At 42.8% G+C, this 144179-nt stretch overlaps 1 long non-coding RNA gene across 1 annotated transcript; it reads right to left on the bottom strand.

The window, feature by feature from the left end:
- Positions 1–33659: 33659 nt before the first annotated feature.
- On the bottom strand, positions 33660–142168 carry LOC148523830 (uncharacterized). Its single transcript, XR_015878417.1, has 4 exons — positions 141775–142168; positions 106358–106506; positions 34500–34568; positions 33660–33739 (listed from the first exon to the last, which is right to left on the bottom strand). It is a non-coding gene; the product is annotated as an uncharacterized LOC148523830 (long non-coding RNA).
- Between the last annotated feature and the right edge of the window lie 2011 nt (positions 142169–144179).

Genomic DNA, 144179 nt, shown 5'->3' with positions numbered 1-144179 from the left:
CCAATAGCCCCCACATGTGCCAGGTCAAAAGGAGGGAGTTCTCCACCAGCAAACACAGACAAGTTGATTTAATAGTATAAAATGGAAAAAACTGCTCCAAAAACAAAAATAAAAATATTTAAAACAGGATTTCCTCTTCCAAAACAATAGGTTGAGGTAACATGAAAATAGAGTATAATAATACTTTACATAAGCACCAACGCGTTTCTGACCATAGGTCCTTCCTCGGGGTGTAGTAGATGTCAAAAACCTGAAGGGTATATATACCCTAACATAGATCACATGATATAAACATATTCAAGTATTATACAAACTCCGGAAATCCATTCCATTCCACCATCTCTCTGAATGGAGAAAAAACTGTACATTCTGATAATCAATATCCTATTGACCTTAATACAAATATCTAATATTAAAATTACATATTAAAAGATAAAATATAAGCATCCAAATGGATATATATTAATATTATAATGTATCCAGTCCATATGTATTAGTGTATCCAGTTTATGTTTTTTTAAAACCCCTTGGTCATCTAAATGTTCTTTCAAGTGCCAAAACACCCGGAAAGATGGAACAATCGGACTGATGACGACTTCCTGCTGACGGGATTTGCGCTCCGGAAGTAGTCAGCATCACCTGACCGGAAAGCGTCACGCGGCTCCGAGGCTTCATTTTTCTCCAAATTCCCCGGGAAACACAGGATAACATTTTTAGTTCCGTCCATATATTAAACGGGGGACGATCTTTCATGGTACACAGGCTACCTCCGGTAATATATTTCAATGATCACCATGGTAACCGGAGCGTCTTTCAAAGTAATAGGTTCCAAAGGATGGTATAACTCACATGGAATACATACAACATAAAAAAATAAAAACATAATTAGTCCACATGCTAAAAAACAACAAACAATAAAATAGAAGGTACTAATGATCACCATCGTAATCGCAATTCCCATTGATTGATACATAATAATCGATCACCATGGAGATCAGAATACTAATTAAAATAATAATTAACAGAATAAATACTGCTTCCATAAGTACCCATAATAATAAAACCATCACAAATCAATAAAAATAATTATAAAATTATAAGAACCACTTCAGCTCAAAATCCACATTTAACCCTCTAGGGGTTAACGACTTCAATAAATAGATCATTTTCATTTCCATTTTGGCAAGGTTACTATCTTTATTGTTAGTCCTCCAATCAGATTTTATTGCCTTAATGCCACAGAAAGACACTAAATGTTTAATATCACACTGGTGTTCCCTTTTAAAGTGTAATGAAACATTGTGTCTCCAAACCCTTTTTTATATTTTTCACGTGTTCGGCTAGACGATCTTTTAACATTCTTGTCGTTTTGCCGATATATTGACTCCCACAGGAACATTAGAGTAAATAAATACAATATTTGGTGTGGCATGTAATGAAATCATCAATTTGAAAAATCCTATTTGTCTGAGTGGATTTATATTCTGTTATTTTTGGAGTGGTACTTTTACAAGCTTTACACATACTGCATGTCCCACATCTATAAAAACCTTTCAATTTGTTTATAGAGGATGAACTAGGAACAGCAATGGCACTAGAGAGAGCAGTTGATTCAGCAACACCAGAGGAGGCTTCTGGACCATTACCTTTGGAGGGAAAACCTGTCTTGTCATCTCCAAGATACATATTTGAGCCCTCAATGCCAGTTGGCATACCCTGTGCCACCATTCTAACTACTGACAAAATTTAAGTTCGGGTAGGTTTATCTGTACTTTCAAGTTTTCTTTCTTCTAATTCAAGTTTTGTACCCCAGGAGGATATTTCAAGTTTTACACCCAAGGAGGGGGTTTCAAGTTTTGTACCCCAGGAGAGGTCTTCAAGTGCTATACCCCAGGAGGGGTCTTCAGGTGTTATACTGTACCCCAGGAGGGGTCTTCAGGTGTTATGCCCCAGGAGGGGTCTTCAGATGTTATGCCTCAGGAGGGTTTTTCAAGTGTCATACCCCAGGCAGGGTCATCTGGGGTTATACCCCAGGAGAGGTCTTCAGGTGTTATACCCCAGGAGGGGTCTTCAAGTGTTATACCCCAAGAGGGATTTTTGAGTTTTGAGCCCAGGAAGGTTTTTTGAGTTTTGTACCCCAGGAGGGGTCTTCTGGTGTTATACCCCAGGAGGGGTCTTCAGGTGTTATGCCCCAGGAGGGCTTTTCAAGTTTCATACTCCAGGAGAGGTCTTCAGGTGTTATACCCCAGGAGGGGTCTACAGGTGTTATACCTCAAGAGGGATTTTCAAGGTTTATACATACCCCAGGAGAGGTCTTCAGGTATTATATCCCAGGAGGGATCTACAGGTTTTATTACCCCAGGAGGGAGTTCCAAATGCCATTCCCCAGAAGGTGATTTCAAGTTTCATGCCCCAGGAGGGGTCTTGAAGTGTCTTTCCCCAGTGTTATACTTCAGGAGAAGTCTTCAGGTGTTATACCCCAGGAGGGGCTTTCAAGTTTTATACCCCAGAAGTGGGTTTCAAATGTCGTACTCCAGGAGGGGTCTTTGAGTTCCATAACCCAGGAGATAGTTTCCAGTGTTAAGCCTTAGGAAGAGGCTTCAAGTGGCCTGTCGAAAATTCATATTTTTCTACTCGTGAATGTGCTTCACAAGCTCTAATTTTTCTGAAGTCTAGTCCTAAAGCTCTTGATGTCAAGCAGACTCTGCAGGGAATTGATAATTACATGGAAGGTCTGACTTTTGTGATCATTGGGGTCTCAGGACTCATTGGGAAAAAAGAACTCAAGTCATTGACAGAGTGCATTGGGGGCAAAGTTACTGAAAATGTCAGCAAGGAAACCAGCTACCTCATCCTGAGTCGTGACGGTGATGAATCCAAATGGAAGAAAGCAGAGAGTCTTGGGATCCAGATTATTGATGTGGATAGTTTATTTGAAGTAATGTACTTCTTGCCAAGCAAGGAATGATTTTCTGAGCATATCTTCTTTGAGAATGACTGGTTGCATAACACTAATTCGACACTGCCATTGGTTTCTACCCATTCTGATGCCCACCAGGGTCCGCCTACAGACACCTTTACTGTTAAAGTCTCTAGCTCGAGTTTACCATCCTCAGACATTAAACTCAGGTACACTGCTTTACTTCCTTCTGATAACTATATGAGGCAGGATCAATCAGTCAAGAAGGGAAAAAAGACCAAAACCTGATAACATCAGAATTGGTTATGCTTCCCTCTGCTCATCTCCGAAAACCTGTGGGTCTTCAATTCATATTAACTTTTCCGTTCTTCCTTTGGATACAGACTCTGGGCCTGATTTAGACCCACTCACAGCGCTCGCAAGCAGGTCGATGTTCCCCCACTGCTAATGCGCCACTTCCGGTGTGCGCATGCACGAGCCCCAGTGAGTGACAGCAGCTCCGTGGGCTCACTACAAGATGGGGCAGCTGTTGATGTTGATTGACAGATCACCCCATTTTGTAGGCAGGGAGTGGGGGTGGCTGCACAAATGCAGGCGTTCCCTTTGGAATGCCTGCCATTTGTGGGCAGCCCTACTGACATCACTCGTGATGTCAGTAGTGGACTTCCTGCTCTATTAGAGCAGGAAGTCCACTCAGGCTTGCGGGAGCCAAGACCCTCCCGCAGGGTCTCGTCTCAAACCCGATGGTCGCGATAATCGCGATCATCACCAGGCTGCTCTCACTGCATGTGGGTGGTCACCTACAGCTTTGCAAGTGGCATGGAGGCTGAAACAAACAAACAAAAAAACACCTTGATTCAGACGAGTGCTCACAAACAGCGAGCACCTCTGAATCAGGCCCTCTGAGTCTGAATTTGATTTTGTACATGACAATACTCCTTTTCCTGAAGACCATTTGTTATTTGACCCTATTCTTCCTAGTCATGTGTTCCCCCAAGAATTACCCTTGAGAGCTACGAGTATCCAGAAGAAATATTCATCTTGTCATACTAGATATCAATTAAAGATTGGAAAATCTACAGTTCCACGTACCAAGTCTTTGGCCCTCATACAGAGGTGCTCGCAAAATGCAAGCGCTCGTTCTGAATGTGGGCGGCCGCTTGTATTTTGAAGTGTGGCCTCCTGGTCACTAGCTAAGCTGTGGGTTACCACCCACAGCTTTAGTGTCCTACCAGGTTGATGGTCGCGATGGTCAAGACCATCATGACCATCGGGGCTTGCAATGAGACCCTAAGGTTGGGTCTTGGTAACCGCAAGCCCCAGGGAGCTTCCTGCTCTGATCTAGCAAAATGGCAGGCGCTCCTTAAGGAATGCCTCCATTTGTGAAACCACCCCCCCCCCGCCACACCTACAAAATGGGGTAAGCTGTCGATCAACATCGACAGCTGCCACTTTTGTAGTGAGCTCTGGGGCGAGAGAATTTCTCTCTCGTTCCGGGGCTTGTGCACGTGCAGTGCAGCCGCTGCGCGTGTGCAGGGCCTAAACATCAACCCGCTTGCGAGTGCTCGGCTCTTGCGAGCGGGTCAGAATGAAGTCCATTGTGTATTTTGTTTCTAGGGGAAGATCCTCATACTGGTTTTACTATAGATTTCCTCGGTGAGGAAAGCTCTGTTTGCAGTGAGGGTGAGTGGTCCACCTGTCCCGAGGGCAAAGGTCATTTTCTTGGATATGAAAGTTGAGAAGATATGTAAAAGAGTCGATCAAGTATTAAGATGTTTTCTCAGTTTTGTGGTCTTTAAGTTTTGAGTTCCTGAAGTTTTGTCTGGAAAGAAATTTATTATGCACTTCCTAGGAGTCCGGAGTCCACCTTGAAGGGGGGTATGTCAGGATACGGCCTGGGATTGGCTGCTACTCACCAATGTACCAGCGTCCATGAGCTTAGGTGTTCAGTCCCCAGGGGTGGTGGTGAGTGGTGGACTTAGTATTCTCACGGGGTCTGCTAGGGCTTCCATGCATGCCTCCTGGTTCCTGCAGTAGTGGGCATGGGCGCAGCTATGTTGGTCCATATCACCTGACTAGTCTCTCCCAATGGTAGTCCTGTGGTCACTCAGCTGATCTTCTGATCCAATGACCAACTACCTAAGGGTATTTAGGCTGAATCCAGGAACAGGAAGCTGCTGTTCAACTTTGCTACTTCCAGTGATTACTATCTGATGCAGCTTTCCAGGTTCCAGGCTTTCCTACCAGTGTTATATCCTAGTGTCTTGATTCACTCCTATCTTATACTATTTTTTTTCAGTGACTCCTTCCAGTGCTAGTCAGCATCTGATTCTCCTGTGTATATGTCAGCACCTGACTCTGTGTAGAAACTCCAGTTTAAACAACTACAGCAGTAATCTGCGACTGATTCTCCTGTGTATATTTTAGCACTTGTCACTGTGCAGAAACGCTAGTTTAAACAACTACAGCAGTAATCAGCGTTTGGTTCTCCTGTGTATACTTCAACACCTGTGTGTGCTGAAACTCTAGTTATAATCTCATATATCTGTGCCTGCATCTGGATCACCAGCGTGTGTACTCAGTACAGCATCTGTGTACAGTGTATGTACTCGGTACAGCATCTGTGTACTGTTTAAAATTTAATTCTCCTATGCCTGCATCTGAATCACCAGCGTGTGTACACAGTACAGCATGTGTGTACTGACTTCAAGTGTCATTCTCCTGTGTCTGTGCCTATGTCTGAATCACCAGCATGTGTACTTAGTACAACATCTATGTACTGATTCCAAGTGTCATTCTCCTGTGCCTTTGCCTGAATCTGGATCACCAGTATGTGTACTCAATACAGCATTCGTGTACTGACTCCTATTGCCGCTCTTCTATACAGTCCTGTGTCCGGATCATCAGAGATACACTCTAGTGCAAGCCCTTGCTGGGATTTTCAGTGTTCTCACTTTTTAAGCTCCCTTCATTGTAGTCCAGTGTATGAATTCACAGTATTCTTTAAATTCATTATCCTGCATATTTATTCCTGCTATTATCCCGGTATCCTCGTCACTCCCACGTACCTGACCAGAGGGCCATGACCTGCTCACTTGGTGTGGCAAAACCCAAATCCCAATAGGAGGGGTCACAGGTGAAGACCACCAAGTGGGTTAGACTCCGCGCCTCTGGTCAGGTCGAGCCAACAATTGGGTTTGACCAATAATGAGGACATCATTACTGACACCCCAACCCCGGCTCCCAGTCCTCCTACTGAGGAAACTTTGGTAGCGGACCATGACAGTATAAATATAAGTAAAACACACACTCATTTGTTATTCACAAAACACATGGGAAAAATCACAGACCCCTCACCGTATGTCTACTTATTAATATGTCATTAATGCCATTGTATGATTAAGCAAGCCAAACTCTATTTTTAGCATTATCATTTCAATACAACTAAAGCATTAAAAAAAGTTCTATAAAATAATACAGATGTGCGGTAAAGTTCTCCAGAAATCCGAATCCACACGTATTTCGTGAATCCAGGTAAATCCGAGTCGCAACTCTAGTCTCCTAAGGAGATCCGGGTTAATACAGGTCGCGGTTCTGATCTTTTTGCGGCTCAGAATTCGGATTTTAAATCTGAAATTCTGGTTTTGGATTGCATAAATTACATGATTTAGCTGTTTCTAAATCTTTTTATATATTTTCTATTTAAAATATCTAGATCCAAAACCAAAACCAAAACACGTGAGGATGGTTTGCAAAACCAAATCCAGATCCAAAACCTTGAAGGAGATACAGATCCAAAATCAAAACCAAAACATGGGGGTCGGCGTATATATCCCTATAAAATAATATAGAATTTAAATTTAAAGCATGAATTATGGGGTGCAGAATATGTTTAAAGGCTAAAGAATGTCAAAAGTAAATCTGTAAATAGAGTGAATAGCACTTGTAAATGCTCACAACAAACACAATTCCTGCTAAGTAGCACAGTATATGGCATATCTCCAGGGTGACTGAGCGAAATGTATATCTCTAGTCCCATTTCTTCTGTATACTTAACATTTAAATTTATTGGCTGACAAAGATTTTCTTATACCATCTGCTGCACAGCATTAAACTTTCTGTAACTAAAGATGTCAAAGCCCAGGAGGATAGGCATTAACTCAAATAAATTAATTTTAAATAATTGAACATAATAGAACATGTGATGTTTAACATAATAATATTTAGCAGATGTGGAAATAATAGAATGCTCATTCACGATAAACCTCATGTGGCAAACATCTCTTCAGTCACAGAATATGGATTTAAAGCACTGGATCTTTTACAACTGTGTTTGGAGGTGAAATTAGCAACTTTACTTTATATTGGTTAAATAACAAGGTTGCGTATATATTTTAGTAAAGAAGTGCTTGGGTAAATGGAAGCTGTGTATGTTATAATATCAGAGAAATTAAGGATTTCAACTAGAGATTAGAGGGTCCGGTTCTCAAAGGACTGGACCCACCCGAACATGGATCTGAGTCAGGCTCGGGTTTTCCTGACTGACGGATCCAAAACTAGGCAAAACATCATCCTCCCACTGTCGGATTCTTGCAGGTTTTGGATTGTATATAAGTCCCTCCCCACGGTGAGCAGCACCATTTCCTTGCTGAGTCCCGGGCTGTGCGGTTGTGCTGTGCTCTGTGTCCGTGTCCACTCATGGGGGGGCTGTGTAACAAGGGGGCTGTTGTCCAATCCAGACTGTGCTCTATGTGCTGTGCTTCATCCACTCCAGGGGGGGCTGTGTATCCAGACCAGGGGCTGTTGTCCAATCCAGGGGTGTGGCGTCACTGTGCTCCGGCTGTTGTAAAAAAACAGGGGTGTGCTGTGCTCTGTCTGGGGGGGCAGTGTGTCCAGTCCAGGGTTGTGCTGTCATTGTGCTCTGTCCAGGGGACTATCGTCCAAAACAGAGGTGTGCTGTGCTCTGTCCGGGGGGGGGGAGGGGGGCTGTGTGTACAATCCAGGAGTGTGCTGTCTATCTACTGGCTGAAAAAAAAATGAAAATGCAACTAAAAGTTAAGAAAAAAAAATAGCATTAAAAATATTTTTTTGTGTGGAGTACCCCAGTGTATACATATAAGCACTGTGACGCTGTATGCCGTCCCCCCCGGTGTATCCAAATATAAACACTGTGACACTGCTGGCCATACCGCAGTGTAATATCCATAAAAGTGTTGTAACACTGTAGGTCGTTCATACAGCAGTGTAATATTCATAAACATATTGTGACGCTGCCATCTGTACCATAGTGTAATCATTATAAAAGTATTGTGACTCTGTAGGTCATTCATAGTACCACAGTGCAATATTCATACAAGTATTGTGACGTTGTAGCTCATTCATACTGCAGTGTAATATTCATGCAAGTATTGTGATGCTGTAGGTCAATCATACAGCAGTGTAATATTCATACAAGTATTGTGACACTGTAGGTCATGCATACCACAGTGTAATATCCATACAAGTATTGAGACTAGGGGTGTGCACCGGCCACTTTTCGTGTTTTGTGTTTTGGTTTTGGATCTGGATCTTTCTTCATGTTTTGGATCTGGATTGGTTTTGCCAAAACCACCCTTCCGTGTTTTGGGTTCTGGGTTTTGTGTTTTGGATCTGTATTTTTTTTTTAAAAAAGCATAATAACAGCTAAAATCACAGAATTTGTGGGTTTTTCTGCTCCTATGCTATTATTAACCTCAATAACCTTAATTTCCACTCATTTCCAGTCTATTCTGAACACCTCACACCTCACAATAGTGTTTTTATGTCCAAAAGGTTGCACCGAGGTAGCTGGATGACTATGCTAAGAGATACGAGTGGGCGGCACAAACACGTGGTCCATCTAGGAGTGGCACTGCAGTGGCAGACAGGATGGCAGTTTGAAAAACTAGGCCCCAAACTATACATAATGCAAAGAAAAAAAAGAGGTGCAAGATGGAATTGTCCTTGGGCCCTCCCACCCACCCTTATGTTGTATAAACAGGACATGCACACTTTAACAAACCAAACATTTCAGCGCCAGGGTCTGCCACACGACTGTGGCTGAAATGATTGGTTCGTTTGGGCCCCCACAAAACAAGCTGGCAATTAATCTGTCCCTGCACAAACTGGCTCTACGGAGGCAAGATGTCGTCCTCATCCTCCTCATCCACCGATTCCTCACCCTCTTTAGTGTGTGTACATCCTCATCCTCACAGAGTATTAATTCGTCCCCGCTGGAATCCACAACCACAGGTCCCTCTGTACGTTCTGGAGGCTGGTCTCCCTGGAAGAGTTGATAATTAATTTTATGAACATCATCTTCTCCACATTTTGTGGAAGCAACCTCCTACGCCTTTCGCTGACAAGGTTCCCGGCTGCCCTAAACACTCTTTCGGAGTACACACTGGAGGGGGGACAACTCAGTTAAAATAGAGCCAGTTTGTACAGGGACCTCCAAATTGCTTCTTTTTCCTGCCAGTACAGGTACGGACTGTCTGACATGCCTACTTGGATGCTGTCACCGATGTAAGCCTTTAACAGACAGACGCACGCTTGTCGCTGCTGCTTTGAGGATGCAAGTGCGGCTACAGCCCACACAATTCACAAAGACAGAAAAAAAAGAAGAATATTTTTATTGTTTGTGGAGCGCACTTTGAGGGTTACACCACCCTTTAACAGACAGACGCACGCTTGTCGCTGCTGCTTTGAGGATGCAAGTGCGGCTACAGCCCACACAATTCACAAAGACAGAAAAAAGAAGAATATTTTTATTGTTTGTGTAGCACACTTTGAGGGTGTCACCACCCTTTAACAGACAGATGCACGCTTGTCGCTGCTGCTTTGAGGATGCAAGTGCAGCTACAGCCCACACAATTCACAAAGACAGAAAAAAAAGAAGAATATTTTTATTGTTTGTGTAGCACACTTTGAGGGTGTCACCACCCTTTAACAGACAGACGCACGCTTGTCGCTGCTGCTTTGAGGATGCAAGTGCGGCTCCATCGCACACAAGTCACAAACACATTAAAAAAATAGTTTTTTATTTTTTGGAGCACTTTGAGAGTTACACCACCCTTTAACAGACAGACGCACACTTGTCGCTGCTGCTTTGAGGATGCAAGTGCGGCTACAGCCCACACAATTCACAAAGACAGAAAAAAAAAGAACAATATTTTTATTGTTTGTGGAGCACACTTTGAGGGTGTCACCACCCTTTAACAGACAGACGCACGCTTGTCGCTGCTGCTTTGAGGACAGTATCATATGCAGTGACAGTAGACTTGTCAGAAATTGTTGGCACGTCCTTCAGTCCAGACCAGATGTCCAAACCAGCCCTTGACTTATGACACAGGCGCACGCTTGGCGCTGCTACTATGTTGATGCATGTGCGGCTACATCGCTCACAAGTCACAAACACATTAAAAAAATTGTTGTTTTTTTTTGGAGCACTTTGAGGGTTACACCACCCTTTAACAGACAGACGCACGCTTGTCGCTGCTGCTTTGAGGATGCAAGTGCAGCTACAGCCCACACAATTCACAAAGACAGAAAAAAAAGAAGAATATTTTTATTGTTTGTGTAGCACACTTTGAGGGTGTCACCACCCTTTAACAGACAGACGCACGCTTGTCGCTGCTGCTTTGAGGATGCAAGTGTGGCTACATCGCACACAAGTCACAAACACATTAAAAAAATAGTTTTTTATTTTTTGGAGCACTTTGAGAGTTACACCACCCTTTAACAGACAGACAAACGCTTGTCGCTGCTGCTTTGAGGATGCAAGTGCGGCTACAGCCCACACAATTCACAAAGACAGAAAAAAGAAGAATATTTTTATTGTTTGTGTAGCACACTTTGAGGGTGTCACCACCCTTTAACAGACAGACGCACGCTTGTCGCTGCTGCTTTGAGGATGCAAGTGCGGCTCCATCGCACACAAGTCACAAACATTAAAAAAATAGTTTTTTATTTTTTGGAGCACTTTGAGAGTTACACCACCCTTTAACAGACAGACGCACACTTGTCGCTGCTGCTTTGAGGATGCAAGTGCGGCTACAGCCCACACAATTCACAAAGACAGAAAAAAAAAGAACAATATTTTAATTGTTTGTGTAGAACACTTTGAGGGTGTCACCACCCTTTAACAGACAGACGCACGCTTGTCGCTGCTGCTTTAAGGATGCAGGTGCGGCTACAGCCCACACATTTCACAAAGACCAAAAAAAAAAGAACAATATTTTAATTGTTTGTGTAGCACACTTTGAGGGTGTCACCACCCTTTAACAGACAGACGCACGCTTGTCGCTGCTGCTTTAAGGATGCAGGTGCGGCTACAGCCCACACAATTCACAAAGACAGAAAAAAAAAGAACAATATTTTAATTGTTTGTGTAGCACACTTTGAGGGTGTCACCACCCTTTAACAGACAGATGCACGCTTGTCGCTGCTGCTTTAAGGATGCAGGTGCGGCTACAGCCCACACAATTCACAAAGACAGAAAAAAAAAGAACAATATTTTAATTGTTTGTGTAGCACACTTTGAGGGTGTCACCACCCTTTAACAGACAGACGCACGCTTGTCGCTGCTGCTTTGAGGATGCAGGTGGAATCTAGACGGGATTTGGAACCGAGGACACACTACCTCCATCAATTGTCTAAATCCCACTGCACTAATGTCGGATACCGGACGCACGTCTAACACCAACATAGCAGTCAAGGCCTCAGTTATACGTTTTGCTTCAGGATGACTGCTGTCGTACTTCATCCTCATCACTAGGGACTGTTGGAGGGTCTATTGTTTAGTAAAAGTAGTGATGTTCCTACTTCCTCTCTGGGATGATGAACAACTCCCAGCAGCAGCAATAGCACTAGGAGGAAGTGGTTCTTGATCTTTCCCTATTTTATTTTTATCGGAGAAAGTTTGGTCCTCCATTAATGTTATATTGATATATATACGTGCGGCTAAAGCGCACACAAACACAGAAAATATTATTTTATTTTTGCTGGAGAGTAGTGCACTTTGTGGGTTACACCACCCTTTAAGAAATGAGCCAGCCGGCTCTTTACTTATGGGAAACAGGCGCACGCTTGGCGCTGCTCCTTTGTTGATGCACGTGCAGCCACAGTGCACACAATTCACAAACACAGAAAATAATTTTTTTTTTGGTTTGGACTGGAGTGTACTTTCGGGGGTTACAGCACCCTTAACGGTCAAGCCAGCCGGCCCTTTACTTATGACACAGGCGCACGCTTGGCACTACTTTGTTGATGCACGTGCGGCTACTGCGCACACAATTCACAAACACAGAAAATAATTTTTTTTTTGGTTTGGACTGGAGTGTACTTTCGGGGGTTACAGCACCCTTAACGGTCAAGCCAGCCGGCCCTTTACTTATGACACAGGCGCACGCTTGGCACTACTTTGTTGATGCACGTGCGGCTACTGCGCACACAATTCACAAACACAGAAAATAATTTTTTTTTTGGTTTGGACTGGAGTGTACTTTCGGGGGTTACAGCACCCTTAACGGTCAAGCCAGCCGGCCCTTTACTTATGACACAGGCGCACGCTTGGCACTACTTTGTTGATGCACGTGCGGCTACTGCGCACACAATTCACAAACACAGAAAATAATTTTTTTTTTGGTTTGGACTGGAGTGTACTTTCGGGGGTTACAGCACCCTTAACGGTCAAGCCAGCCGGCCCTTTACTTATGACACAGGCACACGCTTGGCACTACTTTGTTGATGCACGTGCGGCTACTGCGCACACAATTCACAAACACAGAAAATAATTTTTTTTTTGGTTTGGACTGGAGTGTACTTTCGGGGGTTACAGCACCCTTAACGGTCAAGCCAGCCGGCCCTTTACTTATGACACAGGCGCACGCTTGGCACTACTTTGTTGATGCACGTGCGGCTACTGCGCACACAATTCACAAACACAGAAAATAATTTTTTTTTTGGTTTGGACTGGAGTGTACTTTCGGGGGTTACAGCACCCTTAACGGTCAAGCCAGCCGGCCCTTTACTTATGACACAGGCGCACGCTTGGCACTACTTTGTTGATGCACGTGCGGCTACTGCGCACACAATACACAAACACAGAAAATAATTTTTTTTTTGGTTTGGACTGGAGTGTACTTTCGGGGGTTACAGCACCCTTAACGGTCAAGCCAGCCGGCCCTTTACTTATGACACAGGCGCACGCTTGGCACTACTTTGTTGATGCACGTGCGGCTACTGCGCACACAATTCACAAACACAGAAAATTATTTTTGTTTTGGTTTGGACTGGAGTGTACTTTCGGGGGTTACAGCACCCTTAACGGTCAAGCCAGCCGGCCCTTTACTTATGACACAGGCGCATGCTTGGCACTACATTGTTGATGCACGTGCGGCTACTGCGCACACAATTCACAAACACAGAAAATATTTTTTTTTTTGGTTTGGACTGGAGTGTACTTTCGGGGGTTACAGCACCCTTAACGGTCAAGCCAGCCAGCCCTTTACTTATGACACAGGCGCACGCTTGGCACTACATTGTTGATGCACGTGCGGCTACTGCGCACACAATTCACAAACACAGAAAATATTTTTTTTTTTGGTTTGGACTGGAGTGTACTTTCGGGGGTTACAGCACCCTTAACGGTCAAGCCAGCCGGCCCTTTACTTATGACACAGGCGCACGCTTGGCACTACTTTGTTGATGCACGTGCGGCTACTGCGCACACAATTCACAAACACAGAAAATAATTTTTTTTTTGGTTTGGACTGGAGTGTACTTTCGGGGGTTACAGCACCCTTAACGGTCAAGCCAGCCGGCCCTTTACTTATGACACAGGCGCACGCTTGGCACTACTTTGTTGATGCACGTGCGGCTACTGCGCACACAATTCACAAACACAGAAAATATATTATTTTTTTAGCACTTGGGGGGAGCACCCCTGATGGACAGAGCACCCCCTGGACAACACTGCAGCACTCCTTTAGGACTGGGACACTGCACAGGACTTTGGAGTGGACACAGCCCCTATGGAGAACTGACTGCACAACACAGTCCAGCCAGCCCCTATGGACTTTGAAGTAGTGGACACAGCCCCTATTAACAACAGCAGCACAGCACAACACAGCCAGCCCCTATGGACTTTGAAGTAGTGGACAACAGCAGCACTACACTACACTACACTACACAGCCCTAACTCCCACCCTCCCTCTTCACTGTCCACAGCCGAGTGAGAAAATGGCACCGACGCGGGTACCTTATATAGGATCCAAAACCCGCGAGACTCGGAAGGCGGGATGATGACGTTTTGCCTCGATTTCAGATCCGAGTCAGGCGGGAAAAGTCGAGCCTGATTCGGATCGGACTCGGATCGGGGGGGCTCGGGGGGGTTCGGATTTCAGAAATCCGAACCCGCTCACCCCTAATTGAGACACTGTAGGTAATTCATACTGCAGTATAATATTCATAAAAGTATTGTGACACTGCCATCGGTACCGCAGTGTAATATTCCTAAAAATATTGTGACGCTGCCATCCTTACCGCAGTGTAATATTCATAAAAGTACTGTGAAGCTGTAGGTCATTCAGTGTAATATTCAAACAAGTATTGTGGTGCTGTAGGTCTGTCACAAGCGGATCGGGTACTTGCGGGAATGAACCCGGGGTGGATCCAGTAGAGGTTATGAGAGCAGATGTTTGGTACTGAAAGGACGCTGGTCTGAGCAGAGTTTTGCTCATGGATGGCCCACTAGTGGAGGAGTGATACAGGCGGAGGTGTATAATGGAGCGTGGATACACACAACAGGTAACTGGGTAGTCAGAGAGGATCACCGTCTGTCCGAATGTAGAAGCAAGGCTCCCTCTACAGGTGGTAGCAGGGAGTAGCACTGCTGGTCCACAGGGTGTCTAGGAGGCTGGAACCTGGAACAGTGGATATGTGAAACACAGCAGAGACAGGATACTTGCAAGGAGTTCAGAGAACTAGCACCCTGCTAGGCTGGGAATAACATTGCACTGGCAATGAAAGGACTGCAATTCAGCCCTTAAATACCCAGAGGAAGTGCAGGATTGGTCACCTGACCAAATCCAAGATGGTGGCACCCATGTGATGCTGCAGCACTGCCAGAGTGTGCTATGCTCACACCAGGAACCAGGACACTATGCCTCCAGACCCCAGTAGCATGCAGCACAGACCTCCATAAGCCCGTGCCCCCACCAGAGGGACCCCGCCAGAGCGGGTCGTGACAGTACCCCCTCCTTTATGAGTGACCTCTGGGCACCTTTTGGGTTTCTCTGGGTTTTCAGAATGAAATTTGTTCACTAGATGAGATGCATTGACATCGTCACTCTTCACCTAACATCTTTCTTCCGGTCCGTAACCCTTCCAGTCTAAGAGATATTGGAGTTGACCATAATGGACTCGTGAATCCAGAATTTGTTTTATCTCAAACTCCTCCCCTCTTTCGATGTGGACTTTGGGAGGTGACAACAGAACTTGAAGGAATCGATTGAGGACCAAAGGCTTGAGCAAGGAAATATGGAAGGAGTTTGGGATTTTGAGATAAGTGGGTAGTTTTAATTTGTATGCTACAAGATTGATTATCTCTGTAATGGCAAAAGGACCAATGAAGCGAGGGGCAAATTTCATTGAGGGTACCTGAAGTCATAGGTAATGAGTGGAAAGCCAAATGTGATCCCTTACTTCCATGCTGGGAATGAACCTTCTTCTCCTGTCAGCCCCTAATTTATAACGATTGGATGTCTTCTTTAGAGAGGAGTGGATTTTGAGACCAGATTTGGGAGAATTGTTGTAACAAGGAACTGACTGCTGGAACATCAAAAACTGGAAGACTCTGGAATCCAGGAGCCCTGGGATGATGGCCATAGACCACGACAAATGGGGTTTGTCCAGTAGAGGAATGATAGGAGCTGTTATGTGCAAATTCCACCCAGGGTAAGGAATGTCTATAGGTCTTGGTTTTCTCTCTCCATGCACACATTGGTCTGGGGGTGATAGGCCGTGGAGAACTTTAGCTTGACCTGTAGCACTGAACACAAGGATCTCCAGAATCTGGCCAAGAACTGGACCTCTCAGTCAGAAACAATTTCAGTTGGTAGCCCATGCAGACGAAATATGTGGGAAATAAAAAGTTGAGCCAATTCAGGAGCGGAAGGCAGCTTCTTGAATGGTATATAGTGTACCATTTTAGAAAAGCGGTTGATCACTACCCAGATGTAGTATATCCAGGCAGATTGGTTACGAAATCCATGGATAAATGAGTTCAGTGATGAGTCAGTATGGGCAGAGGTTGAAGCTTTCCTGCAGGAACTTGCCGGGAGGTCTTGTGCTGTGCGCATTGTGTAAAAGAGGAAATTAATTCAGAGATTTCACTTTTCATGGCGGGCCACCAATAGGTCCGTGGAGAAATTCTAAGGTTTGCTAACCCCTGTGTGGCCGGAAAAGTGAGATTTATCGGCCCGTGTCAACAGCTTTTTTCCTGAGTTCGAGAGCCACGAAGACTTTCCCCGGAGTGGGTTGGATATTGATGGCAGCAAATACTTTGGGTTCCAAGACTGGAGACACTGCAGAGTCTTCTATAGGTTTCTCGGATGAGAGAGATCATGATAGGGCATCAGCCTTCAGATTTTGTGAACCTGGAAAAGTTAAGGAGAAATTAAAACTTGAGAAGAAAATTGCCTAGCGAGCCAAACGGGGACTGACACAGTGGATGTGAAAAAGTAAGTTCCGATGATCTATATAAACTGTAATGGGATGCTTGGCACCTTCGACCAAATATCACCACTCCTCAAAGGCGAGTTTGGCTGCCAGCAGTTCCTGTTCTCCTACAGGATAATTCCTTTCTGCTGGGAGGAATTTTTTTGAGAAATATCCACAAGGATGAATTCGATTATCCTCAAATTTCTGAGACAGTACAACTCCGATTGCCTTGGAAGAAGCGTCCACCTCCAAAAAGAAAGGATTTTCAGTGTCAGGTTGCCTTAGGATGGGAGCACAGATAAAGGCTTGTTCAAGCAACTGGAACCCTGATTCAGCCTCTGGGGCCATTGAGAGGGTAGCGCTCCTTTCTGAGAGAGCGGATATAGGTGCCACTAGAGTAGAGAAACCTTTAATGAATCATCTGTAGTAATTGGCAAACCCTAGGAATCTCTGGACAGCTTTTAGGGAAGCGGGACAGGACCAATCCAGAATATCTTGCACTTTCTTAGAATCCATTTCCAACGCAGATACAGAAATTAGGTATCCCAAAAAATAAATGGAAGGACCTCAAAAACATATTTTTCAATCTTGCAAAAAAGTTGGTTCTTCCTAAGATTAGACAAGACTTATTTTACGTGCATCCGATGTGCCTCTAGAGAGGGAGAAAAAACTAAGATGTCATCGAGGTACACAACAACTGAAGAATAGAGCAAGTCCCTGAAAATCTCATTGATGAACTCTTGGAAGACCGCTGGAGCATTGCATAAGCCAAAGGACATCACTAGATATTCAAAGTGTCCATCTCGAGTGTTAAAAGCGGTCTTCCATTCATCTTCAGGTGCGTATTCGGATGAGGTTGTAAGCTCCTGTTAAATCCAGTTTTGTAAAAATGGTAGATCCCTTGATCCTATCAAATAATTCAGTGATGAGAGGCAAAGGGTAATGATTCTTCACTGTAATATTGTTCAGTCCATGATAGTCAATACAAGGATGGAGGCCTCCATCCCTCTTGGATACAAAGAAGAAGCCTGGAGGTGGAAGGTCTGATGAAGCCTTTTTGCAGATTTTCTTGAATGTATTCGGAAATGGCCTTGGTCTCTGGCAGGGATAACAGGTAGGTGCAGCCATGTGGTGAGATCTTGCCCAGTAACAACTCAATGGGGCAATCCCAGTCTCAGTGTGGCGGTAAGGAGTCTGCCCAGCTTTACAAAACACATCACAAATAGAATGATACTGACACGGGAGCTGTGAATACTCAGATATCTGTATCTTTTTTACAGGTTTGATACAAGGCAAGCAAGACTCATGAAATGCTTCCCCCAGGCCAGAATCTGCATCGGGTTCCAATCGATCTTGGGATTGTGTTTATTCAACCAGGGATTGCCTAGAACAAACCCATGAAAGGCCTTGGGGATGACTAAAAATTGGATAGACTCTGTATGAAGAGGCCCCACCCGTACTCGTAGTTAATGAGGTTACAGTCCCATTAGGGATACGGCTGCCATCTACAGTGGATAAGGTTATGTGGTGATCAAGTGCTGTGATGGGAATTGAGAACTTCTGGACAAGTTCAGTTAGGAGCAGATGACCGGTCCCTCTGCAATACAGGCACAAATTATCACGTGACGTCTTTGCTGCTCCTCGGCGGATAGTGGAGCTCTATTGATTTGCATGGGCTCTTCAATGGAAAATTCAGGTACAGGAGCATTAGGAAGAGTGACCGGGTGGAAACTATAACGATCTCCCTTGGATTTCTCAACTTGGCATTCTTGGTATCTGAGGTCTACCTTATTACAGAGAGAGATGGCCCTGTTTAGCAAAGTAGGAAGATCCCTTGTAGCAAGATCGTCCTTTAATCTGTCTGAGAGCCCACTCCAGAATGCTGCGATCAAGGCTTCCTCATTCCACTTCAGATCTGAAGCCAGCGTCTGGAACTGGACTACATACTGACTCACAGGATGGCTTCCTTCGTGTAGTCGCAGAATCTCAGCGGCAGCTGAAGTCGTTCTTCCTGGCTCATCGAAGATTCTCCTAAAGGAGGCCAGAAATTCTGGATAATTGTCCAGCAATGGATTGGATCATTCCCACAGTGGTGATACCCAATCAGGGCGGGTCCAGAAAGAAGGGACACTATGAAAGCCACTTTAGATTTGGGGGAAGGAAAATTTGCTGGCTGGTGTGTGAAATGTACATTGCACTGGATGAGAAAACCCCAGCATGACTTAGGGTTTCCGTCAAATTTATTGGGTGTCGGCAGATGCAGGTGTGATGGAATGGCTGGAGCAGGGATGACTGGTGCGGCCTGCGAATTTGAGGCATTTGGCAAGTTCACAGTAACTAGAGAAGCCTGAAGTTTATCCTGGTGGAGAGACATCTCCTGAATAAACTGGGCCAACTGTTGTTGCGTTGCTTCCAATCCCTCCGGACAGTTCGCAATGCCTTGGAGAAGGTCTGTCCTGACCACCAGGTTCTTACAGGAATGAACCCGGAGGGGATCCAGGAGAGGTTAAGAGGGCAGACATTTGGTACTGAAAGGACACTGGTCTGAGAGGAGTGTTGCTAATGGATGACCCACTAGCGGAGGAGTGATACAGGTGGAGGTGTATACTCAGAATGGAGCGTGGATACACACAACAGGTAACTGGGTAGTCAGAGAGGATCACTGTCTGTCCGAATGTAGAAGTAAGGCTCCCTCTAGGGCTGGTAGCAGGTGGTAGCACTGCTGGTCCACAGGGTGACTAGGAGGCTGGAACCTGGAACAGTGGATATACTGTATGAAACACAGCAGAGACAGGGTACTTGCAAGGAGTTCAGAGAATTAGCACCCAGCTAGGCTGGGAATAATGTTACACTGGCAATGAAAGGACTGCAATTCAGCCCTTAAATACCCAGAGGAAGTGCAGAATTGGTTGCTAGGACTCCTGGTATGCTCTGCCTGGATTGGTCGAGAAGAGTCATCTGACCAAATCCAAGATTGCAGCGCCCATCTCATGCTGCAGCACTGCCAGAGTGTGCTATGCTCACACCAGGAACCAGGACACTATGCCTCCAGACCCTTGTAGCATGCAGTGCAGACCTCCATATGCCTGCACCACCACCAGATGGACCCCACCAGAGCATCCGGACAGGTATGTGCTGCTGACCCTGACCCCTCACAGCCCTGGTCATGACAAGGTCCTTCATACTGCATTGTAATACTCATACATGTATTTTGATGCTTAGGTCATACATACCACAGTTTAATATTCATAAAAGTATTGTGACGCTGAAGGTCATTCTGTGTAATATTCATACAAGTATTGTGATTCTGTCGGTCATTCATGCCGCAGTGTAATATTCATTAAAGTATTGTGATACTGTCGGTCAGTAATACCGCAGTATAATATTCATAAAAGCATTTTTAATTATTCTAGTAATCTCAGCGCCTAGTGACCAACTGCTGATAAATAGTCTATACACACCTGCAGCAGAATGGTATGAGCTGTTGCCAACCTCACAAATTTAGACAAAAAAGAAGAAAGAAATTCTGCGCTGGAGTGCAAGTTCAATCAATTATATTTATTCATACCATATATTGTCTCAATAAAAACAGCATAAATAGTACAACATGTACCACTTTGGACTCTTATATGCACTGTCCAAAATAAAAACAAATGTAACCACTACTTCTATATATCAAGTAGGAATGTATCCATTACATAACATAAAACATAACAGCTTAAAAAATAAAAATTAGCAGCATTCTGTACATAATAATATAATATAAACCTGTATATAGGGTATTGGCAGCTTGAACGAGTAAATTGTTCCTTATATCTAGGTGGCTATTCCCAAAAAGACCACTTTAGTTTTTAATTATATTGTGGATGTACAGGTAATCCTCCTAGTGCATATGGAGAATAGAAAAGTCTATATATTACCTCCAGGTAATAGCTAAAGTATACAAGCATATCCAGATAAATGAAATGTCTCAAACACTGACGGCAAGCAGGGGCATCCCCCTAGAGCAGGTCAGGGTAACATAAGATCAGGTCCAGCCTGACTCACCAATGATGTTAGCTGGCAAGTGGGAAAAGCTGTAGTTGCAGAGTCTTAGAGCCTGAGCGCTGGCCGCCATTGCTTCGGAGAACCACAAGTACCAGCATGCGGGGCATTAAGGGCCCACTAGGCCTTGTAGTTCATCTGTAAAGAAATGTCCCAAGAAACACACACACACCTTACACAGTATAACTTTAATACATACATACATACATACACACACTCACACAATACTCACCTATCTTACCTCCAGTGGTCCCCTTCTCCAGTAGGCATCCATGGGTTAAAATAATAAAGCGATAACCCAACCCTCGCATTAAGGAGTAATCAGTCTAACCAGAAGGATTACTCCTTCCCGAATGAAGTGCACAGATGCAGCTTCATCCTTTGAAGCTCTGTGTCTGTGCGTTCATTGGTTGAGAGAGGTCAGGCCCTGCCTCTCAGCCAATGAATGGCTCCTCCATTGTACTCAATGGTGGGAGCCGCAGGATAAACTTTAGTAACCCTGCGGCTCCCACCATTGGCTGAGAGAGGTCAGGCCCGCCTCTCAGCCAATGAACGGCTCCTCCATTGTACTCAATGGTGGGAGCCACAGGGTTACTAAAGTTTATCCTGCGGCTTCCAACATTGAGTACAATGGAGGAGCCATTCATTGGCTGAGAGGCGAGGCCTGACCTCTCTCAGCCAATGAACGCACAGACACGGAGCTTCAAAGAATGAAGCCACGTCTGTGGGCTTCATTCGGGAAGGAGTAATCTGTCTGGTTAGACAGATTACTCCTTAATGCGGGGGTTGGGTTATCGTATTATTATTTAAACCCATGGATGCCTACTGGAGAAGGGGACCACTGGAGGTAAGATAGGTGAGTATTGTGTGAGTGTGTGTATATATGTACCTATTAAAGTTATACTTTGTAAGGTGTGTGTGTGTTTCTTGGGACATTTCTTTACAGGTGAACTACAAGTCCCAGTGGGCCCTTAATGCCCCGCATGCTGGTACTTGTGGTTCTCCAAGTACCAGCATGCAGGGGAGGCTTGCTGGGACCTGCAGTTCTACTGGAAAAACAATGTTTATTGATATCTATTTTTACACCACACTGTCACAATCAACCCACCACCCACCGCCCAGGGCTGGCGGGGATAGCCCCGGGCTATCAGCCCAGGCTAGGGGTGCCCTGGAGAGGGAGACCCCTTTTTTTAAGGGGTCTCCAATGCCACAGGGATCCCTAGCCTGGGCTGACTAATGGTCAGGGCTGATGCTGTGGCTGGGGAGCCTGGTGATAGGGCTCCCCTGGCTGTGGCATCAGCCTCCCATTAGAAAGGGTCCAGGGCTGGTTCTGGATCTTACAGGGAGACCATATGCAAATATTCCCCTGTAAATCCAGAACCAGCTCTGCTTCCCATAGCCCTGTGCTGGTTGTACTAAGTATAGGGAGAGCCTATGTCATTTTTCCCCGTACTAAGTCAACCAGAACAGGGTTGGCAAAGTCCAGGGCTGGTTGTGTTTTGGGGGGTAACCTCATGTTTTTTTCTTTTGTTAATTTAGCTCTTTAGATGCTTTTTAAAGTGAGATACATGCAGGCATCTCTCCTCACTGATGTCTGCATGTATCTGTGTGAATCCGACCTGCTCATGTTCAAATCGAAAGCATGAAGCAGGTCTATTGTATTGGGGATTTGAAGAGTGATTTGAAGTCCGATTTTGAGGCCGATTTCAAATCGAATGATAGTAAATTAGGGTTTTGTGTGTTAGGCTATGTAAAAGTACCAATGTTTTTCCAATGGTTGATTTGAGTGCGATTTGAGTCCAAAGTCGATTTGAAGTCCGATTTTACATGTGATTTGGCTTTTAGTAAATACTCAAATCCAAAATCAAATCCAAATCGAATGAAAATCGCACCTCAAATCACTCAAAATGCCAAATCGACCTTTAGTAAATTTACTCCTAAGTGTGTTCGCCGGTGCCATGTGTGAGCCTGACCTTTCCAATACTGTACTCAAAGAGGAGCATCCGTCCACCATTTGTGCACTCACTGCAAATGTGGAGATGAGCAGCATAAGTCAACATGCAGACATATAAATCGAGGATGCTGCTGTGGAAGTGCACCAAGATGATGAGGATATTTGTGTAGCTGATGCTAGTAAGGATGTTGATGATGAGGATCTTGTTTGTTGTAAATCAGGCACCAGTGGAAGAAACAGTTGTTGCCCATTTATAAAAAGAAAGCTCATTGTCATGCCTGGGCATAAGTCAAAAAAATCCACTTCTTATGTGTGGAATTATTTCTACCCAAATCCGGATAACAATTGTCAAGCCATTTGTAGCCTTTGAAAAGCCAGAGTAAGTAGAGGGAGGGACCTTAAAAATTTAGGAACTTCCTACCTGTTACGTCATTTGTAGAGAGTTCATAGAACATTTTGGAGAAAATCATAAACTGGTGCTAAAACAACAACAAAAGACAGTGCAGCATCAGTTAGCTCCCTTCCCTCAGGTAGACTCCAGAACCTTCATCATCAATATCCTCACTAATAATAGGAGGTAGTTCTGCATCCAGGATAAGGCTAGGTGACTCTTCCCTTATCCAGGATTCCTCAGAAAAATCCTTGAGCACTATACCTGATACTGCTGCAGGGGGTGGATCTTCATCCCAGAAAGGAACCAAGAAGACTACTACTAGTAGTAGTTTAAAAAACAATTGACTGTTAAACAATCCTTTGATAGAGGAAGCAAGTATGACATCTGTCACCCAGTTGCCATGATGAAATAATAGAAATTGAGGATGATAGTGTGGATGAAGTGCCAAAGGAGGATGAGGGGGTATTTGTTTCCTATCTGATGCTAATGAGGATGTTTTTTTACAGATCAGCCACCAGTGGCAGTAATTTGTGCTCATGCCAGGGCATAAGACCAAAAAAAACCATGTCTTGGGTGTGGAAATATTTTAACCCAAATCCTGCCAACAGGCATCTGTATGATTTGTGAAGTCAAAGTTAGTAGAGGTAGGGACATTAACCATATAGGCACCTCCTCCCTGTTACATAATTTGCAGCGAGTTCATGCATTTTATTTAACAAAATGATAATAATTTGTAAATTAATAACAAGCAGTCCAGTATCAGCTACCAGCAGTTTGGACCAGCACATGCAATCTCCACCACCAATACCCTTATCATCAACTTCCTCCTTAATGATTGGAGGTGGTCATTCCAAAAAATTGTTTTGTGGGGGCCCAAACAATCCAAGGACTTCAGCCACATAACTGTCAGTCCTTGTTGCTAAAGTGCTTGATTTGTAAAACTGTGCATGTCCTTTTTAATATCCCACATAAGAGTGTGTGGGAGGGCCCAAGGACAATTCCATCTTCCACCACTTTTCTTTAAATTTTGCACAATGGGCATTGCTGACTGACATTATTATAGTTTATTAAACTGCCATCCTGTCTGTCACTGCTGCGTTGCAATGTTTCATAGATGTCCCATATTTTTTTAAACTGACGTACATTTGTGCCACTTCTCTGTGGCTTACTTTAGCCAGCCAGCTCGCTGCAGCCTTTGCCCTATATTGGTTAAAAATAGTGGAAACAATATTGTGAGCTGTGAGGTTGTTAATATTGACTGGAAATGCCTTAAAATAATTGTTATTAAAGTTCATAATACTGTAGGAACAAAAATAGGCCCAAATTATGTAGTTTTAGCTGTTTTTATCATTGAAAAAAATGCAAACCCAAAACAAGCAAGGGTGGTTTTGTAAAACCAAATCTGGGTCCAAAACACGAAGGAGATACAGATCCAAAACAAAAACAAAAACCAGCACACATCTCTAGTTTAAACTGTACTGCAGTGGTTCCCAAACAGTGTGCCTAGGCACCCTGGGGTGCCTCAGGACACTTGCAGGGGTGCCTCAGGTTGGTGATCTAGCACAAAATAAAATTATTTATGGTCAATGTAATGTAACAGAAACAGAAGCGCAAACCTGTCCACACCACATAACTGAACATAAAAATGACAGGTAAGCACAATTTACTTTACTACATTTTTTTCTGAATTTCTCAATAACAAACATTTGGCTTATGGGTGCCGTGAAAAAAATGCTGATACTCTAGGGCACCGTGATTCAAAAAAGTTTGGGAACCACTGCTATACTGTATGAAAAATGTGTACAGACTAAAGTGCAGTGGGATCCTACTGTGAAGTTTGGAACATGGCATCATCGGACCTCATAATAAAATTTTCAGGATGGCCGAGTGAGCAGAGCTGGGATATCATGAGGGTGGACCAGCATTGCAGGGTTTCTCGTACCACTGGAACATGTAGTTGCCACAACCCCTGCACTGTGTTCTGTATTAGAATATTATGGAGTAGATTTACTAAAAATGAAAAATGGAGCTGTTGCCCATAGCATGAACCAGATTGTAGCTCTCAATTCTCTATTTAATTCTAGAAAATGCAAGAATTAGATTTTTTGCTATGGGTAACTCTTCCACTTGTCTGTTTTTGAAGCTTTTGTAAATCTACCACTTTGATTGAAACTTGTTCAAAACTTTGTTAATTGGATCATTTTAAAAATGTGTCTATTTTAAAAATTAAAAGTGCTGATCTAAACATGTTGGTGTTTGATACACTTTACATTCCTAATGCTTTAAGCAGGAAATTCCAAGGTATTTCTTGACCTATAATTCTACTCATAAAATGAGTCACAGGTTTTTTAGACGGAATCAGATTCAGAGCTTGTCATGAAGTGTGTTGATCACTTTAAGCCATATGTCTCATATATACATATGCATGTTTGTAGACAATGCTGATTTATGCCAATGAAGCCCATTTATTTCCTGCTAACAGGGTTTAAAACTTGTCTTTTGTCTAAGACAATCTTGCCCCATCAAATTGTACATGGGCCTCTTACAGTTTAGATATATATGTATTTAAAGTTCACCTTCCTTTACTTTGTCAGCATTAAATATGTAAAATAGATTTAAAAAAAAGTCTACTTTGATTCGTATCATGGTGGACAGTCATAGGGGGAGATTTATCAAAGCTTGGAGAGATAAAGTGAAGAGAAAGTACCAACCAATCAGCTCCTAACTGTCATTTTTCAAACACAGACTTTAAAATGACAGTTTGGAACTGATTGGTTGGTATGGTATGTAGTCAGGCTTCCCGACAGTGAAATCCCATCATTGGACTTATGATAGGCATCTAAATTACAATGCCTATCATTAGCCCCATGCCGAAATCTTGACACCCGGCATACTGATCGTAGGTAAGCCGGGTGTCGGGAGCGGATAGCCGTGGGGGATAGTGGATTAGGTTTAGGGTCTCCCGGGGGGACTTAGGGTTGGGCACCTCCCCCCGGGAGGGTTAGGGTTAGGCTAGGGGAAGGGGGGGTTAGGGTCAGGCACTGCCGGGGGGAGGTTAGGGTTAGGCACCCCTCAAGGAGGGTTAGGTTTAGGGTGCGGGGATGGGGGGTTAGGTTTAGGCACCCCTGGGGGGAGGATGGAATGGGTATGAAATACCCCGATTCCCGTCAGCGGCAGCCCGACATGAGCAGAGTTCGAAGCAGCAGAAGCCCAACAGCGCTGGAAATCCCAATCGTGGATAGGTGAGTATCTACTAACCTAACCTAACCCCCCTAACCCTAACCCTCCTTAGGGGTGCCTAACCCTAACTTCCCCCCCAAGTGCCTAACCCTAATCCCCCCTCTAAGTGCCTAACCACCCCCTTCCCCGCTGCCTAAACCTAAGTCCCCCGGGGGGGTGCCTAACTCTAAGTCCCCCCGGGGGTGCCTAACCCTAACCCTCCCTCCCCCTAGCCTAGCCCTAACCCTCCCGGGGGGGGTGCCTAACCCTAAGTCTCCCCCGGGAGCCCTAAACCTAACCCTCCCCCCCGCAGCTGTCTGCTCGCGGCGCCCGGCATCACTACGATCGGGATGCCGGGCGCCGGTCTCCCGGCGTTGGGGAAATGCGGGCGTCTACATCTAGACATCCGGCATTTCACCCTTGCCGGGATATGACAGTTGGGAAGCCGGTTGCCGGTATTTAGGCAGTCGGCTTCCCGATTGCATACCGGGAGGATAGGGTTAGGCACTAGGGGGGCAGGTTAGACACCACTAAGGGAGGGCTAGGGTTGGGGGGGAGAGGGTTAGGAATAGCCTTTAAACTTACCCTGTCATGATCTCCATATGCCGGCCTTCCGGCGTCTGTATTTCATCCGCTGGGCTAATGTCTTGCGGTATAACATACTGATTCCGGTTGGTATGTTATCTCTCTCCACATTATCTCTCACCAAGCTTTGGTAAATCTCCCCCATAGAAAGAAGACTGCAAGAGGATTCGTCTGATGGAATCACCAACAGAGGAGTTGGAGAAAAGCATCAGTTGGTGAATGGTGATTGCTGACTATTTCAGAACGTGATCTTAGTGGATTTAGGAGGTGAGACACCAATTGGATTTCCACTAATTCTATCAAGTGTCACAGATATGGACTCTCATATAGCTACAATATAGGATTGCACCAGCAGATGTTCTAACATCCTGAGAGATATTAACACTTGAAATTACTGTAGCTTGTTGTTATTAACATTGTATAGTGGAATACAAATATGAATGAATGTATGAATTGTAGCAAAGCATAAGCCTACTGGTAACTATACTGTATATGTATTTTATAACTCCGCAAATTTGCACAATGGGCTTGATTCAGCACGGATCGCAACTGCGTACGCAGATTAGGAGATTGTAGCGTATTGCACATGCACCACAATGCATGTGGGTGGTGATCGCACTGAGATTGCGCGTGCAGGCAGGAATCTTTTGCAGAGTGAGGGACAGGCCGTGAGCGTTTGGGGGTGATGATGAGGGAGTGGTTGCAGAAATGCAGGCGTGCTCGCACATTTGAACGCTGTTGCATGGGCGTGCATAAATTAGCCGCTGCAATTGCCTATGCAGCCTGAGTACTCGCTGTGTGCGACAAGACTTGCAATTTCTGAGACCTGCTGTAATTGTGCGTGAGGGGCTTATGTGCTTTGCCTTCGATGTTACCAATGTACACACAGGACTGCAAGGTATTATGGATGTGAGAATGCAATAGTGGGCATCTCTATTTAGCAGCTGCATTGTGTGCAATTACGCAGCTGCGATCGCAATTGTGATCCATGCTGAATCAGGCCCAATGTTTCTATATTTTAGTGATCTTTAAATCTGTGGTCACAGTGATAAATACTGCCCTCTTAATATGCTAGGCTGTACTTATAGTTAATCCATTGTGATTCTCAATGTGTTTCTGGTCATGCAAAAAAAAAAGGGCAATAATAATAAATGCAAAACAAACCTGGCATTTAATATTGTTGCCTTTTCAAATCCTGCAGCTAGAACTGCTGACAAGCAGTGACTTTAAAAAGCCAATGTTTAGTAAATATATCCCTTGTTGTCACAATTGGACTTTCTTTCATTGGAATTTTGAACTACTTTTTTTAAAGGGGGTAACAAGAGGATGAACTGGGAATATTTGAACCTAGCTGTCAACTATCTTAAATTCCAGAAACTGTCAAAGTGCTATATTAAAACTATCCCAATATTTTGACTATTTTAAGTGGAAATTTTTGTACCTGATTGTGTTACTGTTTATTTTTTTTAATGCTGGCTACCTGTACATTACATCTACGTTTTATAAACAATTCTTAAGATATGCTTTTATGCTGTACACTCTCCACACTTGTATGTATCTGCCTATTGGATGTAATGTTCATTATCTGCATTCTCATCCGTACCACTTATCTTGTGGTTGCAATGACCAATATCTGTTATTTGTTCTATTGTGTAATATTTCGTTTCTGTACATTTCATGCTTGGCACAATCAATAGTTCCACTGAACCTCTGCTGATCAACATGCTTTTGATCCTCTAAAAGCAGCAATTACCTTACCCAGACTTCAGTCTGCCATTTGTTCTTGAAGCAGATGCTTCTGACAAAGTAGTGGTTGCCACACATGCAAAGACAAAGGGAGAAAATTGTTCAAACAGCTCAAGAAAACTATGCAGAAATGTCCTGCTACATCTTTGCTCCATACGCTATGTAGCGGGCCATGCTAGTGGCGCCCTGCCGTGCCGCTGCTTGGCATTCAGAGATGCATCATGCTGTAGTAAGGTGCAATGTAACGTACTGAAGCCCTGGAAAAGCCAGAGCGTGTAATACAACTTTCTGTCCACCAGATGTCGCTTTTCCTAAACTGCACAGTGTAGGCGTCAAATAGCCAATGAAGCATTTGTAGCGCTGTCTGCTGATTGGCTGACGGAATCTATCATTCATTACACTGTATAGTAGTACTGAACTGCATTTTGTCATGAATGTAGGATTAAATAGTTATCAGAGTTGGCCAGAAGACGCATGCTCACTATTAATTAAAGACAGAGCAATTCAAGTTCAATATTCTTAAGGAACTCGGCCGAACTCAACACATTTGCTCTGAACTGCCCACCACCAGTCATATCTATGCTACAGTATGCAACCCAGCTACATTTTATACGCTAAACCGCTATAACTATTGTATTGTACACCTTACAGGGCCATTCATACTGCACAGTAAACTGTCCTTACATGATGTAAAAAAGCCTGTGGTGAAGACATATGGGAAGTTTTTCATAGAAACAGATAATTTCAGGTTCAATACTCTTAAAATACTCTGCTCAATTTTAAGTATTGCTCCGCACTTTTCCACCTCTCTTCATCTCTAAGTTACTCTATGCCACCCAGTTGCATTACACTCTAAACCACTATTGACATTGTATTGTATACTTTACCTGGTGTAAAGTTGCAGACTTAACATCACATACACTACAGGTGTGATTGCTGATATGGCTGGCATGTGTGGGCAAGTGGGTAAGCTAAAATACTTACAGAGCGGGTACCTCAGGTCCGAGGCCCAGAAAGGGACAATGTTATTTTGTACAACAGTATATTTTTCTTTTCTTTATTTTTAATCTTCAGTACAGGATTAAATAAAGAATTAAATAATATGGTGTGTGAGTTCTGTCATTTATAATAATACATATCTGCGTTGGCCAAAAGATGCACGCCCAATATTAAATAAAGACAGAGCAAATCAAGTTCAATATTCTTAAGGAACTCTGCCAAACTCAATATATTTCTCCCAACTTCCCACCACCAGTCATTTCAATGCTACTGTATGCCACCCAGCTGCATTTTACGCTAAACCGCAGGACACATTTGCAAATACATAAACTGCAGATTTGTATTGAACATTTGTATTGTACACATTACAGGGCCATCCATATTGTGTATGTGTCCTGCGTCCTGCCATCCTGCATCCTGCTGTCCTGAGTACTACTGTGCGTACTCATTCCTGACAATATGGGGGTTCACTATAGACCATATTGCAGGGGTGAGCTGCTCATCCTCATGCACTGGTGAAACAAGCTACTCACCAACAACATTGAAAAATTGTACAGATATGGCTGGTCCTGGACAGTGCGCTCCCTACAAAGGATGTGGAGTGATTTAGTCGGAGGGACCCATGGCGGCTGCAGTGTCTGGGGGTCCACATTAGGTGTAGTAAGTACAGTACTGTACATTAGTATTGTACGGTACATTATATAGCCAATTAGAATCCGCCATAGTGGCATACTGTTTGGCTTAATGTACTGTAAATGACAGTGAGGTGCAGAGAGGTCAATGGCTGGGGAGGCCCTGGCTGGTGTCAGAGTCAAATTTACATACATGCAATACAGGGCAGTACTGTGACGTAAGGTGAATAAGATGCACTATTGTGACATAGCGTGATGTAACGTTAATAAGCTGCAGTACTGTGACATAATGTGAATATTTTTGTCAATGTACAGTAAATACTACTGTAAGCAATTTTGGGTTTAACAATATACAGCACTGTACACTAATCCTGACATCCACAATACCAATGTGGACAGAATACTAGCAACCAAAATAAGAAGGTTACCGTATACAGTATCAAAGTGTTTATACAGTACAGTATACAATTTACTGTAAGGTAAATACTGTAAGTATAGAATACTATAGTAAGACATACATCAGATCTCATCCCCTGTTGGCATCATGGCCACTTGACATACACAGGTTCATTGGAGATGTAGGGGCTTATGTATTAGCATGTGAGATGCAGGCTGTACAGGAATACAAGGGGGCAGGTTGGTATTTTTAAAGAAGTAATCATTTACAGTATAAGAACAAACCACCCTAGTTTTGCCTTGTAAATCATTTACAGTTTAAAATATGGGCATACTGTACAATACTCGCCGGAATTCACGCACAGCCTGAGTCTCACAGGATTTTACAGAAGCCACGTATTCTGTCTGTTTTAGAACAAAAATTATTTCCATTGATGTACTGTTACAACAGTGATGTACAGTAAAATATATAATTTTCTATTTATATATTACTATATTTACCAAAAGTCCATTCCTCATAGTCCTCCTCTCCGTCCATTTGCTCATCTTCTGTGTGTAAAAGAAAGTTTTTTTTGTGAAATGTAATAAATGACAGTAACAGTATACTAGTTTGTTAATAACAGTACTATTTATTACCACTTAACGACATCATCTTCTCGTCCTCCTCCTGGCGCAGTTCTGGGCCTGTGAAAACAAAAGAAAACTAAAGGGTCATTCCATGACATATAGTACACAATACATGAAACTTAAATTCAGATACTGTACCCGCTAACATTTTAGCATATTTATGCTGTTAATAGATTGTAGTATCCAGAACATAAGTAGAAAAATATTTGTAACAGTGGTTGCTACAAGAAGTACAGTAGCCTATGGTAAAAAACAATTATTTAACGGAAAGGGTTTTAATAAGCTACAATATAGTACAGGAGGGAGACAATGTACAGTAGTAAAATACTTATGCATAGGGGAGCTTGGGCTGGACCCTTCCTCCCCCTCTGATGCCTCCTCCTGCCTGCTATGGTGCTGGCGCGGTTGGGGTTGTTGTCCTGTGTAGAAAAAGCATGCAAAAAAATATTGATTTAAAAAAACCTCCTGTAGTACAGTCCTGTACATTACAAGTCTTTCCCCAAACCCTCAATCTATATACTGTCTTAGGCAAATTAAAGCAGGGTTTCCTGTTGCCTTGAAACCCTCCTTCCCAGCCAACACCGTGACCACAATAAAATATAATAGAATGTTACTAGTGCTGCATGTTCTTCTCAGTATCACAAAGAAAATAATCAGCACCACCAGTGGATCTTTGAACTCGTGTTAGCTAGTAATAAACATACCAACTAGGAGATCTGGAAAACATGCACTGTTAGGAGTGCACTGCTATAGACCATCAATAGGGTTAATTATTAATACTGTATAATAATACAATATCCAGTGCATAAGGAGAACAATATGGACATATATGTCCAGGACAGTGCTAAGTTCCGCTGCTGCTCCCCCAGACTCCCAAACTTTCTCCAATGCTTTGTAATGGTGCTCACATCTGAAATAAAGAAATTAATCTCAGGAAGGATGTCCCTATGGCCGCATCTAATGGCTTACTGTGATCTCTGGTCCTGTATATGCTGGAATTATGACACACAGTACACTTTGTATGACGCATATTAATGCTGGTTAAGTGTTAATTATGCCCCCTTCATGGATTGACCACACTCTAAAATCAAGCATTTAGAAACCCCCCTCTCAAAACCTGTGTTTGCCACTCACTGTATACTGTATATAAAAACAAATGTCCTGACTGACTGTCTCATCAACCTCGTGAAATTACATTTCTGGAAGTACAGTATATTCCTTCCATGATTTAAGCAGCCACTAAGCCAGGATATTTCGAAATGCGACTCCTAAGAGCTGAAATGTTTCCTCCTCTTGTGCAAAATCTCAAATTTCTAACAGTCCAAATGACATAGAAACATGAAATTCAGAGAATACTGTACTGTACTGTATGTATAATTCAAGTATAAAAACTTTCTACTGTACAATACAATGAAGGTTTTATTAAACTCCATACCAGAGGTACTGTAGACATTCAAAAAAGGGAGAGAAGTACAGTAATAGAATGCAATGTACTGTACTGTACAGTACACACTGTCTTGAAGAGGGGGGCTGGCTGTAGCATCTTCCTCCTCATTCTCCTCTAGATGCCACTGCTGGCGCCACTGCAGTGGTGTTGGAGATCCTGTAGGAAAAAATTACACAAGGCAACAGTGAAAATCTTTCCCACGTTAAAATAATTTTAATTGATTCCCCAATTTCAGATAATACAGTATACCGTGCTGTACTAGGGCTATTTTGTTAGTGTCAATAATAGACATTCTTAACAGGAAGAGAAGTACAGTAGAGTAGTAGAAAGCGCTATACAGTACTGTTCAGTACAATACTTATGAGGCTGTCCAACACACCTTGCCTTCTAATGCTGTAATTACAGATAATTGGAACCTGACTGCCACAGTTATGGGATGACTAGCAGTAGTAGAGCCAGTGAGAGAGTCCAGAGAGGGCAGTAGGTTGGCGAGATACAGTACCGGAAGGAACAGTAGAGTCTTTAGAGTACAGGAGGTACAGCAGAGTACAGGAGGGAGATAGGCATTCTTAAAAAGAACTGAAAAGTAAAACAGTATACTGTACAGTATGATGCACAGTACTTACTGGCTGCTGGAGGGCTGCGGAGGGACAGTTGTGGCTCCTCAGTCACCTGGTCACGTTGCTGCACTTTGAAAAAAAAAACACTGTAACGTAAGTTTAACTCCAAAAAGTTTTGAAACAAAAAAAACCCTACAGTACAACACAGCGACAGGGTAAAAAAAAATAGCAACCCACCACCTATTAATACATTTACACATTTACACCAATAGGGTAAAAAAACACACAGTAGCCACCTCCATGAATAAATCCTACACATTTACACCACCCTTGTAAAAAAACAAAAACAACAACTGTACTATCCTTACAAAACACGATGTTCTAATAGTATATACTGCCACTAGGGTCTTCCTACAGATCCTCGGAGATGGTTCCCTCATGAGATGGATGCTGGGTAGGCTGCTGATGCCGACGTTCTGTAAAAAAAATTTATTGTTATTTTATTAATATTATATTACATCATGTAACCACAGTATACTGTGCAGTACGGATGGCCCTGTCACATGTACAATACAATATCAGTAGCAGCTTAAAGTCTAAAGCAGCTGGGTTGGCACACAGTGACATACAGTACTGTATTGTAGAGAGGAAAGGAGGGTGGAAATGCAGAGCAATACATAGTCAGTGTGGGGATGGTGCTGAAGTATGCAAAGCGTTCCACACAGGTCACGAACAATAGTGAACTTAATGTAAAATGCTTTGATTGGCAACTTTAAGTGTGTATTCACACCACCCGCAGTTTTATGTTCTGAGACGCAAAATTACATGCGCCTTCACACCACCCACAGTTTTATGTTCTAAGATGCAAAATTACATGCGCCTTCACACCACCCACAGTTTTATGTTCTAAGATACAAAATTACATGCGTCTTCACACCACCCACAGTTTTATGTTCTAAGATGCAAAATTACATGCGTCTTCACACCACCCACAGTTTTATGTTCTAAGATGCAAAATTACATGCGTCTTCACTCCACCTGCAGTTTTATGTTCTAAGATGCAAAATTACATGCGTCTTCACTCCACCTGCAGTTTTATGTTCTAAGATGCAAAATTACATGCGTCTTCACTCCACCTGCAGTTTTATGTTCTGAGACTCAAAATTATTCACTGTACTATCTTTATAAAATGAAGAAAAGCACAGTCGCAAAACACAATGTTCTGTAAGTACTTACTGCTGCTAGGGTCTTCCTGTGGATCCTCGGAGATGGTTCCCTCCTGAGATGGATGCTGATGCCTACATTCTGTAAAAACAAATCCAGTTATTGTATTGTACAGTATATTCATAATTGATACTTGTAATAACCATAGATCAGTCAAATACTGTCTTTGCTACAATAGTTTTTAAGTAAACAAAACCCCCACACAATAGTCCCCCCATGAAAAAGAAACACGGTCAGGTTAAAAAAACAAACACACACACACACACACAAAATAGTCAACCCATTAAAAAACAAAAAATTGACAAAAACAGGGAAAAAATAGAGTACTGTTGCCGTCAAAGTAATCTAAGCAACTATGGGAAGCCCGGCCTAACTTGGTCACATCTGTTACAACCATGCACACTGGAAAAATACAGTACAACACATATTCATGTGTTGGGCTATTCTCTCTTTGTCCCTGAAATAACCCTTGCTCTGACTCAGATAAGCTTATTTATTTTTATTGATATTTTTTTTTTATGTTTTTTTATTTTCCCTATATTTATCTCCTATTTATTTATTGTTGCACTGGCTATTCATTAGTGAACTTCTCCTGCTTAGCAGTTTCTTATTATGCTTATGTTTTAAAATTCCTGAATTAAATTATGTTTTAAACTTTAACTGTATTTATACATTTTACTTTTACAGATGTATGTCTTTTTAGTGTTATTACCATGCACTTTATTTGATTTGCACTCTGCACTTTAAATTTATCCCATAAAACTGGGTATGGGATTCATATTGTTTACATAAAACCACTGTATATAAGCGGAACTGTCGCCTATAGTCAATCCCCCTGTATTACATATTCAAATACAGTTTATAAATATAAAAATAATTATATAAATAGTAGTATACTGTACCTCTATGCAGCTTAGCCCGGCACTTCTGCAGCCTCTCCTCACCCCATATGACAAGGCCACTCCATATCCTTTGTAAGCACCTTATGCTTCTAGCCCTATCCAACTGGGAAAGAATGTCATGGCGGGCCCTAGCATAGACCTTTCATATCTCGCAATTGTAGGCGAGAGGCCTGCCTCTGTGCCTCACTAGAATAAGGAGCTCAGCCCTACTGTATCACCTCATCCAGACAGCCATGTTGAGACTAAATTAACACATGAGAGGAAGTCAGGACATCACTAACATCGGGATGTCAATGCTGAAATGACACATGTAGTTTGACTTCATCTTTGTCTAAATGTGTATTAACATGACCCACAGTTCTGTATTCTGAAATGCAAAAAATTTTTATATTATTTTCATTAATATTATATTACATCATGTAACCACAGTGTACTGTGCAGTACGGACGGCCCTGTCACATGTACAATACAATATCAATAGCAGCTTAAAGTCTAAAGCAGCTGGGTTGGCACACAGTAACATACAGTACTGTATTGTAGAGAGGAAATGAGGGGGGAATTGCAGAGCAATACATAGCAAGTGAGGGGGTGGTGCTGAAACATGCAGAGCGTTCCACATTGGACACGAACAGTAGTGAACATAATGTAAAATGCTTTTATTGACAACTTTACATGTGTATTCACACCACCCGCAATTTTATGTTCTGAGATGCAAAATTACATGCGTCTTTACACGACCCGCAGTTTTATGTTCTGAGATGCAAAATTACATGTGTCTTTACACCACCCGCAGTTTTCTGTGCTGAGATGTGAAATTATTCACATAATACAACCTCATGGGAGGTACAATAATATTGACTGCAAAAGTCACATAAGATGCAAGTAATGATGGTTTACTGTACACTGCATGAACGGAACTGCCGGCCTATCTGTCTTAATTAATTTATTTAGTCTTCAACAGAATTAAATTAATTAATAATTTACACAAATACATTGTCCTTGGGCCTCGAACCTGAGCTGCCAGCTATGTGGGGTGCTCACCTTACCCACTCGGCCACAAAAGCCAGCTTAGCAGTCGTCACACCTGTTGTGTATGTGATGTTAAGCATGCGACTTTACACCAGCCTCCATGTACAATACAATGTCAATAGCATGCTTAGCATGTATTGGCATTGAATAGAAGTGAATGACGGTGGGGGGAGGTGGTGAGCCATACAGTAAGCTCAGTGGGATTGAATAGTAATGACTGGTGGTGGGGTGAGCATGCAGTGAGTTTCACACAGTACATGAACAATAGTGAACATAAATTGCATCTTCGGTATACTGAGACGCACACTTCAGTTACTGCATGTAGAAGAGGCTGCCATGGACAGTGGATCAGCATGCAAAGTCATTTACAGTAGTAGGACCATAAGTATGACACAAATCACAGCATGTAGCACTTTCACACTGTAGGCAGCCTCCCTTTAAGATTTGTGATGAATGCTGAAAAGGACTTGGGTGGATTAACACAGATAGGAAGGGAAGAGGAAAGTGTGGAGCAATACAAAAAGTTGAGCGAATAATTTTTTTAAAGTATTGAACCTGAAATTATCTCTCTTTATGAAAAACTTCCTGTGCATCTTTACAATAGGCTTCTTGACATCATGTAATGACAGTTTACTGTGCAGTATGGATGGCCCTGTAATGTGTACAATACAATGTCTATAGCAGAAATGCCAGGTGGTGGCAAGTTGGGAGCAATGTAATGAGTTTGGCAGAGTTCCTCAAAAATATTAAACTTAATTTTCTCTGTCTTTATTTAATGTTGGGTATGTGTCTTCTGGCCAATGCAGATATGTATTTTTAGAAATCACAGGACTCACACACCAAATGATTTAATTCTGTATTTAATCCAGTATTGCAGATTAATAAAAAAAACTGATGTACAAAATTATATTGTCCCTTTCATTGCCTCAAACCCAAAGCACCAGATCTGTAAGATGCTCACCTTACCTACTCACCCACACACGTCAGCTGTATGAGCAGCTACACTATTTGTGTATGAGATGTTAAGTGTTTGACTTTACACAAGGCTCAATTTATAATACAATGTCAATAGCGGTTTAGAGTGTAATGCAACTGGATGGCATACAGTAACTTAGAGATAAAGGGAGGTGGGAAAGTGTGGAGCAATACATAAAGTTGAGCAGAGTGTTTTAAGAGAATTGAACCTGAAATGATCTCTCTTTATGAAAAACTATCCCTGCATCTTTAGGCCAGGCAGCTTTACACCATGTTGCCACCATGTAGATACCAGTTACCAGTAATGTAGAGCTGAACCGATGTGGAAAGTGCCTAATAGTAGAGAGTATGGATGGCCCGTGATGGGCACAATATACTGTAATGTATATAGCGGTTCAGTCTTGACACAAAGTGATCATTACAAACAGCACTCCAGGAGGTCACCAAAATTGCAAGGACCATGGCACAAATCACAGTGTGTAACACTTTCATACTGTAGGTAGCTTCCTCACCCCACTCCCCTGTGATATTTGTGATGAATGACATGCTGGCTTGGGTTTGGGGGGAAGGGCTCCATCCAGCAATACATTGTCTATAGCAGTTTAGAGTGTAATGCACATTAGTGTATATATCAGATTTTGACGGCTGCGGCTGATTAGACCAGCAGCTGCAACCAGTTCATTGTGCAACAAGGATGAAAGTTAGGATGTTTGGTGGACTCAGCGGTGGCCTCCAGGGGCCAGCACCCTTGGGCAGCTGCCTAAAGCTGCCTACCACCATGATTGCTATAGCCCTGGTTAGCTGCTGTCCAGCACTACAGCAATCAAATCATGCAGCTGTGTCCACCTACAGTGTGTTCAGCCCAATAATAATGTGTTCCTGTGAGATTACCCTTACTGGTCTAGATCTTTTTTATTGTGTTTCCTGTATTACCAATTATTACTGTTAAACATGTGTCAGTCACAGAAGAATGGATTGAAAATGAAAAGAAATCCCAGAATACAATATCTCTCAGTGTAAATGATGATCAGATTGTGCATATATGTAACTGAGACACTATAAGGTAAATGTGGGATGCACTGTAGAAGGTGTAAGAGAGAGTTAATCTAACCAATAAGCTGTATTTAAGTAAAACATTTTATTTACAGACTAAACTGTTTAAAGACCAGCACATGCAGGACTATACAAGAAGTATTCTAGAAATGGCAGAACAGCCGTGCTGCATAGGAGAATTAAGGACTTTCATATAGCAGCCTTGCTACTCAGTGGTCTCCCAGACATTTGTAACAGCACTTGATGTCAGACCAGATGGTGAACTGACATTAGAGTATGTTAAAGGGAAACTTGTGAATTAATTCTATTGCAAAATATAAAATGCAAAAAAGCATGATAAAGTATTGAAAGTTCAGGACTGTTTTTAAAAACACTAGTCAGAGACCAGAAGCATGTGCATGTTTTTTGTGCAAGAAACCTTGTCAATTAAAGGCAGATTGCAGAGTCTGGAAAGTCAGAATGAATCATCTAAAGAAACAAGATGCAAAGCAAAAAGCAAGGATATACAAACACAATAAGAACCTTGTGCATTAAATCAATTCAAGCTGCTGGATTCACTTTGGAGGATCAAGTCATCTTACATTTAATATGAAAACGAAAAGATAAAGTGCACCTAAGGGTTCTAAATGTAATAAAGATTAATCAATTCAGTGTGTTTATAAAAATCCCACGATGTGGGCATGAAACAAAAAAACCTTTAGTCTCCTAGGCAACATTTAAAAAACTAGAAATAAAAACATAAATAGTGTAACCCTTTTAACCTGAATGTATCAGTCTTGATTTAGATTGCTGTCAATTATACTCACATGCATAAAAATAAACATGGGCTCATAAAGGTTTCTCTAAGCTCATTCAGGGTGTAATCTTAACTACAATGTTCTGCAGTCACAGAGTCCCTACTCAATTTGAATTTTGGTACAAAGTATCCCTGTCTGTGATTTTAATTGTATATTTTATAGATTTTATATGTTACATTATCCAGTTGCCAGGGCATGTTTAATACATTTAAGGTAATGCACTATTAGAATCCTCTTTCCTTTACATGCAATACTGCTAGATAAATGTTGACACATTTGAAGAGGTAACAGCAAGTCTGAGGGAACTGAAAAGGTGATTTGAATGGGGACTCTGTGACTGCAGAACATTGTGGTTAAGATTATACCCTGAATGAGCTTAAAGAAACCTTTGTGAGCCCATGTTAATTTTCATGCATGTGAGTGCAATTGATAGCAATCTAAATCAACATTGATATGTTCGAGAAAAAAGGTTTAAACTATGTATGTTTTTATTTCTATTTTTTATCTATAGCCTGAGAGACTGAATGTTTTTCGGTTTCAAGCCCACATCGAGGGACTTAGAGACAAACTGAATTGATTAGTCTGTATTGAATTTAGAGTGCTTAGGTTCACTTTATCTTTTTGTTTTTATAGAGCTATAAAGGAGCTGGAAAATTCTTCTAATGCTGAATGTGCTTTCAATACAAACATAGGCAGTTATAAATGCTTGGTGTATTGACTCAGGAGCTACAAGTCATATGACAAATGATAATACTTTATTTCTCAGTTAGACCAAAGTAATTCACAAAGAATAGCCACAGCTAATGATCATTATATGATCTTAGAAGGAATAGGAAATTATATTTTCTGTCCAGTCTCCAACATTTCCCAGAAAGATACTTATGGAGAATTTATTATGGGCCTGATTCAGCGAAAATTGCAACTGCGATCACACACACAATCAGACGATTGTTGCATACTGTGCATGCGTATGCATCGCTGTGCGTGTGGGCATACACTCCACCTAGATCGGGACTGCGAAAGCAGTGGCTACGCAGACCCATCGCAGAGTGATTGACAGCTAGTACCATTTGGGGGTGGTGATGGGGGGTGGTCAGCAAAATGCAGGCGTGCCAGTGCATTTGAACACCGTTGCCGGGGCATACATAAATAATGTCATACGCAGCCTGAGCTCTCACTGTGTACCAGATGGCTAGAAATTTGTGAGTAAGGTCTGACCTTGTGCATGAGGCTGCGATGGTACTCGATGTTACCAATGGTTTTGCAATGTTGCTAAGTATTAAGGATGTGTGTAAGGTAAAGTGGGCATCTTATGTTGTGCTGCGATGGCATAGTTACCTCAGTGGATTAGAATATGATCGCAGTGAGACTGCGTGCGTAATTGAGATTGCAATCGCATTTGCGATCCATGCTGCATCAGGCCCTATATGTGCCTAATCTTGACACCAATCCATTGTCTGTGAAAAAGCTTACTAAGCAAGGTCATGTTGTGACATTTAAACATGATAAATGCATTATTACAAACACTAGACACACTCTTGCAGAAGGAAAATTCACAAATCAATTGTATCAGTTAAATTGTAATGAAGCTTGTTTATACATTTCAAAAATTGCTCTGTGGTCTTAATCAAATGGTAAGAGCTTGGAATTGTAAAATTAACAAAGTTTTTTTGGAACAGGAGATCACAAGAAGTAAAGCTGACCCATGCCTATACTCAAAGATCAAAGGGGAATGGAGGTATTTGCTCTTATACAGTATGTTGATGATTTGATTATTGTCCATAAAGAAGAAATCACAAAATTAAGTAAAGTCTTAGGGGCATATCCAATTGAGTGTGGGGTTTTGCCCACAAATCACAAAACACTTTGCACACCTTGCACCAAAGTTTGGATTACAGTGAGTATGCGCTCTCCAGACACCCACGATATCCAATAAAAAAAATGGTTGTGGGGTTGTTTGAAGGCAAAATGCAGCTGGAGGGGAATTTTTTCCCATCCAGTCTGTAGCCTTCAGTCTGCTGCCAGGGCTGTGTGCGAGCAGTGGGAGCAAGGTTAGGGGTAGTTTAGTGTAGTGTGCGCAGGTAGCATGAGCAGTACCAGGTGTAACATAGTGTAGTGTGTGCAGGAAGCAGAAGCCAGGTTAGGGGTCATGTAGTGTGTGCAGGCAGTGGGAGCAAGGTAGGGGAAGTGTAGTATAATGTGTGCGGGGAGTGGGTGCAGGATTAGGGATAGTGTAGTGTGTGCGGGGAAGGGATGCAGGGTTGGCAGAGTAGTACCTGACCTGTGTCATGTCCATGGAAAGCTGTCAGTGATGCTGGAGAAGAGATGGAGGAGGAGGACAGTGCTACAGAAGGTTTGTAATTAAAGACTAATTATGCTAATTGGAAACTTCCAATTGTTTAATTAGTCATTAGGACCTGGGAACAGTCCAATCGCATGGTCCAGTAAAAAACAAATGTTAGCTGCTTTATCATCAACAGATGCTGAATACAATTTAGTGGCCTAAGCAAGTTGTTTGGTTACGTCAGCTACTACAGGATTTTGGAGAGTCAGTAGCTCAACTGACAGTATTGTTTGATAACAATCAAGGATGTTTAAAGCTTGCAAACAGTGAAAAACATAATCACTAGAACCAAACATATTGTTATTAAGCATCGTTACCTTTGTGATCTAGTGGAGCAAGATGTGATTCTGCTTTCATACTGTGAGACCAAAAATATGTTGGCAGTTGTTTTGACAAAGCCAATCCAAAGGCTAACATTTGAGGACATTAGCTCCAAGATGGGACTGGTTTGAAAAGCAGTTGTTGAGTGGGGGTGTTAGACATGTGTCATTTTGATATTGCAACTATTATTAGCAACTGTGTTTGTTATACATGCAGATGTCTATCAGTGTTCAGCTGTTGATTCAATTAGATAACAATGAAAGTAGCTAGGCGGTTTGTTTTTATACAGACTCTGTTAAAAAAGAATGTGTGCCTTCTTTCCTTTCCTCCATGTTGAAAGCATGTTAAGACTGCAGCATGTGTTTGATCCTTTTTATACATAAATAAAGGATTCCCGTTTGATTATACTTTCTGCTGCTCCTATATAATTTATTGCATCGCATTGTGACTTTGACACATTTTTGGCAAAAAATACACCCAATGCTAGCAGAGTAGATTCTTGCAGGACCTGGCACTCCGAGAGGGGCTTCTTGGTATGACATCTGTATTAAAATAATTTTAATTCAGGGCCAAAACCCCCAGTGAAGTATAGTATTAATAATACCCCTTTTACACCAAAATCCCGGGTCTGACCCTGGAATTTGAACACTGGTCAATCCCGGGTCGAACTCAGCTTCAGACCCCGTTTACACTGCAATTCAACCTGGGTTATTCCCGGGTTTCGCCCCGTTCACACTGAACCCGTGTAATCCCTGCTTTTCCCTATAGATGTCATTAAAAATTGACTTTTTTAAGGGCTGACAAAGATGAGGTCACAAAAGGCAACAAAAGAGAGGGGTGGGGACTGCTTACAGCATTGCTACAGGTTGCTGTTCTGGCTGTGGCAGGCTGTGTATCAGCTTGTCTTTGTGGCTGCTGGTCAGGCTGTGGTGCAGCCTGCAGTTCTGGCTGTGGCAGGCTGTGTGCCTGCCTGCTTTTGTGGCTGCTGGTCAGGTTGCTGTGATGTAGGAGGTTAGGCAGGCAAGCGATGGCTTCATGTGCATCTCTCTCTGCAGGGCACTGACAAATTACATCACCTGCCTGTGCCCCAGAAGCTCCAAACAGCATCTTTCAGAGCTAGCCGGGTCAAATAAGTAGGGTAGCACCCGTTCACACTGCCTCATGACCCAGGAACAACCCGTGTTCAACCCTGCTCTCAACCCGAGTAAGATTCCCGGGTAAATCAACCCGGGAAATTTTTCTGGGAGCCGTTCACACAGAGCATCGACCCGGGTCGACCCGGCAATAACCTGGGTTATTCGGTTGGTGTAAAAGGGGTATAATATACACTGCCTGTTAAACACACACAAACTTGGCAATGCACATAATGAAAAGGGGTGCAGAATGAAGTTATATTAAGGAATGTTGTATATTGAAAAGAACATGCATAGTTTAACAAACCTATCACTTTTGTGGCTGAAGTGCTTGGTTTATTTGGGCCCCCACAAAAGAAAACATCTTGGTGGTTTGGTTAAACCAAACTACCAGTGGGCTTAAGGCTAACATTGATGAACATCAGTTTTTCCACATTTGTAGGTGGAAGCCTCCTGCAATGAGTGCTCACATGGTTTCCAGCTGTGCTAAACACTCCTTCAGAGTACACACTAGAAGTAGGCAGCCTAAGTACACCATAGCTAGTTTGTACAAGGTGCTCCAAATTGCCTTTTTTCCTCCCAGTATTCAAAGGGACAGTGTGAGATGCTAAGTTGCACATTATCATTAAAGTAATCCTCCACCATTCTATTGATTCTTACTGCATCAGAAATAGTTAAGGTATAGGTGTCAATATATGTGCGCAACTCTTTTAAACCTGACCAGATGTCAAAATGTTTCACTCTGGTGCGTGGAGTTGACTCATCATCAGTGGGTCTCTTGGAAAAGGTCAGTTTTTTTCCTGGCAGCAGCAATTGTAGAAGATCTGTGTCAGTTGGAAAGAAAGATATTACATATGACTTGAACTTGGGTTTAAGTAAAGTTGCCAAAATGCAGTGATCCAATTCAAATATGCTGCAAACCATTTGGTAATGGCAAAGTGAATGAAGAACTCAATCTACTGTATAAGTCCAACATATTTAATGGAAGATCTTAGTTTTATCTCCTCCTTCAGTTTCTCTAGCTGCATTTCTTGTAGTTTAATTAAGGGTATGACCAGACTCAGACAGCTGCAGTAAGGCAACTTACTGCCCCCCCCCCCCACCCCTCCTTATCTCATGGCTTGCTGTGTATGATATGATGGCTTATGGCTTATTGCTGTTCCTCCAGTCACTGAAGCAGATAAAGGGTAATATTCTACCTGGTTACTACCTCTTGCTTCAGTTGGTGACATGGCAAATTGAACTATTATTACAGCTGCTGCAATCTTCTACATGCAGTTGCTGAATTTCAAAATTGCCCAGAAATGTTATGGGCCACAGTCATAATATCCTGAAAAGACCTGTCATTATTTTTAAGAACTTCTGAACCACTAAGTTTGTGCAAAACATTGTATGTGTTGAACTTCTAGTACTTCAAGTAGTACTTCTAGTACAATGTTACTTGCATTATCGGTAATGACAAATCCTGAGGATAGTCTTAGCAAGGTAAGCCATTTAGCCTCTTGGTAAAACCAGTGATATAAAGAGTATATTTGTGTTTAATGTCCCAGTATAAGTGAGGACTTTCTGCTCTGGTAAAATAGAATTAAGATGGAATTTGGTAGTGGGGAGACATAACCTCAACTATCTGTCTAAAACCAGATGCATTGATGGTGGATAATGGAGGCAGATCTAATGCTAACATAGGCATCATGGCTTCAGTGATCCACTATGCAACAGGATGGTGGCTGTCATACTTGGTTCCTCTTGCAAATGATTGTTTCACAGTCAATTGTAGTTTGAAACTACTAGTCTTTTTGGTCCCCTTTTGTGCTAAGGATTCACCCTCAGCAGCAGCAGTAGCAGCTGTACTGTGCAAGAATTCTTCTTGGGAATCATGGATAAGGAAGTCAGTCTGCCCTTTTAAATTGCAGGACTACATCTGATCATTAATGAGGAGGTCGATGATGAAGGTGTTGGCAGTAGAGCTTGCATGTCCTGATATCTATCCATGCTGCTGGTAGCTGATGCTAGATTGCTTGTTATGATAAATAATTTAATGAACTTGATGCAAATGATAGGAAGGAGGTGGAAGGATGGTTAAGGTCCATATTTCTACTTACTTTGGCACTACAAATGGCACAGATGCCTTGACAAATGTTATCAGGAGTTGGGTAAAATTAATTTGACATGGAAGAGGTGGCTTCTTCTTATTACTGGCAACAACTGTCCAGTGTCCAGACCTGCAAAGAGGCAGGAAGGACCACAAATCTCTGACTGTGTTTGTGTGAAGCTGCTGGACAGGAGGCCAGTGTCCATACCTGCCTGGGGCAGGAAGGACCACAAGATAGACTTTGTGTAACTTTTTGGCAGCTGAGCTTGGCCAGGAGGCAATTACTATACTTGTGAGAGACAGGACTATAAGATACTGTGTTACATTTGCAGACTAGCTGTCCTGTTAGGGTTTAAGACGTAAGTTAGTGCCCTGCATGGTCACTGAAAATGGGGCATGCCAACATGACACACCACCCATTTCTCATCACTTTGGGAACATTCCTTTCCATTCCATATGCACCTTACCTAGATGGTGGAAACTGAACCTGCTCAAAATTACCTTAACCGAGCAGATCCAAGCCACTGCTCAGATCTCCACACCATTTTTAGGTTACAAAATGAGACATGACATCATCTTTCCCGGCATCAGCTCATGCATGTTTTGAAACCAACATAAGTCACTCCTGCTGTGATTTGGTGTAATTTGTCTCAGGACCGCCGGAGGGGAAGGAGGGTAGGCTAGCTAGCTAGTAACAGTGAGTTAGTGATACAGTGAGACAGACAGACAGTTCAAGTGTCAGGTCAGGCACAGTGACACTGTCTTTGATGGGTAGTGCCACCCACATTGGTGCCACCCACATTAGTCCCCTGGGCAAGCTAGTTGTTTTGGATAGGCAGTCAGCAAATCATTGTTTATTTTTTTCTATAGTGCAGGAATATAATTTATTAATATTACTAATATTACTTGTGTGTGTTTTTTTTTTAAAAAGTGTTTTTTTGTTAAAATAAACTTCTGGCTCTGATACTGTGTTTGTGATATATAACATTCAGTATGTCAGTAGGTCAAGGCCACCGCCTTATACTATCTGCACAGTGTGTCACAGCCGGTGAAATAAATGTTTTGTTAAAAAACTTCAGGCCGAGATACTGTGTCTGTGATATACTGGTATAACAGTCAGTAACATTCAGCAGGTCAAGGGACTCCACCTTATACTATCTGCACAGTGTGTCACAGTCAGTGGGCACATTTTAGATATTCTTTTGTTAAAAAAACTTCAGGCATCGATATGGAACACGATGATCAATTAAAAGAACAGCAGGAACAGCAACCACGTACTAGCACTGCAGCTGCTGCCACCACCAGTCATCATGATGATACCGGTTCAATGTCATCTACTACAGTTTATGCTCAAGGGAAAGTTTGTGGCAGAAAAACAAAATTTGACAACATGCCTTACACCACACACAGTGGCAAGGAAAAGATCAGGCTGAGTGGTAGTTTTGCAACTGCTGTCAGTCAGGTATCTTCTTCTGCCTAACATGATGATGCAAGAGCATATCTACTGAGTCTAGAAGAAGTGTCAAAAAATGAAAACCAGAATATCAGTGGTGAAAACAAACACTAGGGCTGTACAACAAATTGTGTGTTGTTTAGAAACGTCACAAATCCCTGAGGAGAGTCTAAGTGCATCCGTGAGTACTATGTGTGAGCCTGACCTTTCTGATACTGTACTCGTAGAGAAGCTTCCTTCCACCATTTCTGCACCCTCTGCCAATGTGGGGATGAACAGCACAAGTCAAGAAGATGAAGACCTAACAATTGAGGATGGTGCAGTGGTAGTGCAACCGGATGAGGGGGATATTTGTGTAACTTACACTGGTGCTAATGAGGATGTTGAAGATGAGGATGTTGATGATGAGAATTTTGTTTGTGTAAGTGAGGCACCAGTGGAAGCAGCTCTTGCCCATTATAAAAAGAAGCCCATTGTCATGCCTGGGCATAAGACAAAAAAATTCACCGCTTATGTGTAGACTTATTTTTACCCAAATCCTGAAACAATTGTCTTGCTATCTGTAGCATTTGTAAAGTCACAGCAAGTAGATGTAGGGACTTTAACCATCAGAAACTTATGCTAAAAAAGTAACAACAAGCAGTCCAGCTTCAGATAGCTCCCTTCTATTTGTTAGATCCAAGCACCTGCAATCTCCACCACCAACACATTCTTCATCATTATCCACAATAATGACATCTGTTGGGTCTAAAAGAATTGCCTAAAATTAGTGACAACTCTGCCAATACTAAATCTGATATGGTCACCATCCAAAGAACGGTGGAGGATTTTATATTGACAGTGTACAAACTGACAAATACACAATAAATTGTATACTATGCTGGTGTGTCTCAGAATATTAGATTAAATCACATTAATTAATTTATTAAACAAAATAAAATAAACACTTCAATAAAATAAACATGTAAAAATAGCAAATTATTTCATAGACGCTGTATAGCAGCTTTGATAATACGAAGCCATCCAAATCTGTGACTTAATCTAATGCTCTGACTAAGACACACCAGCGCAGTATAACATTTCTTGTGTATTTGTTGTGAGGTTGGCATACCTCTTTCTTTACTGCAGCAGGTTGCCTTGAACTTATCAGCTCCCCATTGATCTAGACAATATATATACTGTATATATATATATATATATAAGTCAGACAGTCCCTTTGACTACTGGGAGGAAAAATGGCAATTTGGAGGCCCTTGTACAAACTGGTTATGCTTACTTAAGCTGCCCACCCTCCAGTGTGTACTCGCAAAGCATTTTCAGCACAGCCGGGAAGCAATGACAATTCCATCTTGCACCTCTTTTCTTTGCATTTTGTGCTGTTTGGGGCATTGATGACTGTGTTTTTGCATAGATGGCAAACATTTTTAAGTTTATCCTGTCTGCCACTGCTGTGTGGCAATGTTTCATTGATGTCTTACTGTATATTCTTTTAAACTGCTGTGCGTTATGCTGTTACTCTGTCTCTTAGTTTAGCCAGCCAGCTCGCTGCAGCCTTTGGCCTATATTGGTGAAAGTAAAAACAATATTGTGAACTGTGAGGTGGTCAAAATTGACTGGAAATGACTGGAAATTAATGTTTTGAAGTTAACAATACTGTAGGAACCAAAACAGGCCCAAATTATTTGATTTTAGCTTTTTTTTATTAATTTTTTTTTAAAAATACAGATCCAAATCCAAAACACCCATGGGTGGTTTTTGGAAAATTAATTAGAACCAAAACACAGGGGTCAGTGCACTCCTCTGCTCCTCTGCTAAAGCGCTGCTTACCTAAGACACACCATCTAATTAGTCATCCATTTGCCGCATCATGACACTGTATGCGTCATGATGGCGGCGAGGGAAAGCATACCTCCGGAGTTGGAATGCATATCTAAATATAAAAATCACCTTTGATTTCAATATTGACTGGCATTTGGCCCTTTGTTGTGTGACCATCTTCTGGTGAGCGGGTACATTTGCAGATTACCACAGACTCCCAGTCCTCTAACAACCAATTCTGATATAGAGAAAAATGGATAAACCAAATCGTGGACCTTTATACACATTATGAATTGATATATGGACTGATCCACAATTTGATGTTGCTTACGTTAAATATATTGTTTGTCTGATATTTAATCAAATTACTAGCAGTAAGTATTACCTCACTTTTTAATAACTGTTTCATGGTATTTTAGCACCCTCTAGGGTATCTAATTTTACGTCATCTATTATTGGGTCCCACTAACAGGGGGTCCTCCTGTGAGGTGCAGCTCTTTAGTGTTTGGTGCAGAAAAAGGTTTGTTTTGTATATATATATATATATATATATATACTGTATATATATATATATATGTACACAGTATATATATATATATATAGATAGAGAGAGAGAGAGAGAGAGAGAGAGAGAGAGAGAGAGAGAGAGAGAGAGAGAGTTTACTGATAAATACAGTCTCCTTGTTCTCCTCTAATTAGGAACACTTTTGGAACATAATACTTAATCAGGTAATACACACTTATCAACAAGAGAGGAGATGTGCGGGTTAAATTAAGGACACAATGTGCTATGTAATCTTCCCAGGCAATTCATGATCAGGGCAAGAAAAAAGACTCCTTGTTTGTCTGTATAAAGTAGAACAAGCTTATCAGCAAAGAGGCTCCTGTAGTGATTAAGATTAGGCTAAAATAATATTTGATGATCGCCCTGCTGTATCAGTAATCGATTCTACAGTTGTAATTGCTCATTCCTCTATTAGAAAGTAGTAGAGAAATACAGCAAGGTTTTTTTATTTGTTCATCTCTGTGTGATTTCATCCAGAGTATAGTTGTATTCTATGATTTAAGTATAATTTTATCTGCCTATCCCCTGTGTTATACTAAGACTATAACCATAAATGTTGAAGTGGCCCAACATGTATTAATACTTAATTTTAATAATCTTATGGAAACTGACAGAAGTGTATGTGAATACAATACAGATCATAGCTTGTTTTCCCCTCTAACACACCTTCTCCAGTTGCCATATCATATGATATTCATTTCCCCAGTCTTCCCAACAGAATAGGTTTCCATTAAGATTCTGTGTTATCTGAATTATGTAGTGGAAAACATTTTAACTAAATCCCCGTATATGTCTATAGGGGTATTTTTCAGTGTATATCAAAATGGAAAGGCTATGATATATATGTATGCTACTGGGAACCTAATTCAGAGGTCCATGCCTATAGGCTTATTCCATTTACACTCAGCTAAGGCACTTCTTAGTTGATCCATATGAAGGAGGGCAATGTGATGTTCCAAAGATTTATTATGCATGTCCATATAGAGCAAGAAACTCAGATATGCAAGCTAATAGTCATACAGATCATCAGCCTTATATACCAGATTTGTTTAAAACATATGCTAATTAAAATTTATAATATACACCCCTAATGACAATTTCCTAATCTCATGATTATGACTAAAATATCAAAAATATAAAAAAATATATAAAAAATATTCCATAAGTGCTAACTTCTATATTTCTTCTAAAAGTTCCCAATCACAAACTATCATAAACTGTACCTATGGTTCTCCAAAAACTACAATGCAATTATATTCTGGATCATTCAGCTTCCATTTTGTATTCAGTTGTCCATATTCTTTACCTCTCTGTTTATTCTTATTAGCATCCTTTTATACAACCCAAAAGGTTCTAATCTGAATTACTACTAAAGTTAAGGATAACATAACACACAACAAATGAAAGGATAGATGCACGGATGATGGGAGTAAAAAGCTGATATGAAGCGCATCAGATGGGGATGTCTGAAATTTTTATATGAATGTTTATAGTGTGACCAAGAGAGTAGCATTACAGCTAACTGATTATGCTTCAACATTTTCAACATTCCTTCCTCCCTCATTTATTGCTTCATTAAGGGGCCTATTCATCATCGAGGGCCATGAAGAATTCTCCTCACCACAGGGGATACTTAATATCAGAGCAATTCATCATTGCTCCGGTGCGGGGAAGAAGCTGTCCCTGCAAATATCAGTGCAGCTACAGAAGTAGCTGCATTACTTACCTGTCCCCATGGCCAACTTCTGCGCATGCATTACCTGAGGTCACACATGTGCAAAGCCACCTGGGAGTCTGTGAGGAGGTGGTGGAGGGGTCCGCTAGGATCCCTCTTAGCATCCCCGGAACTCCTTCCCATAGGAAGGAGCAGGGCTATGAGAACAAGCGCCATCTCAATTTTCTGCATTTCGGTGTACACAACTTGTTACTACTGCTCTATAATTAAGACAGTCATTTCTTTCTTCACTTTAACCTCCAGAATCCCTTATACATTGTACACAAATTATTGGTTCACACTTGAAGCTATGGTATACTATGCCTAAAATAATAATGCCAGACAAAATAATATTCCAGATAAAATATTGACAATACTTGACCCTAATCATCCAAAAGGGTCACACTCTTCCACATCACCTATTTTTCTATAGTCTTTCTGTAATTTATGCACCTTAATCAGATATAAAATCATTTTGGCTCATTATTATCTACAGTATATACTGTACAGTATGTACAACATTCTTGACCTACTATAGCATATTTACCACCTTCAGCTACTAAAATTTGGTCCAGTGCTGTTCTATTCTGTAAAGCCACTTTCTACTTTTGCGCAACTATTCTGTCTGATTGATAGGGACAAACAATTCTCCTAACATCTGATTCATTATAGTCAATATTCCTGAAATCATTTTTTCTACCATTAAAATAGTGGATAAAGTTAAAAGTACTCCAGCAGTACGCTCAAATCAGAGAATCTACACGATATATCACTTTTTTCCCTTCCCTTTTGCTATGATGTTTCAGGTATGTCAGATCAGCAGGGACCAGGTCATGTTCAGCAGAGATGTTTCTCAGCTATTGATCTAAGTGGTCAGTAACTCTCACAAAGGGCTCTATTTATTAACATTATTTTTACTAAAATAAAGTGAAAAAGGGTGTTTTCACACCCTCTTCACATTATTTTAGTATCACCTATAGTTATTACAGGGCAATTGGAGTAGAATTCGTAAAATTCTACTCCAACCCCTAAGTATCACTTATTTTTAGTAAGCAGATCGCATTTCCCATAATTTTAATGGGAAATGTGATCCGACCAAAGTTACTAAAAAGAAATTGTAAAAAAATACCGGGGAAAGCACTGTGATAATAATGCCATCTGGAGGTGGCGTTATCCAGGGTCTCCCCTGGTTACCGGACTCCTGCTCCACTATAACGTGCAGAGCAGAGCCCGGAGCCGGCCCCAGTAATCAGCTGTGTGGCCTAAACAGACCGCAAGCTGATACACTGCAAAAAAAAAAAAATAGGAAAAAAAAAATTCATTTACCTGACTCCATGGACTTGTGGTCGGGGCTCCGCTGATGACTCCCCTCCAGTCAGCTGGTCTCCCATGCTGCACTGCGGCCCGGTCATTAGCTGATCAGGTCCCAGTGCAGTATGGGATATCAGCTGACCAGAGGCATGGAAGACATCACCGGAGCACCAATGACTGCAGGTAAGTGCTATTAAGGGAGGGGGGTCGTGGGGTCCATGATTGTGGGGGTGGGGCTTAGTGTCAAGGGCGGGGCTTAGCGCTGGGGGGGTAGCACCGGTGGCCAGTCAGTGCATGCACGGGGCACTAGTCGGTATTTTTTTGCGAAAATGTCGTGACTAGAGTGTGGAGGGGATTCGCAGGGACAGAGCTTTCTCGCAAGCTCTGTCCCTGCAAGGGATTGTAGTAAATCCCTGTGATATTGTCTGAATTTGCAATGCGAATTCAATCGATAATATCACACTACAATCTGCATTACAAATGTGGATTGTAGTAAATAGAGCCCAAAGGGAGCTACATTGGAGGATACACATGTATAGGCCCATTTTACACATACCATTAGGCAATGGCATATCCACTACTTAGTATACTGTAAATTAGGTCCATATATGCCTTAAAGAAAGCCATATTGTTTCCTGCTGCATCTGTACACGTTGCATTGTCAAAGTACAACTGTCCATTTCTACTAACATGGTATTATTCATAACCAAAGATCCCACATTATCTATTGAATATCAACAGATTAGTACAGTAAATGAATGGGTACTAGGCATCTTAGTTACGAAAGTTGCTCCTGTACAATTAGTATAACCAACATTTGTCCCTTAACATTTAATGTGCTGTGTCTTCTTTATCCTTATAATTATTTTTTTGTCCTGTATATTGTTTATCATCTATATGCATGCAAAATTTGGGCCTACCTGTAGCAACTGTCACTTGTAAGGCCTTGGCATAGATTAAACTAGCTACTGATACATTAAGATAGTGGAAATCCACTACAGACTGCATTTAGATGACTTGTTAAAACAGATTTGATTTCCATCTGTTTGCTTATGGCAAGACCATTCTCTATGTATCATATCTGTGGTGTTGATAAAAAGAGCTATTATGTATGTCTTCCTTTACACTCACAAGTAGATGAGTGCAAATCCAACATTTACTTTTCTTAAGTGTTTTCAATTTCCTGTCAAATCAATTTTATTGTCCCTTTGTAAATCTTTATGTACACGTATTATTCCTAGTATACCAGTTAAATCATATTTATTATTTGTATCACTGGTCGTCCAGTATCATGATTATTCATTGAAATATTTAAACTTTCAATCAGAATAAAGGTCATGACAATAAGAATACCCCATTCAATAATGCAACCCCAAAGCCCGACATTTGGCTTAGGGCCCAACAACATATTTCTGTTCATGATGCTTTTAAGCATACTCTTTAAAGTTATGTTTCTCTTCAGCGTTACTGTGCTTGCAAGTGGCCTAGTTTAATTATGACTGGTTCAACCACTCACTTTGTTGGCAAGTGGCCCAGGATGTGCCTGTAAGAACTATTCACTTTATGCTTTAACTGGTGAAGTGAAGTATCTGTATTTTTAAGAATGTCTTCTTATTGAACTGTCTCAAGAGATTTTAATTTTGTACAGTGTGTAGCATGAATCCACGCCATCTTCTAATTTATTTTAGCAGCTGTTGGAATTGTCAGGAATACTTGATGGGGTCACTCCCACCGGTCTGTCAGCAAGACTGATCTTAACAAATTTTAGACCATCATCAGGTTTTAGATCAAGGCAAGCACCTTCCACAGGTATTGGTTGTGTACCAATCACAGCAGTGTGTATCTTCTTCAGTTGGTTGCTTATTGAGATGTGATCATTTAGTTAACTCATATATTTTACTGAGTTCATATGCTGGTACAATAACAACATTGGGTAGTTTTCCAAACAGAGAGGTAGATGTATGAAGCACTGAAAAGAGTGGAGAAGTTTTCCAGTCGAGAAGTAGTCCATGGCAACCAATCAGCTTCATTCTTTAATATAATAGGTAGAACCTGTTTGGTTGCCAAGGGTAGCTGCTATACTGGCACACTTCTCCACTCTTCTCCTCTAGGGGTTATTCTGATAGAATGCAGTACTAATGGCAAAGCTTCTGGCCATAGCAAACTAGTTACTCTGCATATTATAGTTTGTTCTTACTTGTCCAATTACACCATTTGACTTTCCTACTGGATTTAGGTATGTAGCTGTTGTTTTATTCCGAGAACTTGACATGTTATTAAAAATAACTAGTCCAGTAAAATGAGTGCCTTGGTCAGACGATATTATATAACATATACTATACCTATAAATTCCTGTGTGAATTTCTTAGCAATAATTGATGCTGTTGTACTAGCCACAGCATGCCCTTTGACCCAACCTGAAAACAAGTCTACACATACCAAAACATACTGATGCATTCTAACCTTTGGTAGCTGGTTGAAATCACTTTTTTATGATTAGGAAAGAACCTTGGGGAAGGTATTGCTTTAACTGGATGTCATGCACTTTTCTGTAAGCAGACAATACAGGAAGCATAGTATCTGGCTGCAACTGATGCAAAGCTACTAGCGTGCCAGTATGTCTGAATCAGACTAATCTTTGTCAACTTACCTGTATGGGTCAGTCCATAGGACATCTGTGCCAGTTCCAGCAAGAATGATTTTTGGGTGATAGGTTTACCTTCAAGGATAAGCCTTCATTGTCTTGTGTACACTGTGAATTTTCCCACCTGGTCCTTTACTATAAATGACAAGCTTTTTGCATTTCAGTTAATGTTTGTTCACTTAGTGTTTCTATATTAGTAAATGTGCAATCATTTTCCTTTACTATTTCTATTCTGCCTTTGCAGTAATAACAGTTCTATGATTTCCATTAGTAATCTCATCATATCCGGGCATATGGGCTTGGCTTTCAATGACAGCAATCTGGGATGGTAATTGTATAGCTTCTAGCAACTCCTTTAAGGCGGGCATCCACGACAAGATCTGAAAACGATTGCACGATTACGAGATTGTAATCGTTCAGTCATTTGTCAGTCGTGTGATGAGCTTGCACTGAACGAGCAGTCGTTCAGTGCAGGGTCATCAATCATCTGGAAACATGCTGAACCTGACGATATCGTCAGGTTGACCAGCGTGTTGGAATGATGATAGATGTCTAAACGACCAACGGGCACACGCATCGCAGGTCATTTTAGACACTTTTGCAAACGATTTGCAAACGATTGAACGATCAAACGATCATTATCATCCAATCATTCAACTTAATCGTCTAGTGGATACCCCCTTTTGCTTCTGCATGTGCAATTTAGTTATCTTTTCCTGTCATAAAAATTTTTTGTTTACGTAATTCCCCAAAATTGTGCACTAAACCAAAAGCATATATACTATCTATGTAAATTTTTACACTTTTTCCTTCTGCCAATAGGCATGCTTTAGTTAGTACCTTTAGTTCTGATAACTGAGCTTTTTATGAGGGTAAAACAGGCATGAAAAACAGTTTTCGTGTCATCTACCACAGCATACCCTGATTGTGTTGTCCCAGTTGATGTCTGTCTATGGCAGCTACCATAACAGGTTTCTGTTCTGGAAAGGTTCCTCTCCAAATCTACCTCTGGTTTGTTCAACTACATATGTGAAGCAATCATGAGGGGTTACACTCTCTTTCCCTATTCCTTTGTCTGAAGCTCATCAGTTTTATTAACTGGTAATAAAGTAGCTGGGTTTAAAATATTACATTTGACCAGTGTAATGTTAGTAGGCATTATGAGGGCTAGCTCCCATTTTGTTAAGCATGCAGCAGTCACATGTCGAGTTTTATGACAAGTTTGTAAAGCGCCTACTGCATGTGAGGCATGTAGTGTAGCTACTGCTATTTTCTCAGACAGGATTAAAGTGGTTTATGGCAGCTAAAATGGACATTAACCCTTCTTCGGGTATGCTAGGTAAGAAAGGATACACACAAGGTTCATTCACTTTATCCTTTGCAGGAATTTGTTTCACTTGCATAGTTTGTTGCATAATATGAGGTGAAATTACATTACATACCTCCATTTTCAATTAATTTATATTTATTATTCTCTGAAACTGTCCTTGCCTTATCAGTATTTATCACTCTCAGGGATGCTTGTAAAAATGTTTGTTGCTGCGCCTCCCAACTTTGTGTACTACCGGGTGTGGTAATGGTGTCTCTGTGTTTCTTGACATAATTATTTTTCCATTTTAGTACTATTCTTCTCTAGTAATACTCTAGTACTAATTAATTGTTCTCATTTCTTTTTTAGCAATGTTGAACTAAATTTCCATCATCATCGGTATATGTTGTGTTATAAGTGTGGGTAAGAGTATTATAATGTCCCTTCATCGTCACCTCTCTCCTTACCATGCACAAAGAGTTATGAGATCTGTGATGTAAATCTAAAATCCCATTTTCATCTGTCTGATATGTATCATACAATTGTAATGTAGAAATAAAAAATATTTGTCTACTCTGTCTTCCCTATGTGCACTTGGTATTATACTATTCACTATTTAAACCATTGCTGTCGCTCAAGGGGCAAGAACTCCAAATTACAGAAAAATAGAGTAGTGCTGAGAGTTTGGATCCTGAACTGATGCATAACAATAAATTTAGAACCTTTCCAAATAAGCATAAATTCACAGTACTGTACACTTTTTATTAAAAACACAAAAATAAGAGTAAAAATAAAATGTATATACACATAGATCAAAATGGCATCAACAAAAGCAGTTGGGAGATATCTTGGGATTTTTCTGGTTCTTAACTGTGGTGACTTTTTTTTACATTTGGAGATCCAGGGGAATCACAGTACTGTATGTGACAGATGTTCTGAAAAATGTGCTGGTTGAGGCCTGGCCACCAAACAAAGCTTCTACAGTATGTAGAAAAGGGCCCTAGACTGCATACCCTGAATATATATTTAGTAGGAGATGCTACCTGTGGAGACTATTGTTGCAAACACAAAAAGAAGAATTACAAGTGCACAATTCCAACATTACTAATTACATATAATACATTTTGCAATGGAATTTTGCAATAAATAAATGGAGGTTTTGCCATAATCATGGCCATGGTTATGGGCCTACCCACCGCACCCAGGTAACCTATGAGGGTAGGTTCCTAACATACTGGGGTTGAAATCCAGAGCGCACGACAGCCCCAAAACAGGCCCAGCTTAGCCACCCCAGGGCATCACTCTAATGAGGAAAGGTGAAGTATAAAAAGGTGTTAGATAGATAAGAGCAGCTATTGCTGCATATAGTAAGGTGAAAACTAAAGATGTGAAAATAATAGATATATATTAAACAAACAATATAGGTGCTAAAAGTGCAAGAAAGGAAAAAATGTGTTTATAATGTGATGCCCTGAAGCAGCCCAACCAAAGCAATCCGGGGACCCATGCCCAAAATATCAACCCATAGCTGCACTAAAGTATAAAAATTTGTAGGACTTACCTAGATTGTGCCTCTTACTAAAGTGCAGTCAAAATCCCAGATCCTTGTTTAAAACCAATAGTTGCCCCAAAAATTAATCTTCAGGGCATCGCATTATAAACACATCTACTAAAGCATTTTATCACCAAAACGAGTGATAAATTTCACTGTGTATGATAAATGGTGCTCCAGCCAATCAGCTCCCAACTGTCAAATATTAGAAAAAATACAGTTGGGAGTTGATTGGCTGGAGCACCATTTATCATACACAGTGAAATGTATCACTCGTTTTGATGATAAAACTCGTTAGTAAATGGGGACCATAGTTCTTTGAAGACTCTTACCTACAATAATTTACATTCCAACCATGAGACAGTCTGCATCAATAGTCTGTTTAAATAAGTTTGTTTTGGTTGGCTTGTAGAACATATTGTTCTAGCCACTGTATGACCATAGTAAGTTTTTTTGGAGAGGTTCCATATCGGACACACCCATTGCTGTCATCCAGTTAACATTGAGTTTCTGGAACCCCTTGTAAGGGGATGCGGTTAGGGTCCTGACAAGCGGGATGGTGTCTGCCAGAACACCGGCATCGGAATCCCGATCGCTGAGACAACACCGGTGCTGAAATCCCTGCAAGACTCGGGATGTCAACCTCTGGATCCCGGTAGACTTCATCCAAAACATAAAGACACAAGGGAAGGTGTGTATCAGCCACAGGGGGATCACTTAGGTTTAAGTGCTCCGGGGGGAGCTAGCGTTAGGCTGCGGGAGGGGGGAGGCTAGGGTTTGGTTCCAGGCAGGGGGGGTTAAGTTCAAGCACCACCAGGGGGATTAGGGTTAGGCACTAATGGGGGAGGGTTAGGGTTACGCCCTAAGGTGGGAGGGTTAGGTTTAGGCACTTACCGGTAGGGTTAGGGTGCAGGGTATGGAGGGTTATTATAAGGATGCAGGAAAGGAGGGTTAGGGCTAGGGGGTAAATAGGACAGGGGAACATTACTTACCATTCCCTGTCGGGATTTTAACTATCGGGATGCCGCTGTCAGTGTACTAACAGCTGGCATCCTGTCCATCGGTATTTCATACCGATTTCCATGTAAGATATAGTAAATTTCTCACTTCCAGATGGTTGGTGTGGAAGCTATGCCTTTACTGGCCAATTGCAGAGGTATCTGTGTATTGATAGGTACCAAATTGAGTGGTATTTTATATGTCTTCCATCTCCATCTAGAGGTAAGCTTCTGCAAGATTTATATTACTGAATTTCTGTCCACTTTCCAAATTATTGTAACCCCTACTGAGAGTGGGGAAGTTGCCATTGAGATGAGGTGTGAGCTGTGAGAGTGACAGTTTGAATTGCTTCCAATTAGTTCTGCCTCCTGAGATAGATGGCTGAACAGCAGTGAGTGTGCCAGTGGCTGATGTTCCCAGGGAAGATTGCTTCCCATCACAGGAAGTGAGGGGAATGGCTGTGAGGGGCAGAAATGTAACTGAGAGACAGAGGGGTAGATATAAGAAGCAGTGAAAAAGTGGAGAAGTGTGCCAGTGGAGAAGTTGCCAAAAGATACCAATCAGCTTTGAGGTTGCATTTATCAAGTGCATTCTATAAAATGATAGGTAGATGCTGACTGGTTGCCAAGTGTAACTTCTCCACTGGCTCACTTCTCCACTCTTCTATCTATGAGCTGGAACTCATAGGAGGAGGAGCCACAGAAAAAAGCATAAAGTAGAGTCAGAGGTATGTGTTGGGGAATCAACTCATTGACCAAAGTTGAAGTGTAGGATTGATCTACACAGAGGGAAAGGTTAACTATGACCTGAGGTCATGTAAGGCAGAGTTCATCTGTAAATCCTAGAGACTGTGAGTTTGAGAGTTGGAGCTGTGATGGAAAGCATTATCTGGCTGCTGATTACATGATTGAAACAGGACAGAGTCCAAGTATTAACTTGTCCCCGCTGGAATCCACCATAGGCGCCTCTTTAATTTTTTGATGTAATTGTTGGTAGAGGTCTTCCTCATGGAATTTGTAATTAATTTTAATGAACATAATCTTTTCCACATTTTGAGGATGTAACCTCCTATGCTGATCACTGACAAGGTTGCTAGCTGCACTGAAAAAGTACACACTGGAGGGTGGGCAACTTAAGTAATGCAAAGCCAGTTTGTGTATGAGACTCCAAATTGCCTCTTTTTCCTGCCAGTACTGAAAGGGACTGTCTGACATGCCTATTAGGATGTTATCTCTGAAATAGTCCTCCGCCATTCTGTGAATGGAGACCGCATCACACATAGTCACAGTAGAAGACATGCCACTAGTAGGCAGCTCTCTCAGGCCCGACCAGATGTCATTTTTTGGTGAACGATCTGCATGACCAGCAGGCATTCTGTAAGGAAAATTTAGTTATTTCCTGGCAGCTGCAGAAACTGAAGGAGGAGATGATGATATTTCATGTGTGGCTGCAGCTGACAATTTTTTTACCAACAGCTCTTTGCATAGTTTTCAATTTTGGTCTGTTGGAAAAAAACTCACAAGGTAGGACTTAAACCTAGGATCCAGAATAGTCGCCAAAATATATTTTTCAGATTTCAATAGATTGACGACTCTTGGATCCTGGTGAAGTGAATCAAGGGCTTGATCCACCAGTCCGACATACTTTGCGCAATTGCTCCATTTCAGCTCCTCCAGTTTCTCCAGATGTTTTTGCAAAAGTCTATTGAGGGGAATGACCTGACTCAGGCTGGCAGTGTCTGAACTAACTTCACGTGTGGCAAGTTCAAAGGGTTTGAGAACCTTGCACAACACAGAAATTATTCTCCACTGCATGTGAGTAAGGTACATTCCCCCTCCACGGCCTATGTCATAGGCTGTTGTATAGCCCTGGATGGCCTTTTGCTGTTCCTCCATCTGCTGAAGCATAGAATTCCACTGAGTTACTACCTCTTGCTTCAGCTGATGGCAGGGCAAATTTAACAGTACCTGCTGGTCATGCAATCTTCGACAAGCGTTTGCCAAATGTCTAAAATGTCCGGATATTTTGCGAGCCACCGAGAGCATCTCCTGCATGCTCCTGTCATTTTGAAAAAAATGTTGCACCACCAAATTAATTGTGTGAGCAAAACATGGGATGTGTTGGAATTCGCCGACATGTAATGCTCTCACAATATTGGTGGCATTGTCCGAAATCACAAATCCTGAAGAGAGTCCAAGCGGGGTAAGCCATTTAGCAATGATTTCCCTGAGTTTTTCTAAGAGGTTCTCAGTGGTGTGCCTCTTAGTGAAACCAGTTATACAAAGAGTAGCCTGCCTCTGTATCAGCTGTCTTTTGGTAGATGTTGCTGCTGCTGTTGCTGTTGTAGGCAATACACCTACCCAGTGGGCTGTCACAGTCATGTAATCCTTAGTTTGCCCTGTCCCACTTGTCCACATATCAGTGGTCAAGTGAACAGTGGGTACAACGGCATTTCTGAGGACATTAATAAGGTTTTTTTTAATGTCCTTGTACAGACTTGGAATTGCTGTTCTAGCAAAGAGGAATCTAGAAGGGATCTGGTAGCGAGGACACAGGACCTCAATTAACTCTTGAAAACCCACTGCAGTAATGGCCGATACTGGATGCACATCTAATACTACCATAGCTGTTATGGCATCAGTAATCTACTGTGCAAGTGGGTGATTGCTGTCATACTTGTTTGCTCTTGCAAACGATTGTTTGACAGTTAATTGTTTTTTGGAAGATACACTACAAGTAGTCTTCCTCCTGGTCCCCTTCTGGGATGAAGATCCACTCACAGCAACAGCAGCAGCAACAGGCGTAGTCATCAAGGATCCTTCTGAGGAATCATGGATAGGAGAGGAGTCAATCATGCTTCAAATAACAACATTGGGTGCAGCAGGACTACTCCCAATGATGAATGAGGATGCTGATGATGCAGGTGTTGGTGATAGAAGGCGCTTGGATCCCACAGAGAGGGAGCAAGTAGGTGACACTTGACTTGTTACATTTTTAGTTTTGGAACTTAACGACATACACTTTGATATTTAATGAATGCGCTCCAAGTGACGTAACAAGGAGGCAGTTCCTTGGTGGTTTAGGTCCCTCTCTCTACTCACTTTTGCTTTGCAATGGTCACATATGGCTTGACAACTGTTGTCCGGATTGGGGTGGAAATAATTCCACATGTGAGAAGTGGATTTTTTTGTCTTTTGCCCCGGCATGACAACAATGGGCTTTGGCTTTTTCAATCCATGGGCAACAGCTGTTGCCTTACTAATACAAAGGACATCCTTGGCATCAACATCCTCATCACCAACATCTTCATCATCAACATCCTCATCACCAACATCTTCATCATCAACATCCTCATCATCCTTAGCACCTTCAACTACCAAAATATCCTCCTCCTCCTCCATGTGCAATTCCACAGAAGCATCCTCGATGACTACATCTGCAAGATGTTGACTACCCTTCCCCACATTTACAGAGGGCACACAAATGTTGGGACTTGGAGGATCCTCCAGTACACTAGTATTTAGGTCTGGCTCACACAAGGACACACATGCACTCTCCTCGGGGATTTGTGATTTCGATTTCTCAGGACACACAGTTGGCTTTTCCAGAGCTATCTTACTCATCTTAACAACTTTAAATTTTTAATGGTACCACCACCCCTACTACTACAAGCAGAAGGGCTATCAGAATCAGAACCAGCAGTCTTCCTAAAGAAATGCCAAGGCCTTATCCTTTCCTTGCCACTTCGTGTAGTGAATGGCATATTGCCAATGTTTTTTTAATTAAAGGCAAATTTCCTTTAAAAAAAATTTTTTAACTGCAGTAAAAGAAGCTTTACCATATCAATGGCGTGACTGAAGCACTGGGGCATGGGCCTTCATAGAGGACGAGGAAGTTGATGGCCTTGCACTGCTGGTGGCAGCTACAACATGTGGTTCTTGATCTTGCTCCCCTGTCATGTGACAGCCCTCCATATTTTCTACGGTCTTGAAGCAGGGTCACAAGCACCAATAGTGTAGCCAAGGTGCGGTTACAAAATTCACACACATGCAGTCGTGCGCACACCGACAAATATTAGACAAAAAAAGAAAAAAAAAATTTTTCAAGTCCAGAACTTGGGTCCGGAGCACAGATTGATGACGAGTGGAGTCGGGCAGCACTAGGTTGCGTTGCTGTATCTTGTGCGGCTAAGCCTAACACACACACACACAGAAAATAAATTGACAATATATATATATATTTTTTTTGATGGTCCAGAACTTGGGCCCAGAGCACAGATTGATGATGACTGGAGTCGTGCAGCACTAGGTTGCGTTGCTATATCTTGTGCGGCTAAGCCTAACATGCACACACACACACACACAGAAGATAAATTGACAATCTATGTTATTATTTTTTTTTGACGATCCAGAACTTGGGCCCAGAACACCGATTAATGATGACTGGAGTCGGGCAGCACTAGGTTGCATTGCTGTATCTTGACAATATATATTTTTATTTATTTGGGGGGTCCAGAACTTGGGCCCAGATGGATGCAGCAGACAGCACAGCACCAGCCCATATGGATCAGCATCAGCCCAGATGGACACAGCAGACAGCACAGCACCAGCTCAGATGGATCAGCAACAGCCCAGATAGACACAGCAGACAGCACAGCACCACCCCAGATGGATCAGCAACAGCCCAGATAGACACAGCAGACAGCACAGCACCACCCCAGAATGGATCAGCACTAGCCCAGGACACAGCAGACAGCACATCACCAGCCCAGATGGATCAGCACCAGGCCAGATGTACGCAGCAGACAGCACAGCACCAGCCCAGATGGACGCAGCACACAGGACAGCACCAGCCCAGATGGTTCAGCAACAGCCCAGATGGACACAGCAGACAGCACAGCACCAGCCCAGAATGGATCAGCACCAGCCCAGGACACAGCAGACAGCACATCACCAGCCCAGGTGGATCAGCACCAGGCCAGATGTACGCAGCAGACAGCACAGCACTAGCCCAGATGGACGCAGCACACAGGACAGCACCAGCCCAGATGGTTCAGCAACAGCCCAGATGGACACAGCAGACAGCACAGCACCAGCCCAGAATGGATCAGCACCAGCCCAGGACACAGCAGACAGCACATCACCAGCCCAGGTGGATCAGCACCAGGCCAGATGGACGCAGCAGACAGCACAGCACCAGCCCAGATGGACACAGCAGACAGCACAGCACCAGCCCAGAATGGATCAGCACCAGCCCAGGACACAGCAGACAGCACAGCACCAGTACCTCTCCCAGTAATACACTACCCACCTTCCCTGTTCAGTCTCCACAGCCGGAGTAAAATGGCATCTGCCGTGTGGTCCCTATATACTACATAGATCATAGAGATGAAAGCTCGCAAGCCGCAAGATTTCGTCTCTATAGTTTTGCCTCGGATTGAGATCAGGGGCCGGCTGAGAAACTGAATGCACGTTTGGTTCTCGCCCCAGATCTCAAAATTTGGGTGGGTTCGGATCTCTGAGATCCAAACCCGCTCATCTCTACTTTAAACAATAGGGAATTAACCCTTATCCAACAAAGGATAAACTGTAGCCTGTAAACTGTCACTGAAATAACAAACATTTTCCTTCATATTAAAGGGTCGGGTACAGGATACTGACAGTCAGAATTTTGACAGAATTAGGTAAGTATACTAACCCTAACCCCTAACCCTCCCTCTAACTCTAACTCACCTTTCCCGCAGCCTGAACCTAACCCCCCCTCCCCCCCCCCCTGCAGTCTAACCCTAATCCTCCCTCTAGAGCCAGAGCCAGCCCTATGCATAGACAAACTAAGCCTAGGGGCATCCAAGCCTACCTAGGGCCAGAGAAGGTATGGGGCAGACACAGCTGGGGCACCTGTTGTTGGCTGGGCAGAGACTCTGGCAGCTGCTACGGCCATGGCACAGTGTCCACGATCAGAGCTCAGCTGATCTCTGCTGTGCTGGGAGAGGCGGGCTATGCTGTGAACTGTGCTGGGAGAGGGGTTTTGTGCTGGGTAATGGGTGCTCCGCAGCACAATGGGAGAAAGAACCTCAGCACAGTTAGACCACACCCCTTCCATGAGGTCACACCCCTTTTCACCACCCACAATCTGGCCTAGGGCACTAATTTGGCTATCGCCAGCTCTGCCTAGAGCCTAACCCTACAATACAAATGCACAAGCAGTGGCAAAAGCAGGATTTTGAAAGGGGGGTTTCCAAATAATAGGTTACAGAACCAATGACAAAAACGGCTAACCAGAATAAGCCTACAACATACACTTAATTGTGTACTTCAAGTGTTTTAATAGGAGGATGCTATTTATTAGATTATGCCAGCTGTCTGCTATTCCCAGTGGGTGGGGGATAATATTTATTAGATTATGCAGAGCTGTCTGCTGTATGTTATTCCAGGGGTGTGGGGGGATTGGAGGATACTATTTATTAGATTATGCAGAGCTGTCTGCTGTATGTTATTCCAGGGGTGTGGGGGGATGGGAGGATACTATTTATTAGATTATGCCAGCTGTCTGCTATTCCCAGTGGGTGGGGGATAATATTTATTAGATTATGCAGAGCTGTCTGCTGTATGTTATTCCAGGGGTGTGGGGGGATTGGAGGATACTATTTATTAGATTATGCAGAGCTGTCTGCTGTATGTTATTCCAGGGGTGTGGGGGGATGGGAGGATACTATTTATTAGATTATGCCAGCTGTCTGCTGCATGTTATTCCAGGGGTGTGGGGGGATGGGAGGATACTATTTATTAGATTATGCAGAGCTTTCTGATGCATGTTATTCCAGGGGTGTGGGGGGATCGGAGGATACTATTTATTAGAATATGCCAACTGTCTGCTGTATGTTATTCCAGGTGTGTGGGGGGATGGGAGGATACTATTTATTAGATTATGCCAGCTGTCTGCTGCATGTTATTCCAGGGGTGTGGGGGGATGGGAGGATACTATTTATTAGATTATGCAGAGCTTTCTGATGCATGTTATTCCAGGGGTGTGGGGGGATGGGAGGATACTATTTATTAGATTATGCCAACTGTCTGCTGTATGTTATTCCAGGGGTGTGGGGGGATGGGAGGATACTATTTATAGATTATGCAGAGCTTTCTGATGCATGTTATTCCAGGGGTGTGGGGGGATGGGAGGATACTATTTATTAGATTATGCCAGCTGTCTGCTGCATGTTATTCCAGGGGTGTGGGGGGATTGGAGGATACTATTTATTAGATTATGCAGAGCTGTCTGATGCATGTTATTCCAGGGGTGTGGGGGGATGGGAGGATACTATTTATTAGATTATACCAGCTGTCTGCTGCATGTTATTCCAGGGGTGTGGGAGGATGGGAGGATACTATTTATTAGATTATGCAGAGCTGTCTGCTGTATGTTATTCCAGGGGTGTGGGGGGATGGAAGGATACTATTTATTAGATTATGCCAGCTGTCTGCTGCATGTTATTCCAGGGGTGTGGGGGGGATGGGAGGTACAGCTGTCTGCTTCATGTTATTCCAGGGGTGTGGGGGGATGGGAGGATAATATTTATTAGATTATGCCAGCTGTCTGCTGCATGTTATTCCAGGGGTGTGGGGGGATGGGAGGATACTATTTATTAGATTATGCCAGCTGTCTGCTGAATGTTATTCCAGGGGTGTGGGGGGATGGGAGGATACTATTTATTAGATTATACCAGCTGTCTGCTGAATGTTATTCCAGGGGTGTGGGGGGATGGGAGGATACTATTTATTAGATTATGCAGAGCTGTCTGCTGCATGTTATTCCAGGGGTGTGGGGGGATGGGAGGATACTATTTATTAGATTATGTCAGATGTCTGCTGAATGTTATTGCAGGGGTGTGGGGGGATGGGAGGATACTATTTATTAGATTATGCCAGTTGTCTGCTGCATGTTATTCCAGGGGTGTGGGGGGATTGGAGGATACTGTTTATTAGATTATGCAGAGCTGTCTGCTGTATGTTATTCCAGGGGTGTGGGGGGATGGGAGGTACTATTTATTAGATTATGCAGAGCTGTCTGCTGCATGTTATTCCAGGGGTGTGGGGGGATGGGAGGATACTATTTATTAGATTATGCCAGCTGTCTGCTGAATGTTATTCCAGGGGTGTGGGGGGATGGGAGGATACTATTTATTAGATTATGCAGATCTGTCTGCTGCATGTTATTGCAGGGGTGTGGGGGGATGGGAGGATACTATTTATTACATTATGCCAGCTGTCTGCTGCATGTTATTCCAGGGGTGTGGGGGGATGGGAGGATACTGTTTATTAAATTATGCAGAGCTGTCTGCTGTATGTTATTCCAGGGATGTGGGGGGATGGGAGGATTCCTCCCATTTTCCCACCCCCCGGGAATAACATACAGCAGACAGCTCTGCATAATCTAATAAATATTATCCTCCCCCCTCCATCCCCCCATCGCAAATACATGGAGCAGTCGATATATATATATATATATATATTAGGGGTGTGCACCGGCCACTTTTCGTGTTTTGTGTTTTGGTTTTGGATCTGGATCTTTCTTCGTGTTTTGGATCTGGATTGGTTTTGCCAAAACCACCCTTCCGTGTTTTGGGTTCTGGGTTTTGTGTTTTGGATCTGTATTTTTTTGAAAAAAAGCATAAAAACAGCTAAAATCACAGAATTTGTAGGTTTTTCTGCTCCTATGCTATTATTAACCTCAATAACCTTAATTTCCACTCATTTCCAGTCTATTCTGAATACCTCACACCTCACAATAGTGTTTTTATGTCCAAAAGGTTGCACCGAGGTAGCTGGATGACTATGCTAAGCGACACGAGTGGGCGGCACAAACATGTGACCCATCTAGGCGTGACACTGCAGTGGCAGACAGGATGGCATTGAAAAACTAGGCCCCAAACTGTACATAATGCAAAGAAAAAAAAGAGGTGCAAGATGGAATTGTCCTTGGGCCCTCCCACCCACCCTTATGTTGTATAAACAGGACATGCACACTTTAACAAACCAATCATTTCAGCGCCAGGGTCTGCCACACAACTGTGGCTGAAATGATTGGTTCATTTGGGCCCCCACAAAACAAGCTGGCAATTTATCTGTCCCTGCACAAACTGGCTCTACGGAGGCAAGATGTCATCCTCATCCTCCTCATCCACCGATTCCTCACCCTCTTCAGTGTGTACATCCTCATCCTCACAGAGTATTAATTCATCCCTGCTGGAACCACAGGTCCCTCTGTACGTTCTGGAGGCTGGTCTCCCTGGAAGAGTTGATAATTCATTTTATGAACATCATCTTCTCTACATTTTGTGGAAGCAACCTCCTACGCCTTTCGCTGACAAGGTTCCCGGCTGCACTAAACACTCTTTCGGAGTACACACTGGAGGGGGGGCAACTCAGGTAAAATAGAGCCAGTTTGTACAGGGACCTCCAAATTGCTTCTTTTTCCTGCCAGTACAGGTACGGACTGTCTGACATGCCTACTTGGATGCTGTCACCGATGTAATCCTTTAACAGACAGACGCACACGCTTGTCGCTGCTGCTTTGAGGATTCAAGTGCGGCTACAGCCCACACAATTCACAAAGACAGAAAAAAAAAAGAATATTTTTATTGTTTGTGGAGCACACTTTGAGGGTTACACCACCCTTTAACAGACAGACGCACGCTTGTCGCTGCTGCTTTGAGGATGCAAGTGCGGCTACAGCCCACACATTTCACAAAGACCGAAAAAAAAAGAACAATATTTTAATTGTTTGTGTAGCACACTTTGAGGGTGTCACCACCCTTTAACAGACAGACGCACGCTTGTCGCTGCTGCTTTAAGGATGCAGGTGCGGCTACAGCCCACACAATTCACAAAGACAGAAAAAAGAAGAATATTTTAATTGTTTGTGTAGCACACTTTGAGGGTGTCACCACCCTTTAACAGACAGATGCACGCTTGTCGCTGCTGCTTTGAGGATGCAAGTGCGGCTACATCGCACACAAGTCACAAACACATTAAAAAAATAGTTTTTTATTTTTTGGAGCACTTTGAGAGTTACACCACCCTTTAACAGACAGACGCACGCTTGTCGCTGCTGCTTTAAGGATGCAGGTGCGGCTACAGCCAACACATTTCACAAAGACCGAAAAAAAAGAACAATATTTTAATTGTTTGTGTAGAACACTTTGAGGTGTCACTACCCTTTAACAGACAGACGCACGCTTGTCGCTGCTGCTTTAAGGATGCAGGTGCGGCTACAGCCCACACAATTCACATAGACAGAAAAAAGAAGAATATTTTTATTGTTTGTGTAGCACACTTTGAGGGTGTCACCACCCTTTAACAGACAGACGCACGCTTGTCACTGCTGCTTTAAGGATGCAGGTGCGGCTACAGCCCACACAATTCACATAGACAGAAAAAAGAAGATGAATATTTTTATTGTTTGTGTAGCACACTTTGAGGGTGTCACCACCCTTTAACAGACAGACGCACGCTTGTCGCTGCTGCTTTGAGGATGCAAGTGTGGCTACATCGCACACAAGTCACAAACACATTAAAAAAAAAGTTTTTTATTTTTTGGAGCACTTTGAGAGTTACACCACCCTTTAACAGACAGACGCACGCTTGTCGCTGCTGCTTTAAGGATGCAGGTGCGGCTACAGCCCACACAATTCACAAAGACAGAAAAAAAAAGAACAATATTTTAATTGTTTGTGTAGCACACTTTGAGGGTGTCACCACCCTTTAACAGACAGACGCACGCTTGTCGCTGCTGCTTTAAGGATGCAGGTGCGGCTACAGCCCACACAATTCACAAAGACAGAAAAAGAAGAATTTTTTTATTGTTTGTGTAGCACACTTTGAGGGTGTCACCACCCTTTAACAGACAGACGCACGCTTGTCGCTGCTGCTTTGAGGATGCAAGTGCGGCTACATCGCACACAAGTCACAAACACATTAAAAAAATAGTTTTTTATTTTTTGGAGCACTTTGAGAGTTACACCACCCTTTAACAGACAGACGCACGCTTGTCGCTGCTGCTTTAAGGATGCAGGTGCGGCTACAGCCCACACATTTCACAAAGACCGAAAAAAAAAGAACAATATTTTAATTGTTTGTGTAGAACACTTTGAGGGTGTCACCACCCTTTAACAGACAGACGCACGCTTGTCGCTGCTGCTTTAAGGATGCAGGTGCGGCTACAGCCCACACAATTCACATAGACAGAAAAAAGAAGAAGAATATTTTTATTGTTTGTGTAGAACACTTTGAGGGTGTCACCACCCTTTAACAGACAGACGCACGCTTGTCGCTGCTGCTTTAAGGATGCAGGTGCGGCTACAGCCCACACATTTCACAAAGACCAAAAAAAAAAGAACAATATTTTAATTGTTTGTGTAGCACACTTTGAGGGTGTCACCACCCTTTAACAGACAGACGCACGCTAGTCGCTGCTGCTTTAAGGATGCAGGTGCGGCTACAGCCCACACAATTCACAAAGACAGAAAAAAGAACAATATTTTAATTGTTTGTGTAGCACACTTTGAGGGTGTCACCACCCTTTAACAGACAGACGCACGCTTGTCGCTGCTGCTTTAAGGATGCAGGTGCGGCTACAGCCCACACAATTCACAAAGACAGAAAAAAGAAGAAGAAAATTTTTATTGTTTGTGTAGCACACTTTGAGGGTGTCACCACCCTTTAACAGACAGACGCACGCTTGTCACTGCTGCTTTAAGGATGCAGGTGCGGCTACAGCCCACACAATTCACATAGACAGAAAAAAGAAGATGAATATTTTTATTGTTTGTGTAGCACACTTTGAGGGTGTCACCACCCTTTAACAGACAGACGCATGCTTGTCACTGCTGCTTTGAGGATGCAAGTGCGGCTACATCGCACACAAGTCACAAACACATTAAAAAAATAGTTTTTTATTTTTTGGAGCACTTTGAGAGTTACACCACCCTTTAACAGACAGACGCACGCTTGTCGCTGCTGCTTTAAGGATGCAGGTGCGGCTACAGCCCACACAATTCACAAAGACAGAAAAAAAAAGAACAATATTTTAATTGTTTGTGTAGCACACTTTGAGGGTGTCACCACCCTTTAACAGACAGACGCACGCTTGTCGCTGCTGCTTTAAGGATGCAGGTGCGGCTACAGCCCACACAATTCACAAAGACAGAAAAAGAAGAATTTTTTTATTGTTTGTGTAGCACACTTTGAGGGTGTCACCACCCTTTAACAGACAGACGCACGCTTGTCGCTGCTGCTTTGAGGATGCAAGTGCGGCTACATCGCACACAAGTCACAAACACATTAAAAAAATAGTTTTTTATTTTTTGGAGCACTTTGAGAGTTACACCACCCTTTAACAGACAGACGCACGCTTGTCGCTGCTGCTTTAAGGATGCAGGTGCGGCTACAGCCCACACATTTCACAAAGACCGAAAAAAAAAGAACAATATTTTAATCGTTTGTGTAGAACACTTTGAGGGTGTCACCACCCTTTAACAGACAGACACACGCTTGTCGCTGCTGCTTTAAGGATGCAGGTGCGGCTACAGCCCACACAATTCACATAGACAGAAAAAAGAAGAAGAATATTTTTATTGTTTGTGTAGCACACTTTGAGGGTGTCACCACCCTTTAACAGACAGACGCACGCTTGTCGCTGCTGCTTTAAGGATGCAGGTGCGGCTACAGCCCACACATTTCACAAAGACCAAAAAAAAAAGAACAATATTTTAATTGTTTGTGTAGCACACTTTGAGGGTGTCACCACCCTTTAACAGACAGACGCACGCTAGTCGCTGCTGCTTTAAGGATGCAGGTGCGGCTACAGCCCACACAATTCACAAAGACAGAAAAAAGAACAATATTTTAATTGTTTGTGTAGCACACTTTGAGGGTGTCACCACCCTTTAACAGACAGACGCACGCTTGTCGCTGCTGCTTTAAGGATGCAGGTGCGGCTACAGCCCACACAATTCACAAAGACAGAAAAAAGAAGAAGAATATTTTTATTGTTTGTGTAACACACTTTGAGGGTGTCACCACCCTTTAACAGACAGACGCACGCTTGTCGCTGCTGCTTTGAGGATGCAAGTGTGGCTACATCGCACACAAGTCACAAACACATTAAAAAAATAGTTTTTTATTTTTTGGAGCACTTTGAGAGTTACACCACCCTTTAACAGACAGACGCACGCTTGTCGCTGCTGCTTTGAGGATGCAGGTGCGGCTACAGCCCACACAATTCACAAAGACAGAAAAAAAAAGAACAATATTTTAATTGTTTGTGTAGCACACTTTGAGGGTGTCACCACCCTTTAACAGACAGACGCACGCTTGTCGCTGCTGCTTTGAGGATGCAGGTGGAATCTAGACGGGATTTGGAACCGAGGACACACTACCTCCATCAATTGTCTAAATCCCACTGCACTAATGTCGGATACCGGACGCACGTCTAACACCAACATAGCAGTCAAGGCCTCAGTTATACGTTTTGCTTCAGGATGACTGCTGTCGTACTTCATCCTCATCGCTAGGGACTGTTGGAGGGTCAATTGTTTAGTAAAAGTAGAGATGTTCCTACTTCCTCTCTGGGATGATGAACAACTCCCAGCAGCAGCAACAGCACTAGGAGGAAGTGGTTCTTGATCTTTCCCTATTTTATTTTTATCGGAGAAAGTTTGGTCCTCCATTTATGTTATATTGATATATATACGTGCGGCTAAAGCGCACACAAACACAGAAAATATTTTTTTATTTTTGCTGGAGAGTAGTGCATTTTGTGGGTTACACCACCCTTTAAGAAATGAGCCAGCTGGCTCTTTACTTATGGGACACAGGCGCACGCTTGGCGCTGCTCCTTTGTTGATGCACGTGCAGCCACAGTGCACACAAGTCACAAACACAGAAAATATATATTTTTTTGGTTTGGAGTGTACTTTGGGGGTTACAGAACCCTTTAACGGTCAAGCCAGCCGGCCCTTTACTTATGACACAGGCGCACGCTTGGCACTACTTTGTTGATGCACGTGCGGCTACTGCACACACAATTCACAAACACAGAAAATAATTTTTTTTTTGGTTTGGACTGGAGTGTACTTTCGGGGGTTACAGCACCCTTTAACGGTCTAGCCAGCCGGCCCTTTACTTATGACACAGGCGCACGCTTGGCACTACTTTGTTGATGCACGTGCGGCTACTGCGCACACAATTCACAAACACAGAAAATAATTTTTTTTTGGGTTTGGACTGGAGTGTACTTTGGGGGTTACAGCACCCTTTAACGGTCAAGCCAGCCGGCCCTTTACTTATGACACAGGCGCACGCTTGGCACTACTTTGTTGATGCACGTGCGGCTACTGCGCACACAATTCACAAACACAGAAAATAATTTTTTTTTTGATTTGGACTGGACTGTACTTTCAGGGGTTCCAGCACCCTTTAACGGTCAAGCCAGCCGGCCCTTTACTTATGACACAGGCGCACACTTGGCACTACTTTGTTGATGCACGTGCAGCTACTGTGCACACAATTCACAAACACAGAAAATAATTTTTTTTTTGGTTTGGACTGGAGTGTACTTTGGGGGTTACAGCACCCTTTAACGGTCAAGCCAGCCGGCCCTTTACTTATGACACAGGCGCACGCTTGGCACTACTTTGTTGATGCACGTGCGGCTACTGCGCACACAATTCACAAACACAGAAAATAATTTTTTTTTTTGTTTGGACTGGAGTGTACTTTCGGGGGTTACAGCACCCTTTAATGGTCAAGCCTGCTGGCCCTTTACTTATGACACAGGCGCACGCTTGGCACTACTTTGTTGATGCACGTGCGGCTACTGCGCACACAATTCACAAACACAGAAAATAATTTTTTTTTTGGTTTGGACTGGAGTGTACTTTCAGGGGTTACAGCACCCTTAACGGTCAAGCCAGCCGGCCCTTTACTTATGACACAGGCGCACGCTTGGCACTACTTTGTTGATGCACGTGCGGCTACTGCGCACACAATTCACAAACACAGAAAATAATTTTTTTTTTGGTTTGGACTGGAGTGTACTTTCGGGGGTTACAGCACCCTTAACGGTCAAGCCAGCCGGCCCTTTACTTATGACACAGGCGCACGCTTGGCACTACTTTGTTGATGCACGTGCGGCTACTGCGCACACAATTCACAAACACAGAAAATAATTTTTTTTTTGGTTTGGACTGGAGTGTACTTTGGGGGTTACAGCACCCTTTAACGGTCAAGCCAGCCGGCCCTTTACTTATGACACAGGCGCACGCTTGGCACTACTTTGTTGATGCACGTGCGGCTACTGCGCACACAATTCACAAACACAGAAAATAATTTTTTTTTTTATTTGGACTGGACTGTACTTTCGGGGGTTACAGCACCCTTTAACGGTCAAGCCAGCCGGCCCTTTACTTATGACACAGGCGCACACTTGGCACTACTTTGTTGATGCACGTGCGGCTACTGCGCACACAATTCACAAACACAGAAAATAATTTTTTTTTTGGTTTGGACTGGAGTGTACTTTGGGGGTTACAGCACCCTTTAATGGTCAAGCCAGCCGGCCCTTTACTTATGACACAGGCGCACGCTTGGCACTACTTTGTTGATGCACGTGCGGCTACTGCGCACACAATTCACAAACACAGAAAATAATTTTTTTTTTGGTTTGGACTGGAGTGTACTTTCGGGGGTTACAGCACCCTTTAACGGTCAAGCCAGCCGGCCCTTTACTTATGACACAGGCGCACGCTTGGCACTACTTTGTTGATGCACGTGCGGCTACTGCGCACACAATTCACAAACACAGAAAATAATTTTTTTTTTGGTTTGGACTGGAGTGTACTTTCGGGGGTTACAGCACCCTTAACGGTCAAGCCAGCCAGCCCTTTACTTATGACACAGGCGCACGCTTGGCACTACTTTGTTGATGCACGTGCGGCTACTGCGCACACAATTCACAAACACAGAAAATAATTTTTTTTTTGGTTTGGACTGGAGTGTACTTTGGGGGTTACAGCATCCTTTAACGGTCAAGCCAGCCGGCCCTTTACTTATGACACAGGCGCACGCTTGGCACTACTTTGTTGATGCACATGCGGCTACTGCGCACACAATTCACAAACACAGAAAATAATTTTTTTTTTGGTTTGGACTGGAGTGTACTTTCGGGGGTTACAGCACCCTTAACGGTCAAGCCAGCCGGCCCTTTACTTATGACACAGGCGCACGCTTGGCACTACTTTGTTGATGCACGTGCGGCTACTGCGCACACAATTCACAAACACAGAAAATAATTTTTTTTTTGGTTTGGACTGGAGTGTACTTTGGGGGTTACAGCACCCTTTAACGGTCAAGCCAGCCGGCCCTTTACTTATGACACAGGCGCACGCTTGGCACTACTTTGTTGATGCACGTGCGGCTACTGCGCACACAATTCACAAACACAGAAAATAATTTTTTTTTTTGTTTGGACTGGAGTGTACTTTCGGGGGTTACAGCACCCTTTAATGGTCAAGCCTGCTGGCCCTTTACTTATGACACAGGCGCACGCTTGGCACTACTTTGTTGATGCACGTGCGGCTACTGCGCACACAATTCACAAACACAGAAAATAATTTTTTTTTTGGTTTGGACTGGAGTGTACTTTCGGGGGTTACAGCACCCTTAACGGTCAAGCCAGCCGGCCCTTTACTTATGACACAGGCGCACGCTTGGCACTACTTTGTTGATGCACGTGCGGCTACTGCGCACACAATTCACAAACACAGAAAATAATTTTTTTTTTGGTTTGGACTGGAGTGTACTTTCGGGGGTTACAGCACCCTTAACGGTCAAGCCAGCCGGCCCTTTACTTATGACACAGGCGCACGCTTGGCACTACTTTGTTGATGCACGTGCGGCTACTGCGCACACAATTCACAAACACAGAAAATAATTTTTTTTTTGGTTTGGACTGGAGTGTACTTTGGGGGTTACAGCACCCTTTAACGGTCAAGCCAGCCGGCCCTTTACTTATGACACAGGTGCACGCTTGGCACTACTTTGTTGATGCACGTGCGGCTACTGCGCACACAATTCACAAACACAGAAAATAATTTTTTTTTTTGTTTGGACTGGAGTGTACTTTCGGGGGTTACAGCACCCTTTAATGGTCAAGCCTGCTGGCCCTTTACTTATGACACAGGCGCACGCTTGGCACTACTTTGTTGATGCACGTGCGGCTACTGCGCACACAATTCACAAACACAGAAAATAATTTTTTTTTTGGTTTGGACTGGAGTGTACTTTCGGGGGTTACAGCACCCTTAACGGTCAAGCCAGCCGGCCCTTTACTTATGACACAGGCGCACGCTTGGCACTACTTTGTTGATGCACGTGCGGCTACTGCGCACACAATTCACAAACACAGAAAATAATTTTTTTTTTGGTTTGGACTGGAGTGTACTTTCGGGGGTTACAGCACCCTTAACGGTCAAGCCAGCCGGCCCTTTACTTATGACACAGGCGCACGCTTGGCACTACTTTGTTGATGCACGTGCGGCTACTGCGCACACAATTCACAAACACAGAAAATAATTATTTTTTTGGTTTGGACTGGAGTGTACTTTGGGGGTTACAGCACCCTTTAACGGTCAAGCCAGCCGGCCCTTTACTTATGACACAGGCGCACGCTTGGCACTACTTTGTTGATGCACGTGCGGCTACTGCGCACACAATTCACAAACACAGAAAATAATTTTTTTTTTTATTTGGACTGGACTGTACTTTCGGGGGTTACAGCACCCTTTAACGGTCAAGCCAGCCGGCCCTTTACTTATGACACAGGCGCACACTTGGCACTACTTTGTTGATGCACGTGCGGCTACTGCGCACACAATTCACAAACACAGAAAATAATTTTTTTTTTGGTTTGGACTGGAGTGTACTTTGGGGGTTACAGCACCCTTTAATGGTCAAGCCAGCCGGCCCTTTACTTATGACACAGGCGCACGCTTGGCACTACTTTGTTGATGCACGTGCGGCTACTGCGCACACAATTCACAAACACAGAAAATAATTTTTTTTTTGGTTTGGACTGGAGTGTACTTTCGGGGGTTACAGCACCCTTTAACGATCAAGCCAGCCGGCCCTTTACTTATGACACAGGCGCACGCTTGGCACTACTTTGTTGATGCACGTGCGGCTACTGCGCACACAATTCACAAACACAGAAAATAATTTTTTTTTTGGTTTGGACTGGAGTGTACTTTCGGGGGTTACAGCACCCTTAACGGTCAAGCCAGCCGGCCCTTTACTTATGACACAGGCGCACGCTTGGCACTACTTTGTTGATGCACGTGCGGCTACTGCGCACACAATTCACAAACACAGAAAATAATTTTTTTTTTGGTTTGGACTGGAGTGTACTTTGGGGGTTACAGCATCCTTTAACGGTCAAGCCAGCCGGCCCTTTACTTATGACACAGGCGCACGCTTGGCACTACTTTGTTGATGCACATGCGGCTACTGCGCACACAATTCACAAACACAGAAAATAATTTTTTTTTTGGTTTGGACTGGAGTGTACTTTCGGGGGTTACAGCACCCTTAACGGTCAAGCCAGCCGGCCCTTTACTTATGACACAGGCGCACGCTTGGCACTACTTTGTTGATGCACGTGCGGCTACTGCGCACACAATTCACAAACACAGAAAATAATTTTTTTTTTGGTTTGGACTGGAGTGTACTTTTGGGGGTTACAGCACCCTTAACGGTCAAGCCAGCCGGCCCTTTACTTATGACACAGGCGCACGCTTGGCACTACTTTGTTGATGCACGTGCGGCTACTGCGCACACAATTCACAAACACAGAAAATAATTTTTTTTTTGGTTTGGACTGGAGTGTACTTTCGGGGGTTACAGCACCCTTAACGGTCAAGCCAGCCGGCCCTTTACTTATGACACAGGCGCACGCTTGGCACTACTTTGTTGATGCACGTGCGGCTACTGCGCACACAATTCACAAACACAGAAAATATATTATTTTTTTAGCACTTGGGGGGAGCACCCCTGATGGACAGAGCACCCCCTGGACAACACTACAGCACCCCTTTAGGACTGGGACACTGCACAGGACTTTGGAGTGGACACAGCCCCTATGGAGAACTGACTGCACAACACAGTCCAGCCAGCCCCTATGGACTTTGAAGTAGTGGACACAGCCCCTATTAACAACAGCAGCACAGCACAACACAGCCAGCCCCTAAGGACTTTGAAGTAGTGGACAACAGCAGCACTACACTACACTACACTACACAGCCCTAACTCCCACCCTCCCTCTTCACTGTCCACAGCCGAGTGAGAAAATGGCGCCGACGCGGGTACCTTATATAGGATCCAAAACCCGCGAGACTCGGAAGGCGGGATGATGACGTTTTGCCTCGATTTCAGATCCGAGTCAGGCGGGAAAAGTCGAGCCTGATTCGGATCGGACTCGGATCGGGGGGGCTCGGGGGGGTTCGGATTTCAGAAATCCGAACCCGCTCACCCCTAATATATATATAATATATATATATATATATTATCTCCTCCTGGCTGCCCCCCCATACACAGAGCAGTAGAAAATGGCCATCATTCAAAAGATATTACTCCCAGCCCCCGCCCGAAAGACCCCCGGCGCTCCCCCCAACATACAGCAGTACTCACCCGTCAGCGGCCACCTATGTCTTGCAGCTGACAGCTCCGGAACTCCACAGCCGCTGGCAGTGACAGTGTGTCCAGGGCGGCATGAGGTGCTGAGTCATCCGGATCACGGTGCCCGACCTGGGGACTGACTGGGAGGAGCTTGCGCGCTGCAGCTCCCCCTACAGCCAGCCCAGGCAGTGTCAATCTTTGAAAAAAATAAAAAATATTTTGTTCAGCAGCTGCGCTGCTCGCCGGGTCGGACAGGGGGGGTTTCTAGGTACTCGGAAAACCCCCTGCATGCGCGGGTGACAAGATTAGCTACCTCCTTCATCATTTGCCATAAGATTTATCTTAAAAACCTTACTAAGCTGCAGACTAAGGTGAAATTAATGCTCCAGTGTAAAAATGCATAGAAGGGACAGGAGGTAGCCTATAATAATGAACTTAATTAATTCTAAAGTTCAGGATACTGAGTGTCAAAGACAGTCACCTCCACTCAAAATAGTAAGACTTGTATCAAACTATATTCCTTATACATACACCAATAGTTGAGTAACCTCAAAACATTGACTCTTGTAATACAGTATTTTACATGTTTGAAAAGGAGTTATAACATTTTAAGTTGGGGTTGTATATAGAATGAGTGTGGGGTTGAATGTTTTAAGTGAACGTGTGAAGGGTCAATTGGCAAATACCATTACAAAAGGTGTTACAGACATAACAGTAAATGCTTATACAGTATTTGCATAAAGTGCCACATAGCTTTTAAATATTTCTTAGAAGGAAAATTGCTAATTGCATTGTTTAGCCGGCAAAAGGACAGTTGAGTTACATTTATCTAATGAGGGAGTTTACCAGCAAGCAGTCTTTAGTCACCAAGTCACCCCACCCCAGAGAGCAAAGCAGGTGAGCAGATGTTATATTTGAAAATATATATATATATATATCTTTGATTCCGGACAAGAGTTATTGTTCACTTTGGATTACTGAATAAACACATACAGTATAGTGTAGGAATATTGTGCATAGGCAACCACTGATTATTATTAACAATACTGTTACCATACATAATAAGGCATTTTGTGTGAAATGCCGACTGCCGCATGGCTGGCAGTTCGATTCCCAGCAGCGGCAGTCCGACAAAAGAGCAGAGCCTGGCAGCGGAAGCCCGACAGCGCTGGAAATCCAGATCGTCCCTAAGGTAAGTACTTACTAACCTAACCAACCCCCTTAACCCTATCCCTCCTTAGGGGTGCCTAACCCTAACCTCCCCTTCCTGTGCCTAACCCTAACCTCCCCCCTCTAAGTGCCTAACCCTAACCCCCACTTCCCCGCTGCCTAAACCTAAGTCCCCCGGGGGGGTGCCTAACCCTAAGTCCCCCCCGGGGTGCCCAACCCTAACCCTCCCTCCCCCTAGCCTAACCCTAATCCTCCCAGGTGGGTGCCTAACCCTAAGTCCTCCCCGGGTGAACAAAACCTAACCCTCCCCCCCTGCAGCTGTCCGCTCGCGGCGCCCAGCATCCCTTCGATCGGGATTCTGGGCGCCTGTCTCCCGGCGTCGGAAAAATGACAGGCGTCTAGAATTAGACACCTGTCATTTAACCCTAGCCGGGATTGAGGATTCAGGAAGCCGGCGGTGGGTATTGCGGCCGCCGGCTTCCTAAACGTATCCCATAATAAGCTTTATTTGATAAATAAAGACCTGTTAGACTTGTACTATTTATGTGAAATTTGGTTATATAGTAATCAGTTTCTGTAGTGTAGAGTGGATAATAACAGTGATTTTAACACAACAGTCTTTTAAGATATAGATTAAATCCCCTCACTTAATTTATTTCAGTCCTTGGCGGGTCTTAAGTAGAAATCAAAACTGCTTGCTGTTGGTTGACAGTCAATTTGCAGGACAATCAAACATAATGTATTAGTTAATGAAAAAAGAATGTTTATTGGGTGGAGTACAGTAATTTCTTATTGAAAATTTGAAATGTACATTGTAAACACTGTTCACAGTAACTTTCATTCAAATTTAAGGAGCTTTATCACATTTTGATACTCAGAGAAAATAACAGGTTTCTTTATATTATTTGGTCACACGCCTTCTGTAGAGCAAAAGCAAATCCCATAAATAATATTTTCAGCGTGCTGAAAGTAACTGTGATCTTACAACACACTGGGAAAACCAAGCTGAGATGTGTCACCTCAGATGTGAGGGTCGGTGAAGTGGGAAAACAGCTTTGTAGAGGTCACTATGACTTTCACACTTGAGGAAATATTTATTCATTGCGGAAATGTGTAAAAGGATACAAAAATAATAATTTTTCTACCATTAATCTTACCAATAGGAGTAGTTGATTGTAACCAATTTAATTAAATTAGATATTAAACTACAAATCCTGGCAGCCCATGTGTAATAATCCAAAAGTGAGGATGTGTGGGGTGGAGCAGCATAAAGATTATGTACCTGCTTGGTGGCTCATCTTTTCCAGCAACAATTGCCAGCTAGACCATAGACCAGCAGAGAGGAAAGGGATGCCCCACCAGACACAGACAATTATTTAGTAAAATATATACTTAAATGTATTAATAGCAACCCATAAAGATTGTAATGAGCTACTAGAGGCAATAATTTGCTTTGTATGTTTTGTAATAAATTCTCAATGTGGCACTTACAATTACAATAATATCAATCATTATAATATCAACAATAAATTTCAAATCTTTATAAAATATGAGATTACTAGATCAAATACTAAGACTAGAAACAATTCAATATTCCTGCATACCTAATTAAGGTGTTTCAAAAATTCCTACACACCTACTGAACTGGCAATAACATAGATGATTTGAATCACTCAATATCAAATACTCTCTGTATACTTCACTAGATACATTATTAAAATAAATCACTCTCCTTACTAAATAACACTGTAGGCTTATGTCCTTCTGGGAGTAAGGTAATTTTTCAATGACTTTAAAGAAGATGGTTTTAAAGCTGGCAGCCTAGGCTATTTGTTAGTGCCTGATGGGGCTGCCTGATAGCCAGCAAACTTTGCCTCCAGGAACCTTGCTATTTCAAATGGCTTTGGTTACCAATGTGCCTCTCCTTATTGGCACTAACTAGCACTGCCTCATAACAAATTTTATATCAGACGGACTTCGATAACCCTCAAAATCCGCATATGGGTGCATCTTCGTAACATCAAGAAGTGCTTAGAGTCCCATGCTTTGTCTGCACATTTAAAGAAATACACAGAAGCTCAGTAACTGAGATAGTGGGCATTTATGGTTTAAAAGCAGTAAAAGGCTATACAAGATACAGGAGCATCACAACCACATTAGCAAAAACAGAGATAATTTATAAATGTGAATTAAGTAGTTTTTGTAGCCCTAATTAAAATTGCCTACTGTTTGTTTTTGTTTCATTATTTCCATAAGGATATGATGTTTGAAACATATTAAAACTCCATTATATTTTTAAGACTTTTTAAGTTATTCATATTATTAAGTATGTTTTTCTCAGTTTATTTACATTCTATAATTCTATATCATCATGAAATTACTATAATTTGAAGTACTAGGACAGAATCGTGATTCAAGTCGATCAAATCAAATGAATTATAACCTTTGGAATTCAGTCAGCCACAATTGCCCACACCATGCAGGATTATCTCCATGACAACCCAGGACGCCAATACTCATAAAGTCACTTTCTGTTTTGGCGGCGGTAAAAGACTGTGCCATGAAAGGTTCACCGAGTAATACAATTGATACGTAGTGGTCAGACAATCTGTTGACTGTTGCCGATTTGGAACATCTTGCGCATGCAAGGAACATCCATTTGATCAAAAGACATTAGAATTTGGGATGACATGTCACTTGCGATTGGAGTCCATGATATGCTTATATTTGGGGACTGTACAAATTATTTGATAAAATTAATTTGGGCATATTATTTTAAGTGATAATAATATAAGTTTCGGTATTAAGCTGTTTTATTCATGTAATATATGACTCTAAGGAGGATTGATGCGCCACTTCTGGCAACCTTCTGATTGGCTGCTAGTAGGGATGTACTAAAAGGATGACCACAAATATGGATGATTGCCTGCAGTTCCCATTCACAGCTCTAGATGTCACTATATTTTGTAACTTCATCTGAGAATGTACAAACCACAGCAAGCACATAAAGCTTTTAAATAATATTTTTATGAGTAAAACAAGTTATACTTTTTTAGCAACAAGGCTATATAATTAGATAAGTAAAGCAGTATCGTAATATCAATGTTCATGATTGTGTATTCGTTCATCTACACCACTTCTAAATGGCAGCAACTTGCCATGGGTAGAAGCCGCAGATGTTTGGGGGTACAGAGGCATATATGGAAAGTGGGCAAAGGCACAAGTGACAGTGGGGCAGAGTAAGGTGCAGAGGGACACCTGGGTAAGGTGCAGAGGTAGAGATGTGGAAAGTGGCAGGCATAGAGACAACAGTAGAAGTTGGCAGAGGGACAGGTGGGGAGAGTGGCAGGCAGACAATATAGAAGGTGGCAGAGGAACAGGTGGGGAGAGTGACAGAGGGACAGGTGGGGAAAGTGGCAGATGGACAGTAAAGAAAGGTGCAGATTGGACAGCATTGGAAGATCGCAGAGGGACAGCTGTGAAAGGGGGTAGAGGGACAGCTGATGAAGGTGGTAGAGGGACAGCCAGTGAAGGAGGCAAAGGGACAGCCAGGGAGAGGGGCAGAGGGACAGCCGGTGATGGAGGCAAAGGGACAGCCAGGTTAGATAGGTAAAACATCTGGTGAAGGGGCAGAAGCACTTCTGGTAAAGGGGTCCTAGAGACACACTGCCGGTGCTGAGGATGGAGGGGCCACAGTGTAACTAAAGTTTATCTTGCGGTTCCCACCATTGAGTTCAATGGAGGGAGCCATTCATTGGCTGAGAGGCAGCGCATGACCTCTCTCAGCCAATGAACGCTCAGACCCGGTTCTTCAAAGGAGGAAGCCGTGTCTGTGCGCTTCATTCGGGAAAGAATAATCATCCTTGTTAGGATGGTTATTGCTTAGTATGATGGTCAGGTTTATCATTTTGTTATTTTAACAACACCTTGGATGCCTACTGGACAAGGGGACCACTCGAGGTAATATAGGTGTGTATGTGTGAGTGTGTATGTATGTATGTATGTATTAAACTTATACTGTGTAAGGTGTGTGTGTGTTTCTTTCAACATTTCTTTACAGGTGAACTACAGGTCCCAGTGGGTCCTTAATGCCCCGCATGCTGGTACTTGTGGTTCTCCAAGTACCAGCATGCAGAGGAGGCTTGCTGGGACCTGCAGTTCTACTGTAAAGACAATGTTTACATTCTTCTATTTTTACACTACACTAACACGATCAACCCACCACCCACTGCCCAGGGGTGGCGGGGATAGCCCTGGGCTATTGGGTGCCCTGGAGAGGGAGACCCCTTTATTGGAGGGGTCACCAACTCCCCAGGGATCCCTGGCCTGGGCTTACTAGTGATCAGGGCTGATGCTGCGGCTGGGGAGCCCGGTGATAGGGCTTCCTTGGCTGTGGCATCAGTCCTCCATTAGAAAGGGTCCAGGGATGGTTCTGTGAATTATACAGAGACCCTAGGCAAATTTTTCCCTGTAATTCCAGAACCAGTCCTGCTTCCCATAGCCCAGTGCTGGTTGTACTGAGTACAGGGAGACCCTACGCATTTTTTTTCCTCTACTTAGTCAACCAGACCTGGGTTTGCAAAGCCCGGGGCTGGTTCTGTTTTGGGGGGGACCTCACATATTTTTTTTTTAAGTTTTAACTGTTTATTTACTTTTTACAGTCAGAACATGCAGGCATCTCACTGATGTCTGCATGTATCTGTGTAAGAACGAACTGCTCATGCTGAAAGTGAAAGCATGAAGCATTTCTATGCTGTCAGGGATTTGCAGTTCGGTTTGAAGTGTGATTTTCCGTTCGATTTGTACACGAACATGTCAAAACGAACAACAAATCACTTTCACAAATCAAACACCAAATCGAATAATAGTAAATCTGGCAAAATCACTGGTTTTTCTACATTCACTTTGAGTCGCTTTGAGAAGAACTAAATCACTCTTCAAATCAACCTGCAAATCGACCTTTGATAAATTTACCCCCTAGTCTTTAACAGGAAGCATCTGTAGAGCAAAGGCTGCTTTAGCTTTCATCCAGCACCCTGCTGAAAAGTTATCTGCTATCAGGAGTCTCACCATGTGGTGATCTCATTATATTAAAATGTCACACCGCCAGCTCCAGGCGGCTAGGGCTGCTTAGCCTTTTTACCCCTACTGGCATTAATAAAAAATAAGCAGGGGACTGGACTTGGTGCCTCTGGAGTATGGTGGCAACTGCTCATTTAATCTGTCTCTTGTGCAGATGTCACAATGCGGGGTGCTTCCTTATGTCCTAGCACCCTGAACATGTGACACACATGATGACAAATGAGGATCTCCAGGAGTACAAGACTTGTATTACAAGTACTTTTCATTGTTCTTAGATATATTTATTAGCTATTTGTAGCCCAAAATGTGTTTGTTAAAGATAACATTTTTCCTAGTTAAAAATGTTTGGACAATTTATCAAGCCCTATCATTGAGATAAAATATTTATTGCAGCAATAGATCTTTTCCATTTGTTCTTTTTATTTACTCCATAATCAACAAGTATTTGGGTCCTCATGCTTCTGTATAGGAGACCTTATTATTTATTAAGAAGCGCAGAAGTAATTTCTTGCTGCTGTATTGCTACTGGGGACACTCCTGAGGGCACTGTATAAAGGGCACTACTGAGGGCACTGTATAAGGGGCACTACTGAGGGCAATGTATAAGGGGCACTACGGGGGGCACTGTATAAGGGGTGCTGCATAGGTAGACCACTACTGGGGCCACAGCATAGGGGGATCACTACTGGGGGCACTGTATAAGGGGTACTACTGAGGGCACTGTATAAGGGGTACTACTGAGGGCACTGTATAAGGGGCAATACTGGGGGCACTGTATAGGGGAACCACTACTGGGAGCACTGCATAGGGGGGCCACTACTGGGGGCACTGTATAAGGGGTACTACTGAGGGCATTGTATAAGGGGCACTACTGGGTGCACTGTATAAGGGGCACTACTGTGGGCACTGCATAGAGGGGACCACTACTGGAGACACTGTATGAGGGCTTGTGTAGCTATCCGAGGGAAGGAGTGGGCACTAGGCTGAAGCTATGCCTAGGGTGCCAAGAAACCTTGCACCGGTCCTGTGTAGAACTACATATCCCAGCATGCCCTGCCACAGTTTTGCTATTTGGCCATGCTAAAACCGTTGCAAGGTATGCCGGGGTATGTAGTTCAACAACAGCTGGAGGGACGCTTATTGCTCAGCTCCCGTACAGTAGGTGCTAATTTGACAATCTCCCTGAAATAATTTTTCGCAAGTATTATCTAGTGATAGAAGATTTGCCCTCAGAAAAAATGAATGCCAGAAATTATCTTCTCTACTTGTAGCAAAAAAAATTACAAATAAGGGAGAGAAAATGAAAGCATAAATACAGAAATGGTGTTGCTTTGCTATATTGTTTCAAAGCTGTTTAATGGAAAATTGCAGACTGCTTTGTTATTGACCAAACGCAAATATATTTCCTTATGCTTTGGTTATATACAGTACAGCATATTAGCATTCCACTGCTCCAGAAAATATGCAATTTATTCATATTTCTTAGGGTTTCTTTGTCCGCAGCTACTGTAAGATGCTATAGTAAAGTATGCAAAACCTTTTTACTATGTTTAGAAATCAAATGGAAATTGGAAAGTGAAAGGAACAAGTTTATCACAGGCTTTTAATCCATATTATATTTAGACCTGGCAGTCAAAGAAAAGTTTCCACTTACTTGATAAAAATATATATTTTTTTATCTCCTTATTCACTTGTTCAAATTCAGAAGAATGATTGACTGATTCAGGATCTCCATAAGTCTTCTGAATATGAAAAAAATGTAATTACAATATTTTGAAATGCATAGGCCTAGATTTATGAAAATGCTGGTCTGTCCTCGAGACTTACATTTGCATCAATGGGATATAAATGTGAGTCATGGCCTTAGACAGACAAACATTTTTTAGCTTTTTTAATTTTTAGTTTTTAGCTTTGACTGTAGAGATGCTTGAACTGTTTTGAATATGGTTCTCTAATCTATTTCAACATTAATGTTAAGATGCAGCCATGGTACCTTCGGCATGCAAAATGTTGCTCCTAGCAAACCTTCAGATTTAGAGGGGTATTCAATATGAAAGGTTAACTTCCCTGGTGAAGTTAACGTTTCAAATCGGAGTTTTTTTCTGCGTAAAGGTATGGTGCACGCTCCCGCTTATCCCCGTATTCAATATCAAATTAACGCAAACGGGAAACTCCGAAGTTGGACCCCCCTAAAGTTGTAAAAACATGGGGGAACACTATGGGTACCCCCGTTTTAGCCTTTAATTGAAAGTCGGGGCTTTAAATAGCAGCAGCAGGTGTTTTTTTCCCGACATTGAAGAAGTGATGCAGAAGAGCACTTAGGTTATTTTTTTTGTTTTTTTAAGTGGTCCCATCAAATTCGGGGTACATGAAAATGGGTACTAGCATATTTTGATGTCCCTAAAGTAAGTTTTAAAAAATTCTGCATTTGTGCACCTGCCGCTATAATTCTATTCTAGAAAACACCTGCCACATACTTGCAGAATAGCCCTGAACCTATTTGCCTATTGTTTAACAATTTTTTCCCTTTTTTTTTTTGCACCCCAATTTTTAAATTAATTTTTTGGGGTGTCCCTATTTTTTTTTTTTACTTTTTTTGACACAGTTTGACACATTTTTTTAAATGTCAATCTCAGGGCTGCAGGCTATTTTTTTTAAGCCTGCACCCCTAAACCCCAATTCTGCACTTTTTTTCGACACCTATTCAATGGTGAAAAGTTATCACCGTTTTTTATCAAAGACTTTTCAAAACTGCGATAAGACTTTGAAATTGAATACGGTGTAAAACTAAAACAAGTGATATTAACGCAAAAACGTTAAAAAGTGCGATATTAATGCAAAAAATGATGTTATCGCACCCATATTGAATACCCCTATAAATGGGCAAAAATACAGTATGTGACAGAACCCAACAGTATAGCTTTGACTCCTACATCCTGACAACTAAAAAGCTGGAGTCACACTTCCATCAATAGCTTTTTTTATAAAAAATAAACTGTATCCCTAATAAAGCAATGAAATTGTAGCTTGGTTGAATATGTGTATTAACGAAAGGACACTTAAGCTGCGGTAAGCGTGTCTTTAATGCATGCTAACTTACAAACAACTAACACAACATGGCCACCAGGGAGGGAGTTTCAAGGACCGAGGCTGGTTGGCAAACAGGTTAGTTCCGTCAACCGGAATGTGCATACAGTACATCTACAAGCCTTATAATCGCAAAAGAGCTCTATATGCAATATAAGCTATAAACAACAATAACATCTATATGAAAAGATTCAATATTAGCTGTAAAGTGCAAAATATATATGCACATATTACTTTTAAAAGAGCTACAGACAATCTATAAAATAGCTGTGGAAACCCTAGAACATAGATACCTCCTATAAGGATAACCAATACAATTTATACTTCTTGCCTGAAGTCACTCAATACCTCATATCTTCCTTAGATTAACAGGTACACCAATGACAGCTAGCCTATTTGTGTCATATACAACAAACAATACCTCAAGCTCTAATGTACCTTCTACAAGGGAAGTATCCAAATTATATTATAAGATGATGGGGCAAATAGTTGCATAGTCACAGCATGTCGATAGTCCTTGATTCAGGGTTACTCCTAGCTACAGTATTACAAGCACTATATAGTGTTAGGCAAATGACTATATTTAGACTTTGCTCCCTTGGCCTAATTAATTTAAAAAAAAACTTCTTAGTGAAAAATACAACTGAAAGCAGACACATAAAGCAATGGCTTAATCACTAAATTATCACAGTCACTTAGGATGTGAATGCAGCCAGATTTCTCTAAAACAGTCCCATTCCATTCGATTGTGCCCTTGCTCTCAGTCCCCTGGCCACTATAGCCACTGAAGCCACTAGGTGCGTATATTTTCTTCCCCTAAAATAGTTAAATAAGTTTTAAAATATATATTATATTATTGAATGATTAATAAAATGATATAAAACTGACAATTTATGATGACGTGTTTGAAAAAAAAACATCTAAAATAATATGTCCATTTTCAAACAAGTGACTTCCATTTCATATTAGATTCAAACATATATATTTTTCTAAAACTTGAAAGAACAGGGGTCACCTCGTGCATTAAAAGATAATTTTAATATGCAGTCATACAAACAGGTCAAAGGCTTAAGTACCAACGGTGGCTGACAAAATATTGCATGTTCACCAGCATAAAACATCAAACATAAAATGGACAATGCAGCGGTCTCCTTTACATCAGACAAGGAATGCACCCTAATATATTCCTACGCGTTTCGTTATCCAGACTTCATCAGAGGGCCACCTTGTTCTTTCACTTTATTTACAGATTTTGCTACTTGAGATGTGGATTCAGGACATTGTAGAGAGGGCACTGGCTTAATTAAAGGAACTTAATTGTGCATACAGACCAGCTGTGAAATTCACTGAGATCTGTGAGACCAGTTTTCTATGTTATGAGAAAGTCATTTTGGGACTTTTAGTTCCACAAGAACTTTGTAAAAGTGGACTGTTTTAGTGCACTGACGTTTTCTATATATTTTCCAATATAACAAGGCATTGTGAGTTATACCTTAGAAGATTCTCCAAAGTCAGCCCTCTGATAGAGTAATATTATTTAATATTAATTAGTATATTTGACAAACATTTTAAAGCAGTCTTGGGACAGTCGTGCTTACATTTAAAGCTGGGTACACACTTGTCCAACTCTCATTCAATCCAATCTCTGGTCTACCAGTTGCTCAGATATTGGTAGAGTGTGTATGCTTATCACCTGGCCTTATCAAAAGATTTTTAAACCTGCTTAAAAATCAGAAGACCAGATCTCCAATCACCAGATCAATTTAGAAGTCTGTATGCTCCTAAGACTGGTTTGTCCAATTCTCTCAATTCATCCTGTGAGTTGCAGCTGGTCTGCCAAAGATTGGAAAAGTGTGTACAGTGACACAGTCCTTTCAGCAGATTGTTTCAGCAGATGCAGATTTGAGATCTGCTGCAAAATTTGTGTGTATGTACTGTATATAATGAGAGTTGAATTTGCGACCAAGTTTTCAGTAGGATTGTGTCAACAGTCTGGTTTGGAGTCAGATCGCTAGGGGATTGTATAAGGGTGTACCCAACTTAACACTTTAAAGTTTCTTAGATCGCAATAAAAAATATTATACAACAGTCATTTAATAAAGAAGCAATGACATTATCCTTCAAATATATCAGAAATTGTCCCTTTAAACATATTTACTGTAACATCTCTGTTGTGTTATTTACTATAAGTGTTTGCAAACACTGTATATCACTACAGACACCACATACCTGCCTACCAGAATACACACACAGAAACACACATAGCTGTGAAAAGTGCTTGTATCACAGCATATTACAAGGGCTGTCAAATTAAATTGTATTAAGTAATTGTTTTGACCTACAGTGCACTTATAAGACAGACAGACATAGAGATGAAAAGACAAACAAAGTCCTAGTAGGTTATCACACAGTAAAATCAATTAATCCAGATATTGACAGTAATCTCAGTTTAACCCTAGGCTGGTTGTCTTATTGGTAAAATCAAAAAGATTATCTAAATGCCAGAGCAATCTGACAACATGAGATATGTGAAAGACAGCGAAAATATATGTGAAGGAAAAAGTAATACTGTATATAGAAAGTCAAAGGACACTCAGATTAATAGAAAATACACCTACTCACCTACTGCTTCCACATGGGTCCCAGCCAATGAGCGGCTGCTACATGTAAAGTGGCCGCTGTTTGGCTCACGCCCCGTGAGAAACTACAGCTGACTACGGTAATTTTGCGATGTGTAAGTGCATGCAACAGCATATACTTACATCTGTTCGGTCTGGTTCAGGTAACTCATTTATTTGTTTTACCAAGACCCTGGATGCTACAGAGAGCAGCACGCCAGGATCTAGGTGAGTATAGATTCTTTTTTGCAGGGCCAGGCACACAGATCCTACTTGAGAAGGGGACAGACACATCTGCAGCAGGTAAGCATGTGCGAATGGGTAGGTGTATGAAATAATGTTTTACTAGACATGGTGTGTGTGTGTGGTGTCTTAATTTAACTATTTATTTTACAGTGGGGGTACGGGTGCTGGCCACCTGCTGGCACTTGTAGTTCCACAAGTGCCAAAGGGCAGGCATGCTGGCACCTGTAGTCCCACTGTAAAATACAATACTTTCCTTATATTTCTCACTTTATTACCCCCTGTACCCAATGCTCCAGGGGTGCAGGGAAGAGCTCCGGGCTTCAGACCAAACCTAGGGTTTTGGGGGGACCCCTTCTAGGAGGGGTCCCCATCTCCCCTGAGATCCCCGGCTTGGCCTGACCAGCTTGGACTGATAATGCTTTGGCCATGGAGCCCCAGTGAAAGCCTGGCCATTTTGGGTCCAGTGCTGGTTTTAATTATAGGGGGACCCCTACGCAATTTTTTCCCCCTATAATTAAAACTAGGACTGGCCCTGCAGCCAGGTGCTGGTTCCTAAATTATGGTGGAACCCTACTCATTTTGTTTCCCGTTAGTTTAGGAACCAGGACTGGCTGGCAAGTCCAGGGCTGGTTAGGCTTTTGGGGGGGGACCCTACATAATTTAAAACAAAAACATTTAACCCATTTTTTACAAGTAGACCACACAAGCAGCTTTCACATATTTCACTCATATGTGCAGGCCGCTTGCCTGGGTGAGTTTTGCAGAGAGAAAAAAACGGGTAAATAATCTCATTTAAACTCGCAATTTGGAGAAAAAATTTACCCCTACATATCAAATGAGCACAAGCAATAACAGAATATTTGCGTTAAACAATACCTTAAAGTCGATAAGGTTTAGGTTGTTCAATGAATATACATAATCATCAGTGTGGGGTCATCAATTTACAATTTACAAGTAAGCATCTAAGGACCATTTGTTGCAAATAGAGCATGTATTCAGTATATCCCAGGTTTGATAATACTATATTTAGTCCTTCGAGTTGTAGGAAAATTATAAGGCACGTATGCATTATTACAATATGGCCAATCTCTTGCATTATATATGTATTCAGTATAACCCAAATCTAAGCATACCATATTACTTACATAATGCAAATCATAACAAATCACAGGAAACCAGATGTTGCAGGTAAATTATGTATTCAGTATATTCCAGGTTTAAAAATACAAAATAATATCCTATAATGAGGGTATATATGTAAATAGAGTGCTTATTAGGTACTGCCAAACCACATAGGACCAAATGTATGCAAATAAAGCATGTGTTCAATATATCCCAGATTTTTGCATATCATATCTTGATTGTGAGTCACAAGAATATATACAATATATCCAGTGGTGTAACAATAACCCCTGCAGAGCCCATGGTGGCTTGGGAGCGCGGTGGCTTGGGGGAGCATGCCTGTGGCCAGTTTTTATGCAGATTCCATGCGGTCTAGCCATCGCTTGGAATCTGCTGAAAATGTCTCTCAAAAAATGTCCGCATTTTAGGAGACAGGTGCTAGAGGTCCTACTTGACCTCTAGCATCTGTCAGGGAAGTACAGCATGTACAGTGTTACCCGGAATGCCAGGAACGCTGGTGCTGCTGGGAAAAGATGCAGAAAGCTGCATCTTCTGCCATGAAACCCCTGACAATGAGCATGAAACCCTGGCAATGAGCATGAAACCCAGAGCATGAAATCCTTGACAACAAGCATGGAACACAGAGCATGAAACCCCTAACAATGAGCATGGAACCCAGAACATGAAATCCCTGGCAATGAGCATGAGACCCCTGACAATGAGCAGGTAATTTAAAAGTAATTAGAAGCTTTATTGTGGGGCATAAAATGGGGTCAGAGGCATATCTGTTTGTGGCATACAGATGTGTCCTGCAACATCTTTGCTCCATACGCCATGTAGTGCTCCCTGCTAGTCACACTATGTTGTGGCGTATGGAGTCACATCATAACATACTGAAGCACTGGAAAAGCTGAGAGTCTAGTATGAGTTTCTGTCCACTAGATGTTGCTTTTCCTAAACTGCACTGTGCATGCATAAAAAAAGACAATGCAATGTCTGTATTACCGCCCGTTCATTGGCTGACTGAAACTGTCATTCAGTACGCTGTAGTTATCATCGATCAAGAGCTATAACTGAGTGTGTAATAAAGGTTTAACCACTTAACTGACGAATTCTCTCTCCAAAAACCGCTCCGAAATTGTCGGGTTTTTTTATGATTGAATTCGGTCAGGAACAGCTTTTAAAAACTTATCCAACACGATTTTCTAAAAAAAAAAAAAATTTTTAAGCGCTGTATACCATAAAAATGGCACTTTTTATGCTATATAGTACAGTTGGCCATCGATAGAAACATCGATAGTTACCACAGCTACCGATGTTTCCTTAACATCGGTTGGGGGCTGCCATCTATATACGTGTGTGTGTGTATATATATATATATATATATATATATATATATATTGTGATAGGATCACTGGTAAAGTGGTCTGTGGCAGGTACATTTGTCCCAGATTCCTGTCTTTTGTGTTTTAAACCCCCAGGAGAAAGTCTGCAGTGTACAGGCTCGAGTTTCGGCTTTTTGAAAAGCCGGTTTGGGACCTGGGGGTTGTGGGTGAGAGGAGAGGGAGGGCTCCACCCACGGCCACTCCAGGTTTTGGTTCTCGCAGCCTGGTAACAGGCTTGTTAGTTTTCCACCTGAGAGTGGCCAATATAAGCCTAGTGTGTTTAGGGCTGAGTGTCTCACCTGGGAGAGCAGGCAGGGAGTTTGCTCAGAGACACTGGAAAAACCTATTTGTGAGTACTGTGCTGTGCTTTGTTGCTGGCGAGGGCATTAGGCCCTGCCAGGTTCTGGTAGTGAGGGAACTACCTGTGAAGTTAGTGCCCCGACAGGGCTAGGATTTATGTTTATGTTTTCTTTATGTTATTTCTGACATTGTACAATAAAGACTGGCGCCGACCAGCTTGTACTTGCATCCAGACTGGTGTGCTGCTTCCCTGCTGCTGTGTGTGTGTGTGTGTGTGTGTGTGTGTGTGTGTGTGTGTGTGTGTGTGTGTAAGGAAGGAGTCCTCTACCCAGGAGAGGGACCCCCTAACCTAACTGTGTCACAATATGGTGGAAAATGCAGGCACCCACACACACTGAAGTTGCAGCGAGAGGAAAACTGTCCATTTAAAAATTAAAGGGACAGACGCCCAATTTGTGAGTGTGGAAATAACACTGTGTCCTTGGAGTCCCATAGAGGAGGCATCAGCCAATGCTCAGAGAGGCAAGGTTCAGCTTCCAACCTACACCCCAGGACAAAATGGAGGACATTATTAAGGCCTTGCTTCAAGCTACAGCAGCTCAGCAGGAGACAAACAAAATTCAGCAGGAATCTAACAGACTTCAACAGGTCGCCATCGAGGAAACCCGCCAGGCCTTAGCTGAAAACAGCCAGACCATAAAGGAGGTGGTACAACACCTGGTCACCCGGCCCAGAGATGTTAATACTGGTCCTCCCACCACCACTCACTCCGTACGAGCCAGTCACTTCCTCCAAAAGATGACTTCGGGCGATGATGTGGAGGCCTATCTCGCCACATTTGAAAGAACGTCCGAAAGGGAGAGTTGGCCCAAGGAGCAGTGGGCAAGTCTGGTGGCACCTTTTTTGTCTGGGGAGCCACAAAAAGCATATTTCGACTTATGCCTGGCTGATGCCAAGGACTATAAAAAACTAAAACAGGAGATCCTAACTCGCTTGGGAGTCACCACCTTTGTTCATGCCCAACGGGTCCACCACTGGGAGTTCCATAAGGACAAGCCTCCACGTTCACAGATGCATGACCTCGTCCATCTGTCCTCAAAATGGCTACAACCCGAGACGCTGACGGGACCACAGATCGTGGAAAGGGTCATGATGGACCGGTACCTGCGATCATTACCTGTGACTCTGCGCAAGTGGGTGAGCCATGCAGACCCTAAGTCCATGGACCAGTTGGTCGAGCTGGTGGAGAGGTACGTGGCGGCTGAGGAGCTGATGAGTATGCCCCACCGAGCCCCGATAGCGCACCGGCGAACTCCCAGAGACACTGTTAAGACTGTTCCAGGGGAGAAGGGTGCTGGGCAGTGGAATGTACCTAAGACTGAGGGTGTAGAACCTGGAGACAGGCCTGCCAGGCCGGGAAGGTTCTTGCCCCGTAAACGACTAGACATTAATATGACTCAGTGTTTCCGATGTGGTGGCTTCGGCCATATTGCCGCTAATTGTGCACTTACAACTGAACCTATGCAATGTGATACTGCTCATGTCTACCGCAGGGGGTCTTTCTTTGCACAGATAGCCTGTACGGCTGACTGGCAGGCTGAGACTGATAAGCACATGTGTGTACTCACTGTAGATGGCAACCGAGTAGAGGCACTGTTAGACTCTGGTAGCTTGGTGACACTTATAAAAGCTGAGCTGGTGAACCCCTTGAGGCATACAGGGAAAACTGTTGGTGTGACCTGCATACATGGGGATACTCGATATTATGTTACGGCCGAGGTGAACATCGAGACACCATGTGGCTCTGCTATAGTTTCTGTGGGTTTGGTGCATGGTCTGGTGTACGATGCAATATTGGGGAGAGACTTTGCTCACTTCTGGAAGTTGTGGGAAAGCCGTTTTGTTCCAGAGGTGAACAACCCCGATCCATTTGAGAAGGTTGTCGATGTAGTGGAGGAGGGAGTTTCTTCTGAGTCAGAGTTATTCCCTTTTTCTACTATGCTTGGCGAACTAGAGAATGCGGAACGTGACGGTGGCCCGCCAACTGATGTGCCTCCCATTGAGGTGGGAAGTGTTGTTGGGCCAGGTGATCGTCTGCCTGATTTAGAGGTCAGAAGAGAGGTCTTTGCCGTGGAGCAGTTGAATGACCCTACTTTGGTAAAAGCCAGGGAGAATGTAAAAGTAGTTGATGGTAAACCCGTAGACCCTGATAGTCCTTTGTCCTATCCCCACATGGCAATGTGTCAGGATTTGTTATATCAGGTGACTAAGAAGGGGGAAGATGTTGTGGAACAACTAATAGTTCCCAAAGCCTACAGAAGAACAGTGTTGGATCTGGCCCATGGTCATATAACGGCAGGCCATCTAGGGGTAGAGAAAACCACTGAGCGAATAATGCAGAGGTTTTTCTGGCCCGGGCTTCATAAAGAGGTATCTGACTTTTGCGCATCCTGCACTGAGTGTCAGTATCATGCTCCCAGGCCACATTTTAAGGGTCCACTAGTTCCATTGCCTATCATAGAGGTGCCGTTTGAAAGAATAGCGATGGATTTGGTTGGACCCTTAATGAAGTCTGCCAGGGGACACCAGTATATTCTGGTCATAATGGATTACGCTACCAGGTACCCGGAAGCGATCCCGTTGCGCAATATTTCAACCAAGACCATTGCCAGAGAGCTAGTTCATGTCTTTAGCAGGCTGGGTATACCTAAGGAGATACTAACTGACCAGGGTACACCGTTCATATCCAAAGTCATGAAAGAGTTATGCCGCCTGTTCAAAATCGAACAGTTAAGAACTTCGGTTTATCACCCCCAAACCGATGGGCTGGTCGAGAGGTTTAACAAGACGTTAAAACACATGCTTAGGAAAGTGGTCGACAAGGATGGTAGGGATTGGGACTACTTATTGCCGTATTTATTGTTGGCCATAAGAGAAGTTCCCCAGTCCTCCACCGGGTTTTCACCCTTCGACTTGTTGTATGGGAGACACCCAAGGGGGTTACTAGACATTGCCAAAGAGACATGGGAGGGGCAGTCTAGTCCTTACAAAACAGTGATTGAGAATTGCTGCGGTAGTGCCGATAGTGAGAGAGCACCTGGAACAGGCTCAACAGGCACAGCAGAGGGTATACAACCACAATGCTCGGTTACGCAGCTTTGCTCCTGGGGACAGAGTGTTAGTATTGGTTCCCACTGTGGAAAATAAACTTTTGGCTAAATGGCAAGGGCCCTTTGAAATCTTAGAAAGAGTGGGGCAGGTCAATTACAAAGTTTACCAGCCGGGGAAAAGAAAGCCGGAACAGATATACCATATAAATCTGTTAAAGCCCTGGAAAGATAGAATGGTGCTGTCGGCCGTCCGAGACCCTCCAGTAAGTCCAGGGCCCTTAGTTCCCGAAGTGACAGTGGCAAAAACCCTGTCGGCAATTCAACAACAAGAGGTCAAGGAGTTTCTGATTAGAAATAGGGTGCTGTTCTCTGATGTACCTGGGAAAACCTCGGTCATTAAACATGACATCATCACTGACCCAGGGGTTAAAGTTAATCTAAAGCCCTATAGGTTACCAGAAGCTCAAAGAGAATCGGTGTAGAAAGAAATTAAAAATATGCTAGAGTTAGGGGTCATTGAAGAATCACATAGTGAATGGTCAAGTCCCATTGTGTTAATTCCAAAGCCCGACGGGAGTGTGCGTTTCTGCAATGACTTTCGAAAGTTGAACAGTGTTTCAAAATTCGATGCCTACCCGATGCCAAGAGTGGATGAACTGATTGAGAGACTAGGGACGGCAAGGTATTTAACCACTCTTGTCCTAACCAAAGGGTATTGGCAAGTACCGTTAACCGAGAGCGCCAAACAAAAGACAGCTTTTTCAGCGCCACAGGGCTTGTTTCAGTACAAGATGTTGCCCTTCGGGCTACATGGGGCACCTGCTACCTTCCAAAGAATGATGGACAGGATTCTAAGGCCCCATAGACAGTATGCGGCTGCTTATCTGGATGACGTGGGCGTTCATAGTCCTGATTGGCAGTCTCACTTACCCAGGGTACAAGCAGTGTTGGACTCCATCTATAAGGCAGGTTTGACAGCCAACCCAAAAAAGTGTTGTCTAGGCATGGAGGAAGTTAAATATCTGGGATACACCATTGGCAGAGGCCTGATAAAGCCTCAGCTCAATAAAGTTGATGCCATACAAAACTGGCCATGGCCTCTGAATAAGAAGCAGGTGAGAGCCTTCTTGGGAATTACGGGGTACTACAGGAGGTTTATACCCAACTTTGCCACCATGGCAGTCCCACTGACTGACCTGACCAAAGGCAAACAAAAAGTCATGGTAGAATGGAGTCCTGAGGCAGAGAAAGCTTTTCAGGAGTTGAAAGTAGCGTTGTGTTCCCAACCTGTCCTGATGACTCCTAATTTTGAAAAGGAATTCATAGTACAAACCGATGCATCAGAAGTAGGTATAGGAGCGGTCCTGTCCCAGAACAAGGAGGGTGAGGAACACCCTATTTTCTATCTTAGCAGAAAGTTGAATGTACATGAGAGAAACTATGCCACAGTGGAGAAGGAGGCGTTGGCCATAAAGTGGGCGTTAGAGGCTCTCAGGTACTACTTGGTCGGAAGAAAGTTCAAATTGATCACTGACCATGCCCCTCTGAAGTGGATGTCTGAAAATAAGGACAGTAATGCGAGAATTACAAGATGGTTCTTGGCATTACAAACTTTTACATTTTCAGTGGAACACAGGCCAGGAAGCCAGCTGGCCAATGCTGACACGTTGTCACTCGTTCATTGTTTGGGGGCTTCAGTTGTTCAGCCCCACATGTCGAAACAAAGGGGGGGGATATGTGATAGGATCACTGGTAAAGTGGTCTGTGGCAGGTACATTTGTCCCAGATTCCTGTCTTTTGTGTTTTAAACCCCCAGGAGAAAGTCTGCAGTGTAGCAGGCTCGAGTTTCGGCTTTTTGAAAAGCCGGTTTGGGACCTGGGGGTTGTGGGTGAGAGGAGAGGGAGGGCTCCACCCACGGCCACTCCAGGTTTTGGTTCTCGCAGCCTGGTAACAGGCTTGTTAGTTTTCCACCTGAGAGTGGCCAATATAAGCCTAGTGTGTTTAGGGCTGAGTGTCTCACCTTGGAGAGCAGGCAGGGAGTTTGCTCAGAGACACTGGAAAAACCTATTTGTGAGTACTGTGCTGTGCTGTGCTAGAAAATTATTTTCCAGCAGCCGCCCATAGAGCTTTTCTGACTGGTCGTATCAGATACGACCATGTCAGGGAAAGCCCAGTCTGGTATGGTCGTATCTGATACGACCATGCCAGGCAAGTGGTTAAATCATTCGGTGTGCGAGTCCGGAGTATACTTTTGAAAAACAATTTATACATGTGTTCTGCCATCATTATTACACCAGTCCATGCAACATGCTACATTGTTTTGAAGGGATGTGCGGTACTCAGACAGTGATAACATGCCTTAGAAATGAACAGTTGGGTTTGAAGGGCACTGTATAAATCCATCACTGAACTACAAGTCTCAGCCCAGAAAGAGGTATCATTAAATTACAAACTGTGCATTTTATGCAGCACGATTGCAGCAATGTTGGCACTACAGTGCCACTAGGAGTTTGTACAACATGTTGCTACTAGGCACATAACCATAAGCACTGGTCGCTGTGGCACTGCAGAAAGTGGTGCTCGGCACTCACATACTGTAGTGAATTCATGTCTTAGAAAGTAGTAGTGGGGTCTGAGTTAAAGTGGTGTCTCTGGATTATAAACTGACTGTGCATTTTATGCTGGACACTTGCGGCACTGTCGGCACTGTCCCTGCTGCGGCAGCTGCCAGCTTCGGGGGCTGCACATGGGATCTCATGATGCTTGCCAGATCCTGTGCATGCCCATGGGAGCCAGCTGGGAGTGAGACACAGTGCATCAGCACTAGGCTTATCTGCTGAGTGCTCAACCAGGGATTGCTGGAGGGGGGAGTTTTCACTCACCTGCTCCGGCCAATGAGTGCTTCCTGCTTCGCCTCAGCAAGGAGCATGTACAACATGTCACTACTCGCCACATAGCCATAAGTGCCGATTACTGTGGCACTGCAGAAAGTGATGTGCTTACAGTGATTTCATGTCCTGCACATGCGTGCATTCCTATGTGTTAATATCTGGCGTGTGCATCATGCGTTGTGCACCCTGCGTGCTGCTATTACAGTATGCTGTAGAAAATGGCTGTGAGGCACCGTCCATATTCCAGGAGGGAGTTGCAGATCCTCCATGATTGGAAGGTTTAGCCGCTTCTCAGCAATGCCGAGAAACGCCGGGCATTTATAAATGCCAGGCATGATATCCTGGCCCAAGTAGGCTGGGATAAATCAATCCGGTCACTACAGCGCCGCTTTAGTGACTTGGTGAGAAGGGATGTCCCATGGCTGCAGAGGCTCAGACAGCACTTTGTCCATAGTAAGTACAGTATTACTACAGTTACAGTAGTTAAGTATAGGCAATCAGGATCCTCCATAGTGCCATTATTGTGTGACATAACATTCATGGGAGTGGATTAAGAGATAGACAATAAAGAGGTCAACCGTGTCTAGAAAGACACCAGATGTTAGACAGTCAATTGATCAACAAGGACAAAAAGTCGACAGGGACAATAGGTTGACACAATAAAAGTCGACATGTAAGAATGTCAACAGTGTGAAAAGTTTGCCACAAAAAATGGTCGAAACAAAAATGGTCGACGTGTTACTATTTTGTTTTCTAACCCTAATCTTCACCCAATCCCAAAACTGTAAAACATCCTATGTCGACAATTTTTGTGTTGAACATTTTTGTGGTGACCTTTTGACCATGTTGACCATTTGTACCCGTTGACTTTTTGTCCTTGTCAACCTACTGACTGTCTAACATCAGGGGCCAAATGTAATAGGATGAGAGTTTAAATCTTGAGAGTTTTTTTAGTCTGAAAAACATGCAGGTTCTGTGACTTTTATTAATTGGCTGAGTTTATAAATGTGAAAGGGGGTATCCACTAGATGATTTAGTTGAACGATTGAATGATAACGATCGTTCAATCGTTTGCAAATCGTTTGCAAAAGTGTCTAAAATGACCAGCGATGCGCGTGCCCGCTGGTCATTTAGACATCTATCATCTTTCCAACATGCTGGTCAACCTGATGATATCGTCAGGTTCAGCATGTTTCCAGATGATTGATGACCCTGCACTGAATGACTGCTCATTCAGTGCAGGCTCATCACACGACTGACAAACTACAGAACGATTACAATGTCATAATCGTGCAGTCGTTTTCAGATCTTGTAGTGGATACCCGCCTTGAGAGTTCTCTCACATTTTCTAAACTCTCACCTAAACTTTGTCGACTTTTGTGTCACATAGGGGCATATGTATCAAAGCTTAATGTGAGATAAAATTGTGAAATATATATCACCAACCAATCAGCTCCAAACTATCATTTCTTAAACACAGCCTGCAAAATGTAAGTTAGAAGCTGATTCGTTGGTGATATATATCTCCCATTTTTATCTCACATGAAGCTTTGATACATATGACCCAAAAACTGTTAGTGACATTCAGGAGCCTATTTCTTAATGATGGATGGAGATAAAGTGGATGGAGAAAAAGAACCAGCCAATCAGCTCCTAACTGTAATTTTTAAAACACAGCCTGTGACATGGCAGTTAGGGGCTGATTGGCTTGTACTTTATATCCATTCACTTTATTCATCCAAGGCTTAGTAAATAGACCCCATAGCCGTAAGTGCCTTCCCTGCGGCACTGCATAAAGTCATGTCTGTGGCATGTAAGTGCCGCAGACATAATATGAATGAGCTTTGTGTCCCATAAACTGTAGAGCTACATGACGGGTAAACACCAGAACACCAGACCAGCATTTTTCAACCGCTGTACTGCAGCACACTATTGGTCTTTAAGTGTGCCACCGGAAAGACAACTGGGAGCTCCTACTGTATCTCTGGGCCTGGTTCTGACCCGCTCGTGAGCGCTGAGTGCAAGCGGGTCGATGGTGCCCTAGTGCGCATGCGCACGACGGAGGCACCTCCATCGTGCGCAGGCGCGAGACCCAAATAACGACGGCCAAGCCGTCGTTATGGGTCTCGTACCAAAGGGGGCGTGCTGTCGATGGTGATTGACAGCACACCCCCTTTGGTGGGCATGCTGGGGGCGTGGCTGCCCAGACGGAGGCGTTCCCATGGGAACGCCTACCATCTGGGTCCGGCCCCACTGACATCACTAGTGATGTCAGTGGGAGTGCTTTTGGCTCTGATAGAGCCAAAAGCACTCCTGGGCTTGCGGCAGCGAGACCCTACCGCAAGGTCTCGTCGCAAGCCCGATGGTCGCGATGGTCTTGACCATCGCGACCATCATTTTGGCCGCTCGCTATAGCTGTGGGTAGTCACCCACAGCTATGCGAGCGGCCAGGAGGCCGCTCCAAAAAGAAGCAGGGACGGCCCTGATTCAGAGCGAGCACTCTGTCAGAGCGTCCGGCTCTGAATCAGGGCCTCTGGGCCTGATTCAGAGCCGGACGCTCTGACGAGAGTGCCCGCTCTGAATGAGGGCCCTCCTACATGAAAATGGAGCGGCCTCTTGGACGCTCGCATAGCTTTGGGTGACCACCCACAGCTATAGCGAGCATCCATGATGATGGTCGCGATGGTCAAGATCATTGCAACCATCGGGCTTGCGACGGAGAACCTGCGGTAGGGTCTCGCTGCCGCAAGCCCTGGAGTGATTTTGGCTCTATCAGAGCCAAAATCACTCCCACTGACATCACTACTGATGTCAGTGGGGCTGGCCTTCAGACAGTAGGCGTTCCCATGGGAACGCCTCCGTCTGGCAGCAACGCCCCCGGCATGCCCACCAAAGGGGGCGTGCTGTCAATCAAAATCGACAGCACACCCCCTTTGGTGCGAGACCCGGAGCGACGGCTACCCCGTCGCTAGCCGGGTCTCGCGCATTCGCACGACGGAGCTCCCTCCATCGTGCGCATGCGTGCTAGGGCACCATCGACCCGCTTGCGAGAGTTCTGTGCTCGTGAGCGGGTCTGAATCAGGCCCTCTGTTCCCATCAGGTTAGGTAAGACTTTTATGGGGGCTGGGGCAATAATTGAGTCTTATTTTATTTTTCTTTAGGGCCAATGTCTTTGATTTGTTTTTTTTTCTGCTGTGGCCAGTGTCTTTGATTTTTTATTCCTGTGGGGGCAAATGCCTTTTTTTTCATGTGGTGGCTAATGTGTTATATACTGTATGTGGGAGCCTACTGTATGTGTCTGTTTTTTCCCCATGGGAAAAGGCAAAGCAGGAAGCACTACCAATAAAATCCCTGCCTGAGTACACAGCCATCGATGGCACAGAGCCAAACAATATATTTTTTTATTTCATCTCCATGTGCTGGTGCCGTGTTGTACTCCTGTCCTGCCCTCTCACAGATTGTGTCCCAATTGTGTTCCAACTGGTTTTAGACCAACGTTAGCATACATTGTACTGTGTTTTTTTTACAGAGGAGACAGCAGCAGACAGAAGAGGAGGAGCCTGCACAGCCAAGTAAGTTCTGTACAATACAGTAAATTGTGTTTACAAGCTGAGCCAATGTTTTGGATTTTTTACATGTACTGTAGTGCGAATTTTTTAGTTTTTTTCTATGTTCTATCATGTTCATGTGTTTGTTTCCATGAGTTTTTTTTTATTGTGTTGAGGAAAAATAACATTATAGTATTTTGTTTCAATGTAGTACGTTGACGGATCCTCCTCTGAGGAGGAGGAGGTGGATGGTGCGGTGGAGCCTGATAACCCTCCCCAGCCAAGTAAGTATTGCCTGTATTCTACTGTACCGCCTTCCTCCACTTTTAGTGGCTCTACTTTCGCCATCACTTTTGGAATAGTATTGTGTTCTGAGAATTAGGGTACAGTACTTAGGGGCAGATGTATTAAGCTCTGGAAAGTGAAAAATGGGAGAGTGATATTTAATGTTTTGGTAATGTACTGTACACTTGTGGTGCCTTATACTGTAAACAAAGTGTAATCATAATAATAGTACAGTCTGTTTTTTTACTGTATATGTTCCAATTTTTTTAAGACAAAATTATATATTTTTTTGTTTACACAGGCCCAGAACCTGAGGTGGATGAGGCAGAGGATGAGGCAGAGGATGGGGAAACTGAGCCCAAGAGCCGTCCTCAGCAAAGTAAGTACTGTACAGTATAGTACTGTACATTGTGTTTTACTACTGTAGTGTACTGTACTTCTCTTCCTTTTAAGAATGTCTCTGTTCCTCATGTACTGTACCTCCTGTACTCCAAAGACTACACTGCTCCTTACGTCTCCAACCTCGTCTCCTAACACACTGCCTCCTGTCCTCTCCGGTTGGCCAATGGCTGGCGCTTTGCTACTTGTGTCATCACTATTGTAGTCAGGACCACGCTTCTCTGATTACTTCTTGCTTACTGTACTTTGCTTCCCAGATATATTGTGCCCGAGAATAAATGTGCAGTACAGTACTAACTGTTAATTGTGCTCTGTTTATGTTTTTGTTACTGTAATGTACACTTGTGGTGCCTTATACTGTAAATAAAGACAAAATTATATATTTTTTTGTTTCCACAGGCCCAGAACCTGAGGAGGATGAGGCGGAGGAGGCCAAGACAGACAAGACAGTGGCAGCTAAGCCTGACAGCCCTCCCCAGCCAAGTAAGTATTGTACAGTATAGTACATTGTGTTTTACTACTGTACTGTTTTCTTCCTTTTAAGAATGCTCTGTTTATGTTTTTGTCTCTCTAATGCACAGGTTCTCAAACTCAGGGCCTGATTCAGAGCCGCTCACAAAAAGCGAGCGCTCGCTCTGAATCAGGGCATGTTTTTTTTTTTTGTTGCGGCCTCTTGGCCGCCCACAGCTTGTGCGAGCAGCCATGATGGTGGGCGCGATGGTCAAGACCATCGTGACCATCGGGCTTGCGACGAGACCCTTGCGGTAGGGTCTCGTTGCCGCAAGCCCCAGTGGACTTCCTGCACTATTAGAGCAGGAAGTCCACCTACTGACATCACTAGTGATGTCAGTAGGGCCGCCCACAAACTGAGGCATTCCTGCAGGAATGCCTCCGTTTGCTCAGCCACCCCCCCGCCCCGCCTTCCAAACGGGGCAGCTGTCAATCAACATCGACAGCTGCCCCTTTTGGATGCAAGTGCTGTAGCGAGTGCTTTTTGCGCTCGCTCCGGGGCTCATGGACGCCGCGCATGTGCACTGGGCCACCATCGACCCGCTTGCGAATGCGTAGCGCTTGCGAGCGGGTCTGAATCAGGCCCTCAGTCCTCTGGACCCCAAACAGTGCATGTATTCCAGGTCTCATCATACAATCACAAGTGAAATAATTAGCTCCACCTGTGGATCTTTTAAGATGTGTCAGTGAGTAATGACTACACCTGTGCTCCTGCTGGGTGACTTTGAAAATGTGACCTGTGTGGGGTCCTGAGGACCGAGTTTGAGAACCACTGCTCTAATGTACTGTACACTTGTGGTGCCTTATACTGTAAATAAAGACAAAATTATATTTTTTTTATTTACAGGGGCCCAGAACCGTGCCACCACCATGAGGCGTAGGTGGAGATCGAGGCTGATGCAGAGCCTGAAAGCCCTCCCCAACCAAGAAAGTACTGTACAGTACATTGTGTTTTACAACTGTACTTCACTTTCTTTTAAGAATATCTCTATCTCTCCTGTACTGTACCTCCTGTGCTCTAAAGACCATTCACCTATTACTCCTTGCTTACCTTGCTTCACGGACTTTTACACCAAAATCCCAGGTCCGACCCTGGAATTTGAACACTGGTCAATCCCGGGTCGAACTCAGCTTCAGACCCCATTTACACTGCAACTTGACCCGGGTTATTCCTGGGTTTGCCCCGTTCACACTGAACCCGGGTAATCCCTGCTTTTCTCTATAGAAGTCATTAAAAATGGTCTGTTTTAAGGTCTGACAAAGATGGTCACAAAAGGCAACAAAAGAGAGGGGTGGGGACTGATTACAGCATTGCTACAGGTTGCTGTTCTGGCTGTGGCAGGCTATGTATCAGCCTGCGTTTGTGGCTGCTGGTCAGGCTGTGGTGCAGGCTGCAGTTCTGGCTGTGGCAGGCTGTGTGCCTGCCTGCTTTTGTGGCTGCTGGTCAGGCTGCTGTGGTGCAGGAGGTTAGGCAGGCAAGCGATGGCTTCATGTGCATCTCTCTGCAGGGCACTGACAAATTACATCATCTGCCGGTGCCCCAGAAGCTCCAATCAGCATCTTTCAAAGCTAGCCGGGTCAAATAAGCAGGGTAGCACCCATTCACACTGCTGCATGACACGGGAACAACCCGTGTTCAACCCTGCTCTCAACCCGAGTCAGATTCCCGGGTAAATCAACCCGGGAAATTTTTCTGGGAGCCGTTCACACAGAGCATAGACCCAGGTTGACCCGGGTTATTCGGTTGGTGTAAAGGGGTAAATTGTGTCCTGAGAGGTATGGTACTAATTGTTACTTGTGCTTTTTTATGTTTTGGTTACTGCAATTTAGTGTACAGTAATGTTATGTTTACACTCTACTTTTCCCACTGAGTACATTATTGTGTTAGTCTTTTCTTTACAAGAACACCTCTGTATCATAGTCATGGAGCTGGAGAGAGAGAGTGCGGATGAGAGTAGTGATTCTGGTAAGACTTAACCATGCATTTTTTTGTAACAGTGCCTCCAGCCAAATATTGGTACAGTACAGTTGGGGAGATATATGAAATGGCATTACAGGAAAAAGTGGCATAAGTGCACATTTAGAGGGAGTTGTATTATAGTGGCATATATTATCAGTAATGATGAGATGTAGGAACATCTCACATACTAGATTGGGGGAGCATAGTGCCCCTGTCATTTACCGCCCAGCCCTTTAATTATACGTGGGGTAGAAGCGGTATCAGTGCACATAACATGCACTACCACTTCTTCCCCATAGCGCCATTTAATACATATACCCCTATGAGTTATTATACCGCTTCTCCACCATGTTGTAATGTGGAGACAATAAAAGTACTTGATTTACTGTAACATTAAAGCATTTATTTTACACACAGACCGGCTAATCATTGACGAGTCGGCTGTGGAGTCAGGGAGTTCAACAGCTGATGACATGGATCGGTCACATTTAGGTAATGTACAGAAGGTTCTTCTGCTGCTCCTCCAGATTCCCAGATTTGGTCCAATGCTCCACAGTGCAATGGGGACCTAAAAATATAAAAAATAAAAATATTTAGCTGAGACATGCATGATTTTACATGAGCACTGACCTGTATGAAGTACACTGCACTGTGCATAAGGCAGATTACTGTATATCTTATTTATTTACATGTGATCTTCCTCTCATCCTCCATAATGTGAAGTAGTTGCACTGCAATGTGGCATAATGTGAATTGTGGGCACTACAATTCATCAAAGTGAAGTGACGACACTACAATAATACAGTACATTATGTTATGCGGCACCTCTACAATGTTGCACAATGTAAAGGGTATACTCAATCATCATATCTTTTTTTATAAAACAAAGCTAATTCCTTTTTGGGAATTCAGAAGGCAGGAGGACCAAAAGGGCCCACGTGGGTCACAAGGCCCATAAGCCAATTTTCAAGGGGGCTAAACCCAATTTAAAGTACATCAGTGCTTACAGTACTAGTATAGTATACAGTCATGTACTACTGTACTTACAGTATAGTACATTGTGGATGTCAAGATTGTACAATATACTGTTCTGTACAGTACTGTACCTGTATATTAGTGTTGTAATACTGTGCCTTTTTCTTTTTTTCCCACAGAGCAAGTTGTACGCATTTGGCACTCTTTCGGGTGATTGCCCACCTATTAGTGGACCTTTTTTTAAAATTTTGTTATGCATTTTATTTAATTTTTTTATTTATTGTAATAAATTTCTTTGCTATACACCGTGTTTTGTATTTTTCAATTTAACAATTTATAGAAGAGAAAGTTCAATTTGCCTTTAATGGTAAAAACGTCAACTGGATTTAAGCAAGTTCACCTGAGCTGTCTACATCATCAAAAGAAGCTTCAGTCTACATCGTCAAAAGAAGATGATTTCATACCGTACACAGCAGTGCCGACATTGGCAGAAAAAAATTTACATAGGGTCCCCCCCAAAGCATAACCAGCCCGGGCTCATAAGCCAGTCCTGGTTCTAAAGATACAGGGGACAAAATGTGTAGGGGTCCTATGCATTTTATGGACCAGCACTTGTTTTAAAAATAGGGGAAATATTGGCGTGGAGTTCCCCCTATTTTATAAACCAGCTCTGGACTCAAACTAGCTGGGGTGAAATGCCACAGCCAGGGGACCCTTTCACCGGGTCTCCCTGGCCAAAGCAAAAACACCCCAAGCTAATCAGCCAAAGCTGTGGATCTTAGGGGAGATGGGGACCTCCCAATAATGGAGTTCCCCTCTCCTGAGCACCCAGGTTTAGACTGAAGCCCGAGGCTCTTCCATGCACCCCTGGCCAGTGGGTGCAGGGTTATAGTGGGATGTATATATGTTTACTATTGTTTTTTATAGTGGGACTACAGGTCCCAGCGTGCCTGCCCTTTGACACTTGTGGAACTACAAGTGCCAGCAGGTGGACGGCACCCTTACCCAAACTGTAAAAAAAAGAAGTCCCATGGCATTACCTTGGAAACAAAATCCTATACTTACCTACCTCCTAGCATCCAGGGGTCTTGGCAAAATAACAAACTGAGACCCCAATCTAGTTTGGACATGTAGTGATGCACGTGTTAACACATGCATCTCTGCCCAGCAAATTACAGGAGACCGCATTATAGCTGTCATTAGCCGGGGCCACCAGCCAATCAGCGGCTGCTCTATAATTAGCAGCGCCAACAGTGCTGCAAGTGTACAGCATAAAATGAATAGAGTACAGTATGTGAGTGTCGCACATCACTTTCTGCAGTGCCACAGAGACCAGCACTTACGGCTATGTGTCAAGTAGTGACATGTACAAGCTCCTTGCTGAGGTGAAACAGGAAGCACTAGCAATGAGATGTATGAACATCTTATTGGCTGGAGTGGGGAAGTGGAACCTCCCCCCTAAGGTGATCCCTGGCTGAACACACAGCACATCAGCCTAGTGCTAAAGCACTGTGTCTCACTCCCGGCCGGCTCCACTGGGTATGCATAGTATCTTGCAGCCCCCGGAGCCAGCAGCCACTGCAGCAGGGCCAGCACCTACAGTACTGCAAGTGTGCAGCATAAAATGCAGTCAGTTTGTAATCCAGAGACAAGTCTTTCAGGGTTGAGATTTGCAGTTCAGTGATGGTGTTATGCACCATTTTTCAGACCACACTACTAGTTCCTAAAACATGCCATTGCTATGTCAGCAACACACACCACTTTGTACAATGCAGTGGCAGTGCCCGACACTTTCCTAGTGGCACAGCAGTTCCCCTAGCCACCTAGCAGATGGGGGATGGTTTCCTAGCAATGGTCACCATTCCTCACCTTTTCAGGACACAAGTGCTGTAATTGCAAGGGCAGACCATGAACTGACTGCTTAAATGGCTAACACAGCGTCTTTATTATGTTAATGAAAGGCTCTTGCTTGCTTTGGGGGAAGGGACCTGATACACTGTGTCTGACTCCCGGCAGGCTCTACTGGGCATGCATGGGATCCCACAAGCATTGTGCAGCCACCGCACCAGGGACAGCGCCAACAGTGCCGCAAGTGTGCCGCATAAAATGCAGTAAGTTTGTAATCCAGAGACACATGTTTCTAGGTTGAGATTTGTAGTTTAGTGTTGGATTTATGCACCACTGTTCAGACCAAACTACTAGTTCCTAAGACATGCCATCACTATGTGAGTGCCACACACCACATTGTACAATGACACAGTGACAGACTTTTCTAGTGGCAACAATATATGAAGACTATATGGTCATAGAAATTCAGAGATATTGGTTGCATGCATTTGCAAATACATGGGAAGCTGCTAAGCCACATCACGGCTTCTCTGTCACTGGCAGTCCCTAACACTAAGGGGTTCACGTCCGGGGTACAGTGCACCATGAAAAATGTCCAGCCCAGGACCCCCCCAGGGCATCACACAAAAAATGGAAAAAGAGTGACAGTGCCTGGGAGTCACCCCTGGGAACTCCAACTAGCACTACTAGAACTAGCATGCCCTACTAATGCTGGCTCCCTCATGCAACTCATAACAAACAGAAATGGCAGCTGCTCAATCAATCTAGCAGTACTAATCAGGTGCATGAAAGGGAGGGGTCATACTAAGTAGAAAAAGGAGGGGGTTTAACCCCCTATTGTTCCTCAGCACACTGAATAATACTTGCAATAATATATGAAGACTATATGGTCATAGAAATTCAGAGATATTGGGTGCATGCATTTGCAAATACATGGTAAGCTGCTAGGCCACGTCACAGCTTCTCTGTCACTAGCAGTACCTAACACTAAGGAGTGACTCCCAGGTAAGCTGGCTCTCAATTTGGATGCATTTATGTATGTGCCTTTATCCGGAGGCTTTACATTTGACAAAATTTATATGTGCCTTTATCATGAGGCCTTATAATTGGTGTACTTTACATTTGGGTTGAGCGTTTGGGCGTAGGGCCCCTGGGGCTGGTCTGGCTGGGCCTCCTCAGGGCATCACCACTTAATACACATAGTTGCTTTTCACATCACCTGTTATGTTTGTATTTTATTCATATAATATTTCACATATATTTTAATTCCTTTTTTTAACACTTATTAATAAGTCTTACACATCTATACTTTACACTGCACTGTCACTCTTTTTCCATTTTTTGCATGATGCCCTGGGGGGGTCCTGGGCTGGATGTTTTAGGGGTGCACTGTGCCCCGGACATGAACCCCTTAGTGTTAGGGACTGCTAGTGACAGAGAAGCCGTGGTGTGGCCTAGCAGCTTCCCATGTATTTGCAATGCATGCAACCAATATCTCTGAATTTCTATGACCATATAGTCTTGATATGTTGTTGCAAGTATTATTCAGTGTGCTGAGGAACAATTGGGGGTTAAACCCCCCTCCTTTTTCTACTTAGTATGACCCCTCCCTTTGATGCACCTGATTGAGCAGCTGCCATTTCTGTTTGACTAGTAAGATGTGCTCATACTTTTGTAAAAATTAAGTGTCAGGGCCATTCATCAAGTTCCAAAAAAGCATTATTTTTAGAACCTGATGGTGTTATTCAGCCCTCAATAATCTTCACAGGCCACTGTTTACATGGCTACCTGTGAAGATTTACATGCCAGCCACAGCAGGGGGATCTATTAAGATCCCTCTCTGCTGTGTCTGCACTGCAGAGCCCCGGAGCTCTCACCGCAGACATGTGGCCCAGACTCACTGACAGAAGACAGAACACAGCTGAGCCAGGGGAGAGGATGTGGTGGTGGAAGGATTGGACACCCATGATGCTGTGGGGTAGGATCGAAGTGCCGGTCACTGTGGCACTGCAGAAAGTGGTGTGCAGAACTCACATACTGAAGTGATTTCATGTCTCCGAAACCAGTAGTGGGGTCTGAGTGAAAGAGGTGTCCCTGGATTACAAACTGACTGTGCCAAAAATTATTTTCAAGAACAGAGAAACATGAACATACTGGACCTAACAGAAGATCCAAGGACTCTCACTGTCAATGATCTCTCAGAAGAAGAATGTGAAGCTATTAAAAAATTTTAAGAATTGGGTGAGAACTCACATTCACAAGGATGTGCAGAACAAAAAAGACCTATATATAAATATATATATATATATATATATATATAAAAAAAATCAAGTTTTTTCCCCAATGAAATTATATGCCCCAAGGTCAAGATATTCATAAACATGGTTTGGATAAACTTATATGTGAAAGAAATAAAGGCAAATATATACTACCATATGATAACCTGAATCTCGAAGAGAGAAAGACTCTGAAATATATAATATTAATTTCTGGTAAAATGTGATAATCAAGGCCTCAGACAAGGGCAGAAATATACAGTAGTTATTTGGCCAACCAAACAACATTTAAAAAAGACCAATAGGCAACTAGACAATCTGTCATGTTACAGATACATTTCCTTAATCCCATGGAATGCTTTTCCAACAGTTACTTGAAAATAATAAAGAGCACTTATGAGGGTTATCATCTATAAACAATAATTTGATTTCTTGAACAACTCCAAACCAAAAATTCTCACTTTTTACTTGTTACCAAGAGTGCAAAAAAAAAAAAAAAAAGAACCACCTGGCAGGCCAATTGTTTCAGGTATTGGAAGCCTGTCAGAACAAGCACCAAGTCACAGCTTTACCATCATATGTACAATATGTTAGTGATGTAAGAAAAATGAATTATATTAAAATGGAAGGAGATCTAATAGTCAGTCTATACATAGAATCTCTTTATACCAGCATCAGATATGCAGATGGTCTAAAAGCCCTTTGATTCTTCATCAATGCAGAAGGAATGTCAAACTTCCATTCTTTCCTCCTTTAATTACTAGAATTTGTACTTCACAAGAACTATTTTTCATTCTGTGACAATTTTTTTCTACAAGTTAGAGGTACAGCAATGGGTGCAGCATGTGTGTCCACATATGCTAATTTATTTTTGGGGTACTGAGAATGAAAATTTGTCTTTTGTGAGGAAAATTACCCCTCAAGTACCCACATCCTGACATGGCTGAGATATATATATATATATATATATATATATATATACACACACCACATGTTTATGATTGGAATGGCCCTAAGAAAGATCTGGTTAGGTTTATTGAACATCTGAATACCAATTCTCTGACTCTGAAACTTACCTATGAGATCAGTGATAAATCAACCTCATTTCTAGATCTGTGCAAAGCCTTCAATGCAGGATACCTTACAATGGATCTATTTAGAAAATCCACAGTTACTAACACTCTTTTACATCATGATCACTTTCCACCCACTATTCAAAACATACCAAAGGTTGAATTTTTAAGAAAGAGATGCAGTTGCTCAGATAACAAACTATACAAGAAAAGATGTGAGGAACTTCAGAACAGATTAATAAAAAAAAGGCTACAGTAAGCATTCCATCAAACATGCCCACTATTTAGAATCCAAAAGAGATTGGGATACTTTAAAATTTAACAAAAATGAGACGAGTTGCAATAAAAACAATATCAAGTTTATTGGCTAATTTTGTAAGGAATGGAAGACCCTAAAATCCATTCTCCAAAAACATTGGTCCATATTGATGTTAGATGATGATCTTAAACAACATCTGGAAAGCACAGTACTAATAAACTATTGCAAAGCTACAAATTTAACTAATATTTTGATCCAGAGTCATTTTATCAAAACATAATTAAATTAGTAAATTTCTCTTTCCCATGTGGTCACTGTAAAGGATGGTGCCCACATGGTGAAAAAGACAATACAGTATAACAGACAGATATAGCAAACAACTCAAAATTCAACAATTCATAAACTGCCTGATGACAGCTGTCATATATTGCCCAGAATGCCCACACCAACATAGATATGCTGGAATGACCATAATGACTTACAAAAACTCAACAAGATTACTTCTGTGGTCAGACACTTCAACAAATGTCACCAGGACGAATACAAAGATCTAAAAACCTATGGTTTGGAAATAAACCCTAGGCATCATGGGTGGTGATATATCAAAAGAAGAAAGAAAGTCAATGGACGTTCAAATTAAATGCAGTGAGCCCCCATGAACACAATAAATTTATTTAAACCTTTTTTTTAAAAATTAGCTTGCACACACCTCAACCATATTATCACCATAACTCAAATAGGTGACACAATAATGTGAGGGTATAACAACCTTCAGTTACCACTATTTTATATATTTTATATATTTTACTGTGTTTATTCTTATAACACATTCACCACAATCACTTTCACTCTATATAACAATATACAAACCAATCTTTTTAGTTCATCGGTCCAAAATATTTATACTTCCTTGAAACCAAACCCACACAAATTTTTGCTTTCCAAGGTGTTCCAAGTCCCAACTTGGTTGTTGCCATCAGACTCAGATCTGAAAATGAGCCAAAATGTCATCTTTCTGGCCTCGGATCTTGCATATTTTGCATTGCATACAAAAGTCCCCTCATGTTCGGGCGCAATTTCACACAGGAGATCTGACAAAAAGGGTGTGGGGAAGGGCTCTGTGATTAGTTTAGTAGATAAAAATTTAAACTTAGGGCCACTGACTCATTTTGGATTGCACAGTGTACCTTAAAGTCACTAAAGGCAGACACACTGTCATTTAAAAAAAAAACGCCATTATGGCATTGTGTTTCATTTATAACTTGTGTGTTCAGGGCCAGGCAGTGCACTGTGTTAAAAAAAATGTTCCGTAGGTGCCGTGCTACCGCATTACTAATGTAAGTGCTGTGCATTGCAGTGTGAAGTTGCCATTTAACAAAACAAGAAAAAACTTTTTTGCTCTAAAACTTGTGTGTGTTCAGGGCCAGGCAATGGCACTGCATTAAACAATGATGTTCAGTAGGTGCCATGCCACTGTTTTTCATCATTTAAAATAAAAATAATACAAATCCAAAACCAAAACACATGAGGGTAGTTTTGCAAAACCAAAACTCAAAGATGAATCCAGATCCAGACCCAAAAAATGGGTGTCAGTGCACATCTCTGGTGATAACTCACTAGGACTTTGTTTGTCGCTTCTTCTCTATGTTTATAAGTGTACTGTAGGTCAAAACAATTACCTAATAAAATACAATATCATAGACCTTGTGTGTGCCGTGCTTTAAAAGCATTTGTCATACCAATGTGTCTTTCTGTGTATGTATCTTTTTGGCTTTTGAGAGCACTCCATATGTTTATGTACTCTCTGGTATCTTCATAAGGTGGTAGACATAATACCCTTTGACCGGTGCTAGGGCCACAACCCCCCTCACATCTATTCTCCCAGAATATATGGAGAATGTTCCAGACTCTTTGATGAGTAGGCTACTCTCCCTTGTGCTACCCACTTTCCTAGGGTGTGAGATGGGATGTGATTCAAAGTGTCATAATGAATTCGACCCAGCAGCGCAAATCTGCATATTACTGCTCTGCCCATCAAGGTTAGGGTCAAGAAGTGAATTGTGCTTCTACACCAGGGGTTCCCAACCATGGCCCTCAAGTCACACTAACAGTCCAGGTTTTAGGGATAACCATACTTGAGCACAAATTACTTAGTTATTTTAATTTAACCATCTGTGCACAATCATGGATATTACTAAAACCAGGACTGTTAATGTGCCTTGAGGACTGAGATTGGGAATCACTGTTCTACACCCTTTGTATTTTCTTCCAGGACCTTCTCCTCAAGTATTTTGTAAGGATGTTACATAGGTCAGTAACTCTCCATCATGTTTTGGTGAAAATAGTTGTGAAATTATCACTACTTCTCATACAGCCATAGCTGGATTAAGGCTTTAGAGGGCCAGTTCTCTTAAGATCAGGGGTTGCTATTTTGGTCTAAAATTAAGAGCATATGCTTAAATTAAATTAGCCGAGAGGGTGGCCGAGTTGCCATTTTAACAGCTTGGAAACACCGCAACTCACCTCCCTCCCGATCTAATGTCATCCTGGACTCTTAGATTTTTATACGCAGCTCTGGGACTGTGTAAAATAAGTGCAGCATATAGCCACTCTTACTCGCGCTGCGAAGGGACTAGTGGCAAATTGATTTGACTCCAGGGTCAGAGAGATTGTGAATGGGAATGTTACTAGTATGTAAAGAGGTTGCCAGATCAATTCCATCACAAAATAAATATGTAGTTAAAATGCATCCAAAAACAATAGTGAACAATTAACTCTTTCTAACGTTACTTTTGCATTATTGTTACTATAGTATGCGCACAAATCAGATCCATCCTGCAGGTCTGTGTGAATGTGTAAATACTGGCAAATTAATTGAGTTAGCGGTCAACATGAATGGTTGGCACCAGGCGATGAGAACTGGAGTAACTGGTCCAGAGGTTGGCTGGTAAGTTTTACCATGAACAGAAAGTCCACCAACATTGGCTTAGTTTACTCCACCATATGGGGCATGGCCAAACCATGGAGGGAGCATGCCTAGTACTAGCCAAACACATTACTCTCCATTCATCCTGGAGAATGCATTCACTTATGGCAACTAACACCAAATATCCCAATATAAATACTGTCTGCGTTACATGACAAAACATGGGCTGGATTCCACAGTTCAGTCTGGTTCAGAATATGGAGACTGCAACAGCAGCAGTAGAACAGGACAGTATGCATACTCAGCCTAGTAAGAAACAGGGAAAATACATACATCCTGAATTTAATGGAGGAGGTATTAGTTGACACAACTTAACAATATTCATAGATTTATACACATAAATTTACATATTTTCTCTTTCTTCACATTCAATTCCTGCTGATCTTAGGCTAACCTGTGTCACTGGATCATACAATCCATCAAAAACTTCTGCAATCTGTCTGGACCATTATACAATATGTAGCCCTCATCTTTGTGTAGCAAATCAATGCCTATTTCCCTATAGATTGTAAGCTTGTGAGCAGGGCCCTCTTACTTCTCTGTCTCTCTTTTATTATTTAGTTTTATTACTATTTTGTTCCCACTTTTAAAGGGCAATTGAATATGCTGGCCCTATATTAGTAGCTGTCAAAAAATAATAGCATATATTTTAATTGTATTCACTAGTCCAGCAGAAGAAATAATACCCCCTACTTAAAATCTAATATACTACTCTTAGATAAATTCTGTAGACCTTAAATTGTATCATCTCATTCACATATCACATTCATCCATCAACATTGTACTTGAATTGTATTATTTCTAAAACTTCAACAGTAACTTGACTTGCTCTTTGGTAGTTTAGTAAAGTAAAATATCAGACTGCTCTATTGATTGTGTGCAATTATCACCCCTATTTCCTTGTAGATTGACTTGAATGGTGCAAACTTGTTTTTTTATATAGGAATTAATATATGTATTAGTACAGGTTGAGTCTCCCATATCCAAAATGCTTGGGACCAGGAGTATTTTGGATATCGGAATATTCCGTATTTTGGAATATTTGCATACCATATTGAAAAGCCTTAGGAATAGGGCTCAAATGTAAACACAGAATGCATTTATGATTTATATACACCTTATACACACAGCCTGAAAGTAATTTTATACAATATTTTCAACAGTTTTTTGGCTCAAACAAAGTTTGTGTATATTCATGAAATTCATTTATGTGTCATATACACCTTATACATACAGCCTATAGGTCATTTTATACTTTATTCTTAATAATTTTGTGCCTTAAACAAAGTTTGTGTACATTGAACCAACAAAAATCAAAGTTTTCACTATCTCAGTCATGCTAAATATATTCCGTATTTCGGAATATTCCATATTTCGGAATATTTGGATATGGGAGACTCAACCTGTATAACTCCACACTTACTGTAACTATGTAATCCAAAATCACTAGGGTTCTCTGCAGCGCAGTCACTCTGCTATAATTTCTGTGTATGCTGAAGATTAGTCTGGAAATATTTTGCTGGTCATTAGACTGATAGCTCTTGAAATACCTCTAATCTAATTGCCTAGAATAGAATCCCTTCCAATAAGATTTTGGTATACAATGCTTATCCTGCCTTTAGTTGAATGTTCATTATAGATGGCATATGCATATTTATTATAGACAGTACAATTGAATATACGGTAATATGACTAAGATTTTGTTAAATCTGCCTCTTTAGTTCTTAACCTGGAGGTGCTATGCATTGTTATGCACTTATGTGAAACAAAATTTCAGATGATACTCACAGTTCCCCTTATCAATGTATCATACCTCCCAACATGACCCTCTCCAGGAGGGACACAATGCTTTGGTCCTGGACTTCCCTGGTAATTTATGATTGGTGGTGGCTCTAGAGGTGGGGCTGCAGTACAGTCCATAATTCATATAGGGGAGTCACACCAACTGCCAGTGAGTCCCAGCCAGTGATGTTTGGCACCGTGTGAAATGACAGTTGGTGTGACTCCCCTATTTGAATTTTGGACTGTACTGCAGTCCCACCTCTTACCAGGACTAGAGCATTGTGTCCCTCCTGGAGACGGTCATGTTGGGAGGTATGATATATGGGGCCCAATTCTCAGTATTCACATACTCAATGCTATCTGGATGCGATATTAGCAGCCATGGTCACTTTGCAGTATGTGACAATACCATCAGAATGTATGATGTAGCACACACAGGGATGTGCTGTGATGTGCTCTGAGTGAAGTGACCACATGAGAAGTCTCTTCACTCCTCTATCTGGACTACTACGCATGCATGGTCTACTGGCAATGAATGTGCGGTGACCATTGCTGGGAGGGTTCAGGAGGAACCCTCTTCCAGTAAATTCTGCAAAGTGTAGCCCATAGGCTACAGCAGCACAATTCCATCTTCAGATAGTGTAAGCTGCATGGACCAAATTCTTGAATGCTTCACAATCTACATAGAAACCTATGGGGTTGCGGCTGCTGTCGGAAATGGAGGGACTGTGGAAGATATTGTAGATACCTGCTGTGATTCCTCCATAATACATCTGGAGGATACTTAATATTTGTGATATCCACTGAAAATGTGTGTTTTCAGGGAATATGCTGCAAAAATGTAATGCTAAATAGGTCCCAAGGTCTATTTATCTGCAGGGCAACTCTGGATTACTTCAGCTCCCAGGTAAATCTCTCCACTTGACATCCACAAAGTCCAGCACACTGGAAGGAATGAGATAACAATCAGACTCCTCCTCATTGGAATTTCCTCATGGACTTTTCTTCCTTACAGGTACATCAAATCTAACTTTCTCCCACACATTAACTGTAGGGGGAGCTAACAGGGGCTTCTTCACCTGTCACGTACAGTACCTCAGGCTGCTCTTCCAACTACTACAACTGTCACTGTCCACTAGATGATTTTTAAACTTCCTGGCTCATGTCATGTCCCCATGGTAACCTCCCCACTCTGCTCCTTGTGCTGCCTGCTTAGTATTAAGCCCTGCAGTTCTGCAATCCTCAGTACAAATGGCTTACAGTGGCCATCCTCTGTGATCATAGGGCTACACTATGATCACAGGGGATGGCCGCTGCCTCAACAAGTAAAGTTTCCCCCTGCACAATGTCACTTAGGTAGTCAGCATAGCAGCATCTAGATTTTATATGGCAGTTGTGAGGTGGAGGGAGGGGCCACAAATCTTGAAGAGAGATAAAGGGAGGTATCCAATTAGCAGCGCTGCTAATTGATCACAGCGGGGCTATCCTATTAACCCAGAAGTGCCGCCCAATGTCGGCACTTATCGTGGATATTTTTCTGATGTGTCCCGAAAAATAATCCACAATAAGTGCCGTTTTTTCACCTCAAAATAGGTGAAAACACATACAGTAGGTCTGCAAGTGTATCGCGGACCTTATGGTTTTTCGTGAGATATATCCTATTATTTTGTTCAAAATAATAGGATAGGGTGAAAAAAAACATTGGCGAAAAACAGGTATAATCAGCAAAAAATACCCATTTAAAAATACCCAGGGATCCATTAGCTCCCGAACAATGTTCAGGGCTAATTTGATACTTCCCAAAGTAGAGAGACATAAAGTCCCAACCAATCAGCTCGTAACTGTCATTTTTCAAACACAGGCCCAGATTTATCAACGAGTGATATTCTTGTTTTCACTCATTACTAATATTGGTGCTCCTAATTATCATTTTTAACACATGACAGTTAATAGCTGATTTGTTGGAGCATCATTTAAGATTAGTAATGAGTGATAACAAGAATATCACTCTTTGATAAATCTTGGCTACAGCCTGTAAAATCACAGCAATATTGGTTGGTACTTTATCTCTCTTCAAGCTTTATTTATTATTTATTACCAGTTATTTATATAGTGCACACCAGTGCTCAAAGTGAGAATATTGAAGTGGAGGTATGGCCATTAACCCCCCTTCCCCCATCATACCCTTCCCTCCACCCATCCCCTGCACATCACACTAAATACTTCCCTCTCTTACCCCCTGTACCTGTTCCATGTCCGGAGTCAGTGCTGACAGTCTGGCTTCTCCTCCCATCCCCCGGCTGGCACTGCAGTGCAGCTCCGCGGCATTTCAGCATCCTCCTTCCAGGCTAGTCTTGGTACCGGCTATAAACCAATCATGGCAAGGACCAGCAGCCAATCAGATGCAGCCGCGTGGCTGCTTCTAATTGGCTGCCGGCCCACAAGCCATGATTGGCTAACGGCCAGCACCAAGTTAAAATGACCACCGCGATGATTCTCGAGTCCTTATTTGGCCGCCGGTACATGATTGGTTCATGACCGGCGATGTGTTTGTATTACTGTGGCCGCATCTTTCATCGTGCCGGGTTCCTCACCTCATGCTCGGTCAGGCCATCACTGCTTGGAGGTGTGTCCCTAGCTGGACACATCTCCACGTTATGCTGTAGCTGCTCTTTAGCTCCCAGCGCCGACATAAGTTCTGACACTGGCTGAAGTAGCGGTATGGCATACCGCTGTATACCGGCTCACTTTGAGCCCTGGCGCACACATAATCTGCAGCGCTTTACAGAAGCCTATGATAAATTACCCATATGTATGCTGACCACCTGTCCCTGCTGCCTAGATAACAAGTCAACATTTGATACCCCCACTGTCCTTGCACCCTGGGCGGTCGCACATGTCCCACCATCTTAGTAAATGGCCCTGTTATTGGTATATAAACAGATATGTTCTCTTCTTTCATTTTCAGTGATGCTTCACCTTTACAAAAAGAAACAGAACAAAACACATCTGTTATTTTTAGCTTAGTTTTATAGATGCATAGTTATATTGTAGTGCTTCCAAAGTCCCACTCCTGAGTTATAGACAATATTATAAATATAATTAAGGGTCTTTACAAGTGTTATTTAGAGAAAATATAACTGTGCCATTTGTAAATGTATCCTATATTTCTTAACTTCGGAACTAATGGCTCTGCTCTAAGATCCTGTACTCAGCAGTAAACCTCCAGAATTAATAGAAAATCATTTCATAAAAGTAAATCATCACAATAATAGAATTTGGATTACAGAAGAGGTCTACTGCAAAACTATTTTATAATAATGTGCGTCAGAGTCTAGCTCTGGTACAATAAATTGGCCTTAGTAATATTTATCTGAAGTGATGTGATACATATGAATGAGCAATGCTTGCTTCTCTGTTTTCCAAGTTTTTCTGAGTATCATAAAAATTCATGATAGCTAATAAACAATTTTGTTTTCTTTGGGAATCTTTTTTAGTGTTTGGGCATTGTCCCTTTTAAACACAAAGTTTGTCCAAATAATATTTTGGTTGATTATTTATGATATGCAAGTGCCACACAAAAAGGTGTATCTCTATGTTTACTCTATTTCATCTGCTTGTGCTTGACCCTAATGCATAGGCACAAACCTACAACATAAATAAATGGCCCTATTACCTAAAGTGGCATTGCCTAACACCTACCTAAACTGAACTATAGGGCCTGATAGTGCATTGTTTTGCCACTGCCTGGCTGTGTTGCATAACAAAATGCACATTACCCTTACAGTCCAGCAGCTGGTAGGTTATTCTTTTAGAATTATGTGTACACAACCCATCTATTCCATATCTAAAGTGCAAAGTTATCTGCCATGTGTACCTGTATTTCTGTGGACTATGCTCCTCATTAAAACATCAATTATCATCTTTCAGAAATAAATAATGTTTAACTTGTGGTTTTATTCTTATACCATTATTAAACAACTCATGAATAATAGGATAAAAGGGATCGTGCATCATTCATGTGACTGGCATGTTAGTCTTAATCTTTTAATGACTAATTTTTTTGACATAGTGCAACAACAGATTGAGGGCCAAATGTAATAGGGTCCAAGTTTTGAAAATGTTCGAGTATAGAGCTATACTCGAAAAATGTTTAGAACTCACCCTATGTAATAGGGTAAAAGAACATGCAAACTCGATGTTTGGCATTGCGAGGATACAACTCAACCAATTGAAAAGAGTGCAAGTTTTTAACTCACATACTATTACTGACCTAAAACTTGTAAAATAATAGACCTGCTTCAGGCTAGCGAGTATAGCCAGAGCAGGTCAGAGTTACACAGAAACATGCACAGATCAGTGAGATCCATGAATGCTTCTGCGTTAAATAAACCTATAAAACTGTAAAAATATATATTTTTAAATTATGTGGGGTCCCCCTCTAAAGGAACAACCAGCACCAGGCTTTTCTGAGCTGTTCCTGGGTGTAAAAATACAGGGGGGAAAAAAACATGGGGTTTGCCTTTATTTTCAACAACCAGCACCGGGCTCAGTGAGCCAGTCCTGGTTGTGGAAATGCAGCGGACAAAATGAGTAAGGGGACCCTGTATTTTCCACAACCAGCACTGGACTCTTTCTAGCAGGGGTGTAATGCCAAAGCCATGGAACCCTTTCACCGGGTCCCCTGGCCAAAGCATTCAACACCTGACTTCTAGTCAGCCCAGGCTGGGAAAGTCTAGGGAGGTGAGGACTCCCCAAAAAAAGGGGTTCCCCCTCTACAGGGCACCCCAGGCCTGGGCTTATAGCTCAGGGCTACCCTAGGAACCCTTGGGTGGTGGGTGCCGGGTTGATTGTGTAAAAAATAAAATAAATAATATTGTCTTTGAGAGTATGGAGAACCACAAGTACCAGCATGCGGAGCATTAAGGGCACATTGGTATATTAAAATAAACAAGACACACATACAAGATTTTTTAACACACACTCACACATACTCACCTACAATCACTGTAGCCATTCAAATCCTCTTCTCCATGTAGCATCCAAGTAACCTGTGAAAAAGAAAACATACCTACCCCATATTCGGGTCCTCTTTTGTCCATGAAGGCATCCAGCATCTTCAGAAAAAAAATAAACTAACAATAACCAGACCCACGGACAGTACCATCCTCTAAGGAATTTACTATGTGATAGAAGGCTCAGCCACTGCATTTCTCATAGCAATTTCTCATGGCTGAGTGTTGATTGGCTAAGAGAGTCGAGCCTTCTAATCTCTCAGACAATGAGCGTTTCCCACCATTGACTTCAATGGTGGGTACCACTGGGTAACCTTTAGTAAACTAGCGGTTCCCATTATTAAAGTCAATGGTGGAAACCGCTTATTGGCTGAGAGAGGCAGAAAAAAAGAAGAGATAGGAACAAGCACTGTGGTATACACCCTATGTGAAATACTAGCACATTTCACAATTGTATAAAGAGCTGATTGAAAAATCTACTTACTCTGATGGGTATACATGAAAAATCAAAACATTTATTCATTAAAATTGTCGAAGCTGGAATTTTGCGAATGGCCACCTAAGCGCCATTTTAGATAAACTCACACTTTAGTACATGTGGCGATATTACTATTAGCATCATGCGATTGCATCTGTGACCATCGCCATAAGTTACGGCAATTCATCAAAAGCCCATTTCATGACTTTACGTAGTTTGGGTGCTCTGGATAAAGTGTGTATATTATTATAATTCCCCTAAAGGACATATTTCAGAAATGGCTGTACAGTATGTCAAAATTGGATTGCATTAGCTAAACAGAGCAAATGGCCATGTGACAACTAGCTTGTGAAGACAAGCTTCATGGACATAACATCTGCTCTCACTCCAGGTGGCCCTGCTCGAATACAGCAAGAGGGTCGTTTGTTGCACCTTACATTAGCAGGCTTCCTACAATAAAATACTTTCAAAGCCAAGAGTGTTATCTGAGGTTTGGGTCTTGTAGCTGTGCTAATATGCATCCACACAGGCCCTGGGAGAACAAAGACCAGTATTTTGGAGCCTGAAAAGGGTGGGGGCTGCTGGGGCATGAGCAAGTCATGGAACTATAAGGCTCAGCATTCCACACTGCTAGGTGTTCACTTAGTTTAAGTGAGATTTAAGTGCACCATTTCTCATACACACATTAATACGCACAATTGCGCTGTTAACTAGTCGCATATTAGCGAATGCATAAGATCCTGTATGAAAACGCTGAATATTAGCTCCATGCACACGCATCTCTTTGCGCTGAGATTATATGAGGATCATAGCGTGTAACTGCTGTACTTTTACTTGAACAATACTTTGTGCTTTGGAACCACAGATTCTAGGTCTGGAGTCTTTATTTACTGTATGACTGTGTACGCAAATTAGCGTCATCCTTAGAGGTTTATAGGTAGGCTATTAGAAGGTATAGGCAGGGGTACATAGAGGTTCAAAGGCAGAATACTTAGTTGGGGGCTCATCGTGAAGTCACTTACCTACTCACACAGCACATTCGGTTATCGATATCTCAGCAAAGGGTGGAGTGGCCACATGCAGGGTTTACCTGCAACCGCTTTGTGCTGAAAGATCACTATCCATTTTCGTGTGAGCCAAGGAAGCAGTTTTGTGCACAGTAAAGACGCACTTTTGCATACACAGCTAAAAAGTTGTCATACGGTTGTGTGGTAGTCGCATTATTGTGTATGTGACTGGTCGCACAATAGCATATACGTAATTCCGGTTGTGCTGCCACGTGTTTAAATAAAGCTGTTGAGGTTTTCATTTTTCAATTGTTATCAATATCTGGGTTAACGTGTATTTTTCTGCGCAGGAAACAGTGTGTAACAGTGGGTATTTGTTGGTAGGGGTAACTTGTTCCCTACAGTTAGAGGTACCGTATGACCTTTAAGGGCTAAGTGCTAGTTGCTCAGTAAGCAGCTGACCGTTCTATACACAGTAGCAGGTGTACATGTTGTCTTTGTTGTAGAGAGGTGCATGGAAGTAGCCGACTTAAACTTCCATAGGTGTGGAAGTTGCCTTACTAAATCTTATCCGGGTGTGGAAGTTGCCTTTTTCAAATCTTATCCAGGTGTGCGGGCGCTGCCGTTTAAATCGTCCACAGGTAAGTGAAAGTATTGAAAAGCATAGTAGTTGTCTCAGAATGGGGGCCTTGCAAACAATAGAGATGTTAGACAATGATGTGCTGCTAATGGAAACGCCGGTTGGATTGGCCCATTGTATTATGCATACTAAGTACGGTACTTATGCGATAAAGTATTGTGATGTATAGTTTAAAATGATGATGAAGAGTGTTAGACCGTTTCCCAGATTTGGTAGTTTTGATAAAAATGTACTAGATAATGTCCGGGATCACATCAGTCTGATACGCTCCCAAGAGAAAAAGGTAAAATATTATGAATGATTAAAGTTGTGGCAGCATGAAGGGGATGCGTGGCTTAAAAATGTGCAAGCAACGCAAACTAGCATTGCGAGCGCATTGCCAGAGAATACATCCGCGACGCTAAATTGCAATACGGGCGAGCCGCAAAATGGCGGCACGTGCAGCAAGGTAGCATTGTGGAGGGTATTGCCAGCAGTTCACGCTCACCACCCCCACCTTATGTGGATGGAGGTGCAAGTACAGTTACCAAAAACACCCATAAAAATGTAACAAGCAATTTGTACCCTCTCTTAAGCAACCATAAAGAAAATGTTTATGATGTGGATGACGAGCCTATTGTAATGACTGTCATTTCCCATGCTGTGCAAATGATAGATGCTGCATCACCACACTCACGAGTGGTGCCGTCATCTTCATCGGCAACAGCAAGGGAAGTGCTAACACCCTCTGCACCCGTAGAGGAAGTTGTTAATACCAAACGTACCAGCAGCAGATTAAACCCCCAGCCAGGTAACAAAGTCAAAGGTAGCAGTGCTGCCGGCCTGCATCCCATTCGGACAATAACCGTTCCGAATGGAAATGCAGATGCGAACGGTGTAGTGCCCACGAGGGAAATAGTAATGTATTGTCCCTGGACAAGAGCAGAACTAAATTCCATCATAAATGATTTCTCCTATCCTAAAAAGGAACTAGCCAAATGTCAAAGATTTTTGAGAAATTTGGGTAGTTCTCATGAGCCAACTAATAAAGATTGGCGTGTGGTGTTAAGGGCCTGTCTACCACGCAATACCGACGTGACAAAATTTATCATGGATTGTGTATTGGATGGTGACGTTCCCTTAACAGACCAGGGGGGTCATTCAGATCCGCTTGTGAGCTGCAGTACGCTCGCAAGTGGGTCGATGTTCCCCCACTGCGCATGCGCACGATGGAGGGAGCTCCGTCGTGCGCATGCGCGAGACCCAGCGAGTGACGGGCTCTCCATCGCTCCAGGTCTCGCACCAAAGGGGGCATGCTGTTGATGTTGATTGACAGCACGCCCCCTTTGGTGGGCATGCCGGGGGCATGCCTGCCAGACGGAGGTGTTCCCATGGGAATGCCTACCGTCTAAAGCCGGCCCCACTGACATCACTAGTGATGTCAGTGGGAGTGATTTTGGCTCTGATAGAGCCAAAATCACTCCAGGGCTTGCGGCAGCGAGACCCTACTGCAGGGTCTCGTCGCAAGCCCGATCGTCGCGATGGTCAAGACCATCGCGACCATCATCATGGACGCTCGCATAAGCTGTGGGTGGTAACCCACAGCTATGCGAGCGTACAAGAGGCCGCTCCATTTTCAGGGAGGAGGACCCTGATTCAGAGCGAGCGCTCTGGTCAGAGCGTTCAGCTCTGAATCAGGCCCCAAGTAAACCAAGGTAACATTTCCTGCATTGTAACTCAATTGGGTATATATTTTCCAGTAGTAGTTAACTGGAACAAAATTTTCACCATTAAGCAAAAGGAGAGTGAATCTGCAGAAGATTACTGCAATCGGGCTCTACAGGCTATCACCCAGTACACTGGGTTAGAAGATATTAAAGATAGCACTCACCACAGGGGAATGATAGTCACGGTACTCATGGATGGTCTGAAAGAGAATTTAAAGACTCGGGTTCAGACCTCACAACCTGGCTGGAGGGGAGTCACAATAGATACCCTCATAGAATCTGCCATAAAACATGATAAAAACATCTGAAAGAAGAGAGAGACCCAGAGCGAAAAACTAATGGCTATCAGTATACAAGCTCTGGAGGGAATGACGGTAACATCACAGCCAACAGACACACTCGCATCTGCACACACACTTACACCTGAACAGTTATATGCCCTCACTAACCCCACGTAACAACAAATACAGCTCTATTCCACAAACCCTATACAACCACAAGTCCCATACTACTTACAAACCTCATATCCCCCACAATACCCTTACCCTCCCTATCCTTACTCATATCCACCACCATCACCCTCTGCTCAAACCTCACAACAACACGTGTCTTCACCCAATCCACGAACATGTTTTAATTGTAAACAAACAGGACACTTAAGTAGAAACTGTACAGTAAAAAGAGCAGGAACCCCAAATCAGGGAAGACCTGGACATCCCCATAAGGGATATGCACAGAGACCAACAAATGTCCAGCAGGCACCAGCTCAATTGTGGCCGTATATGCTTTATTGGAGAATGGTAGCCAACGCTAGGGGTCAGGTCATACCTGTAGTCTACAGATAGTCAGGTTAACGGGAAGTACTAGGGAAGAACAGGTCATGATGGTTGATGTAGCTGGTACTGAATATTCTTTTCTTGTAGACACAGGGGCGACCAGGTCAGTGATAAAATCTCTGGTTAATTTACAGGTGACCAACGAGACAGTACGAACAATGGGTGTAACAGGTAAAGTTTAACATTATCCTTTAACAAAGTCCACAGAGGTTACTATTGGGCCGTTGCATAACAGGCATTCTTTCCTTCTGGCGGCTGGGTAGAGACTTGTTATGTAAGATGGGATGTGTTATAAATTGCACCCCTGATGGTGTATTTTTAGATATCCCAGAGAGAGTTGCACACGAGGTGCGGGATATGTTGGACACTCCCCAAAGGATAATGTATCACTCTACAAGTTTAAATGAAAATCCATCTCAAGTAGATGAAATGTCCCAAATTCCAGATTCCCTTTGGACTAAGGATGGACAGGACACTGGATTAATGGCAAACGTAAGCCCTGTAATGGTAAATTTAAAAAGCGGTAGGCAAGCTCCAAAAATTCCCCAGTACCCACTAAAATAGGAGGTAGAATTAGGGGTTTTTCCAATAATTGAGCAATTATTGCAACAGGGAATTTTAGTTCATACAGCTAGTGTAGCCAACAGTCCCTTCTTCCCAGTGAAGAAGAGTGGTGGGAGGGGTTATAGGCTGGTACAAGACCTTAGAGGTGTTAATAAGGTAGTAGAGAGCCAATTCCCTGTAGTGCCAAATCCAGCTGTCATCCTGATGCAGATCCCACCAAATGCAACCCATTTCACTGTCATTGACTTCTGTTCTGATTTCTTCTCTGTGCCTCTCCACCCTGACTGTCAGTATCTATTCGCATTTACATACAGAGGTGTACAATACACATGGACACGGTTACCCCAAGGTTTCGTAGACAGCCCCAGTATCTTCTCCCAGACATTGCATGACTGTTTACAATCTTTTCAACCTGGATCTGTTCTAATTCAATATGTGGACGATTTATTGCTATGTTCTGACTTGTTTATGTCATGTTTGAATGATACTAAACTTTTGTTGCTTCATCTCTTGCATATAGGACACAAGGTGGCTAAGGACAAATGACAGCCATGCCAATCCAGAGTAAAATATTTGGGACACTGCCTAACCCAGGGGTTATGACATCTTACAAATGATAGAATCCAGGCCATACAGAACATGACACTGCCGCAGAATCAACAGCAAATTCATACCTTCTTGGGAATGTGTGGATACTGTAGAATGTGGATCCCAGGTTTTTCTATTTTGGCCTTGCCTTTACAGGAATTCCTCAAAGCCTGATCGTGTCATACACACAGAGGAAACAGAGCAGGCTTTTCTTAATCTTAAGGATAGTCTGACAAAAGCTCCTGCATTGGGAATACCTGATTATGAAAAACCTTTTGATTTGTATTGTACGGAAGCCGATGGTTGTGCTGCAGGTGTCCTTACACAAAAACATGGTGATGCCAGTAGGCCCATAGCATACTACAGTGCCCAATTGGACACTGTGGCAAGATCACTCCCCACTTGTTTGAGAAGTGTAGCAGCTACCGCTTTATTGGTGAGTAAAAGTGAGGATGTAGTATTGGGTCATGATATGATTGTCTATACTCCCCATGCTGTATCTGCTCTGTTGAACTCAGCTCAAACCAGACACGTCTCTTCGGCTAGGTTTACCAAATTGGAACTAGCTCTAATCGCACCCGCAAACATCACTGTTAAACGTTGCAGCACGCTGAATCCAGCAACATATTTACCATATGTACAACATGATGTACAAAGGGTGGAAGGAGGCGGGTTGCTGGCGAGAGGTGAGTTCAGCGGACATAATGATACGCACGATTGTATGGAATATCTGAATCAGACCTTTACTGCTAGAACTGACATACACGACACACCTTTAGAGAATGTGGATGTGACTTTTTATATGGATGGGAGTTGTCATAGACAAACAGACTCAGGTGAATTATGTACAGGTTATGCTGTTGTAAATGACACAGACATCATAGAAGCTAAACCTCTTGGTCCTCCTCACTCAGCCCAGGTGGCAGAGTTAGTAGCACTAACTAGAGTGTGTGAACTGCCAGCAGGCAAATCTGCTAACATTTGCACTGACTCGAGGTACGCGTTCGGGGTGGTACACAATTTTGGGGCTCTATGGCATCTGAGAAATTTTATGACAGCAACTGGCACACCAGTTGCACATTCCCGACACATAAAACATCTTTTAGAAGCAATCCAACTGCCCAAAGCGGTGGCAGTAATTAAATGTAAATCCCATACATGTGAGGATGATCCAGTGTCACTGGGCAACAACAGAGCCGATGAAGCTGCAAAATGGGCAGCAGGGTTAAAAATGTTTTCTCCCACTGAAAAAATTATGTCTTTCCAAACAATTGATATGCTGAAATTAACTGAGATGCAAAATTTGTGTTCAATTCAGGAAAAGTCCATTTGGAAGTCCAAGGGATGTGGGCAAGAGTCCTCCGGGCTCTGAAGGGATGGACAAGGTAAACCAGTAGCCCCCAAGGCATATTACCCCAGCCTGGCTGAGGCAGCACACAGTCTGACTCATCTGGGAAAACAAGGTATGTGCAAGTTGGTGAGAGCATACTGGTGTGCACCAGGTTTTTCTTCACAAGCAGAAAAGATAGCAATGTCCTGTCTGACCTGCTTGAGAAAGAACATAGGGAAAGCGATCCCTACCGAACCATCCCACATTCCACCGACTGATGGACCTTTCCAGGTGATACAAATTGATTTCATCCAATTACCACCCTGCAGGAATCTTAAGTATGTATTAGTGTGCACTGATGTATTTTCAAATTGGGTTGAGGCCTACCCAGCGGCCACTAATACTGCTGCTTTTACTGCCAAGAAAATAGTTCAGGAGTTTGTATGCAGGTACGGTATCCCTAAAATCATTGAGAGTGACAGGGGTACTCATTTCACAGGTGATGTTTTTCAACATATGTGTAAGCTGATGGGTATTAATAGCCGACTTCACACCCCCTACCGACCGTAAGCCAGTGCCAAGGTAGTGAGGATGAACGGGACTATTAAAAATAAGTTAAGTAAAATCATGGCAGAGACTGGACTAGGATGGCCAGAAGCGTTACCTCTGGTCCTACATATCATAAGGACCACTCCTAGACCCCCTCTAAATCTGTCCCCATTTGAAATACTGTTCGGTAGACAACCTCATTTGATTATAAGTCCACAGGAAGACAACGAGGTAACTGTAAAGTATCTTATATCAATGAGTAAGCAGTTAAAGCAACAGCAGCAGAAACTGAAATTGTTGTCCCATGATATGCCTGAAACTAACTGTCATGATGTTGAACCAGGAGAATATGTTATGATCAGAAATTTCTTGCGTTCAGGTTGTTTGACTGATTGGTGGGAAGGTCCGTACCAGGTGCTGCTGACAAGTACTACATCTTTGAAGGTGGCTGAGAGAGATACCTGGGTCCATTCCACTCACTGCAAAAAGGTCAATCAACCTGTGGAGAAACAAGTCAGAGACAAGGCTGATAGCGTGGACCTGTCGCTCGCAAGGATTGAAAAGGTCGTAGTGAGATACCTGAACTAAGAGAAATTTGCAGGTCTTGTTGTGACAATGGACGGGCATGTTGTGTTCATTTTCATATTCTCTTTTAGAGTGTTCACCATCTTGGTCGGTTCGGGAATATCCAGTTTCTGTGATGGGAGACCGATTGAGGAAATAGGAGCTGATGGCAGTGCTGATGGAGTGCAGTCAGGAGGAGTGCAATGCCAATCAGGGGAGTGTCTGACCAATCTTAGTACTGTTATTGTTAAGAGAGCTGTCATTCCGGATACTCGGGGACGGTGTGGAGGTTTATCATCCTATATTTGTGAGCTTTGTGGGTCCCTAGTTGATGAGAACTGTATCCAATGGTGCAAACCTAAATATAACCTGTACTGGGGTGGGTATCCTTTAGAGGATTATCATAGCATGGTAGGCAAAGTGTTAAATCAAACAGATTGCTGGGTGTGTTCACATGTGCCACAGGGATAGCATAATGTAGGGTTGGTGCCATTTCCGCTGAATATCACAGAAATTTTAGAATTACAGAAATGGAAAACATTGGATGGAAAATTCCTCTCATCCAAACCACCTCATTCCAAACTATATCAATTCCAAGTAGATAGTTCACTTTTGTGTTTAAACATAACCAACCCCAATAAACCCAGGAGTTGGGAAGTGACAGGGAATAATCAGACGATGACCTTCTCATAAAGAGCTGATAATGAATCCATAAACCATGATCTGTTACGCTCAATTAAATCTAGTGGGAAACATTTTAGGTATCGGTATACATTGAGTTCCACCAAAGAAATTATTGGTAAGGTGCCAGATGGTTATTGTGCTAAAATAATACAGCCAGAAACTTGCATGTACCAGATGGAAGACCCAGAAATAGGATTGTTTGCAAGGGAAATCTGCTTAATGATAATGATGCATACCATTCCTTATGTTCTCCCTGATAATGTATATTTTATATGTGGAAGAAAAGCGTATAAGTGGCTCTCCCCGAGTTCCGAAGGTTTGTGTTACCTGGGAAGAGTAGTCTCAGAAGTTATGACCATCACACATGTTGAAATGCTTGGTATACATAAAAACACACCATCACCATATCTTCACACAATATATGAACACAGAGGCAAATGAAATATGATACCTGGTGACGTGCACAAAGCCACTCAGTTAATTAGTGAGACAACTGGCTTTCAAGTTTTAGTCACATTGGATCCCACCAGGATCGCTCTAGGTACATTAACCTTGAGATATATTCAGGAACTTGCTAAATTGATAGATAATATCACCGAGATGTACGATGACACATTCAGGTATACAGGGAGAGAATTGCAAGCGTACAAGAAAGAATTGGTGCAACACAGGCTAGTGTTAAATTATTTAACTGCTGTTACTGGAGGGTATTGCATAATGTTGGCCACCCAATTTGGAGTAAAATGTTGCACCTATGTCACCAATGATACCAGCGACCCCAAGGAGGTGATAGACCGGAAGATGGATGAAATTCTGCAGCTAAAATGGGAGTTTCGTAAGAACCATAACACTTCAGTGGCTGAAGTAGGGGAGAAGATAGAAGGATGGGTTTCATGGCTGAACCCAGTGAAATGGTTCTCAGGTCTAGGGGAATGGGTCCAGGAAATGATCGCCAGTATAGGCAAATTCTTAATCCTTATACTGATTGTCATCATAATAATTGGCATATGTGTCCGGTGTGTTCCTATTGTGTTGAAGTGTGGAAAATGTAAAAATAGAGTAAAACGAAAGAACAAAATTATGATGGTGGTCAGTATGAATACTGAGGTAAATACAGAAGTGCATTACAACCCTGAACTAGGAAATTCCATAATTTAATGTATTATATTTAGACATGCATAGAATGTATTAGTGAAATGTTATTTTTAAAAACACCTCAGATAATGTAAAGTCTCAATTCCCCTTCAAGACTGCCTTTATAGGACTGGTGTATCGCCACACCTTTCACATGATCTTTCAAGATCCGCGGTGTGCGTATAATAGTAGTTTTATGTCCCCACTCAGAGACACATTATTGATGTGTTAAGAACCACCTTGTGCCATCCCATAATAACACTAAATAGTATATAAATGTAAGCCTAAATAATATTTTAAAATCAGATTGTGATAGCATGTTGTTCGCTATCAAAGGGTGGACTGTCGAAGCTGGAATTTTGCGAATGGCTGCCTAAGCGCCATTTTAGATAAACTCACACTTTAGTACATGTGGCGATATTACTTTTAGCATCATGCGATTGCATCTGTGACCATCGCCATAAGTTACGGCAATTCATCAAAAGCCCATTTCATGATGTTACGTAGTTTGGGTGCTCTGGATAAAGTGTGTATATTATTATAATTCCCCTAAAGGATATATTCAGAAATGGCTGTACAGTATGTCAAAATTGGATTGCATTAGCTAAACAGAGCAAATGGCCATGTGACAACTAGCTTGTGAAGACAAGCTTCATGGACATAACATCTGCTCTCACTCCAGGTGGCCCTGCTCGAATACAGCAAGAGGGTCGTTTGTTGCACCTTACATTAGCAGGCTTCCTACAATAAAATACTTTCAAAGCCAAGTGTTATCTGAGGTTTGGGTCTTGTAGCTGTGCTAATATGCATCCACACAGGCCCTGGGAGAACAAAGACCAGTATTTTGGAGCCTGAAAAGGGTGGGGGCTGCTGGGGCATGAGCAAGTCATGGAACTATAAGGCTCAGCATTCCACACTGCTAGGTGTTCACTTAGTTTAAGTGAGATTTAAGTGCACCATTTCTCATACACACATTAATACGCACAATTGCGCTGTTAACTAGTCGCATATTAGCGAATGCATAAGATCCTGTATGAAAACGCTGAATATTAGCTCCATACACATGCATCTGCCTCAAGTTAAATAGCGTCTTTACATCAAACCCCACATACTCACACCTTACATATTCACATACAGGGTTCCATAAGCTTTAAGGTATAAGATTCAAGTATGCACATTTACTATAATTGCTATGAAATAAAGATTATTTAGTAACTAAGGTTTTATACATGATAAGTAAGCCGTGATTGGTATTGTACTGATGCGTACTCTTTCAACAGTATTCCGGTACCATCGGTGTGGAGATCGCATCATGCATTCTCAACTTATGGACCGCAGAGACTTCAGGCAACAAAATGTACATTATATGAACAACTGTTAGAATGTTGCATGAGGCAGGAAACCAGAGACCCCAGTTGTTAGAGGCTGGGTTGTGTCTATTTGAATCAACCTGTTAAATGCCTTGTAACATATGCCCTCTTCTTTAGGACCAATGGTATTAGCAACAAACTTCTCTATTGTGTTGTCTGTTTCTGTGAGAGTATAAACGTGTGTGTTGTGACCCTAGTCTGAGTCTTCTTGCTGAATGCTGATAGACAGGGAGTTTCTTGCAGAAGCCTACATCTGGCCCAGAGCACTGCGTATGTATAACTGTACTTGGGTCTGTATAATTTCTTTGCGCTAAGATTATATGAGGATCACAGCATGTAACTGCTGTACTTTTACTTGAATAATACTTTGTGCTTTGGAACCACAGATTCTAGGTCTGGAGTCTTTATTTACTGTATGACTGCGTACGCAAATTAGCGTCATCCTTAGAGGTTTATAGGTAGGATATTAGAAGGTATAGGCAGGAGTGTATAGATGTTCAAATCCAGAATCCTTAAAATATCTAAAAAAATCAATGCTAAATCATATCTGTAAAACATAAGAATCTGTAAAACAGTAAGGCACAGTAATGTTATGTAAATATGACCATAATGCACTGCAGCTTGTAGATCAGTATATCAATTAAAAGTTTGTATTCAAGTTAATCCACTTTGATATGACAACAATTTTGAGTTTTTTTCAAAGCAAATCATGGAATACAAACTGCTGAAACAGTTTTACTGCACATGTTCCAAGACAAGAGTCATTTAAAAAATGATGATCAGTCACCTGGATTGTACAGAATATAATTCTGTGTGATCCTACAGCCATATCAAACTCCAACAAACTACACAAAGTCTCACCTCTTTGAATCAGCGGGTGAGGGGTGAGTACTCCCTTGTAGTGTGAAGCGGGAGCTCACAATGGGCTCACTGAATGTGACCATCTGTTGCGTTGGAGTGATCTCCCCACCCAATGTGTCTCGATCCTATGCGGCTAAGAGCGCATCTGCTTGTTACTGTCTGCTGCTGTTAATGCCTGTGGTGGATTTGATATAAGCACTAATAATTGGATCCCATGTTTAATGACAGCCAAAAGAGAAGAGATCAGATGGTGCCTGGGTGCCGGAGCAGTGGCTGGCTGTGGACAAATAGTACTTTTCACAACCTTCCGAGGAAATCCCTGTCTGGGAAGAAACACATTAGGGAAAAGTACTATTTTTCCACAGCCTGCGACTGCTCCAGCACCCAGGCATCATCTGAACTCTCCTCTTTCGGCTGCCTTACTGTGCCTTACTGTTTTACAGATTCTTATGTTTTATACATATGTTTTATCATTTAATTTTTCAATATATTTTAATGAATAAATGTTTGGATTTTTCATGTATACTCATCATAATAATTGTAATTTTCAATCAGCTCCTTATACAATTGTGAACTATTCTGGTATTTCACATAGGGTATATACCACAGCGCTGTTTCCTCTCTCTTCTTTTTTCAGTTGTGGCTTTTTTTGGCTAGCAATCATTTTAACAGCAACGTCATACACACTTTGTTTGTTTTATTAATTGAGCACATATCCTTTCTATAGCGCCTCTAGCTGATTCTTTGCTTTTGTTCAGATCTATGGGAGAATATATAAAATGCAACCACAAAGTAGCCATCCTCCTGTGCAGCTTACATGACACATACAGTGCACTGATAAATGCTCTGGAAACAAAACATGAAGCAGAACGCTAGATTTTGCAACATCCCAATGTTGGGCAGTATGGATATGGCAGGGGATAGCCTGCTGACAATAGTGAGGGTGATGTCATCCTCACCTCCCCATCTGCATCTGTAAGTTTTATCAAATAGGTCTGATAGTATGTGGGGAGGTCTGATAGTATGTGGGTAGGTCTTTGGGCATGTGAAAATGACAGAGGGCATGAAAAGGGTATATGGCGCAGAAATGTAGAGGCCAACATATTATACAGGGCTCCATGCTTCTGATGTGGGAGGTGGGCCAAGGCTGGTGGAAGACAGGGGCCACTGAGTAGGAGGGCAATGTCTGCTTCATGTGTACTGCACTCCAAAATTTTGGAGCCCCTCCTGTATTAAGAGAGGAGGGGCCCATGTTCACTCCCCGTCTGGGCCCCCCCCCCCCTCTCTCTTCGGCGGCCGCTGTGCACTGACACCCTCAATAGACTACTGAGTCTACAGTGCATGCGCAGGTCATCTGGACAAAAGTGTGGCAGCCATTTTCCAGGCATTTTGTGCAGTGCCTCTCCAGCCGACGTGGGACTTCGAGGCAGTATGTATTAAAAGTATGGGTGCAGGGTGTGCGGTGTGCACCACACACCCTACACCCATTAAATATACGCCCCTGCAGCCCTGGGTTTATACGCTTGCATAAACCGATAGCATCAAATTTAAGCTAAACATATGTAAAAATGATGTGCTGATGGGACCATAGAGAGCACAATGATTTGACAATTTGGCCCAACCAAACATACATATGTACTGTATGTACACTTGAGATTTGTGCAAAGGTGGCTAGTGATTTTGTCAAATGGCCAGATTGTACCATATGTAAACACTTTTATTTCAAATTAGGGTTCATGAAGTGAGATGGTCAATTGGTATTTTTCAAATGCAACAATAACGTTTAAAACAGTGAATATCTGTATTTGATCACAATAATAATACAGTACATTCTGAAATTAATATGTACTATGTAGTATTAGTTTTAAAAGCTCTGTAACCTTACAGTACTTTATTTTGCTAAATTATAACAGTGGGGCTTGTATATACTATATTGGCATATGCAAACATGCGGCCCTTCAACTGCTGTGGAACGGGATGTAGTTATCAATCCCGACATCGGAATCCCAGCAAGGGATTTAAGATAGGCATCGAAATACCGATACACCGAGGACGCCAGCCCGAACGAAGGTAAGTACGGGGCACCATTAGCATTAGCCGCGGGGTTTGGGGGGGGAGATTAGGGTTGGGCACTCCTTTGCGGGAGGGTTAGGGTTAGGGTTAGGCAACCCCAGGGAGAGATTAGGGTTAGACACCCCTCCCGGGAGGGTTGGGTCTAGGGAGCGGTAAGAGGGATTTAGGGTTAGGCACCCCCGGGGGGAGGTTAGGGTTAGCCACTAGGGGGGGAGGTTAGGGTTAGGCACCACTAAGGGAAGGTTAGGAGGGACAGGGGAGGATTTGGGTACTTACTTGCCCCAGTCGGGATCTTCATCCTGTCGGGCATCTGCTGTCGGGCTAAACAGCCGCCGGTATTTCAATCCCATTCCTGTGGAACAACACATCCCAACATGCCCTACCACAGTTTTGCTATTAGGGCATGCTAAAACTGTGGCAGGGCATGCTGTTATATGTAGTTCCACAGCAGAAGGAGAGCTGCAAGTTGAATATCCCTATATTAAAATAAGCTTTGGACAGCACAGTTGGTGTCTATGTCAAAATTACAGTACTAAGGTCAGGAGTTCACATTTCAGTCATGTGGTGTTTGTATGTTCTCCTCATGTTTACATGGGGTTTTTGTCCCATGTCCTTACACACACCCAAAGTATGCTGGGAGGTTAATTAGCTTCTGACAAAAAAAATAGCCCTCATCTGTATGTGTCTTTATGTGATAGGGATTATAATTGAAGTAAATTAACGACCTGGGAACCATAGTGTAACTAACATACAATATTAATAGATACAGTATAAGTAGAGAACAGCTAGATAACCCACTGCAAAACTAGCACAGTTAACATGTAAACTACTAACTTCTGTTTGTTTCTACAGTATTACAGCTAAAAAACATAACATATACAACTGTTTCTAAGAAACAGAAGATACGAATAAGACTTAAGCCGGGTATTCACTAGGCGATTTTGACAGGCGATTGCACGATAACGACGTCGTTATCGTACAATCGTTCGCAAATCGCCCGCAAATCGGGCATGTAAATGACAAAAACGACCAGCGATGCGCGTGCCCGCTGGTCGTTTTTGCCATCTATCATCGCCTGTACATGCTGGCCAACCTGACGATCCCGTCAGGTTCAGCATGTATGGGGATGATGGATGTGCCTGGACTGAACGAGTGAACGCTCAGTCTAGGCATATCAGTAGACATACAAACAACAGCACGATTACAATGTCATAATTGTGCTCTCGTTTGTATGTCTATTAGTGGATAAGCAAATTTACAGAATTTAACATTGTGTCAATTTACTTCTGTAACCGAGGGCCCTATTTAACAATGAGTGCTAAGCAATTTAGCACTCATTTGGGTAAATTTACTAAAGTGAGAGTTTTTAGAAGTGAGTTTTAAAAGTGATGTTGCCCATAGCAACCAATCAGATTCTAGCTATTATCTTCTAGAAGGTGCTAGTTAAATGTTAAGTAGAATCTGTTTGGTTGCTATGGGCAACATCACTTTTAAAACTCCCTTCTAAAAATGCTCACTTTAGTAAATTTACCCCATTGTGTGTGCTAACAGTCAAATCAGTATTCATCATTGGTGGTCAGGACAGTGTTTTTCACTGTGCCGCTAGCGCTAGGCACTTATCACTGCCCTATAAGAAATGACAGGCACATGTATTAATCAATGAACGCTAATTGTACTTTACCGTTCGCTGACTGTAATTTCTTTCACCGGCTTCTTGTTGGCATTGTAATGCCTTGTCAGTCCGAAAGGGGCAATGCATCTTGGGAGTTTACCCCAAATGCTTCGCGTCTGGTCTTGTTGCCATGGCAACTGGCTGTAAGGAGCTTACAGCTCATTCTTGTTCTGCTCTGATGACTTCCTCACTATCTGTCTGCACATGGTCCAAACACGGCTAACCCCTCCTTGCCACCTGCCACTCATTTTAGCCACTCTTCTGTTATTCATTCGTCGTCGCTATAACCAAGTACAGATAGCGCTGGATGCCTTTTTTCGTTTTCACTCGCCGACCGGATAAATCTTGATAAATAAAGGTAGGGATAACTAAAATAGTGCGGCGAAGTTTGGTGCTAATTAACATTAATTTTAGCTGTCGTTGTTAAATAGGGCCCCAAGTTTGATAAATAACACTTATCTAAGTACTGTATATATCACAACAAGAAAGGCTATCAATGGTGTGTTTGATTCTATGAAGGTGTGGCTCAGGTATATACTATATATGCCATTGTTCTCTGTCATTTTAAGAGATATATCATTATATAGTATGTATTTAATGGTATATCTACCATATAAAGATGCCAATAGTTACAATATTTGAGTCCAGATAATAGAAATACATAAGAAAACATCAGAGAGAGGAGATAAACACAGTATTGATACACACTGTGGGGTCTATTTACGAAGCTGCGTTAGAAGATAAAGTGAACGGTGATAAGGTATCAGCCAATCAGCTCCTAACTGCCATGTCACAGGCTGTGTTTGAAAAATGGCAAGTGGGAGCTGATTGGCTGGTACCTTTCCACCGTTCACTTTCAGGGGTATTCAATATGAAACGTTAACCTCGCCGTCGAAGTTTTCACCGCACATCGGAGCTTTTGCCGGCGAAAAAGTATCACGCGCGCCCCCGCTTATACCCATATCCAATATGAAATTGGCGAAAACGGTACCCGGCGAATGTGAAATCAGCGAAAACTTCACTGATTTTTGGGGAAATCACCCTAACACCCCAAAAAAGATGCCCTGACATGGGGGATCACTCTGGATACCCCCGATTAGCCCTGATGAAGGTTTCTGGGGTCTTTAAACAGGCTCAATAGCTGCTATTTTGGGGATTTGGAAAGGTGGTGAAGAATAGTATTTACAAGTTTTTTTTGCAGAAAATAAATAGTCCCAGCAAATTTGGGGTACTTGAAAATGGGGGTGAGCATATTTAAAAGTTGCTAAAGTGAAATTTAAAAAAATGTGAAAAATCCACCTGCTGCAAACACCTGCAATGAAAAAAACACATGGGGCATACTTGGGGACCCCCCTAGATTGTATTTCGCTAGTTTTTAACTTTGTACCCCCAAATTTTTTTTTTTGCCCCAAAATGAAAGTGCTTTTTTGGGGTCTTCTGAGGTATTTTTTTTTTTAAATTTGACACAGTTTACCTTTGGGGGACTGTCTGAAGGTTGCAGGGTGGTTTCCGAAATGCTGCACCCCAAAACCCCAATTCTGCACTTTTTTTCGCAACCCATTCCTTGGTGATACTTTTTCGCAGGGTCGAATGCAATATACTTTTCGCACCGGCGAAAAGTTTTCAAATTCAATTCGGTGTAAAAGTAAAACCAGCGAAAATGACGTCATCCGAGCGAAAGCCTCACAGAAATGGCGTTTTCACTCCATATTGAATACCCTTATTTATCTCCTAACACAGCTTAGTAAATAGATCGCTGTATTTCTTCTAAATCAGTGATTCTCAACTGCCCCCCAACAGATCATGTTTTAAGGATTTCTATCTGTGTAAACAGGTGAGATAATTACTGAGCATGGCCCACCTGTGTGGAGTTTCTATGTTTCCTTCGGGTTTGTATGGGATTTTGCCTGGTAATCCATTTTCCTCCCACACTTCAAAAACATGTGTTAATTGGATACTGACAGAATAAACAGTTGTGTGTACAGTACAACTAGTATGAATATGTGTACGAGTATGTGTAAGTGTGTAAGTGTGTGTGTGTGTGTGTGTGCTTGCATGTAAAGGGGCTGCGAAGGGGGCTGCGAGGTGTCAGTATGCACCAACTCTGGAAAGCATGACTTTCTGGAGCTTGTACCTGCTAGGCAACACCTATGGACTTCTTTTGCAAGTGTCCGTCTTTTTCAAATGTCCACTAGCGCATGCGCAGCCCAATTACCACGTATCACTTCAGTCAGGTTATACAGTAAACCCAGAAGTGAAGATATTGCTGGGACAGGTGCAGGGCTGTACTGGCAAGAAGATGGTGCATGCTGACGGAAGAACCCTCAGGTAATTAGGCAATTATGTTAATAAGTCTCTCTTCCACTATACAACATTTCAAAGAGGGTAGTCCCAATAAACTATAATGTCTGATGATCAGTTTGATCTTTAAGCCGGGGACACACTGGGACGATGTTGTTCTGATTTGACTAATTTGGCCAAATCCTAACGACATATCGTGCAGTGTGTATGCACGATATGCTGGTCCCTGCTGTCACATGTGCTGCACATCAAACCTGACGATATCGCATGCGACCCCATTCATTGTATGAGTATTACAGTTAGGCTGTGGTTACGGTTAGAGTAAATAGTACTGTTGACCAGGGCCGTAGAGAGCCAGTATGGATCCGGGGGAAGGGGGTGTGTCCTAATCGTGGGAGGTGAGGCCACACCCCCTTAGGAAAAAATATTTCTAGCAGCACTGCAAATCCAGCAAATCAGTATGATCACTCTGGGCTGCTGACAGGTAAGAGGGAGGGTGGCATCGGACCCAGGTCCCTTCCAGCAAGTCCGGGCTCGGATAATTAGTACCACCCTCTTCTCGACACCCCTGCTGTCGACATACATAATGTCAACATGTTGAACATATATAGAATGTATGGACAGTGCATGTGAGTATAGCTGGACCCAAGAGACACACTGTATTTAATCATGTAAAATTTATTGAAATTAGCACCTGTATTAGGTACAAAAAAATTGACCCTTAATGATTATAAACTCTGCCGTTTATCTGAACATAAAATATGAACAAATGTATAGGAAGGACTTCTAACATAACACCATGTAATGTGTATAAAATATTAGACAATACATTCAATGATAAAAATCATATGCTCTAAACATAAACTGTATACATGCATGTAGAAAAAATTTAAAATGGAGCATCAGTTATGTGCTCTAATCTCCGATGAGTATAACTGAAAATCCATTCATATGAAAGCACCAGTATGGGGTAATAAATCCACCTCGAGGATAAGTTAGTGTCCGTGTTGGCTCTAATAGCAATTCTCTTGTGAGGATCCGTGGCAACAATGTTTATGAATAGTCTCCAATGGTTGCTTGCTATGAATATAGGCATGAGAGTCTTTGTATGTAAGAATTGCAAACCAAACTCAATGGACCCCTCGTTGATGATAGAGGGGGAAGGGGGAGGAGGTAGAGGAGATATGGTGAGAATAAATACTGTTAACCATTTCGTTGCCCACCTAGGATATTAGGGCGGAAAATTATGTTGGTAAATTGCTCACCTACTCTCTCTCCCAGTCTCCTGTTGAACACAGTATATCGATATTGCCGTATGAGTCACAAAAGCTGCAGCCGTCAGTGGGTGAACAGGGGCAGATGCAAAATCCCGCGTCCGCACTCGAAGTCGGGCCATGCACCTGCTGGCAAACAGCTGGTGCAGCTGCCAGCAATGCTGGACTCCAGCCGCAATCAGTCGCCGGGGCTCAACGAAGGCACCCAAGGTAAGTATCTCAACTCCGGAGCTCCGTGCGGCTATAGCAGAAATTCTGTGACTAGATGAGAACTGGTCTCCAATGGGCTGCAAAGCTCTGTCAAAATCTCTCCAGAGATGAGGCAGATCAGAATAACAAGCTTTACTCCAGGGACCCCTTACCGCGTTTCTTCCTCTAACGAGGATTTCTTCAGAAGGATGTCTTATTGGCAGGAAGCTGTCCCTTTAAAGCATAGTACCTGCCAATCAATCATTAATTCAGACAGCACCTGCAGGCTGTTTAGTCCTTGTTTGAGCAATGTTCCTTGATACATTTAGAAAGACTTTGGGATCGTTACCATTGTTTTTAAGCATATATTTATAAATTCACTGGGTACAAATACTTTATGTCAATCCACAAAGACATCAAGATAAAATTTCCATATATTTATATATTATTTATAAATATAGTGAATATTACAGAAAATAAATATAACATTTGTATTCTATTCAATATATATGATGACAGAGTATAATACAAAATGTATATCGTATGTTAATTGGTTATGGATATCTGTCTATCATTATATAGATGGATGCTACCCCACTGATGTTCTTAGATAAAACATGGTGGTCGTATATTAAAATAAACCCTAACGGGATCAAACATATTTGTAGATGAAAATTTACACTATGATTACTGAATTCTATTAGGCCTATCCAAATATCATAACTATTATTTTGCAGATATTGTATAGCCTAATTCCCTAAATAAATAGAATAACATAAGTCAATTGAAACTAACTTAATGGCGCATGTAAAAGAGAAGACACACCCTAGAGAATACAAACACCCTATAATACAAAATGTATATCATGCCAACCCTATGTTAATTAGTTGTGGGTATCTGACTATCATTATATAGATTCAATATATGGATGCTACCCCACTGATGTTCTAAAGGAAACATGGTGGTCGTATGTTAAAATAAACCCTGACGGGATCAAACATAATTGATGAAAATTTGCACTATGATTACTGAATTCTATTGGGCCTATCCAAACATCATAATAATACAGATAATGTAGGGCCTAAGGCCCTGATTCAGAGCCGGATGCTCTGACAGAGCGCTCGCTCTGAATCAGGGCCATCCTTCTTCATTTTTAGAGCGGCCTCCTGGCCGCTCATATAGCTGTGGGTGACCACCCACAGCTATAGCAAGCGGCCAGGAAGATGGTCGCGATGGTCAAGACCATCGCGACCATCGGGCTTGCGACGAGACCCTTGTGGTAGGGTCTCGTTGCCGCAAGCCCTGGAGTGCTTCCGGCTCTATCAGAGCCAAAAGCACTCCCACTGGCATCACTTGTGAGGCCAGTGGGGCCGGCCCCAGATGGTAGGCATTCCCATGGGAATGCCTCCGTCTGGGCAGCCACGCCCCCAGCACGTGCATGTCTATGGGTCCGTCGCGCGCATGCGCACTGGGCCAACAGCGAACCGCTAGCGAGCGCTCAGCGCTCGCGAGCGGGTCTGAATCAGACCCTAAGTCCCTAAATAAATAGAATAATATAAGTGAATAGGAACTAACTTAATGGCGCATATGAAAGAGAAGACACACCCTAGAGGAACTCAAGATCCACTGTCTCATTGAGTCCCTCCAGACGGGGGGTATTCAATAGGTGGATCCAGTAAGCCTCTCTCATACACAGTCTAGAATACCTGTCTCCTTGTCTGAGGGTCTTTGGAATATGTTCTAGTCCCCATAATTTAAGTCCTGTGGTTTCTCCACAGTGTTTTTCCACATGGTGTCGGGAAACACTGTGGGTTAGTACCTGATTCAGTATATTCCTACGGTATTCTAAAATATGTTTTTTCAAAGGACGCACAGACGGTGTAATGGTTAGCGTTACTGCCTCACAGCAGTCATGGGTTCGATTCCCACCATGGCCCTACCTGTGTGGAGTTTGTATATTCTCCCTGTGCTTGCATGGGTTTCCTCCGGGTGCTCCGGTTTCCTCCCACACTCCAAAAATATACTGCTAGGTTAATTGGCTCCCAACACAAATTACCCCTAGTGTGTATGTGTGTGCGTGTACATGTGGTAGGGAAAATAGAGTGTAAGCTCCACTGGGGCAGGGACTGATGTGAATGTCCAGATCTTCTCTGTAAAGCGCTGCGGAATATGTGTGCGCTATATAAATAACTGGTAATAAAATAATA

The sequence above is a fragment of the Taudactylus pleione genome, unplaced genomic scaffold (genome assembly GCF_031769625.1).
Source record: "Taudactylus pleione unplaced genomic scaffold, aTauple2 ptg000127l, whole genome shotgun sequence".
NCBI lineage: Eukaryota > Metazoa > Chordata > Amphibia > Anura > Myobatrachidae > Taudactylus > Taudactylus pleione.
Note: the sequence above shows the minus strand (reverse complement) of the source record. Positions and strands in the feature narration are given on the sequence as shown.